Raw genomic sequence first — 133691 nt, forward strand, 5'->3', positions numbered from 1 at the left:
ATTATTAAAGGCAATAATATAATTTATACTGCCTACTACTTATCTTTTTTTATTCTTATTATCGTTATAAAATAGTATTATTAAGTGTGAAATAATAGCTTTTATAGTATTACTTTTCAGCTTTCGCCTATACTATATAAGGTGTAAAAGTTGGTATCTAATAATTGGCGCGACTTAGAGGAGTTATAATATATTAATAGGTATAATTATATTCTTTAAATATTACCCTAAGTCGAATAGTGGGATATTATATTCTTCTATCGCTTAGATTTTTTCTAATTTTAATTGTCGATATAGTTATAATAATTCCTTGCGTAGTAGTTCTTATATAACTATATCCTCATTTTATATCTAATATAGAATAATCGGTAGAAGATAAATTAGTATAGCTAGAGTTTATAATAGAACTTATAGATTTAAAAAGGGCATATTAGAGGTTCCCAAAATATATTCTAAATATAGTCGCAGTAATAGCAGTATTTTTTAAAATTATTCTATTGTAATTTCTAGTAGTATCTATGCCTAAGCTGGAGCTTATCTATAATTAATTAGGACGATTAGTAAAAGATAAATTAGAATAGATTATCCTATAGTCTGTATCTATATTTCTAGTTTATCTTTTAGGTTTAAAAGTTCTTTAATGCGGTATTGGTTAATACTATCGAAATTTATTGCCGCTTTTAGTATATTTTTATATATTACTTTATTCGGGCCCCTTATTATTACCGGGTGATTTTCTTTTCCTCTTAATACCGCTATAGTTTTCTTATTATTTTCATCATTAATCTTAATATAATAAGGAGAATGATATAAAATAGTTCTAATAGTATATGCTATAAGAGCTGGACGTTTTTTAAAGCCCCTTAGCAGAATATCTGCCGCATCTCTAACTGTTTGCACCAAATTAGCAATTAAAGGGGTCTATTAGTTCTTTATTAAATCTAGTTCCTTTCGTCTATTATGTTTTATTTATTCGCTAGTTTTTATCTACTATTATCGATATCTATTAAATTCAGTTAGATTAATACAATTCTTTAAGGAATATTAGTAGCCTATATGGCCCCATTCTCCGCAATTAAAATACTAATGATAATCTGCATTTAGTTAAAATTCAGTATTCTTAGTATAAGCACTTATACTAAGTCCCGAACTTAATTCACTAGTCGATAGTATATTATCGTATTTAGATTTTCCGTATTAATTATATAGTTTTATGCCTTTAGCTAATCGCATTATATTAAAGGCCTTTAGTCGTTAGATAAAGTTAAATATCCTTTTTTCTATTTTTATATTCTATTCTATTTAATATATTATTTTCTTATCTCTTTTAGCCTATTAGTCTAGTATCATTCGAAGGGGGTCTAAACTTAAGGCTGGTTTATTATTATCTTCTAAAGGAAGTAATTTCTTACCAGATAATACTTAGCATCTATAAATAATACTTTTTAAGTCTGATATCATTAAATCAGTTATTACTATAGTGCCTTTCTAAAGTCCTCTACTATAAAGGCAATTAGCGACTCTTTTATATAAGCATTAGTCAACCTCTCTATTAGATATACTAAGAACTATATTAGTAAGTAGTAGTTACTTATTAATAGACTTAACCTTTGCAGAAAGCTTATCTGCACGGGTTATATACACTTTTAATATTTTACCTTTCTTTCGATAGAAATCGAAAACTTCCCTTCGAATTATTACCTTAATATAAGGATCTAGATCTTTAAATTTCTTAATAAAATTTATTACTAAGTCAGACCATTTTCGTTTATTATAGTCTAAGTTTTTATACTAAATAAAGGCCTTTCCTCTTAAGCTAGTAATAAAAATATTCTTTATAATAATATCGTAGTAAGCGGTTATATAGCCGCCTACTATAGCAGATATTGCTAAATAATTATCGATATAATCCTATAGTAGTCTATCTTTAAGATATCCGGCGAACGAAATCACGCCTATTCCTATAGCTATAGGGAAAGGGGAAGGTATTATATTCTATATAATTGCCGGTTGTTTTATTAATTTGGATTCATTTATTAAGTCGGATTCTTTTATTAATTCGGCTTATACTAATTCAGATTCTTTTGCTAATTCTCTATTAAGTTCCATTTTTAGAGGAACTAAATAAAGATATTAATAAGCAGGAAAAAATAAACTAAAAGAAAATAGATCTAATAGTGAATGAGTTTAGTATTCCTAATTATCTCTCAATTTAATAAATAATAGTCTTAAGAACTATAAGAGAGGGGTTAAAATAATGCCCTAATCTATATCTTAATCGTAAAATATAGATATTTAGATAACAGGAGGGAGGGCGGGATAAAAATCTAAATAAAAATCTAGATAGTCGATTATTAACTAACGAAAGTTTGGTATTACTGTATTTGAAAGGTTTAAAAGTTTCCACTATTAAAGACGGTTTTATAGGTTTTTAAACTTAATTAGTAAGGGAAGAAAAAAGGAGAGAAAAGGAAGAAAAAAAGAAAAAAAAAAAAAAAAAAAAGGGTTAGACTTTAAAGGGTTTAAATTATAAGTTAATTTCTTTAAAGACTAATAATTCTTTAATTATTCTACTAATTGATTATAAAAATTATTAATAAGTTCTACAGACTATTCTACTAGATCACACTAGACTAATTCTACTAGACTCCCTAAAAGAAGAGAAAAGAAAGAAAAGTCCTCCTCTAAAAAAAAAAAAAATTCTTCCTTACATTTTACCTAAATCGTAAGTATAACCTTCTTCCTTCCTTCCCACTTTTCAAGCAATATAGCCTCACATTATACTAAGGTAAATAGCATATTTTTATCTATAATTTCGCTACTTACCCTAACAAAATCGCCTCATCCTCAATCCAGCTTAGTTCAAATATACCTTAGTTTGTGACTTAAACTATAGGTTTCTATTGTAATCAGTAATTCTAGTAGCTCCCAACTTTAAGCCAATTTAGGTTTATATCTACCTTTATCGCTAGTAGTTCTATTATTTATCTTAAATTGTAATCTCGTAAGGATAAAGTCGTATTAAATCGCATTTTCTTAATTTAACCATAGCCGAATTCTTCTAACCGTAGCCAGGCATTATAGGATCTTAATTTAACTGCAGCCGAATTCTTCTGACTGCAGCTAGGTATTGCAAGAGTGACCGCAGCCACTAAATTCGATATAGACCCTTATACGCAGTTATTAGTCTAATCATTCGATTTAACTACAGCTGAATTTTCTTCTTCTGACCGCAGCCAAGGACTCTATAGGCCTTCACGCGCAGCTATAGACCTGACCTAACTGCAGTTAGGATTTTTCTGACCGCAGCTAGGAACTCTATAGGCCTTCACACGCAGCTATAGACCTGACCTAACCGCAGCTAGGATTTTTTTTGCATTATAATTATAATTATTCGGTCGTTTGTAGTATTTAGTTTCAAAAAAAAAAAGGGTTTATGACGTTCCGTACTAGTATGGATGTCCTAACGGAAAGTAAAAATTCGCAGATCGGATGCTTAAACCGGGTATACGAGACTTAAAAAAAAAAAAAAACCTTAAGAAGAAGAAGAAGAAGAAGATTAAGAGGATAAAAAAGTAAATATAATAACGTCGCAGAGAATATGAAGTCCCAGTCTCATCACCATGAATTCTTTCCACTGACCATGGGGCCAAAATGTGTTATGTAGGAGGGTTGCTTTTCGAGCTAATCTAATCTAAAACCCCCCACTATTTATCCCTTCAACAGCACCCGCAACCGCAGCGCTGACGCATACATACAACGAACGGGCTTTTGACGACCGTCGGCCCAGGGGCTGAGGCCGCCTTCCGTCTGGCCTTGTGGCTTGCTTGCTCGACGCGGGCGTGGCGTTGCGATGCGTTGCGATGCCAAAGAAACGAACGATGATGCTTTCGATCCATCGCACCGTCCACAGACTACGTGAAACCATCCATTCTCCAATTCTGGCTCGCATGGGCCATGTCCGAGCTGCACAAAGGCATGATGATGGAAAGGAAAATTGGTGGGGGGGGGACAATGAGGCTACTTTGGCTCTCTCTCTCTCTCTCTGTCTCTGTCTTTTTATTTTTCTTTTCCGTGTCCAGACTCGGTACTCCGTGATGGGTCCGCACCAGACAACCTTTTTGAAATGACTCACAAGAGCAGCTGGGGTTCCATTCGGGACTCCCCTGGTCCAGCCTGGTTGCTGCATGTCTCTGCTTTGCTGTCTCGTCCGCTCACTAATTTGGCTGGCTGCTTGTTCCTGCATTATGTACCACATATGCAGCAGCACCACCAGCAGCACCACCAGCAGCACCACCAGCAGCACCATCAGCATCAGCACTCCGTCAGTCTGCAATACGTACGCAGGAGCAAGTAGTAGTAGCAGCAGCAGCCACATGGTCCGGACTCCGGATTGACAGGGGAGAGTGGGGATGCCGCAATCACGGCAAAACGCATAACGCCCACTCCCAAACCCAAACCTCTCGGTCCCGTCATCCGATGGCTCAGAACTTCAGAATGCCTGATATGCTCCTCCGTTGGGGGCTACCGAAAAGAGGACCGGGCGAAACGTTTCGGCAGAGCAGAAACAAAGGAACAAAAAAAATATCCAGCGCCACAAGTGACGAGAATGACTGCCGGGTGTCCATTCAGCTTCGCGGCAGGAGAGAACATTGAACCAAACAACTTTGCGTGAGGATGGACGCATCCGGTGTGTTTGGTTCGACTCTGAAACATGGCCGGCTCCTGGTCCAGTTGGCATCATGGGCGTGTCTGGCTGGCGTGTCTGGCGTGTCTGGCCTTTTGCCAATGACGTGTGCTGCCATGATGATGATGGGCGCTGGTACAGAAAAATTGCGTGTCGTGTCCCTTGCCGTTGATTCCTCCCCACTCTTGGACGGCGCGGCGCATCCAACTTGGACGCGAAGGTCGTAGTTTGCACCTGGTGCCTGGTTTGTCAGGCGCTCATGGTGGTGACGTGGTTGAATCCCGACTGGCTGGATGCCATTGCGGGTTGCGGCGGCTGCGCAGCCAAGAAACACGAGAACATTAGTAACATGACCGACTTGACGGACGCCAGGGCAAGAAATGATGAAATGAAACGCACCCATCCACGGATGGTCAGGAGTGGGGGAGTGCAGACAGACTTGTCGTGGCCAGCCGTGGGTAAGCTGGGAAAGTACTGTACATGTGTACCTAATTTATCGATAGCCACACGTGGGCTACAAAGGCCTGGCCCGCGGCGGCCGATGGACTGTATCTGGTCATGTCTATATCTGGTGGCTTGCACAACGGCGCTGTCATGATAATGTCCCCAGCCGATTCTAGCGCCATAACTTGCCCGGCTAGGGGCTGGGTTAACGGTCTGGTGCAGCCCAGCACATTACGGCTGGGAGCAGCCTGGCCAGCGTTGAACTTTGAAGGCATTGATCAATGAATGATTCGATGGATCCCCGCTTGTTTCATGGGGCTGGGCTGGCCCCATTCATTCAATCATCAATGCCACTCCCGGAAGTTGGGACCTGAAATCATGGCGATGCAGGGCAAACATTTCAAAACATCAAGCTGATAGGCAGCCCTACCTTTTCCACTAGAGCGGCAGTGCCGTCATTTCCTTTCCTTTCCTCTCCTTTCCTTTCCTTCCTCTTCTTTCCTTTCCTTCCTCTTCTTTCCTCCTCTCTTCTCTTTTCTTTTCCTTTCTCTTTTCAGCGTTTCTACAAGCTGCCGCCGGTAACGCGATGCTTGGTCCATGGCGTCGACAAGGCTTGAAGCAGCAGCAGCGGCAGCAGCAGCAGCAGTGATTTGCCACACCCAGCGGGCGGAAGAGACTACATATCAACCGACCTGTGCCCCCCCCTTGTCATTCGACCCCCCCATAATAACTTAACTGACCTGACCAATGCTCTTTCCTAATATAGAGATACGCTAATAAAGAGTAGTGGATCCGTTAATCTACAGTAGCCACTAGACTATAAGTATCTTTATATATATTTTTCTATAGAAAGTGACTTCTATTATATTTCTATTTAGTATCCCTACCTAAGAACCTAGTATTAGAAGAAAATCAAGTACCTTTATATAGACTTTTCTATAGAAAGCGACTTCCTTTCTTTTTATTAGGTACGTACCTCTTGGGTACTTAGGTACTATAGTAGAAAGAAGTACCTTTATATATATTTTTCTATATAAAGTGACTTTTAGAACCTCTATTAAGTACCTTAGGTACCAGGTAGGTAGGTAGGTACCTAGGTTCTAGAAATAGAAAGAGAGGTACCCTTATATATATATTTCTATATAAAGTGACTTCTTTAACTTCTCTCACTAGGTACCCCTACCTAAGAACTTAGTAAAAAAAGTAGAGAAAGTACTTTCCTGTATTATTTTCTTTATAAAGTGACTTCATTAATATCTTTTATTAGGTACCCTTACGTAAGAACCTAATAAAACAGCAGAGAAAGTACTTCTCCCTATACTTTTCTATGGAAAGCGACTTCTTTAATTTCTTTTACTAGGTACCCCTACCTAAGAACCTAGTAAAATATCCGAGAAAGTACTTCTCTATATAGTTTTCTATATAAAGTGACCTGACCCACTATTCCCTAATAAACTAATTATATTAAGAGTATAGTGTTGCACCAAAAGTGTGACGCCACACAATGTGTGACTTTATTGGGTATTATGTACTGCGATACACCCCCCAGTTTTGCTAGCTAGGTCAATAGGTAGTAAGCTGATACACTTCACTACATTAAGGGAATATTTCTTAAGTGCATAACCCCATTATAGCACTTTTTAGAGCTTAGCTACTGGGTTTGGGTGTGGTTGGTTACTAATGATCTGACCAGGATTCGAACCTACAGCCTTGACCCACGTGCAATTTGCACAGATATTAGGAAGTTACAGGTTTTGGTAAGACCTTCCCTCCCGGGCTCATAACTGTTGCACCAAAAGTGTGACGCCACTCAATGTGTGACTTTATTGGGTATTATGTACTGCGATATATAGCCCACAGCAATGGTCAGGTCAGTTAAGTTATTATGGGGGGGTCGGATGACAAGGGGGGGACACAGGTCGGTTGACCTGTACCCTCCGGGCGGAACCGAACTTGACTCATAGCGCAAGACCGGTGCATCCTTTCCCGCTGCCAAGGCCAAGGAGCGAAGTTGGACGCATTAAATCGAGCCTATTTGCTCCATGATGACGACTCAAGGGATGGTCGCAGTACTCGGTGCCTTTTTCTTCTTCTTCTTCTTCTTCCTCTTCTTCTTCTAGGGGAATGAGCCTGGCCTGGCTGGCTGGCTGGCTGGCTGGCTTGAAAGGGCCAGAGCCCAGGGCGGACAAGGCGGCCCAATCAGATTGACATGGTCATGGCTTGTTGTTCGCCCGCCCCCCCTTCCCACCCCCTTGTCTTCCCGTCTGGTTGTTCCTCGCCGTGACAGCCCCTCGGCACAACCCAGCGGACTTGACGGCCCGACAGTGACACCTCGACCGCCTCGTCCCTCCGAGTCGACAAGCTTTCCATCCATGTCAAGATTCGTGCCTGGCTTTGCTGGCTGCCATGCCACCTTGAACCTTGTGCCGCATCAGCAACTCGGGGACAAGACTTCTTTGGCTCGCAGACCTTGGCTCGCAGACCTTGTCGCCCAGCCATGGCACGTCGGCAGCATCTCAGCTTGACCATGCTCTTGGCCGTCGTCGTCTTTTTCAGCATAACCTATCTCTTCGGCACCTCAGGGGCTCGCCATGCTGTCTTGTCCTCGAACAAGTCCAGTCGCGACACCCAGCCCGCCGACGCCGCCGCCGCCGCCGCCGACCCAAAATCAACGGCGCCGCCACCAGCAGAACCCAAATCCGACTTGAAGATCGACTTGGATTCGATACCCGACCTGTCCGACGGCGACTCCATCGCCCCAAAGCTGGAAAACGCGACCCTCAAGTGCGTCTTGTTCCCGTTGCTTCCACTCCTGCTTCCACTCCTGCTTTCCCCTTCCGCTTCCACTCCTGCTCCTCCGCCCGTCATGTCGCCTCTCGGCCTGCCTGTCACACGTCCCCCTCTCCCCAAATCCTGCTTGCTCCTCCTGCGCTGCTGACTACTTCATGACAGAGCCGAACTTGGCCGGGCCACGTGGAAGTTTCTGCACACCATGGTTGCCAAATTCCCCGACAAACCCACCGACAACGATCGCAAAACCCTCGAGTCCTTCTTCCACCTCTTCGGGCGACTATATCCTTGTGGCGATTGCGCGCGCCACTTTCGAGAGATGCTGAGCAAGCACCCTCCCCAAACGAGCAGTCGCAACGCTGCAGCCGGGTGGCTCTGTGCCGTGCACAACATTGTCAATCAACGATTGGACAAGGCCCTGTTTGACTGCACCAAAATCGGGGACTTTTACGACTGCGGATGTGCTGACGACGACAACAAAGCCAAGGCGGGTGCCAAGGACAAGAGGGAGGCGACTGAGGCTGATGGAAATGCGGCATTGAGCAAGCCGTTGAGCAGCAAGCTGGCAGATGCGAACATATCATAGCCTATTTCGTCTACTCTTTTTTTTTTTTTTTTTTCGTTAACTTTTATTCTTTTTTTCCCCTAACGCATAGACTGTAAATACATGTTTATATTTTGTTGCAAAATATCATGGCTGTCGTTCAAAGCCCGAGTGCATTACATGCCCAGCTTGGCTTGGTATTCTCTAGATTGGACCGCCTTCAACAACCGAAACGAAAAATAAATCAAGAAATGGATATGAAAAAAAGAAGAGAAATTACAAGACTTATCATTGTAATCCGTTTCATACACATGTTGATCGCATTGCCGACTTTTCTTCAAAAGGAAGAACGAAACGACTTTCGCCTGCATCACGTGCCGCATCATGTGACAGCCCCGTGAGGCTGCGTGGTCGGGGAGCTGCCTATGTGAGCTTGCAGACATGCATGCTTGCTTAGCTACCCACTGCGTTCTTAAGCAAGCAACAAGCCATTGAACAACGTCGTCAACCGATACTCTCCCCCCTTCCCCCCCCCAATCACTTGCCAGACAACACGCGAAGCATTCCCCTGATCTATTCAACCAGGTCCTCGAACTCGGAATAATGGAATTCGGCCACAAAGGCGTATTGAACGAAGGTGAGCCTCTGAGGACGGCGCTGCCACCGCTGCCAACGCTCTCCAGATACTGAGGCGACTTGACTAGATGGCATCCACGTGGACATGGAGCGCCTCAAGAAGGGCGAGGTAAAGTAAGCATATGAAATCTGAGCACTAGCGCACAGCACGAGAGACGCGTGCTAACCATGTTGTAGTTTGGGAACCTCCATGTAAGACGCAGCCGCTCGACTCGGACGGAGGGCCCCTCGCATTCTGACCAGGAAACATAGCATGGCGGTCACCTTCAAAGACGGCGTCATTCTTGGTATGCTGCGACACGGCAACGCGTGTCACGCGCGGAAGGGCTGACCGCCGTTGGCAGGTGCTGATTCACGAACAACCACTGGGGCTTACATTGCGAACCGAGTGACGGATAAGCTGACGAGGGTGCACGACACCATCTGGTGCTGCCGGTCCGGCTCAGCGGCAGACACCCAAGCTGTCGCCGACATTGTTCAGTATCAACTGGGGTTGTTCGCCATGCAAAGCGGCAAGCCGCCCACGACGCAGACAGCCGCGTCCATCTTTCAAGAGATGTGCTATGCCAACAAGGACAGACTATCGTAGGTCAACACCGCCTCCCCGCTTCCCACGGCTGGGGGTCGACCCTTGTGCGCCTAAGAGGAACACGCATCTCATTGACGACGCTCGTGCAGTGCCGGACTCATCATCGCTGGCTGGGACGAGCGTTTCGGCGGCCAGGTGTATTCGATCCCTCTGGGCGGCTCTTTGCACAAGCAAGCCTACGCCATCGGTGGCTCTGGTTCCACATACATCTACGGCTACTGCGATGCCCACTGGAAGGAAGGGATGGACGAGAAAGAGGCCGTCGAGTTCGTCAAGGGCGCATTAAGGGAGGCCATCAAGTGGGATGGCAGCTCAGGTGGTGTCATCCGGATGGTGGTGCTAACAAAAGAGGGCGCTGACCGGCACCTGTATCTACCGGACTCTGAGTATAAGATTCGGCACGAGTAAAACCGAGGCAGAAACTGCGCGCAAGATGAAGGTTGGCATTGTAGAATCAGTGCCCTAGGATTGGAGAGAGGCAGGGTCGAACTGGGTGCCAGGGTTGTGACCAGCAATCTGAGCCTACGATGGACCGAGATGACATGACGCTTCTGTATAATACGTGGGTAGATTTGCGACCAACGGAACGAATGCCAGGTCTTTTTCTTCTTCTTTTTTCTTCTTTTTTCTTGGCTTTACGTATATATATATATATATATATATATATCTCATCCACTCTCCGCTCTCCCGTTCTCCCTCCGTCTTTGTTTTCTTTCTTGGGCTTTCTTTTGGATTTTGAATCCCTTATTTAAGCGTCTTGACAGGATGAAAAAGACGTAATCTACGCGACGCAAGAATCTTGCGCTTACCTTGGAGGGCCAGGGCGCGTTGCAAAGTCGAGACGAGGCAAAGGCAGGATCACGCAAAGGGGGGTCAAGAGAAGACGGAAAAGAGTTCAGCTGCGACAAGGTTGACAAGACCGCCCTGAAGCGGTGTGGCAAGGCGCGAGACAAGATGATGTAGACCAAGATGCACGAACGTGGTGTCTCGATGGGGTCGAAAACCAAGGGACCAAGAGCATCCATCCAGTCTGGCGGTGTATAAAAAAAACGACTACAAAAGGGAAAAAAAGTGAGACACGGAGAGAGAGAGAGCGAAAGCCCGGGTTTCGCCATGTAACAAGACTCGGGTGGGCTGGAGGAGGGGGGCACAGGCAGCGGCTGCTCGCGTTTTGCGGATGCTTGATGAGCGCAAAAACGCCCGAGTCGAAGCACGGATGCCCTTTGAGCTGAGCTGAGCTGAGCCGAGCTGCAAATCTGCACGACGGGCGGGAGTCGTCGGAAAATGCACGCCGGGTGCGGATGCCACCGATGCATGAGCGATCAAGGGGCGTGCAATGTCATGCAGAAGGGCGGAATGACGACGGGCATCCTCCATTGCGACTCGACTCGGTAATCGGGGAGACTGGTAGGGAAACTGACGGCCGTGGCGGCGACTCGCGACGGTTTGGACGATGGTTGGAGAAGACGAAAAGGCAAGCTTGCACTGGTGACTGCACGATGGGATCGGTAGGATGGGCGGGCCAGGTGGATCGAGGCAGCAAGCGGGCACGTCGAAGCGGCGGATCAAGTCTGCCTGCACCGGGTGACCGAGGAGTCTGGTGGTGGCGTGAGCGTTATATCTTTGATTTTTGATTTTTTTTTTTTGCCCCCCACCCCCCGTCGTGCTTTTTTTTTTTTCTTTTTCTTTTTCTCTTTCTTTTTGCTGCTTGTGCTGCTTGCTACGCTACGGCCGAGGGCAGCGACGAGGATTTTAACTTTTTTTTTATTTTGCTGCATGATTCGAGAGAACAGCCCAGTGGCTTGGGCTGGAACGTCGCGTTCTCCGAGGCCTACGACTCGCGATAAGGCCGTCTCGTGTGGACCTGACAGCTTGCTCTGGCCCAGACGACCCCACGTGCGGCATGCGTTGGCCGTGATTTGCGTGACTCGCAGAATGCGTACCTGGCCAAGTCGCGCTGCGGCTCGCGTCGCGCGGGCTGGGTACTTGGCCGCTAGGTACCTACCTACCTACATACCAGCCAGACCTTCCCCCTTATGCCTTATGCCCTCCCCCCGGACCCCCAATCTTGACTCGCCGTTTGGATGCCAACGTCGCCCGTGCCTGAGCCCAGCTACGCCGGGAGGGCAAAAAAAAAAAAAAAACCCTGGTCCAAGCCCGCCCAAGCCCTCCCTAGTCCCAAGGGGGAAGCGTTCCCGGGTTCCGTCCTGATGGCAGCGAGAAGCCAACAAATCTAAAACCTTATCGGATGCCACCTCCCGCGTGAAGCTGGCGTTGAGCCAGTTGACGTGACGCCGCCTCTCACCCTCTCCCCCTCTCTCCCGGGGAGTTTCTTGCTGCTTTTTTTTTTTTTTTTTTTTTTCTTCTCTTCTGTCGGTGAGCCGCGACGAAAAAAAAAAAAGGGGTCAACCTTGCACAGTTGCAGCTGATTCGGTGCTTTCCGCCACGGGCCCAGCCCAGCCCAGCCCAGCCCAGCACAGCAACAGCAACAGCACAGCACAGCCCAGCACAAGCCCAGCTTGTGGTTGGCGGTTGCCCTCCAGCTTGCTCCTTCCAGCTTGCTCCTTCCGCTCCTTCCCCTGTGGCGTCACTTGCATCCAAGTCTACTACCGTGTCAAGATCCTGCTCCTGCTTTCCTCACCACCATACCATACCATACCATACCATACCATACCATACCTCTCTCTTTGCTTGCTCTCGCGCAAGCAACCTGCGGAACTCCCAGCATCGTCTAGTCGTCTTCAGCTCGTCTCCTCCCTCTTCCTCAGGTACGCACGCGCCAGACGGCTTTGCGACGCATCATCTCTGCTCCCGAGTCCCGACCAGCAGTGCTTATTCAGTGCGCTCGCCTGCACCTACCGGACCAGACGTCTGGTGTTTTATATGTTTTATCCCATCAAAGCTAGATCGTCGTCTTGTACAATATCCCAGACACAGCTGCAGCATCTACAAAATCACGTAAGTTGGTCCATGTCTCCTTCGTGTTCATCCGGGCCCTTGACACACAAGTTTCCCTCTCGTGTGCTGTGTGTGCACTCGTTCCCATGTCCGCGCATGCTGTTTTGGCCTACAAATTGCCTGCCGCTCCTGTCCCTGCCGAGACGTTGCTTATCTAGCCGCGTGCGTCCCTTGGCCCATCAGCCCTCCTGGGCTTACCGCGGAAAACACCAATGCGAAAGCTGCTGCCTTTTGCGCCGGCGCAAGTGTAACACTGCCATGGGGGGGCGGAGGAAAGAAAATCAGGGGACGCATTGAAGAGCCGGGCGAAATTCCCTCATCCAGGTCGGTGGTGACCCGTGGAAGGATGGCTGGCTCGACGGCAGATAACAGTGGACGTCGCTGCGATGCTTCGCCGGCCATATACCGGCCCCGGACTAGGCTTCTCTCGTCGTCCGCCCTGGCTTGGTCTGCACACCTTGGAACGTCCTTTGGAATCCGGAGTCGCTGTCGGTGGAACATGACGGTCCTTTGGTTATCCTATCCTTGACCTCGGTCAACGGCTGGCTCGCCATACTTATCCGTCCCGCTTTCGACATGGCCCTTCTCGTCTGCCATCCGCTACCATCCCCCTACCATCCGATCTTCCCCGTGTCATCCGTTTATTAGGCGGCCCCCCACCCATCGAGGTCCTGCCTAGGTAGCTAGCTACCTCCTACCTATCAACATCAACCTACCTACCTAACCTACTTCCTATACTAGCGTCTTTCGACCAAGTTTCCTTTTGTGCCTGGCCTTTCTTTTCCCCTCTGCCCCAGTCGTAGGTTCGGTGTCTTCTGTCCAGAAACACTGAATCGGTCGATTCCTCAAGTGAACAGCGTTCTGTGCCAGTTACTTTTTTTTCTTCCCCTTGCTTCTTCCATCATTGCCTGTGCCTCCTGTCTTGGGTCATTTTCATCTTGCATTTCCAAACTTAGTACATCCGTCCCACGTCTTGTATTAACGTCGTCTTGCGTCTACTGCTAGCCACCGTTTGTCTAGACCGCCAGAGTCGTGATAACTGCCGTCTTGCGCTTCCGCTCTCGTCACATCGCCTCGCCTGCTGATACGATGCGATGGCCGCTATAATCGGCGACTTGGTACCCGATCTATCTCGATTCCATGACATGATTGTCAATCCTTCCTCACGGCAGAATCAACGACAACAACACCAGTCGTCGCCCCCACAACGCCCGCGCTCCCACTCCCGATCACAAGCACGAGATTCTCCGCCCCGCCCGTCCTTGAGCAGACCAGAACGCGCCGCTCCCTCGACACTGCGATCTCAACGACGCGACATCACCGAGGGCTCGCCGAGCAGCAGGAGGCGTAGTAGCTCGACTCGAGCCGCGACTCGAGCCCCTCCCAGTACCGGCGGCGCCGTCTCGACGGAGAACACGCGCCTCTTCAGAATCCCCTCTCCGCCACCTTCTTCCTCAACCCGAGCCGCTAGTGATAGTGCTTCGCCCCCCGACGATGCCACGGTTGCATCCATGGCACCACAGATTGGAGACATTGTCTCTGCGGCACAGCAATCCTTGCGCAACGATGCAAATCCAACAAGCGATGCAGCATATCAACAACAGCAACCTTCCCCCCCATCCAGCCAAAGCTTCCATGTCCCCGACACCTCGCTGGCATCATCGTCCTTCAGCCATGTCGAGTCAATCTCGACAGAGGAGACCTCGCAAGAGCCACAACAGACCGTCATTCATGTTCGAGACTTGGCACACATGCAGAGTCTGACGGATGCAAAAATGCTTGGACAAGGCAGTTCCGCGTCTTTGGACTCGACAGCTCAGATCAAGTACGAGATTAGCGGGATGCCCATTGCCGACATTATCGAAATGGTGGCTGCGTTGCTCACCAAGATTACCACTACCAACGATTTTCAGCACGACGCCATGCAGCGGAACGTGGCTCACCAGCAGCAAGCAAGTCAGTCCAACGACTCTGGCTCGCATATGAGCCCCCTGAGCCACTCAGTGCTGGCGTTTCACGGCAAAAACGTTCCCGGAATCACCATTATGAGCTACCTATCCCGCATCCACAAGTACTGCCCGACAACGTACGAGGTGTTTCTCAGCCTACTAGTCTACTTTGACCGCATGACGGAACGAGTGAACGAGCTGGTGGTGAGGAGCGAGCGGGCCCGCATTCGAGCGCCGCCTCGTTCGCAACCGGCCTCTTCCGGGACTTGGCAGAGAGACACTACCATGAGGGACGACACTCATGACTTTGATGAAAGTGACTCCGACCTGGCCGACGACGACGACAATGACGACGACAATGACGACGACAATGACGACGACAATGACGACGAAATGACTGACTCGCCCACAGCAGCGAGTGGGCCAACCAGTCGATCAGCAGATGACCAGGGCGCAATCGTGAGCCCGGCCACTTATTTCGTGGTGGACAGCTTCAACATTCACAGATTAATAATTGCCGGCGTGACGTGTGCGAGCAAGTTCTTCTCCGATGTGTTTTATACAAACTCTCGATATGCCAAGGTAAATTTTCTGAGTTGTTCCGCGATCTGGAAGGGGGGGGGGGGGGGGGGGTACTTTGCTGGTGAGAGGGAGGAAGGAATGGAGGCAGCAACCAAGCTAACGAAGAAACAACTTGTAGGTCGGTGGTCTCCCGCTTGCCGAGCTGAATCATCTAGAAATTCAGTTTTTGGTGTTGAACGATTTTCGTCTCGCCGTTCCAGTGGAAGACCTGGAGGCATATGCAACCATGCTGGTGGAATTTTACGCCCGCGAGGTCATGCTGAAGCAGTCAGCCCCAGGTGCTTAAAGACGAGGCGAGGGCCCACGGTGAAGACGGCTACTTTCATACGCAGAGTCTCGCAACACGGCGGGCTCGTCTGGCGACCGGTGTGGGGTGGGAAAAGTAAAACGGCTGGAACCGCTTGTTTTTGATATTGGCTGAGCTACGGTTGACTCGACTCGCCACTTTCGTCGTGGCGGATGGGTGGAGTCGAGAGTTTTCCAAGACAGGATGAGCAAGAGCCCAGAGGGCCAGCAAAGTGGAAAGGCGACATGTCGTGGACGGGCTTGGGATTCTACGGAATCGATGAGGGAGGACGAGAAGAACGACGGGAAAGCGGCGGTGCAGAGACGGACGAGTAGATGATGACTGACTTTTTTTTTTTTTTTTTTGGGTTTCTTTTTATTTCTTCCTCTTCTCCTTTCCCTCTTTTTCTTCTTTTAACTTTTTCCTCTTCTTCCTCTTCTTCCTCTTCTTCCTCTTCTTCCTCTTCTTTGTCCTCCTTGTCCTCCTTGTCCTCCTTGTCCTCCTTGTCCTCTTTCTCCTCTTTCTCCTCTTTGTCCTTTTATTTTCATCTTCATGTTTTATCTTTGTCTCTTGTCTTGGTTAGATACAGGCGGTACAGCTCACGGCACCTTTGCGGCGGGTCATCAAAGGCAGAGAGAGTTTGGGGGACAAGCATGGGCGGATGGATGCATTTTTTCCCCATGCATCGTATAGGCGTTTGACGGCGTCTTGCTTGATTTTGCCGCGGCATTGTCACGGGGGGTTCCTCTCCGGCGGGTCTTTCTGGCCCGGGCGGTTCCCGACGCGGCGAGCAGTCTGTGTGTGTGTGTGTGTGCGTGTGCGTGTGCGTGTCTTTTGGCTGGTTTAGAATTTTGGAAGAATCAAGTTGGAGGCACGCGAGCCGGGTGGTTTGGTGCTTGGTGTCTGCGCAGGGCCAGTTGCGATGCGATGCGATGCGATGCGATGCGATGAGATGCGTTGATGTGATGTCATGGCTGGCCATGCTGCAGGTGGAATGGATGCCTCATGTCGTCCGTCAATGCTTCCATTCCAGACGCCTTGCGCAACGCTGCAATCCGACAATCATACCATACCGACATGGCGGACGACCAAACGGCTCAGCTTCAATCTTTTTTTGTACTGGACATATTGCATAGTCTACTCTATTACTAAAGAAGAAAAAAAAAACACTTCGTATTTTGCGCCCCCCTCGCGTCTTTTCCACCAAAGTTAAAAAAGACCGGTAGAGTAGATTGGGAACAGAAAAAAAGAAGACAAAGAAAAGACAAAAGGAAGACAAAAGGAAGGGAAAAAAGAGAAAAAAAAAAAAAACTAAAAACAAAAACAAGGGACGTTGGAAAACCCATGGCTTAGCTCGAATGAAAAAGCTCCAACCTAGTTACAGGGGCCCCCCATTCTGGCAGTTCCGTCTCTCCTCCGGGTATGCGGACATTGGACGTCGTCACGTGGATGCGCAGACCGTCGACATGGGCCGGATTCGCTTCGGAGCCGTTGCTGCGCTGCACCGCAAATCGCAACTTGCTGGCCAGGTACGGCCCGACAGATTGGGGCGACAAGTCTGCAACCTCGCCAGCAGACACCACGCCCATGATGGCCGAGGTCAACGGGACGGAGCCGGAAATCTGGGATCGGGATCCGGTGCTGCGGTCCATGGCGAAAATGGCCACCGATCCAACCAGGTTCCGAGCGAGCGTCCAGCCGGCCCGCGTCGTCGTCGTCGTCGCCATCGGCGGCGGCGGCGGCGGCGGCGGCGGCGGCTCTCCGAGGAAAAAGTGGACGACATACGATCCGTCCAGGGCTTCGACGTTCACTCGAACATTGGCTATCCATTCGACGTAGTGGCTTGGCCCCGAGCTCGTAGGCCGTGTCCACGGTTCGGACCCTTTTCCAAGCCGCCCTGCTGCCCCGGACATGAGCCCCCGGGGACTGGCGGAGCCGTACCAATTGTTGATCTTGCGAATCAGGTCTTGGCGAACGTCTTCATCATACCCAGGGGGCGCAATCGTGTCGGCATAGCCGTATCCGAACGCGTCCGTGCTTCTCGCCATGTCCGACGTCCAAAAGGTTCCGTCCTCACCGGCGTAAAAGGGGGTCAAGGGCGACGCGGATGACTGCACGGTCCCCTTTACCGCCGTGAAGCTGGTTTCCCCGGCCGGCATGGGGGTGATCCAGGCGGACGGGTTGAGGACTTGCCACATGGCTATCAGGCGATCGGTCATGGTGTGGTGCAGCAGGAAGAGAGGGTCGAACGAGGAAAGCGGCACATATGTGAGGTGCCCTTTGGATCCTCCGTATATGTGAATGACGTCGTGAACGGATTCGATGGAATCCAGCTGGGAAAGGCCCTGTGATGCCGCCCAGGCTTTGTTGCTGAAGGAGTTGTAGTCCCGGTAGCTGGAAAACAAGACGTACAGGCGCTGCTGGATCTCGGGCAGCTTCGACAGCAAGGCCGTGTTTGCCTCGTCATTGTTCGATGGGGGGGCCGTCATGCTAACCGCCGTCTCGGGAGCGCGTTTTGTCTCGTTCCACTGCTTCAACTGCTCGGCAGGTTAGCGCTGGCCAGCAATGCTCCGTCACCCGAACAAACAAGAAAACGTACTGGGTTCCATATCAGGGCCTCCTTGTCCAGCGGGTGGAACTGATATGAGTAGAGGGGGTTTCTGATGTTCTGCACGCCGTTCGGCCCGGATTGCAGTATGAATGGGCTCCAGAAGACGTCGGGGAGAAACGTCTCGCTCGCCGGAGCCTTGAGCGACCAGTCCCAGTATGGGAGCCTGAAATCTGCCGCCGCTTTTTCGTACAGCCCTCGTTCGGTGGCGTTGGCGAACATGCGGGCGATGGAATTCGCCATGGCATACAGCTGTTGCTGCAGCTAAATGTCAGCCCTGCGCGTCTGCTGCTGAGCGGGCGTCGCATTCACCTCGAACAGGGCCAGGTACGGCCGATGCCACATGGGAAACAGAACGGAGCTGTGTGTGCAGTAGCCGGATTGATTCGCCCCAGGTAGTGGCTCCACGCCGTTCCACGTCGTGAACGGCACGCCATGTATGCCTGTTATGCTTGATCAGGAAAAAATGGATCACGGTAGAGCCAAGAACGCCCCCTTACCGGCAATCTGGTACCAAGAGAGGGGATTTTCTTGGTCGGCGTATTGGAACATGCTGAGCGCCAAAATGAAAAGATCCCATCTGTACCTGTCGTCTCTCATCTGCCGAACTTCCAGCCTCAACGGAAGGGACCCGTTGGACGGGACGGGAAGGCGGCCGACGACGATGGGAGCTCCGGCATCGTCACGGCGACCAAGGTTTGATGCATCGATCCCGAAGTCGTATGACTGGGACGAAACGAGCGAGAGGAAAGTGAAAGTGCCTAGAAGACAGAAGGGAAAGCGTATCCAGAATTGTGCAGACATTGCGTGAAACTGCCAGTCTCCCTAGCAAAGGGGTTAGCGATAGCAACTCGAGCTCTGGGTCGATTCCAAGGAAAAGACGTCTTCTTTTCTTCTCTTGTTCTTGTTCTTGTTCTTCTTCTTCTTCTTCTTCTTCTTCTTCTTCTTCTTCTTCTTCTTCTTCTTCTTCTTCTTCTTCTTCTTCTTCTTCTTCTTCTTCTTCTTCTTCTTCTTCTTCTTCTTCTTCTTCTTCTTCTTCTTCTTCTTCTTCTTCTTCTTCTTCTTCTTCTTCTTCTTCTTCTTCTTCTTCTTTATTCCTTCAGGACCCGTTCTCCAGGTAGTGTCCAAGAGGTTTATTTTGCAAGAGCGATGGCCAAGCCTGGAGGACTGGCGTCGTCAGCTGCGGCGTTTGATGGAGAAGAAAAAAAGCAGTTGACAACATGAATCGGGATCAACCCGCAAGCCCGGCGTGGCACAGCTTTTCTAGAGCTAGCCACAGAGTCCGATGGCATCGGCATTCTGTGTACGGAGCATAAAGCAGCATGAAATCACTAGCGCAACATTGAACCGAATCAGCCGAATTCCTAGGTTGGATAGATACCTAACCTAAGGGAGGGAGGAAGTCTTGGACGGCGCCTTGGCAGTCATACAGATGACAGGAGCAACAGCTTCCGTCGGGTGCCGGTCGTGTGCCGGTCGTGTGCCGGGTTCGCTTGAAGAAGCGTAACTGCCTTGCTCGGCCAGGCCTGGACGTTTCCCATTGTCGCACCGAGGCGACAAAGTCGTGCAGTCTGCCCTCGTTTCGCTTTTCACACAAAGGCCTGCTAGATTCAGTCGTCGGCCACGGAGGGCAAGTACAAGCTCGGGATGGCCCGTTTCGTGTGCCTTGGTGTCTTGACAGCAGCATCTACTTGGGAAAAACACAGATGCATGTGGTGCGCGCCGGGCCTGTGACTCGCACGGCTAGCTACGGACTCCGGAGCTCCTCGACTTCTTTTTAATATGTACTTTGGACTATACTTCCACGCATCAAGCATCAGGCATCAGGCCTTGCCGTAGATACCCTTGACGGCTGCTGGCGCTGGCGGCTCGATATGTTCAGACGCCGCAAACACCTGCTTGAACACTCGCTCCAACCGTTGCAGGACATCGTGGCCATTTTGGGCCACTTGGTAATGTGTGACTAGCCGTGGTCCAAACACGGCGAGGCCGGCATTCCTGCTCAGTTGGATAAATCGATCGTGGCTGCAGCGAGCCGAGTCGAGATCAATCCAGCACATGTTTGTGTGCGCTGGATGAAGCAGCTGACCACCCATGCCAGTCCACAAGGCCTCTACCTTCTTGGCCATGTCGTGCGACGCTTTCAGCCAACCGTCACTCCCGTCCGCCTTTTTGCCGAATGTTTCGTCCACAGCCACTCTGCCACACGCGGCGATGAATCCCGGCTGTCTCATGCCGCCACCAATGGACTTGCGAACCCGTCGACTGTGCGTCAGCGTCTTCTCATCGCCGACCAAGATGCTTCCCACGGGTGCTCCGAGACCCTTGGAAAGGCACAGGCTGACCGTATCAAAGTGGGCACAGAAGTCGGGCAGCGTCCCAGCACCAGCGGCGACCGCTTCCCACAGTCGCGCCCCGTCGCAATGCATCCTGATGCCATGTTCTCTGGCGAATTGGGATATGCGCTTGACCTCGGCTAGCGGCATGATGATGCCATCGAGCGTGTTTTCAAGACTAATGACTCGAGTGGGGCATGAGTGGACGTCGTCACTGAGAACAACGTTTTGCTTGATATCCTCGAGGGTTAGATGGGTGCCATTCTCTGCAACGACGGGTCTAACAGTAGCGCCGGTGAGAGACGAGACCCTGCCAGAGCAGATTTGCGGGTTAGCGAGTCTCTGGCCAGGTGAGCTGCCACACAAAAGACTGAGGTGATGACGAACCCGCCAGCCTCGTACTGAATGATGTGCGAACGATGGTCGCACAGCACTGAATGTGGCGGTTGCGTCAGCAGACTTCGCAAGGCAACCTGATTGCCCATGGTGCCGGAGAGAACGAAGAGACCGGCTTCTTTTCCAGAAAGTGCCGCAACATGTGCCTCGAGGTCCATTGTTGTCTTATCCTCGCGAAACACGTCATCGAGTAGAGTGCAAGACTGAATAGCGGCGAGCATCGACGGTGTCGGTGTTGTCATGACATCGCCTAACAAGTCATCAATCAGTCTGTCTGATGGTGCCCCTGCCAGACGATTCCACGGCGCCAGCGCCAGAAAAAGGGAGAGGACGCAAAAAGGCCAGGCAAAAGGAAGGTAAACTGCTGTCGGTTCTCACTCCTCAAATCTAATGCGGATGGGCCCTTTGCGCCAACCCAAGCATTGCGTGCCTTGTCGTTCCCCGACGTACACCCAGTCACACTAGCCATCCTCACTTGTGCCGCCAGCGACATGGACTTGCCACACGACAATAAGCGACTGTGTTGGGAGGAGACGCAAGATAACCTGCCTTCAAGGGTGCTTTTTGTCCTTGTCCAACGACGAATTAGGCGACAGCGTTGAGGACAGAGCAAAGGGTTCATTACTGCACCACGCGGTGCAGAGTGAGGAAGCATGCAGCTGTTGGCGTGTTGACCTTGTCGTGTTGACCTGGTTGGACGATCTGTCGGATTTGTACTCCGTAAGAGAAGGCTGAGACTGGGAGCGACCTGGCATAATCCGGGGCAGAGGCCAGCCAAGATGGCGGATATTTGTTGGGGGCAGGGTCGAGCGAGAGGGGAGGGGGCCAACTGTGGGTCGCCACACTCGCCGCCTGTGGTGTGGTGGCCGGTGGGGGGTGGGGGGTGGGGGGTGGAGTGGATGAGTGGATGGGATTGACCATTCATGGATGGTGGGGATGAGGCGGGGAGCCTGGAGGGAAGGAGGGGCTCAAACCATACTCAGCCGTTAGCGCCGTTAGCGCCGTTAGCGCCGTTAGCTAGTGCCTGGTGTCAATGTCTGGTCTGCAATCATGGATATACAACGCTGTTGGGTATATTTAATGCGGCAGCCATCTGGCCGCGGGTGATGGCTATCTAAAATTTCTAGTTCCTCCTACGGAGTACATCGTTCCATGATGGACGTGCATGTGAGGCGAATTTGGTTGGGAAAAGGAAAAAAAAGGATAATGAATTGATAGGAGATGAGTGCAGCATAGCGGAGACAAGCAGCCATGGATGAAAACATTGATGAATGCTACATGTACCCTCTTTGCTCCGTACAGAAGTCATGTTTCTCTGAGAAGCCACATGCAGTTGTGCCTTCGGTAGGTGGGAGCGAGCGAGCACTTGCTTGCCTTGGCCGCACTTGCACTTACTTGCCTTTACCGCCCACCAGACGACCCCCCCATGTAAAAAGTAGCCTCTCCACCAGATAGAAGCTTACCAGACTGCCCATCCGCAACTTTCAAAGTCACGATATGCATTGGCTTGTTTCTTTTCCCTTCTGACGAGCCACAATTTCTCAGACGCATTGTAGGGCATTTCAGGGCATTGCAGGGCAGGGCTGGAAAGGACAGGCACGACAGGCATGACAGGAATGAGGAGGGGAGCCAGACCCGGCGCGTGGAAAGCAAAAGAAACGGCTGGTGAGTAAGACGCAATCCGGCTGCTGTCGCTATCAATGTTGGATGACAAGGGCAAAGGCAAGAAAAAAAAAAGAAAAAAAGCAGACGAAGAAAAAAAAAAGGCCAACAAGCTATCCTGACAGGCCGCCATATGTGCGTGGCTGCAATGATGAGTTGGCCAACGCATCAGGGTGGCCCGTGTGCAGCGACAACGCAGCACCCACGCAGCCAGTAACAGCTTGTCAGGGAGGTAGGCGCTGGTGCTGATACTGGTTGCTTTTGCTTTTGCTGGTGCTGGTGCTGGTGCAGGCAGTCGGCCTTGTCCCTCTCCCTCGGGTACGCGAAATTGAATGGATATATTACCGGCCGACATCTCACAATGTTCCCAGACACTTCTCACTTCCTTGGTCCTTGCAAAGTGCGTCTGGTCGCGAATCTCGCTCCTCTCGGCATGAGAATCCGCTGCCTACCTGCTCTCAAAGCCGTGGCAGCCATGTCGAGCAGAAAGCGAATCGACATGTTAAATAATGGAATTCAAGACGCAACAGCTCGTCATGAGCCATGAGAGGAAACGCCATTCTCACATTCTCCTTCATCGGAAGCTCGCTCGTGTGCCTTTATTCGCCATTGTCTCCCACTTCGGCCATTGTGCATAAGCCTCACATGCGATTCAGACAGAGAGTTACCCTGCTATTTACAGAGTCCCACGCAGCCTACAGCCCAGGCACAAGCAGACAGGACAGATGGGCCATAGGGAAAGCCGACAAAAAAAAGCCCAAACCCCCCCCCCCCCCCCCCCCAAAAAAAAAAAAAAAAAGAAAGGAAAGAGAGAGAGGGGGAAAAAAAAAAAAAAAGACAGAAAAGGAAAAAGAATGGGAGAAAAAGAAGCAGACGGGACCCGAGCATATTGGCAGGATTTCCCATTTACCGCGTGGCCCCCGGCCTCGGATCATAATCTAGTTGCTTGATACCTAGTCGCTACGCTTTCCGAACACCCTGGATAAGCCCGGAAAACAACCCTCAACGTGACCCAACGCACAGAATCATTCATTACGTGCTACCAAGCGGCTTCTATTCGATGACTTGGGAGAAAAGAGGTGAGAAAAAAAGTAATCATTCCTGCGCTGGTTCGTTACATACTGGAATAAAAGAGTAACAGGTTGGTCTCCCCATATGCCAAAAAATACCTACCCATGGCTACCCAAAGCTCCCCCATTCTACCGGCGGAGTATAGCAAGTCGCATTATGTGAGGAGCAGAGGACGAAGGCATCATCTTGTGCTGCAAGCTGTCACGGTCGTTACTGGTCATCATTGTCGTCAGAAAGTCATGTCAAACGGCGCAAAGTGAGCGGGAATGAATTCCCCCATCATCGGCTGGCCCACTTGACAAGGAATTGCACCACGGCATCGAGGTTGGTTTCCTCCTTGGCACTGATGCCGTAGCAACAGACCTCGCGACCTTGAATGGACTTCAAGTCCAACTCGTCAATCAGCTCATCCACGGAAAGTTTCTGAGTCAAATCGGACTTGTTCCCTAGTACGAGAAGAGGAATTCCGGCCAGGGTCGGATAACTCATCAAGGAATGAAGCTCCTCCTTGGCTTGGGCAATGAGAGCCATGTCGGCAATGTCTACGATGAAGACAATGGCGTTGACGCCACGACAATACCTCTCCCACATGGTACGAAACCTAGGCTGGCCACCAATATCCCAGCATTTCAGAGTCACATGGCCTTGCTGCACACGCTTCATGTTGAAGCCGACGGTCGGTATCGAGCTGAATACGAGAGCTTGGTTAGCGATGCCTCCGGATTCGGGACCAAGGGGGATCGCGCGCTGCCATGTTGCATCCGACACTGTCGGCGAGCCAAGGAAGGTGGGTTTGCTTACTCGAGAGTAAATTCACCACCCTGCAAAATGCGGTTAATGCACTGTGATCGGACGTATACAAGGCAACAGCACTTACAGCCAAAACCCTCAGGAGCGACGTCTTGCCGGCATTCTGCAGGCCTACGAGCGTGACCTCCATCTCCATGGCCCTGCGCTTGAGCCATCAGCAAGCGAGTCACACGACATAACCCTGGTGCCTAGACGGAATGACCAGCCCACAAGAGGCACTTACCAAAACGTCCGCAATAACCAGTCGTACACTTTTCTAAATATGCCCGCCATATCTATCGCCAGGGATCCTTTGGCTTCTATTTGCGGTGCGGATGGAGTGGTGGTGATGAGATGCCAAGGCACGTCTCTTCTTTCTTCTTGCTCCGGGCAAGGGTTTGCCGCTGGAACCGATCGATCGTTTAAGAAGGGGGCGGATGGTCGATCTGGAACCCAGTTTGACACGACAAAAGTAAAATCAAATAGAGGTTCTTGCGCCCGCAGAAAATAGACGGCCAGGGATACCAAAACGCAGAGACAGCCCTGTGGGTGCGGGAATCAAAATAGGAACAGCTATCGGTCGGTGGGAGGTGGGGCTCTGGGGAGTCTCGAGTCTGGACCGAGCCAAGGAGATGATGCGCTGGTCCTTCTGGCGTTGGCCGTTTTTTATGTCGACTATGTGTTGATGAATGCAGGATAAGAGTCTGTCCGCGACTTGAGGTGTCAACCCCGATGCAGGACGATGTGATTCGAGTTCAAAGCGAGGCTGAGGTTCGCGCATCGATCGAAGGACAGACGAGCATGGCATGCGGCAAAAAAAAAAAACAAAAAAAAAAAAATAGGCGGGACTGTGGAATCTGGATGATGATGGGCCTTTGGGGGGGGGGGGGGGTGGGTTGAAGGAGAGCCAGGGCCCACCCAAGACCCCAAGACGGGAGATGGCGGGCACCAAGAAGCCAGGGTGCCGGGATAGCCAGAAAGCAGCGGACTTGGGGGGCGGGGACGACCCGTCTGGTGGTGCCCTGGTCCTTGATGGCGTCGGCACTCCAGTCTGGTCAACCAACTCTAGAAACAGCACACGAGCCAGGAGCCAGGAGCCAGGAGCCAGGAGCCTGAGGCCTGAGACCTAACCTACAGTGAGTGGGTGTAGGACCTCGGGCAAAAGCCGTCGATCTGGCTGGCAACATAACCGTGCGGCAACCAGCAACCGGCAACCGGCAGCTACTTTACAGAGGGCGGCAGACAGGCACGAAAGGCGAGGGAGGACCAGACCAGCATTACCGAGTAGTGTTGCCCAGTTCTGGTCAATGCCTTTTAAGATTGGACCCGGGGTAAACTTGCGGCAGAAAGTATGCCAGCGCTTCTGTGCCCGCAAAGGCAAGGTACGCAATGAGGGGCATTGAGAACCCTCGACACCCGTCAAGTATAGTATACTGTTCAGCGTTGTTGACCTTTGAGAATCCAGGCGAGGCGGCGGGGCGCATCTGCCCGAGTAACCCGGTTGCTTGTTGCTTGTGTGCAAGGGAGAGGGGGTCAGGGTGCCCGTCTTGGAGTCACCAGACCCTTTTATGTGTTACAGCTTACTCCGTACTCCGTACAGCGCAAGAGACTGGCAGGGACCCACTTTTACGCCGAAAGTCGAAGCCAGCCTCGGTTGAGCAGCTACGGACTAGTTGTTCACGAGTCAAGAGTCAAGCCTTTACAATGTTCATGTTCACCAGCGGTCTGTCGAGACACATTTGATCCGTGTTGAACAGCCATCTTTGACGGTGTGGATGCCAAAAATCCAGCTCCATCGGGTTCGGCAAGTTTGATGAAGCCAAGCATCGTATTGTTCATGTTCAGTTCATATGCCATCCAGGGCCAGCATCAGCAGGGACGACAGCCCGGGCCTCGGCAGTTCCGCCGCGGTCTTCGCGTCCGGCGGCCAGGTTCAGGTTTCATTGTTTCCCCATCGAAGCAGAGGTTGGTAAACCAGATGACGTCGTCTCGACAGCCCGCAGGCTCGCCTTGGCCCGTTCATGACCGACAACGACTCGCATGAACCTCTGGCCGGCATGTGGCTGCAAGACGAACCCGGCAGCTGGCGTCGGTCCGAGAGGGTCAATGCCGACTGGGCGGCCGAGAGCTGCGTTTCTCGGGGTACACGCTGCCCATTTTCGAACGCCGAAAGTCGATGAACGACAACGTCGACGAGATGAGAGGCATGGCTGGTGGAAAAATCAAGTCCTGGAATGCAGTTTTTTTTCTTTTTTTTGCCCCAACACCACGCAGTCGCTCATGCAAGTATTTTTTCGAACCGCAAGTCCCGACTAACAGCAGGAAAATTATGCCCCATAGTCGAACAAGCAGGTCGTAGTAGAACATCGGCCGTCTTATATACATGTATGCTATACCACACGGCGCAAAAGAGGAAAAAAAAAATCAAAAAAAAAAAAAAAGGAAATGGCTAAACTAGAAACTAAACAGTCCGCTTCGTCGCTTCCCCAGCGGGTAAATTACCATGGCGCTCATGAACAAGCCCACGGCAATGCCAATGGCAATCTGTATCATGGACGCGGCGACGTTGAAGATGACGGTGTTGAGCGGCTCGGCCTGGTTGAAATGCACGGTGCTGGTGCCGTTGATCACCGTCGAAGAGTTGGTAAGCCTGTTGGCCGTGCTGAGCCCGCTCAACAGACCACCGGTCGACGCCAAACCTCCCGGCACCTGGACGAAGATGGCGGGGATGAGCGTCGCGGCCGCCACCCCGTGCCGTAGCCGGGAGTACAAGTTGGCCAGGATGCCGACCGACAGCGCGCCGAGCGTGTTGGAGATTTGCGGGCTGCCGACAAACCTGAGGCTGCTGAAGAAGTTGACAATGTAGCCGACGAAGGCGATGAGGATCATGACGGGCATCTGCTGCCACTTGGCCTGATAGAGGATGCTGATGCACAAGATGAAGAATGGCACAAAGATGAAGCCGTAGGAGCTCGACATGGGGTCGTGACACGTGGTGGCGGACGTGGCGTCGTTGTCGAAGAGCCCGTAGAGAGAGGCGCCAATGGTGATTCCGAAGCCGAGGAGGAGCGAGTAGATGATGGCGTACACGATCCGGATGGACCCGGGGACGACGGCGCGGGACTGGAGCTCGAGAGCTGAACACACTACATTGTGTTATTCTTGTGTTGGGAGACGCACACACGAGCTTAGTTTCAGGACGAGACACAGGTCCGGCTGAACAAGGCAAAGCAAAGGCACACAGCATCTCAAGCAAAAGCAAAGCCCCGGGGGGGGTGTAAGTAATCAAAGGTGGCGAAAAAGCGGCATGATGTGAGGTTTAAAAAAAAAAAAAAAAAAAAAAAAAAAAAAAAAAAAAAAAACAGAGAAAGACAACAGAGAGAGAGAGAAGAAGCACCAGGACGGGCCGGGGGCGGAGCCAGGACTCAGGACTCACAAACAGAGTATCCGGGCAGGAGCATGACAATGCCGCCTTGCGCCAGGGCTGAAAAGCAAAACAGCTTGCCGTCGGCGATGCTGCCAAAAGCGCGGGCCAGCAAGCTGACAATGATTGTGGCCGTCACCTCAAACACGTTGCTGTACAGTTTCGACATGGGCGCCACAATCAACTGCAGAAACCCGACCAGACAACCGAGGCAAAACACGACGGGCAGGTCGATTAGGCGTGCCGAGAAGGAGAAGGGAGCGCAGGTGGCGCTGGTCAACCCAAAGACGACAACCCTCGTCCAAGCGCCAAACTTGTCGCGGGAGCTCATGAGCTCATCGAGTCGACGAATCCCCTCGTCCACGCCTATGACGTCGTGCATCACCTCCTTGTAGATGTGGTGGACGTCCTTGAGCTTGCCCAAGTCGATGCCCTGGGCGACGCGGACGATGCGCACCTCGGTCGTGTGGGTTGACCTGTCGTCAAAGGAAATCAGCATGCAGCCGGGCAGGTACAGAAACTGGCCGTCAATCTCCAGCACCCTGGCCGTCATGGTGAGATACTCTTCCAGCCTGTGCGTAGGCGCGCCGTACAGCATCAGCGCCCGGCAGAGCTTGATGATGTAGTCTTGTCGCGACAGAGTTTCGGCAATGTGCACCGTGATGCGGGCCTCTTCTTTATGCCAGTACGCGCTGAGGCGTCCGTTGCTTGTTCGCCTTTTGTTGCCGGGGCGCTTTGGTTTGCCGGGGCTTTTCGGCTCGGGAACCTGCATGTTCGGGTTCGCCAGCCGCGTGGAAGCCTCCACGAGGTTGGCTAGTGTGTCCTGAGAGCGGTTGTTTTCGTACCACTTCCTGCGACAGGTGTTGGGCGTGGCAGTGCCGGATTCCAATCCTGGCGGCGTCCATGATCCTGCGGCAGTCGACGAGCTCCAGTTGCGGCTGTGATGCGCGCCTTGGGGTCCCGAATCCGTGGGCTTATACAACTTCAACAGCTGAGAAAGAACGTTTCCGCGATACTGCTTCGGAGCCGGCACGGTGTACACTCCGTCATACAGCCCTCCGTTCAGGTCGCTCGGCGTGACCCGAGACGGGCCAGCAACGGCCTCGTCGTCCGCAGGGGAGCTGGGGGAGTTGGACGACGCAAATCGTCGAGTGTGGGACTTGACAAGATCGTACGCCTCTTCCTCGGTCGCCTCCCGTTCGTCTTCGTCGTTTTCCGGTGTCGGAGGTTGTCGGTCGGTTGCCACGGCTGATTCTGCCAGCCTTCGAAGGGGGATGTCGCTGGGAAGTAAAGCCCCATCGCGCTCCCCAACCGTCGTGCTCGACGACTCTATGGAGGCTCGAGATCCTGGAGGAGAGTCGCGAAGAACCCTCGCCGCGACTTGCTGAGCTCGTTCCTGGGCGGCAACGGCAGAGATTGCCTTTTCAGAGTCTACGCCTGAGCCCATTCGGAGATCCTTGGTTGTGATGACGGCCCCACAAGAGTTTGCCCTCAGGATGGACGGCCGTAGCTTTGGGGAGGGCGTATCCTGTCGCTCCGGTGTCTTGGAAGGCGGCCTCAAGTTGACAAGTGGGACCTGCGACGCTCCAGCGTTGCTATTGAATCTGACACGGCCCTTTTCTCTCCTTGCCGCAGCGGCGGCGGCTGCTGCGTCAACGCGGGATGAAGGCGCAGCAGTTTCCGCAGCCGGAGGCGGGTTGGCTGAGGCAGCAAAAAAGTCTTGCACCACCACCCTGTTGCCATCGCTCCCGACTTCCGCCAGAGTGCTTCGTACGTTGGGGCGAAACCCGCCGTGGAGGTCAGGCTCCGGGTCGTCCTGCGCCGACTTGGATGAAGAGGACATTGGATCTCGGGGACAAATCCCAGCTCACTACCTCGAGAGATTAAACAAAACAGAGGAGAGGCTGAGACGAGCCAGCACGGAAAGGAAAGAGAGGAAATGGTGGGGTGATGGGGCATGCCGACGGAACAGGACAAAGCGATCTCGGCCTCCAAAACAGTACTACATTGTACTTCCAAACGGCTATTTTGGTACATGGGTCATAAACGATCGTACGCCATGTGGAAGCAGGAGACTTGCCTTGGGAGCGGAATCGCAAGTGTGGGCGAGTGCGGATTACTAAAAACGGTCTAGCTGCCAGATACAATTAGCCAGACTTTCGCTTCTTTTTCCGGCCTTGGTCCATCGTCACTCATTACGGTGCAAGGAGGTGAGATCTAGGACCGGCTTGATGGCCGCGGCGCCGGATCCATGATGAGTTGCTTCTCTTTCTTTCCTTTTCCAGGAACAGTAATGGAGAGGACGAGATAGTCAGTGGGGGAGAGTGAGGGTCTGGATGAGGAAAACCCGTGTCGAACCGGAAGGGATTCAGAATGGACAAATAGGCGTGGACATTGGTAAACTGAGCTGGCCCCATCGGGCTTCCTTTTAGCCTCTTTGTTTTACTTGGCATGGTTGCCAAGCTACATTAGCTAAACGTTACGTGTGGGCTGCTCTCTGGCCCTTGCCGGCAGTGGACTCGTCCCCCGGACGGGGAAAACATTGACCGAGACTCTGAGAGGCAATCATACGATGCGTCTCTCATAAAAGTAGGCATCTGGGTGGTCAGCAAGCAAATGAGCGTTCAGTTCAGTTCAACTTGCTAGGAACTGACGGCCTAGAACATAATCACGGTGGCCAACTCGATTCTCAGGAAGCAGCATCATCACGTCGAGTTCTTTTGCGGCCCTCGTGTTCTGTGGAGAACCAGTCAGCCATTTTCCTCCTCGAGTGCGAAGCGCAAAACGGCCATGCCTTACCTGGCACCGAAAGAGACCCGCTTGGTTGTGCTCGCTGGAGGAGAAAATTCTGCAACAAATACGGGGTCCCGCTGTCCCATCAATCTAATAAGAGTAAGATCACCATTGTGACGATGCCTGCGGACTTTGAGGGGTATTTTGAGCAGGAGCGGGAATCGATTGAGTCGACCGACCTGCCTGGTGGAAGCAGCCATATTTTATCACTCGTCGTGACACTTTGGACGTCGTCTGGCAGATTGGTTCCTGGTGGCTTGAAAGATGCATGTTCCTCGCTGATCACTGATCGGAACGGCTGACCTAAAAAAGCGGACATCGATGTTGCACAGCATGACCAGGGCCCGGGGCATCGCGTGGCAGGGTTTCACTTTCGAGCTTTGCTCTAGTCCGTACTTGCAGACACAACTGACAAACTCTGATTCTAGAATCAATCTCGGCAGCCGGCTAAACTCTCATTATCGACAACTGATAAGGCACGTGACGTGATCTTATCGGAAACTTTTTTTTTTTTTTTTTCCCTCTCCCCCCCTCCTCGTGCATCGCGTCGCCGACTGCGTTGCAGCTGGGCTGTAGCGCATCAACATTACCTCAGCTTGTCTGGTGCTTTGCCTCGAGCTTTCTTGCTACTGAGGAGGCCCCCCCCCCTGTATTCCGACCCCATGCCCGGCATTTGCATTCGGTCTTGGCTGCTGCGCATCAGGAAGTAGACCGGTCATCTTCCAACTTGTCCGTGTTGAGTTCCAGCCTTGTTCTCTTCTTCAAGCAGAGTGACGTGGATTCTGCAGCTCACAGATCCTCGGCTGCTGAGCCCTTAGGCCGCCGTTATGGCTCCCTCGGCCACCGATACAATCTGGGATCATGAGTTTCATACCTTGCGCCGACAGGCCCTTTTCCAGAATCCCCCAAAAGATCATTCCGCCTACCCAGCTCTTCAACTGGCAGTGAACCCGCACATTGAATCCTTCAATCGCATTCTTGGCGACAATGGGGAAAAGGGCCTTGCCGCGCATGCATTGGCTGATATCGGCGTCAAGACTTTCCTAGACGGCGACGAGAGGACTGGGCCAGAGGGGAAGAATCGCCTCGATATTCGCATCAAAGATGTACACTTGCAAAAACCGCAAGTTCCCCCTTCAAACAAGACGGCGCGGAACCGGGAAATCCTTCCAGCAGAATGCAGGGAGCGACATGCTACCTACAGGGGGAAGCTCTCCGCCACGTTTGAGTACAGCGTCAACGGCGGCGACCCAGTTGAGTTTGTTCGGGAGCTGGGCCAGGTCCCTGTCATGGTCAAGGTACAGTTCTAGAATACAGTGCTTCTGGTGAATGGGGTGCCATGGCGCCGTTTTGCAGACGTGGAAGCTGGCTAACCTCTGGAAACAGTCGAATCGATGCTACCTGGAAAACAACTCTCCAGAGCAATTGGTGCGGCGGAAAGAGGAGTCGGAAGAGCTGGGAGGTTACTTCATTGTCAACGGCATCGAGAAGATCATCAGGTTGCTGCAAGTGAACAAGCGAAACTTTCCCATGGCCATCAATCGTCCCAGCTTCCAAAACCGTGGCGTCGGCTACACGCCGTATGGTATAATTGTTCGATCGGTTCGACCTGACGAGACTTCCCAGACGAACGCGCTGCATTACCTCAATGACGGGAACATTACCTTTCGATTTTCATGGCGCAAGAACGAGTACTTGGTCCCGGTCATGATGGTTCTCAAGGCATTGGTGGAGACCAACGATCGGGAGATTTTCGAAGCATTGATTGGGCCCATGGGATCAAAGGCGACGGAAAACACCTTCTGGACGGATCGGATCGAGCTGCTTCTGCGGACGTACAAGAGTTATCGGCTCTACACAAAGTCGCAGACTCGGGCGTTTCTGGGGGGGAAGTTCAGGGTCGTCCTCGGTGTTCCCGACACCATGTCAGACTACCACGTCGGCACAGAATTTCTGAGGAGGATTGTCCTCGTTCACCTGGGCAATGCTGATGTGACTGAAGAGCACGACCATGACAAGTTCCGGATGCTCTTGTTCATGATCCGCAAACTGTACGCTCTGGCCGCCGGCGAGTGTGCCGTCGACAATCCCGATGCTTTGCAAAACCAAGAAATCCTGCTGGGCGGCTTCTTATACGGCCAAATCCTCAAGGAACGGCTCGACGAATTCCTGGGCGTCAGCGTGCGGGCGTCCCTGCGAGACTTCCTTCGACGGCATCCCACCACGCCTTTCACGTCCGAGGACTTCAGAAAGGAGTTCCCCGTCGCCATTTTCAGAAAAGCAAACGAGAACCTCGGCAACGCGCTCGAGTACTTCCTCTCGACGGGAAACTTGCAAAGCCCGTCAGGCCTGGACCTGCAGCAAACAGCCGGCTTCACAGTCGTGGCGGAAAAGCTCAACTTTCTCCGCTTCATCAGCCACTTCCGCATGGTGCATCGCGGCGCCTTCTTCGCCCAGCTCAAGACCACCGCCGTGCGAAAGCTTCTGCCCGAGTCTTGGGGATTCATGTGTCCCGTTCACACTCCCGACGGTTCCCCTTGCGGTCTGCTGAATCACCTGGCCCACAAGTGCAAGATCATGACCGAGCCTGTCGACGCTTCCGGCGTTGCGGCCCTCGTCAGGGAGCTGGGCATCGTCGACACCTCCACTGCCCTTACCGCCGAGAACGTCGTGGTGATGCTGGACGGCAAGGTCCTGGGTTGGTGCACCCCCAAGGAGTCGCGGCGGATAGGGGACTGCCTTCGGTACTGGAAAGTCGAGGGCACCCACGGCGTACCTCTGCAGCTCGAAATCGGATACGTGCCCCCGTCAGAGGGGGGCTCGTACCCCGGCGTCTACATCGCATCGACACCGGCGAGAATGGTTCGGCCCGTCAAGTACTTGCCTCTGCAGAAGGAAGACTTCATCGGACCGTACGAACAGCCGTACATGTCCATCGCCGTCGTCCCGCACGAGATCGAGTCCGGTGTCTCCACCCACGTGGAGTTTGAGCCCACCAACATGCTGTCCATTCTGGCCAACATGACGCCCTTCTCCGACTTCAATCAGTCGCCCCGAAACATGTACCAGTGCCAGATGGGCAAGCAGACAATGGGCACTCCGGGAGCAGCTACCCGCTACCGAACGGATAACAAATCATACAGGCTGCAGACTGGCCAAACGCCCATTGTCCGAGCGCCGCTTCACAACACATACGGCTTCGACAACTTCCCCAACGGCATGAACGCCGTCGTTGCCGTCATCTCCTACACGGGCTACGACATGGACGACGCCATGATCTTGAACAAGGCCGCTCACGAACGGGGCTTTGGGCACGGAACCATCTACAAGACCAAGAAGATCTCACTCAAGGACGACTCCAGGGTGCGTGCTACCAAGAGCGTCACCAAGGCATTTGGCTTCGCCCCTCACAGCTTTGTCAGCGCCCAATACCAGGGCATGCTGGACGACGACGGCCTTCCGCACGTCGGACGTCTCATCCAAGAAGGAGACGTCATTTGCGCGTGGCACACCGTCACCCCGGACTACAACGGCAACCTCGTCAATCTCGACGGCATCACCCACTACGAGAAGTACAAGGACGCAGAGACCGGCTTCGTCGAAGAGGTTCGCCTCATCGGGGCCGAAAGCGGCAACGAGCCCCTGCAGACCATATCTGTCAAATTCCGCGTGCCGCGGTCCCCCGTCATTGGAGACAAGTTCTCGTCGCGGCACGGACAAAAGGGCGTCGCTTCCCAAAAATGGCCAGCGGTCGATATGCCCTTCTCCGAGAGCGGCATCCAGCCGGATGTAATCATCAACCCCCACGCCTTCCCGTCTCGGATGACCATTGGCATGTTTGTCGAGTCTCTGGCCGGCAAAGCGGGAGCCCTCCACGGGCTGGCCCAAGACTCGACGCCCTTCAAGTTTGACGAGGACAAGACGGCGGCAGACTACTTTGGCCACCAGCTGATGAAGGCCGGCTACAACTATCACGGCAACGAGCCAATGTACTCGGGCATCACCGGCCAGGAGCTCGGCGCCGACATTTACATCGGAGTCGTATACTATCAGCGGCTTCGACACATGGTCAACGACAAGTACCAAGTCCGAACCACCGGTCCCGTGGTCCCTACGACGGGTCAGCCCATCAAGGGCCGCAAGCGCGGTGGCGGCATCCGAGTCGGGGAAATGGAGCGCGACGCCCTCATCGCCCACGGTACCGCGTTCCTCCTGCAGGACCGGCTGCTCAACTGCTCCGACCATTCCAAGTCATGGATCTGTCGTCGCTGCGGATCCTTCCTGTCTGTCCAGCCGACCGTGTCCCAATTCGCCCCGGGGAAGAGAAAGGCCCCGAGCATGGTCCGCTGCCGCAACTGCGCCATCAAGCTCGACGAGACCGAGGGCGTGGACCTGACGGAAGTCCAAGGCGAGATCTGGGAGGACGGCCAGGGCAACTGCTGGGTCGGCGGCGACCAGACGACACAGGTGGTTGTCCCCGGGGCCCTCAGGTATCTCGACGTTGAGCTCGCCGCCATGGGGGTCAAGCTGAGGTACAGAATAAGCAAGGCGGACGAGCCGAGGAAGGGACCCATGCGGCCGACGGGCCCTCCAAAGGCAATCCAGGCAATCAAGGCTTAGATGGCTCACCCAGCTCGGCCCTATTTGAAGCAGCACAGCAAAACGGGCGTGCGGGGGGGAGAAATTGACGAGTTTTGATGCAACGTGTAACGAGTAAAGGGGTTTTTTTTTTTCTTTTTTTAATCTCATTCTTTTTTTTTTTCTGTTGCTCTTGCCCTTTGTCTGGTTGTTCCCTACCTAGTTGGCATACCCTGATCCATACATGTCTTTACAAGAGGAGTCATTACACCGTGTTTCCCTTCCAGCGTCGAAGTGCTGTTATCGCGTGTCGTTACACCAGACTCCTACGCAATGGCAACGAAATCAAGACCCCCCGTTTGATAACGCCCCCCTCGAGACCAAGAATAACAGCAGAGAAATCAGAAGGGCTGGAGAAGGAGGACGAAGGAACAAGGGACGCGGATCAACAGGGCGCCTGATATGATGATGGGGTGCTGCCTCAGAGCCCGCAGAAGGATTACAAACCCTCCATGGAAAAATAACGCCTGCGTCTCATCATCATCCGGGCGGACAGTCACCACAATAACTACCTACCACACCTCGTCTCCGACAATGCAGAAAGACTCGCCAGCCGGCTACGCCAGCTGAGGAGGCGCCTTGACCCCGTCATCCACCTTCTCCACCACGCAGGCCGTGCCATACGCAGCCGTCTGCGCAAAGCCCCCCATGTCCCCGGCATCGAAGCGCAGACATATGACGGCGTTCCCCCCGCGGCGCTTGCACTCGTCGACCACGCGGCTGATGGAGTCGTTGCGGCAGCTGTACAGCATCGACGTGAACCAGCGGAGCTCGCCGCCCGCGAGGCTCTTGAGTATCATGCCCAGGCTGGCGGCCAAGTTGCGGCTGCGGACCGTGATGCCGTACACGGTCCCTAGCACCTGGACGACGCGGTACCCGGGAAGATCCATCATGGCTGTTCTCGGAGGGGCAGGGGCGAGCGTTTGTCAGCTTCTGGTCTGTTGTTGTTGTTGTTGTTATTGCGAGCAGGCCAAAAGAGGCGGCGTTTGTTTCGGGGGGGGGGGCTCCCTCTCACTGGTGGTGATGACGCCCTCGGTTTCGGTGAAGCAGTGCAGGTCGGAGAGCTGGGGAGGGACGTGGGCCACGTCCTCGGCGTGCTTGTTCTGGTGTCCGGGCATTTTGGCGGAAAGACGCCCGTGGCGATTGTCCCGGGGGCACGGAGTAGGATGGTTGGTTGGTGGTTGACTGGTGGTTCTCAGCTCGTGCGCATCCCTCGTCGGGGCCTGTTGCAGCCATCGTGGGCGGGTTGGCACTGGCCTTGGCCTGTCACGTGATTTACCCACGCCGTCACTTTTCCTTTTTCAAAGTCAATGACTTTTATTCCTCGCATTCAGGATCGAAGGAAGTCTGGTGTGTCTTGTCTATATCGTGTCTCCGCAAAAGTGACTTGGACATTATGTGCGTCTACAGCACGGAGTGCCGTGTTGTAAATTACTCCCGAGGGCAGAAGATGTGCCACGCTGTGTGTTTCACCATGTAGCGAGCGACTTTGTAGGTCTCGCAGCGTTTCGCATCCTGCATAACCTCTGCCTGTAAAAGGCGTGTGTACCTTGGCTACGAGTTAATGTTGATGAAGAAAAAGCGGTAGGATTGTCTGTCCCGTCCGAGAATAAGCATGACGACACGAAGAGCGCCATGGCCATGTGGGGCAGCGTCAAGGAACGAACGAACGAACTGGACTGGACAGCTCGACGACTTACGGCTCGCTGAGCTGACAAGAGCGCCAACAGACCCGAGCGTTGGTTTCGCAAAATCCCGCCACGGACTGTAGATCCTACTCTTCACAGCCCATCGTGGAACGCCCTGGAGTTTTTTTTTTCTTGGCATCAATATATATCCATCCATTCCATTCCATCCATTCCCAGTTGGCGCCCCTTCCCACCGCTGTGCGAGACGCCATTTCGCGGGCCGTAAAGTAATCCCTGAGCAGTGACTGACCCTGCTTCCTTGCCCCTTCACTTCTCCAGTAGTGAGTGTCTTGCTATGTGCCCGCTTCCCCATCCCTCGCCAGATACCGTCGTTACAATTGCATTTTCCTCCAGGGCATGCAGTTGAATCATGCCAAGCCCATTTAAAGTTTGATGATTTCCGTTTATCGGTCAAAGCCTCGCGCGCCATCACTTGAACCAATGTCAGCATCCCAACCTAGTCCCGCTTTGAAACCCCTCCCCCCCCCCTCTTTTTTTTTTTTTTTCGTTCTTTTTTTTTTCAATTATTTTCGTTTCGCAATCAGGTCGTCATGCTAGGCAGCCTCTTGCTGCATCGTCTCCCGAATCGTCTTGGCAGTGCCAGCCAGGTCGGTTATCTTGGCCTTTGGATTCTTGCCGTGGTAGTCGGCGATGGCTGCCTTGATGGCGTCTTCGGCGAGCATGGAGCAGTGTACTGCAGCCTGTTAGCCGAAACTGTCCCCAAAGTGAAAACCTGTGGGCGAGACGTACGCTTGACGGGGGGCAGGCAAAGTTCTTTGGAGATGTCGACATTGCGAATCTTTGAAGCATCCTCCACTATTCTTTGGGTTAGTTGCAAGTGGTTTCTGAGAGTAGTCGGGCACCTCCGGGTCGCAATCGTTCATCCATCATGACTCGTGGCGGAAACGGAAGATGCGTGAACGACTACTGTGGGAGACAAGAAACGGGGCATCAAGGTAAATCAAACTTACGCCGCATGCCCTTGACGAGTTCGGTCAAGTAACTCGAGCTTGCAATTGCGGACCCACATCCAAAAGTCTTGAACTTGGCGTCGGTGATTGTTCCCGTCTCCTCGTCCACCCTGATTTGCAGCTTCATAACGTCGCCACAGGCGGGAGCGCCAACGAGCCCTGTGCCGACAGCGGGATCCTTTTTATCCATGGAGCCTGGGTTTCGGGGCCGGCTATAGTGGTCGAGCAGTGCAAGGAATATATGTTAGCTTGAGGCTCCAAAACGCTCCAAAACGTTCCAAAACAGCAGATGAAGACCCTGTCGCATCCAGCATGTCCCGCTGATGCGCTTTAGGCGGGTACACTCATCTTTGTCATGATAAAATCTGCGGCCGGCCGTTTGAGGAACGATGGCGGCGCTGACCATGGGCAAAGGCGTTGCCCGGATTGCGCGAAGCGGCGCTCTTAGCGAAAACATGTTGTCGGTTGGTGGTTGTTTGTGTTGAGTAGATGAAACGGTTCGCGGTGAAGCTCGAGGCCGGATGGCAATTTCTCGAGGCCGGATGGCAGTTTCTCGAGGCCGGATGGCAGTTTATTTGATGGATCTAGGATGACGGAGGAAAGTTGCGATGTGGCTGGAGAGAAAGTCCAAGGGTTGTGTTGTATAACGTGCGATTGGGGAAAAAGGGGGGGGGGGAGGAGAAAATGATGCGGGTGGCAACGGGCGGCGTGGTAAGATGGATGGATGAATGACTGTGGTTGGGTAGGCGGTAGGTAAGCAAGGGCTCGGCATAACCCAGTGCGACGGAATACCGAGATTGATAAGGAGGAAACACCGGGAGCCCGGCTCATTGCACAGTACACGCACGGTGAAAAACGGCCAATCAGAAGGACCCGTTCATGAAACACTGTGTGATGCCGCGATGACGCATGGGCTTTGGACAGTGCGGCCTGATTCTTTCGGGCTTGGCGGATCGTCTCATCTTACTCCAGCCTCGATGTCCGAAGGCAAGTCCGAGACAGAGACAGCATCGGCTTTTCGATTTGTTGAGTTGAATGTGCGGACAGATAATAGCCGACCATCAAGAGCATCGGGAAAAGACGTCCTCTGAACTTGCTCTCCGAGAAGCATCGTTGCACGCCCTCTTTCCTTTTTTTTTTTTTTTTTTTTTTTTTTTCCCTCTTTTTTCCTCTTTTTTTTTTTGGAGACTTCGTTTTTCAACACAACACACTGTGCTCCAAAGACACGGTCCCGCATGGCAGGTACCTAGCAGGTACCTAGCAGGAAGTAAATAGTAAGTGCTTTGACACCTGCTTAGTCGCCGCCACCCCTGATTCTTCAGGCAGTGCCTAGTGTGCGGAATCCCCAGGCGCCCAGCCGACAACTTGCGGCGCGACGCCGTCCCGTCCATCTTATTGTGCGACGTTGAATAAGCCACAACCAACTCCATCTCGTGTCAACAGCCTTGGCCGTGAGGAGCACAAGAACCTCGACTCCCCCGTGCCTTGTGGAATTGTCCAGGCATAGCTCGTCGCTCACCGCCGCTCATCACTCATCAAGGAGGAGGTTTCGGCTGCAACTCGAGGGACTCTGGTCCCTCGTCATGGTCTCGTCTCCATCGCCAGTGCAGCTCGTCGTGTCGCCCCCCTCGTCCCTCAACCTCGCCGTCCTTCTGCCCCTCGACCCGTCGCTCCATCACTTGTCTCCGTTGCCGCCAAGCGGCAGCTAGCCATCGTGGCCATGGCCCCTTTTACCCATCACCCGGACGGCCCGGCAAGCCCTGAGCCCGGCCGACCTTCGCACGACTCCCTCTCCTCCGTATCTACCACGAGCCTCGTCTTCGACCGACTTCAGGAAGAGGTGGAAAAGCATCCATCCGCCCGCAGGACCAGCGCGCGCAGCCGCTTGCCCCCGCGAGTAAAGGATGAAGGCGAGTACGACGATTCGGAGACGGGGCCTTTCCTCGGCGAACCAGAGACTGCTCCTGGGCGCGAACCCAAACCCATGGACAGGAGCCTGCGCCGCATTCTCGTCGCTGCCAGCGCCGTGTTTGTGACGGCCTGGCTCGCTGCGCTGGGCGTGTTCCTCGCCACGGCATCTTACAAGCACGCAAGAGGATCCGAGCACAATCGCAGCGCTTACGCTGAACGTCAGGGCAAAGCCGTCACCCTGGACCAGATACTGACGGGGTATTGGTATGCCGCGTCACACGACATCAGCTGGATCGCCGATCCCGACGGCGACGACGGTCTCTTGCTGCAGAGAAACGCGGCAGACGGATACCTGGTAGCTGAAGACGTACGCGCCCACGGCGACCGTGCCGGTGCTGGTGCTGGTACTCATGAGAGCTCGGGGACCACGCTTGCCAAATCTCGGACGCTCATGAAAACTCCCCACTTCACCTACAACGGCGACGTCAAGATCCCGGAATGGAGCGAGCCGAGCCCCGACCTGAAAAAGGTGCTCCTGGCCGTCAACTGGAAAAAGAACTGGCGGCATTCCTTCACCGCAACCTACTTTGTCCTGGACGTCGAGTCCGGCAAGGCAGAGCCGCTGGTCCCCCGTGACCCAAACGCCACGGTGCAGCTTGCCGACTGGAGCCCCAGGAGCGACGCCGTCTCGTTCACCATGGACAACAACCTGTACCTCCGCCGGCTCACCGGGTCCCGCGACGTGGTGCAAATCACGCAGGACGGAGGACCCGAGTACTTTTACGGCATACCCGACTGGGTATATGAGGAGGAGGTGTTTTCCGGCCGCTCTGCCACCTGGTGGTCCAAAGACGGCAACTACCTCGCCTTTCTGCGGACCAACGAGACCGCCGTTCCCGAGTACGCCGTCGAATACTACCTCCAGAGGCCCTCCGGGGAGAGGCCCGCCCCGGGCGAGGAAGCCTACCCGGACGTTCGCAAGATCAAGTACCCCAAACCCGGAGCCCACAACCCCGTCGTCGACATCTTGTACCACGACGTGTCCAAGGGCGGCGTCTTCTCCGTGACCGCGCCAGGCGCCTTCGGCGACGACAACCGCATCGTCTCCAACGTCCTCTGGGCAGGGCGGGAAGTCCTGGTCAAGCAGCTCAACCGCGTCGGCGACCACCTGCAGGTCATCCTCGTCGACCCATCCAGGCGCCAAGCCAAGATTGTCAACGACGTCAACATTGGCGACGTGGACGGGGGCTGGTTCGAGATTTCCCACGCAATGACGTACGTCCCGGCCGATGCCGGCAACGGCCGCCGGCATGACGGATACGTCGACACGGTGGTTCACGACGGATACGAGCACATTGGCTACTTCACGCCCATGGACAACCCCAAGCCAGTCATGCTCACCTCGGGGCCCTGGGAGGTGGAGGACGGCCCCTCGGCGGTGGACGTGGTAAACAACCTCGTCTACTTTGTCGCCGCGAGGGAATCCGCCATCCAGCGCCACGTGTACTCGGTCAAGCTGGACGGCTCCGCGCTGACCCCCCTGACGGACACGTCGCAAGAGGGCTACTTCAGGGCCTCCTTCTCCTCCGGCGCCGGCTTCGCGCTTCTGTCCTACCAGGGCCCCGGGATCCCCTACCAGCGGGTCGTCTCGACCCCCTCCGGGCCCGCCCGCTACAACCGCACCGTCGAGGACAACAAGTCCCTCGCGGACAAGGCCGCGGGGCACCAGCTCCCCCTCCTCGAGCACGGCTCGCTGCAGCTCGACACGGGCGTCTCGGTCAACTACCTCGAGCGCCGCCCGCCCGGCTTCACCCCGCGCAACAGGTACCCCGTCCTCTTCCACCAGTACTCCGGGCCGGGGTCCCAGTCCGTCACCAAGCGCTTCGCCGTCGACTTCCAGAGCTACGTCGCCTCGGCCCTGGGCTACCTCGTCGTCACCGTCGACCCCCGCGGCACCGGCTTCCGCGGCCGGCAGCACCGCGTCGCCGTGCGCTCCAAGCTCGGCGTCCTCGAGGCCGAGGACCACATCGCCGCCGCCCGCCACTACGCCTCCCTCGCGTACGTCGACCCGTCGCGCATCGCGCTCTGGGGCTGGTCCTACGGCGGCTTCCAGACCCTCAAGACGCTCGAGCGCGACGCCGGCAACACCTTCTCCTACGGCATGGCCGTGGCCCCCGTCACCGACTGGCGCTTCTACGACAGCATCTACACGGAGCGCTACATGCGGCTGCCCCGCGACAACGCCGCCGGCTACGACGCATCCGCCATCGCCAACGCCACCGCCCTCGGCTGCAGCAAGCGCTTCCTCATCATGCACGGCTCCGCCGACGACAACGTCCATTTCCAGAACTCCCTCAAGCTGCTCGATTCCCTCGATCTCCAAGCCGTGGAGAACTACGACGTCCACGTCTTCCCCGACAGCGACCACTCCATCTCCTTCCACAGGGCCAATCGCATGGTGTACCAGAGTGAGTCTCTTTCCCACTTCCGGCGCGAATACCCGGATTCCCCTCCCCCCCCCCCCCCCCCCCTTTTTTTTTACCAACGTCAAAATGCCCCTTTTTGGCATGGATGCTGCTGCAGAGGCCAAACGCAGACGAGACCGCGCAAAGGCACCTACCTTGGCTCCCGAGAACGTCCCCTTTTGACAAGGTTCGTCCAGCTAGCTGACCATGAGCAGGGTTGAATAACTGGCTGATCAATGCCTTCAACGGGGAGTGGCTCAAGACCGCTCACCCCAAGCCCGTTGATACCAAGAGAAGACGCGGTCAATGAGTTTCCACTACGCCTCCGCCCTCGGGTGCCCTCACATCTACCTTTCGAATACTGTCACAGCTATACCCGTTGAGGGTGTGCCCTCGGAAGTCGTAGCGACGATACCGCGAAAAAGCGCCCTTGCCATTAATGAGAAACCCCCTCAACTAACCCCACAAACCCCGGCAAGGTGCCCTGATGTGCAGCCCGCTGCATGTGGCCTGTTGCCTACTACAAGAGGCGGCTTTGCAAAGGTGATGATTAGGACGCGCACCAGTCATTACCAATCCAAATTGTACAAATGTCCCGCCTGAGTTGGGGACAAGCACCATGCTTTTTTTTTCTCGGCTCGTGTTGCATATCGGGTAGGCGTACAAGGGACGACAAGAAGCAGCGAAGCAGCTCTTGGGTTAAAGTGTCAGGTGTCAGGTCAGGATCGCTCGGAATTGTCATCTTTGACGTTTGTCAAGCGGAAGATATGCGCTTGGCGCAGCACATAGAAGCAGAATTGCCAAACAGATTAATGACTATCATACAACATGCGGTAGCTTCCAAGTTCCCTGATTCCTCCCCCCCCCCCCCCCCCCCCCAAATCGTCCCTTTCATCTTGACCGATATACGTTTTGCCTCCAGTCTGACTGCAGCAAAGTAATAAAACAAACATTGTCACTGAACTTACCGAGCTTGAGGCCGCCATCCTGCCGAGTAATTCTTTTCGTGGCAGCAACGCCAGCGTATCGACTCGATGTCGCCGGCACCGTCACTTTTTCTTTCTTTCGCATCTAAACCTTTGCGTGCCAGTGGAAAACAGGACCAAAACCATAAATAGAAAAATAAAAAGTCGAACCAGCGATCGGCAACGGCTTCATGAGGCTCGGTGATATTCCCGCAGTCCTTGGCCCCCCCCTCTGCTGCCATTTATCCAGCTGTGGAGTTGGTAGCTGCCCCTTGTAGGTCATTGTGTGCGCCCGTCTTGGCCACTGAGAAGCGATTCGTAATCCAGGCTGGAATAAAGGCCCATACCGGCACTTGCATCTAGAAACCGTAGCCGGTGGGTTGCGCTGCAAAGCCGTTTGCTTGTTGGAATGGCGCTGTTGAGTTACCACTGCCCATGCTGCCACCTGGTCCAGCAGTAATCATGAGGCGCCCAGCACCAAGAATGGGCGTGTTATCTTCAGTCTTCTCCTGCTCCTTCTCTCTGGCCTTGCGAGCCTCGTTATCCGACTTCAGTAACGCAATCTCTTTGGTTTGCTGCGCCACCAAGTTGATCATGTATGGCATGGTGAAGTCATTGAGGCCATGACGCCACGACAGCTCCAACACGAGGTCAGGTCGGATGAGGTCGTAGCATGCGTAGAGCATTCCGGTGTAGCACTCGCGATGGCCAATGTCAACGAACTAGGGCATGGTCAGCAACGCCGTTTCATTTTTCTTTCTTCTGCTCCTTGCTTTTTTCTTCTTCTTCTTTGCCTGGCCTCAAAGGGGGTGTGCGCGTGGGGACTGGTCACTTACATATCGCAGCAAATCATTGACAATATCGCTCTTAGCAGACATTGCCGCAGTCTCGATAGCATCCTTGTAGAGCTTATCCTGCTTGGAGAGGGCAATCGACTTCTCCCAGCGCTTGTTCTTACGGTATATGTTGGCAGCAACTTGGCGGAAAAATATCAAATCATGCTTCTCCAGGCGGCCAGCCAGCTCAACGGCATCATAGTTGTCATAGTTTTGGACCGAGTCTCGCAGTGTCTTATAGTCTTCCTCTTCAATAAGCAAATCGTTTACGGCCTCGTTGACCGTGCGCTTGTTTTGGGACTGAACACTCAGCAGGAATAGCTTGATCAATGGTAGGCTGTCGTTTTTCTGGAACATCTTCACCACCCGATTGACATCGATGCGAGGGGTCAAGGCAGCCAAGAGGTCGGTCAGCAGGGATGGATGTTGCTCAACGTAGAACTTGATGGCACGGTAGTATATCTCGAGATTGGCCACCTTGACGGCAATTTCCTTGAATTGCTGGTGATCCCACGAGTTTTCGGGTCGTTCGATTACTGCCAAGGCGGCATTGTCAAACTCGTCGTAGTGATAGTAGCAGAAGACAAGCTCGGGCCAGAGGTTCGCTTCTTCGCAGGCACGAATCATTTTGGGCATGTTCATTCTTGACCAAAAGATCTTGATGTGCTCCATGAGACGCTCAGGGTGGTACTTGGAAAGGGCGATCCCGAGTTCGGTGAACATGCCCATGTGGGCGCGCTCGAGGCCAAGGCCTTGCTCAAGGAGGCTGATGAGCTCGTCAAAGTACCCGTTGCGCTCGTACTCCTTGACAAGTGTTTGCAATTGCTCGGCATCAACAATGAGGTTGAGACCGCAGATCTGGGCGAGGCGGAACTCCTTCTTCTGGACGCAGGCTTCGTGAACCTGCTTCCAAACTTTGATGTTGTTTGCTTTGCGGGCGCAATCCACCGCGGCCTGGTATTCGCCAAGGTGGACAAGAGTGGTGGCAAGCTTAGCCCAGTTGGAAACACTGCTGTAGAAGATTTTGGAGGCCTCGTACAATCCTTCCTCGTAGGCCTTGTCGCCAGATTGCTCAATGTTGGCCACGTTGGTACCTCGCAGGAAGTCTTCGAGCTCAGAAAGCTGATCGAGGCGAGCATATGAGAAAGCTAACGCGGTATCGATGACGGGTTCCCTCAGAGTCTTGCGCGCCATGCGGAGATACTTGACCAATTCCTCATTCTTGCCAGCATGAGTGGCTGTTTCAATCACTTCCGTGTGGTTCCTGGCATCCTCGGCCTTGATATAGGAATCAATGGCATCGGGGACGCGAAGGCCATCAAGCTGAGCCTTGGCAACTTTGCTCCATACTTCAGGAATGTCTACCTCCTCGGCATAAGCTTGAGACCTATCGATACTGACAACGTGGTTCACAAGAACGTCGACAGCCGCGGCTTTGTTATCGGCCTTTTTGTAGATCTCAAAGGCTTCTTCAAACAAACCAACATCGATGCAAGAGGTGGCAATGTCGTCAGCGCTGTAGCCATCGAGTTTGTGAACGTAGTCCATGACACGGCCCTTGTCGGCCTTGGCAGCTGTGAACATGAGAAGGTTCTGCAGGTTCTGATTATCGCTAAAAGGTGACGGCTCGAGGACAATCTTTTCGAGGAGCTCAATGAGTTCAAGGGGAAGATCATTTTCGAGGAAGGACGCGACCGCGACGGAGACCTTGGCAGGATCCGTCGACTCGGGAACGGCGGTCGAGGTGACCTGATCAACCACTGACCGACGGTGGATATTGTTTTCGCTGAGGACAAAGTTCCAGAGTTCATTGTCGGAACGCTCCAAGAGGTAACGGGCCTGAGCCCGGTACATTGAGTTCTCGTTGGTGATGCTTACTAGTTCGAGGTCATTCTGGCCCTTGGAATACGCTATATACGCGAGGTTGGGATCGCGCTTTTCGCAGTATTTGCCGACTGTCAAGGTATCATACTGATCATTTTCCTTGAGAAACTTTTCCGGGTTGTTGTTGGAGTCAATGTAAATCTTGGCAAGGGCGTTATACACAGCTTGCTGCTGGTTGCCAGCCTGCAGAGTAGCTTCCAGGAAGGGCAACAGCAGCTTCAAGCGATTCCGAGACTCGACTTCAGACACGAGCTCGTCAACATTGATCTGGTGGGCATCGACGGTGCTGAGGAGCTGTTTGATGATGCTCTCTTCACAATCCACGTCGAGCAGGCCACCAATGACGGCAGGTGTCCTGCCCGGGTTGACCCTCTGGACGTAAGCCTCAATCGCCTGGAATTGTTGGTTCTGATACAGGTACAAGATCAAGTCGTGGACAAAGTTGAATCGGTCACAGACGATAATAAGAGGCAATTGTTCGGGAAGTTTAGCCTCTTTCAGGAAGTTCTTGACCTTTTCTGGGTTGTAGTAATTGCTGTCACGGCAGATACGCTCGACTTCGTTAAACTGACTGGACTTGGTAGCGGCCTCGATGTACTTGAAGTGAACATCAGCATCCTCGGAGAGATTGACAATGCTGCCGAGGTAGTAAAACAGGCCTTCCGAGGTCTTGTACTTTTCGAAAAGATCGATCAAGCGGACCGGGCCGAGAAGTTCAGAATACTTGGTGGCAATGTTGACGACGGATTGCAAGTTCTGGCGAATATTGTGCTTCATCATAGCATCAAGGCAGTCGAGCGATTGCTCCACGGACAGCTTGCCGAAGTAGTTGCTCAGCCATTCCGGGTTGAAGTTGGGGCTGCCCGGAATGTTGACAATGACCCGCTTGATTGCTTCCGAGTCTTCGTACAGCTCGAGTGCCTTTTGAGGGAGCCCAGCCTGCTCGCAGAGTTGAGCGATCCGCCCCTTGTCAAAATGGGTGAACATGTCATTACCGAGGATGGCCTCGGCAACCTGGGGCGCGTGCATCAAGTTCATCTCCAGCAGTCTAGTTTGCAGGCGAGCATGCTCCGGCCTGTTCTCTTTGAGGGCGTCCAAGAGAAAAGCCGTGGCCTGCTGAATCTTGGACTGGGACTGAAAAATGTCGCAGACTCGTTCGAGATCGACCAATGGGCCTTGCTCGCCATTGGCCAAAGCAGTCGCAAATTCGGCGCCCTTGTCAGGGTCGATGCGGATGATGTGTTGCAACAGTTGGATATAGTCGGGTTGGTAGCCAGTTTGGGCAGTATACGGTAGGATCTTGTCAAATTGCCCGGTTTCGGCAAAACCAGCGACAACCTTGTGAGGCACGTTCGCCTTGAGGTAAATGCTCAATGCCATGTTGATATCACGGGGACGGACCATGTCACCAAGCTTTTCCGAGCAATCGAGCTTACCCGCCTTCAGCCACTTCTCGAGGAGATGCATGCGGTTCTGCTCAAGTATCGGCCCCGCGAGCTCGAGGGTCTCATGGCTGTTCAGGCCACCCTTGTCAAGGAGCATGCCGAAGTATTGCAGTATGAAAGCCAGCTGACTCGTTTGGGTGGGCAGATTCTTGAATCTGCTGATGGTCTCGGGGGTTCGAAGAAAGCCACGAGGGGAGTTGGCGGCAATTTTGGCAGCCTCCACGTAGTTGGCAGAGTTGAACAGATGATCGAACTGCTTCGCATAAAGGCTATCCGCCCCAGGCAGTCCTGCTCGTGAAGCCAACTTGATGGCAACCTGTGTATTCGCCGGATTCTCGAGAAGATAAGGAATGATTGTGGTCTCATCCACCGTGACGAACAGGACCTGTCCCTTGCGGTTGATAGCCACCAGGCCGGAGGAATTGCTGTCGGCACAGCTGGTGAAGATTGTTTCGCTCGAGATTCGATTCATGAAGAGCAAGGTGCCTGTCTCTATATCGTACAAGTGAATGAAGCCGTACTTCGTGACCATGAAAATAATACCATACTTCTGGGATATCTGTAGAGCAACCGGGAAGTCATTGACGGCCTCGGGCGGGAAGAAAATTTCGACAGCCTTCTTCGGGAAGACGGGGTTGGAGTCGACATGGTCGACCTCAACAACGTGCACTTTAGCTCCAGTAGCACTTCTGACAGCGAAGCTGAAGAGCTTGGTGTCTTGAGGAGCACCTTCGAGTCGAATAGATGCAAAGGAAGCAGCGTGACCTTCGATAGACTGGCTGATGCCGCGGTCCTTGGAGTACAATTGCATGGCTCCTCCCACGCGGCCTTGCTGAGAGGAGATGCCCACCACAACCATCCACTTACCGTCCTCGTTAGTACGGTAGTTGATGATTTGACAACCCTGGCAGGCGACTGAATGTTAGCCACAGCATGACACCGCATGCGGAGAGACGGAACAAAAGGCTGCAAGAGGGAGAAGGGGAATCGCGCACATTCAGATTGGGGTTTCGGTCGAATATTTTAGAAGGAGCTTCTTGGCTGGCATCGTACACGTCCCAGTGATAAACACTGCTGGTCGTGACAAGGCCGAGAGTAGATTCACTGATCCACTTCCAAAACTGGACATCCTCGTTCATTGTGCATGATTTGAGCTTCTTCTTTTGTTCGAGATCGAAAATCTGAAGCGTCCTTGACTGGGCCTTCAAGGCAATGATTTGTTTGTTCCAGTGCATAATGGCACTGTCGGCCTTGATGGGCCGTCGAGTGACGCTGTTTTCATTCTTGAGCTCCACAATGACAACTTCGGGCTGGGCAGCATCGTTCTTCTTCTCGCGAAGGCAAACGAACGAATCGGATTCCAGTGTCTGCGTGGTGGTGCAAAGTTAGTGTGGATCAATGAATCAAAAGACGTCCGTCAGTGGCATGAAACGGTGTGCCGGCAATGGGAAGATGGGCCTACACAGGAGTTGAAGCCAATAGACTGTGTGTCCACCCCAACATTAGAGAGTTGAACCAGCTCCTGAAACTTGATGGGTATAGGCGCCATTGCGCCTGAATGAACCTGCAGTATCAGAGATGATCAACCAAAGTGCTGAGTTTGCGGTCGCCGGCTGAGGCTTCGAGGGATTGGCCCACCAGAGTCGCTGGTTGGTTGCAGCCGGTCTGGTCCAACAATGATCGGTGTCGAGCGGGTTTTCAGTGACGACGTATGGAGAAGCTGGCGGAAGCTTCCATGGGCCGCGCTGCAACGGGTGGGAAAGCGCGGCGATGAGGGGAACAGCTAGAATAGCAAAGGATTGAGAGAATCGAAGAGAACAACGAGAGAATCGTGTGCTCAGGACGGAGTACACCGCTGATAACAAGCAGGCGGAGTTGTCCAGGAGGGGGGGGGGGTGGTTTTGGAATGGAGTTGACGGTGGCTAGGTACGCTGTTTAGGGAAAGTAAAGGAGAAGAAAGGTCTACGGAGTAACTAAAGCCTGTTTGTTTGGGCTACCTGTTCCTTCACGACGACCAGAGCTGACAAGAGCCAGTACAGAGTACCACACAGCAGGTGCGTGGAGAGAGAGCTGCAGTTCGACCAATAGCGCGATGGGGAATTAAGGAATTTCCGCTCCGTTCCCAGTGGCTTAGCTTCGGGAACTGTGCGCCCCAGTGAGCACTTGGATCGACCATTGATAAGAGACGAAAGAGGTTTGTTGCTTTCTCTGTCGATGGCCGCGAAATGTGGTCGAGCCTGCAATGACGTGTAATTGTATCAAGACAGAGCGCAAATCGCAGAGAGCAAAGTCGCAAAAGTTACAATTGCTCTTGCAGACCATCTTCAGGGCAGGTACACGTACCTCAAGAGTGCCTACCAGGTACACGTAACCAACCAGACCCTCGTGCCAATTTAGCCCTAAAGCCACAATGGCAAAGGCACTGTGGCTGGTGCGGGGGGGGTCATAAAGGCTCAGTGCCGTGTCGCTGGCTGCACGTGCTGTGACTGACATCAATGCATTCCGGATCTGCCTCTGTTGCAGTATCCTTCACCGTTTACTGTAACCGAGAAAAGGGTCAAATCAAGGACTACTTTTACTCCCGCCAAAGTTATAGTACTTTCTCCCTTTTTGAATTATCGGAGCTCAATCTTCCCTAACCGAGTCTGACTAGACTATCGACTTTCGTGGCGAGGACAAGTTCGATGCAGAGTCCCGAGGAAATGCATTTCGGCTTGTTTTGGGCCAAAATGATGGCGAGAAGGAATCGTCTGCTGAAGCTCCATTACATTTCCACTTTGTCCGCGAGCAGCCAATACATCGAACTTGGAGTGTTGCGCTGATTAGAACCGATCACTCACGATACACACATTTCTCCTAGTCAACGTTCGACTCTAGCACTGACCCAAGTCAAGTATTCCTTCAATTCGGAGGTGCGGGTTGACGTTGCCCTTACAAGGCTGCTGCTGTACATGAGACGATCAAGTCGGCTGGAGAGGAAGCTCCAGGAACTACGGAGAAAAAAGAGGTGCTTTGGAAAAGCAGAATTCAAGCATACTTCTTGATCATGCTCAGCAGTGCTTCGTCGACCTCCTTTGGATTAGTGGCATTCAAGTAATGACCTCCCCCATCCACAAAAGTCAATGTTGCCTCGGGAGAGTTTGTGAAAAGCTTGATATGCTCCGTGGGCACGACTGCGCCAAACACTGGATCTGCGGAACCCTGCATGGTAAACGTTAGTGACAGTGTCGGGGCACCAAGCGAGAAGATGAACCTTGCGAACCTGGAGCCAGTACACTGGGCACCTGACATCTCGCAGCCGGAAGAGAAGGCCGTCTCTCTCCATCAGACATGCCAGAGCCATTCGCAGCTTCCGGCGACCTTGATCCCCAGAGTAGACGGTCTTGACAGTCTCGTCCCAGAACGCAAGGGTCGCCTGAGGAACAGCTGCCGTAAAGCCCAGCTTGCCGACCATGCCACGCCAGACTTCGTCGACTACAAAATCGGGAGTTTCCGTGTTGCTGCACCAACTGTCATAGAAAGGCGCCAGCTGAGTCTGGGGATCCCAGCAGCCTTTCTCCCGAGATGCACTCGTCTCCGCGTCCATGGAAGTACCGAGAGGCAGGAGCCCCAAGATCTGGACCAAGTCAACGTCAGTGCACTTGTTGCTCCTCTGCGGTGGCGAAAAGGATTGAGCGGAGCAGCACATACCCTGTCGGGAGCCAGCAGGGCCATGCGAACCACCATCCATCCTCCTTGGCTAGTCCCGAGAGCGAATGCCTTCTTGACTTGGAGGGCGTCCATGACCTGTAGCGCCATGATGGCTGTGTCCCAGTATGTAAATTGCTCGGAAACAGAGCTGGTTGCTCCATGTCCAAGTGGCTCGATGGCAAGGAGGTTGGCGGCATCGGTCAAGGTCTGGTTCTCGAACTGGCCATTGTAGAGTGATGAGGTTGTGCACATGGAATTGATGAGCACTACTGTCGGTTTTGAGGGGTCGAGCTTTCCACCATTGGAAAGTCTGTATCCAGCGTTGATGCCGCCCAAGTGAGGGACTTTGATGGTTGTGGTAGCCGCCATGTTGTACAATGATGGCACTCTGGCTGAAGGGGGCATGCAGGCTGCCAGGGAGAACCTCTAGTCTTTCCGACGCTCACGGGAGGGGGTAAAGAAAAAGTCAAACACAGTTGCAGGAGGGAAGGGTGGCTGCTTTATCCTGTTCCTTGCATTCACCACGTACACAACTTGATTGATCAATTCGAGTCGAGGGCCCGTTCTACCGATAGAAAGCAAGCAAGCAAGCAAGCAAGCAAGCAAGCAGGCAGGCAGGCAACGTTGGGGTTATTGTCCTTGACTCGACCGACGTGAAAAACCCTCGGCATTCAGTTCCCAAACCAGCATGAGCACGCGCTTCCCCAGTCTTCCAAGTCTTGTTGTCCCCGACTACGAAAGTTCCGAGGCCGCCCAGCACGTCTCAAACGTTTGCGCCGCGCGACAGAGCAGGGATTTCGAGCAGGGATCCCGAGCAAGCATCTTCATGAGAGCTAGCAGCCTAGCTCGGTGCTAGTGTAGCTCGGTGCTAGCTGGTGCATGTCGTGCATGTCATGGGGGCGTCAATGTGGGCATCACCCACTCCGTACTCCGTCCGCACTTGTGTCGCATCGCAGTCAAGGAATAAATGACGCCGATTTACAGTCGTTCACGAGATACCTTGGAATCGGAAAATCAGAAAATTGGAAAATCTAACTCTCTGACTCCCCCTCTCTTGGCTATACGATTTACCTATTGCGATTAGCCACATGTAATTTGGAAAGAAAAAAAAGCAAAAAAAAACACCCCACAAAGCTGCGATAGATGCTGGCTGCGGTAGATGACTATTTCGTACGAGAGAAGCCTGCCTGCTGCAGTAGATATCTACTGCCATAGATGTCTATTATAACAGAAAAATAAATGCAGGCATCTCTTAAACGAAGTAGTCATTTACTGCGGCTAGCATTTAGCATCTTTCGGGGCATACTTTTTTAATTAGCCTATCAGATTTGGTAAACCTTAGAGTGGTCTTATAGTTTTCTGATTTTGCGAATGGGTTGCCTCATATGGCTGTTTCTGCGTGTCTCCATCGACAGCTCCAACTTCCCGTTGCGCCTCCCAAACGGTAAGATGTATCTGCCGACGAACCGGCCAAAACATTGCACTCTGCAGAAACAGATGCGGCCGACCGGTGCGTGATGAGTCCTGTCGGGCTGACTGTTGGACTGACTGACCCGTATATGTCATGACTGTTAAGCTTGGCACACTGATGGAGTCCGTAAATTTTCCCCCCTCCCCTGCTTGCCTGCCTCCTTTGCCTGCCCTGAGGGGTTCAGGTAAGTCAAGGGAATGTGGTTTGTGGGTGTGGCTCAACTTCGATTCTAAGTCGCCATGATTATCCTGATGGCTTGGCAATAGTCGAACCGACTACGGAGTAGTGTGACGGATAAATCCCCGTCAACTCCACAAGTGGACGGGGGGGGGGGGGGGGCACGTATGGGGCTGCACAGACTCTGACGGTATCGACGGAACGTACCGCAAAACTAGGTGGCGTCTTGACTTTCTTGCCCATTCACGGCCCAAGGCCTGGACCCTTGTCTTGCGGAGCGGAATAAGCTATATCGACAGCACTTATTCCTGATGACATGCTGGGATACGGGAGGTGTGAGCAGCATGAGGCAGAGAGAGACAAACGGGTTCCTAGAGCATTGTACGCTGTCACGGGGCAAACCTGAGTAGTTGTTGACCGGGGTGAGATTGATGAGTTCGGTTCAACCTTGGCTGCAAACTTCTGTCCCATTGCGCTGGAGGCCGTCAAATACGCGGGGAAAGGATCAATAAAATCGACCTGATTTGACCCCTTGCATAACTAGCGAAGGATCTGGTTCGGGTCAGAGTCCAGACTCGTAGACACAGGAGTAGACCAGTGGTCGGCTCTCGCTCGAGACACGAGCGGGCGGTGGGTGACTTGCCAAAAATCTTCTGTCTTCTTGGCGTGCAGCCCGAGGCCCCGCCTTCTGTTGCTTGTTCAGGGCTTCGGCCATGTCTCGATGGAGCTATGCTAGTTCGATGCGAGTTGAAGCCTGAAGGTGTTACGAGTGGCGACTAATCAGTCGCATTCGAAACGACCGGACGCTAGTAAAGGGACGCCTCAGACAGTAGAACCGCTGCTCCGCACCTCGCTTGCGCAAAAATTATATCTTTGCTTTCTTTTCTTCCCGCCAGGCAGAGACAGGTGGAGCGGCGGCGGGTAAAGGGCTGGACGATGTCTTCTTTCTTTCTTTCTTTTTTTTTTCCCGGGACAAGACTGGGTTCTGGCCCAGGTCTTAAAAGGGGTTTCTCCCCCAAACCCCCCTCCTCCATCACCATGTTTGGGAGACGGGCGCTGTGATTTCCGCAGTATTGCGCATTCAACTATTGCTTCACAGATTGATGCGACCCAATGTCATCCGATGACAAATCCCAGCTACCCGGCCTGCCGGGCTACGACAAGGACAACTTGCAGCCATGGCTCGTTGCCGTGACTGTCTCGATGACGGTGTTGGCGCTGGCTGCCGTAGGACTCCGTCTGTTGAGTCGGCGCATGAAACGTCAGAGCCTGTGGCTGGATGACAAAATGATCATCTTCTCCATGGTAAGCCTTTCTTCTCTTGATAGAGCTTCCTGGTTAATGACGGGAAATTCCTAATGCTAATAGTCTTTGATCCTCGGACTAGGTCTGGAACCTGGCTGTTATTGGCTTCATCTTTGCAATGTACTCCTCCGGCATGGGCATCCACGCAGACAAGGTTGAAACCAGCAGCATCATCATGATGGCGAAATGGCTCGTCGTTGCCGAGATTCTCTACGCGTGGAACCTGGGATGGACAAAGATCAGTCTTTTGCTCATGTACTACCGCATCTTCCGCCACGCTTACTTCAAGAAGATGGCTTGGGTGGTGGGTATCTTTGTCTGGGCGTGGGTGATTTGCATCACGTTCCTCTTCATCTTCATCTGCGTCCCAGTTCAGAAGTTGTGGTATCCGCAGATTCCCGGCAGATGCATCAACCAAGTCGGCACCTGGATCTCCAACGCGTTGTCGACCATTCTAACGGACCTCATCATTTTGCTTCTGCCCCTTCCACAGATCTGGAAGCTCCAGCTGAGAAAAACGGAAAAGATGGGCCTTACCCTGGCGTTTAGCCTGGGCTTCTTGTGAGTCTGCAAGTGGGGACCTGCGCCCAACGAGAGCGACCTTGCCTTTTGCTCTTCCTTTGTCGTTCCATTTTTCCATATTTTCTATCTTTTTTTTTCCCCCTCTAACAGGCAACTCCAGTGTCGTGTTTGCGTCGGCATACCGAACCAGCGTGCTGTTCACGTACACCAACACTGACCCAACATATACACTGGCCCCAACCGTGGGCTGGACCGTCATTGAAATGTCGGCAGGCATCATATCGGCCTGCTTGCCCACCTTCCTCCCCATCGTCCTTTGCTGCGCACGAGCATGCGGACTGGGACGGGCGCCAAGCATGCCCATTCAAGACTCAAATGCACCGCCCACTTTTGGCGGCTCCGGAAATAAAGGCAACAAAAACGGCGTCATATCGTTCAACAGCTTTGCCTCTCGGACGGAAGACCACGACTCGGAAAAGGCCACCGACGGCCCGTTTTACCGTCTGCAGGACATTCGTGAAACGGAGAGCGTGGCATCGCGACCTGTGGGATCGGAAGCGGAAACACACACGGGACCCCTGGAGCAGCCCCCCTTGCGGCCAGACGTGGAAGGGTATGTCCGGAGCGTGCATACATACACGGTCAAGGGAAATGAGAGCAGCGAAGACGATATACCGTTGCAGGGCATCAGAGTCCAGAAGGATTTCCAAACGGGAACCTTGAGACAAGGGTAATGAGGTATTGCGTACGAAAAGTAGGGCGAAAAGCAGTCATGACGGTATAACACGGGCGTTTGAGTATCGAGAGCTAAGAACTGTGGGCCGGGGCTCAGGAACGAACTTGTAAATGTACTGTATTGAAATACACGAACGTGCGAAGCGTGAGCCAGCAACAAGTCTGGCGAGTGATGATGGACTTGTAAGTCGTCTCTGTGTTGAACTTTGACTGGTCACCTGAGCTTTGCCTGACAGGGTTTTAGCCCCGCAGCCCTCGGCCCCACACCGCCAAGTCCCACAAAGATTGATCATTGGCAGGACTTGCCCCACCAACTTGCCCTCACGAGTCACCATCCCTCCATTCCCTTCTGCCAGCAAAACTCTCGCATCGAGTCCTTGTCTAGTCATACCTGCCAAAAAGAAAAAAGAGGCAAAAGAAAGGGAGGGGGGGAAGATCCGGCCGAATCTTCTCATGCTCAACAGCAGTGCCAGGGGGCAGCGCGCGCTCCGCACCTGGCAGTCAGCTATGAACCGGCCCCGGAATCGTCAGCCGCGACCTCCCCGTCAAAACCACAGTCCCGGCGGCCACCAGGCGGATTCCACTCGGCGTTGGACTCCAAGCCCCGCGACGACACCGCAGCAGGCTGCCGGCGCTGTTCCGTCCGTGCAGCAGGTAGTTCCGGGGGCATCCGTGTTCGTCGTGTTGAAAAAGGACCAGCCCACGGGCAAGGAAACAGCAGGGGTGGTGGCCGACCTGCTCACCCGCGGCGACCATCCCCGCGGCATCAAGGTTCGCCTGCAAAACGGCCAAGTCGGCAGAGTGCAACGCATGGGGCTCGGCTCGGCTGCCGCGTCGGGAGCCGTCAGTCCTGCTGGCGGCACCGGCGTGGCGAGCGGCTCGTCGAGGTTCGGCCGTCGATGCACCGACGTGCGCGGGGACCTGGACTACCCGTCTGAGCCGCCCGCGAGAAGCCTGGCTGATTTCCTCCCCCCGACTCAAGAAAGCGTTGACGAGATGTCCCCCGGGCCAGAGAGCGCTGCTTCCTATGTATCCGTAAGGTGTCCTGTCTGTGATGTCTTTGAGGGAGACGAGGCTGCAGTCTCTTATCACGTTGAACGGCAGCACCTAAACTGAGGCGGAGGCGGGACCTCGGGAACTTTGAGGGATCGTGCAACCTGGGCGGCCGGAACAGCCGACCTTGGTTACGGCGCTCCGTCGTTCTTTCCGCTGTAGCACAGAGGCCAGCAAGAGGAGAAGCCCGTCACGTCCGCGTTTCTTGGGCGAGACTGCCTACCTCCAGAGCTCAAGTAGCGGTTGGCCCCCCCCCCCCCCCCCCCCCCCCCCCCGGGCGGTATTGAGAGAGTCCAACGCTCCTACGGAATGAATCCTACTATGTGACTGAGCGCAAGACACTCAAAGGCCACGCGCACGTCGACTACTTATCAGGCCCGAGTCCAAACTTGCGTCACCAAAAATGAAATCAAATGGGGGGTTTGGAAGTGTGCTCCCTGTCTGGGGAATTGGTGGATTGAAGGCGGTCAGCGTATCCCGGGCTACTGTCTTGAGTGTGAGACGCGATGCGCAGCAAGACTAAAATCACACCCAAGTTGCCGCCTACCCCAGACACTTGCCGATGCAGCTGCGCAACACCGGCGCAATTGGAAACAGAAGCTGTTTACAGAATGGTTCTCGTCAAAGTCAAGATGACAGGGCTGGCAGTTGAACGGCCAGCCAGCCAATTTGATCAAATAGTAGAGGTGCATACAAGGAGCTTCTTTGACATACATCGCACGACTGACTGTCGCCCAAGCTGGAAAGCAAGCATCTTGCCAGCCAATGCCTGCGTATAGGACGGCATGGCCGGTCCCAGATATGAAACATATCCTCTCACCCCATTCTTGCTTTCTCATCTGCCTCGTAAGCCACGCCGTGCGGAGGAGACGAACCGTCCAACAAGTCGCGTTTCTGCGCACGCACCTCTTCCCGACGGGTGACGAAAGTGATGAGGAGGCAGGGCATCAGGCAGGGCCTGCGCGTGCAGGGCAGTGGCCTTGCCAGAGGCTGAATAATATCAAATAACGCACCCGCTGTCAACAATCCGAGATATGGATCGTCGCCTACTCCGATGTGGTGTAGTGGCTATCATACTGCGCTTTCAAGGGATCCCCTGGAAGCTCCGCAGGGATCGGGGTTCGATTCCCCGCATCGGAGACTTGAATTTTTGCCCGGCCTTTCGAGGCAGTCGATTTATGTCTTTCGTCTTTTTACATGCATGGTTAATTACCTGTTTGGCCATGGCAGTAGAGACGCGGAGGGAACCAAGTCAGGGATGGGCGTGTTAAATAGCAAATACCTTGGACTAGGCTAGGGACCTAAAGGACATGTACCTAATTCAGTCAGAGTACATACAGTGCACACTACTGTACAAGGGCATACATTAGGTACATACATGCAAGGCTACATACATACAACCCGAGATGCGTCGATACAACCCCAATACACTCAAACCTCTGGGCGCCACAAGAAATCACCCGTGTCCCAATCTGTTCGCATCCTATCCGTCCCAAAATACATGACGCACTCTTTCGCGAATCCATCTCTATGCTGCTCAAAGACCTCCGCCGCGAGCGCCATAGCCGCGTCGTTACTGTGCGTCATTGCACTCAATGTCCCAGCAATGACGGCCGCCCCCGGAATGTCGCTGGACCCCGTCCAGCAGGAGAGGTTGCCGGCGCGCTTCAGCCCCTCGCCCAGCCCGGACCAGACTTTCAGAAGCGTCGCCATCACGTGGAAAAAGTTCACCCCGGACAAGGTGTCTGCGTCCTGGATGAGCGCGTAGTCCATCATGCCAAGCAGCGTGATCTCGGGGATGTGCTCCGCGGGGTCGAAGTGCGGGATGTTGATGCTCTCCCCCGTCTTGGGCATCTGCGTGAAGTGCTTGCGGCTGTCAAAGGCGCTGTATTCGCCCAGGTTTTTGACAAGCGGCCTGAGGGCGCTCCCCGGCTGCAAGGTGGCGTGGCGCGATGGCGTGACGGCGTTCGTCTGCCAGTCCGCCTCGTGCAGGACGAGCAGGTCCGATCTCGTCTGCATGACGCTGCTCGCCATGTGGAAGTTTTTGAAGAAGGCTGTGTGAGCCTGGAATGGCTCCAGCTGGTGCGACGCGCCATGCCCCAGCCTGATCCGTAGGCGAAGCAGCCTCGCCACGTCGAGGCGGCAAATGTCGTTCCCGAACCAGTCAAACATCTTTTCCAGCACGGGTATAGGCTCGAGCCGGGCGCAATGGACCGTCAGTTCGTGGTGCAGGTCTATCATGAGGAGCAGCTCCGGCGTCAGACCCCAGATGAACATGCTGAATCGGTAGACAAGCTCAATGGCTTGCATCAAGCCGGAGCCGCAGAGGAACGGCGACAACGACCAGAGAGCGAGCTCGTCTGCTTCCCATTTGGCTGAGTTCCGCCGCCCCCGGCCACTGGCGGCGCCTCGGTCGAGCTCCATCATGGTCTTGTAGTGGCTGCAGAAGCTGTCACAAAACTCCCGCAAAGCGTCACCGACGGGGGCCAAACCTTCGTCGGTTGGTCTATCCAATATGCTGTCCGCGAGCGCGGCCGCGGCCCCAACCACTCCCGGGCGCGCATGGCATGCTTCGCGTCCCCCGAACAGGTGTAGCCAGGACACGGCGTCGAAATCCTCGGGCGGGACGTCCCACAGGATGCTGCCGGCGGCCCTGATGCTCCAACCTCGAGTAATGGTAAATGAATCGACAATGCACTGCAGTTGAAAGACTAAAAGCGGTGTGATGCTGCGCTCAGACCCAGCCTCGGCCGATTCTTGCGTCAGAGACACCACGGCCTCGGCAAAGTCACCCAGGCCAAAAAAGGAGAATTTTTCCTCCCAAACCTTGTTGGGGGATGGTTTGCCTCGGCGCCTGTCCCGGGTGGACTTTTCCTGGATTATTCTCTTCTGCGACAGGAAGGACGCAACCAAATCGTAAAGCCATTTGATCGTGTACACGCGCCGCCACTCGAGCATCTGGTCCAGCGAAGCTTCCTTCAGAGTCAAGTCCGGGTCCCATTTACGAAACGTCGCCTGCATAGCCTTGGTGGGACTACCCGACGAGGTTTTCTTATAGTCTTGTACGAATTCGACGAGAGAGATGTATGAGTATTCCATGAGAAGCTCCTTCATATGGTGGGGCGGCACAGCCTTCTCCTTCATGACCTTGCAACAGTTCTCGTCACTGCTGTTGCAGCAAAAGCGAATGACGGTGTCGTTTTGGAGGCGGCTTGTTCCCCCGTTGGTGTAAGCGTTGAGAAGGTCCAGATACGAGTCGCCATCAGGGAAGTCGGCAAAAGTGATGGCCTGGGAGCGACGGACCACGGCCATGGCCTGAAACGCGATGGCTGTCGTCACGACGAGATTCTTGCCGTGGTAGGCTGAGTTTGCCCATACGCGTTGGCAGTAGAGCCGTAGCTCAATGCACTGTTCCAAGATGGCGGAAGCGGCCAGGAAGTACTCGGCAGCCTTGTGTTCGTCATCATGGGCGAGGCCATACTGCTCGAGGGGGATGTGGCTGGCGGGTTCCTGTCGCCGACGACGAGAACCAGACTTTTTTGCGTGTTTCTTGTTCTTGCGACGGACTCTTCTGGGTCTTGGCGTTTCCGGGAGATTTGAAGATGCTTCGTCGTCGTCACGGCTCTCTTCATCCGTATCTGACGTGGTGTCGAGGCTCAGACGCGAGAAGACGTTGGACCAGTTGGCCTGGAAGCCATCAGAATCCGTCGCGTCGGTCGCGGCAGGCTTGGCACGACTTGATTTCTCCTGCTCGAGCCACTTGTCCCCGCCGAGGATGCCGAACGTTTGGCGGAGAATGTCAACAAAGTGCTGGTGGGACCTGTTGCTCTCCTCCATTTCAGTGTTGCTGCCGTGGGTTGCGGCACGTCGCCGAAACTCGTTGCAGCAAGCGGTGCGAAGCTTGATGACGGAGTCCAAGACGCGGAAAATCTCGGACGGGACGTTTTTGACGTGCTTGGCGATGAGTTGGGCCGCGGGAATAAACTCGGAGGGCGACAGCTTGCAAGACTTGTTGACGTATTGCTGGAGACGCTTTGCGGTGAGGAGGGCGTTGGAGGCGGTGACTAGGAGGTACACGAGCCTGCTTGTCTCGCGCTTGTAAAGGCGATAGGAGCTCTGGAGCTGCATTCTACTTTTGATGGAAGGGCCGGGCCAGGGCCGAGGATTGTGTATCTTGTTTGTGTGTGTTTGTTTGTATCTTGGTTCAAGGAGGCAAACGCAAAGTGAGGCCCATCAGAATCAAACAGACGGATGGGAAGACTTTGACAAGGACTTTTGGCAGCAAGGCAACCGGGGATTGCGAAGTGTTGCAAAGTGCAAACGAGTCTGTGCGATTCAGTGATTCAGTGATTCAGTGATTCAGTGATTCAGTGATTCAGCGAGAAACACGGTACCTCTGAGCCGCGACGACGATGATAAACAAACAGACGGGACAGCCAGACACGATGAAGCAACGGTTGCTTGCCAGCCACAGACACCCGCACCGGGCCGGCAATGACAAGACCAGTGAATCGGAACTTGAGCAGGCTCACGCAGCCAACAGGAACTCTTGTCTCGCACAAGCCCAGGTTCGGTCCCCGCCCGTATTGTCTCTGACGGCGCAGCATCAGAGGAAGCAGTGTGCTGCGAAACCGCATGACGAGCAACTGCAAGAGACTTGCGGCTCACGGCCCATGTCCGCGAAGAGCGGCGCAACCCTGCCTGAATCACGCCTGATCCGCTTGTACTCTTTGGCGGCCATTTCCGGGCGGCGTGGGCGGCAGGCAGGCACGAGATGCTGAGAGTTCCGGGCAGCAATCGTGACGAAGCCCGCGATGCGTAGGTCGTCTGCGGACGACCATGGCAGACGTCCATGTGCCAGGGTCGGTGCTTTGCTTCCTGATGGGGCATGTAAAAGGAATGCGACACGGCCCGGCATTCAGGTTGGTAGCCATGGCAGGACTCGACTCGGGGACAGAGACGTAGACGTGGCGCTGGTTATAAGCTCTACCGTCTTGTTCGCTGCGTCGTGGACTGGCGATAACATCTGGTGGGATTTGCTCGACTCTTGACGGCTGGGATCTGAGAGCAGCACGCCCTGGCAGCTGGCGCCTTGACAGACCCGCGCAGCTGGCGCCATGCACGGACGGCCCCACTAGTAGGCGGGCACCTGAGTACCGAGCAACTCGAGCCAGTAGCTCAATGCAGCGAGGCAATGAATTTCTCTCTTTCTCTTTCTCTTTCTCTTTCTCCATCTCTCATTTTTGTCCCTTTCTTTTATTTTTTGATTTTTTTTTCTTCTTATTTCATTTTTTTTGTCTTTATAATTTTTGGCACTTTCAACCCCCCCCCCCCCCTGCTGGAAGGTTGTGCATCGTCGGGCTGCAGCACATGCAATGCCCAATGGCTCAAGCCACCAGACACCAGCACCCATTGACGCTGACAGCTATTGATTCAATGGCTGCCTCAGGGAACCAGGGGCCCCAGCCAGCTGCCAGCTGCCAGCTGCCAGCACGCACGTCCAGCGAGTTTTCGGCTGGCGGGCTCTCTTGGCAGTTGGCTGGGCTGAGAACCCCCAGGCCCGCTAGCCTCGCCAACTATTGATTGATCCCACTAGCAACCGCCGACCACCGACCACCGACCACCTAGACAGCAACTGAACCTCAGCTCCTGCCTGCCTGTGGCCCGGCTCGTCGTGCTTCATCCGCCCACCGCCGGCCGTCGGAAATTACACGTACCCAGGGCACGCTAACCGTGCATCTAGCGCTCGTCTTGGCCGTCAAGAAGAAGACATAAAAAAAAAGAAGGAATTTTCAAGAAATGGCTATATAACATGCAATGGCTCTCGCAATGTCTGCGGGTTTACACCCCCCCATCTCTCCCCCTGTTACAACTCGCCTGCCACCAGACAAGACAGCATGCGCCTCTCCAGATCAGTCGTCGTCGTCGTCCCCGCTTTCGCGGCGGGCGTCTGCGCCGGGCCCTGCAGGCCCGCCGACCCCGTCTACTCGATCCTGCGGACGCCGCTGCAGTCCCTGGCCACGCCGTTTTGCTCCGGGTTCCTGGGGTACCCCGTCACGGCGACCGGCACCGCCGTCGGGGACGCCGCGACGGTGACGCAGACGGCCTACCAGGAGCCGGATACGGTGACGGCGCAGGCTACCGAGTCAGCAGCTCCCCCCTACCTCCCCGTCCCCGGCAACTTGTAACTCGAGGTGTCTGGTTCAATGTTGCATGTGCTTTGCAAAGCCGCCCCCAAGCTCACACGCTGCGCCGCCAGGACCGTCGTCGCCACCTCGACCGAGTTGCTCGTCGTCACCACGACTCCCGACCCAGTGACCCGGTGCGTCGGGCTCAACCGCCCCCTCATCCCCTGCTGGCTGCTGCTCCTCAATGCATTTGGTCGCTTGACGTCTCCCTCTAACCCATCATCAATGCCCCCCGTGCAGAACAAACACCGTCGTCAACACGGTCACCATATGGGCCAGACAGGAAGCCCTGCCGCCGCTGCTGGCCTCGTACCCGGCCAGCAAGATCAGCTCGGCCTGCTCTCGCATCGTCACGCCCTCCACCACGACCGTCACGGCAACGCTGCCCAACACCAACACCGCCACGGTTACCGCCACCGCCCCGGCCACCTACTCCGTCACCGTGACCCAGGTCGTCACCGTCTCCGACACCGTCGCCGTCACTGCCACGGCAAGTTCTCTTTTCTCTTCTGCCCCCCCCCCCCCTGCTGGTGCTTCCGTGCCTGCTTTGCACCAACCTTCTTGCTGACTGCATCTTGGCACGGCCTTCTCCTTCAAACACAGTCGGAACTTACGGCTGAACCCGCCACCGCCACCGTCACCGTCACCGCCACAGACACCGCCACAAGGCCCAAGGTGTGCGGTGCCAATGGTCTCCCAGGCCCCAATGCCTTCAATTACGGCGCCAACTTCAACACCAACCAGGCCAACTGCATTGCAACGTGCAAAACGGACCCAAGATGCTTAAGCACGGGTTTCTATCAGGTCACCAGCCCTGGAGGCACCATAACAGGTACCTGCCGTTACTACGACAAGTCCGTCAGCAATTCCGCCTCTCTCGGCGTTGGATATTACAAATTCAACGACAAGGCCTGCTGAAGGTGAAGGATGCGTCGCTTTGCCACTGCCCCATCTCTTGGGGGGGTGCTGTCTGGTCCCACCAAACTGGTACTCTCTTCGGCCTGGCGGGCTTTTGGTTTAATTCTTGTAAATACGTTGAGAGTTGAGGAAACCACTTTTTCATGGTAGGGTGCTGCATTATAGGTGGGTAGCTGCCGTCTACAGGACCGGCTTTACTCCCATGACCGGAAATCCCTCGCAGAGCCCCGGTATATATATATATATAGAGAGAGAGAGGGGGGGGGGGAGAGAGAGAGAGAGAGAGAGAGAGAAAACACACGGTAGAATCAACGCCGCTTTCGAGTCTAATCCACCAACTTGCACGAGCCTACAACCCCCCCTTTGCTCTCAGTTGCTCGTGCATCTTCTTCTGCTTGTCCCACATCTTCTTCAACGACTTCAGCTGGCTCTTTGGGACGTCGCTCCCGTCCTTCATTTTCGTAGGCATACCCGCCTCGTCCCAAGCGCTGTACCGCTCATCCCCCCTGAACAAGTCCTCCGGGGCCACCTTGGCTTTCTCTTCGGCCTCCCGCTCCGCCTTTTCGCGCGCCAACCTTGCCTCTTCCCTCTTGGCCGCCCTTTCCGCCTCTCGGGCGGCCTTTTCTTCCCGAGCGCGAATCAGCTCCGCCGCGGGGATAAACTTGATCAGGGACGGCTGGTTATCCGGCCGGTCGTCGAGGTAGACGCCGAGGTTGGTGAGATCCGCGTCGCGGATTCTGTCGGTCATCTCCAGGATCGCCTTTTTCGTTTCTGCCGTCTGGGATGCGACGATGCGACGCAGTTCGTCACGGATCTGGGAGACTACCCGCAGGTACGGGAGCGCCAGCCTTTCAATGTCGCGGGAGCCGCTTGCGGCGATCGTCTGAAAGTCCTTTGCGGCATCCTGGGAGAGCAGGCTGCGGAGACGGTCGCTGGAAAGGGACAGCTGTTGGACATCTGCCCTGATGGTATCCAGCACCTGGCTGTAGGGTCGCGCCGCTAGTCGGACATCCACATCAGCAGCAACTGAGGATGCCCAACCAAGCCCATCGTACGGGGGGTTGGCATTTGAATCCAGGCCAAAAATGCCAACCATCTTGGTGATCCATCGAGCAACCGCCTCAACTTGGCCGAGGTCAAAGTCCTTGTTCTCCTTGACGTAGACATTGGCAGTGTTGACCAGCTTGAGGAGAACGAGCATGGCTCGTGGCGTATCGAATGAGTTGGTCAATGCAGCCTCCATGTCTCTCTTGGACTGCTCCAAGTCGGCTAAAAGGCCAGTGGCAGGCCCATCCTGGCTGCTACGCGGAGGCTTGACGCAATTGGCGGCAACGCCAGTCTCAGCAAGCCAAGACTTGGTGTTTGTGAAAAAGTTCTAGGGCCGTCCACATGTTAGCATTTCATGCACACATAGGCAGACAGGAACAACAGGACACACACACACACACACACAAAAAAAAAAAAAAAAAAAGAGGGTGGGAGGAGAGGGGGAGGGCTTGCAACCAACACTAATCGTGGATTCCCAGTTATCCGCCTGAGCTCGCATATCCGGCGAGATTTCAACTCCGTCATTCCACCTGCCCATCAAAAAGACGATCCGCATGCTTCGTGCCGTGTACGTTGTTGCAAGCGCATCCGCAATTGTTTGAAAGTTCTTGAGAGACTTGGACATTTTGGACCCTGAAATGGACAGGTGGCCCATGTGGAAGAAGTAGTTGACCCATGTATGCTCACCCTTGTCATGCTGGCAAAAGTATGCCTCGCTCTGCGCCAACTCGTTGTCGTGATGAGGGAAAGCCAAGTCGATGCCTCCGGAATGAACGTCCATCCTAGAGCCGAGGATGTCGGAAGCCATCACGGAGCACTCAATGTGCCACCCTGGTCGACCCTCGCCCCATTTGCTCGGCCAAGATGGCTCACCCGCCTTGGATCTCTTCCACAGAGCAAAGTCTCCTGGCCCTCGCTTCCCACCCAGGCTCTTGGAAAGGGAACCTTCTCCTTCTTCCTGCAAGGCCTTGTCGTTCCTGCTCTCTGGTCGAAGACGAGCATATGTGTTGCCAGCCCTTTCGAAAGCTGCAATGTCAAAGTAGACTGACCCTTCGGCTTCGTATGCGAAGCCCTTGTCCACAATCTGCTCCACAAACTTGGCGATTTGGGGCATGTATTCCGTGACACGGGTGATGACGTCTGGGCGCAGCACGTTCAAGTTATCCATGTCCTCCAGAAACAGAGCCTCCATACTCTTTGTGAGATCAGTAAACATGCCCTGGTCGCGGGTGTCGATGGTTTCCTTGTACAAGGCATCCAGGTAAGGCAGGAGAACCTCGTCAGCCCCAGGGAACATGACGGATGTCTTGAGGGCTTCAGCGGCAGAATCCATGTTGCCAGCGTGCATTTTGACCTTTGCCTCTGCATCTCCAGGCTTGCCCTCGCCAGAGAGTGTGCCTCCAGACAAAACTCGACCGTAGGCGGCGTCTCGCTTTGGGACATAGTTGGTCTCGGTCAAGGTGGAAGCGGAAGCGTCGTCGGCAAGAAGCGGCAGGTTGCTTGCCGCGTACGCTCGGAAGGCAGCCAGGACGAGTTCACCAAGATCGCTTTCCGAGTAGGGTTTCTTCTTCTCAAGGTCCAGCAGCCGTTGTCTTCTGGCTTTCAGGATAATCTAGCCCCGGTCAGTATGACGATGCGCAGAGCCCGTTGGACACGGCGAGCCAGACCTTATCATCAACATCAGTCATATTCATGACATATTTAACCCTGAAACCGAAATAATCCATCATGATGCGTCGGATAATATCGCTGGCGACATAGTTGCGGGCATGTCCCAGGTGGCTCTTGTCATAGACGGTCGGACCACACACGTACCAAGAAACCTTGCCAGGTTCCATGGGCACAAACGGCACAGGCGGCCCTGGTTTAAGCGAATTGTGAACCTTTAACGATTCCATGGTTGCTGCACTGCACTCTCGGCGGTAGGCAAATGCGAAAAGCCGGAGGGTGGAAGCAGGAGTTGCGAATCCGGCCCGCAGACGATTCATTCAAGGGCGGGTGCAAGCGCCGAGGGGAAATGTCAAGCAACGAGACAGGCTTGACGCGGCCGAACCATCACTCACAGTTGCTTGGGGAGTGGGGAGGAGTCGTTGAGCGGCCGAGTTGACAGGGAGTCAATGTGTGTGTGAGCGCAATATCGCCGTTGGAGGCTGGTGGTTTGTCGAAGGCCCCTCCAATTCAAATGTCAAAGAGACCAGATTCGAGTGTGAGAGGATAAAACTACGGAGTAAACAGAAGCCCCTTCCTTCCCCTCTGTGGGGCGGCCGATGACAAGGATGTCATGTTGGTTGCAGGTGAACGTACGTTGGTTGTGGGGAGAAGCCCTCTCTTTTTCCGTTTCTTTTTCCTTTTCTTTTTTTTTTTTTGCTGTTTCAACCCCCCCCCCCCTCCCTCTCTCTGATGGTGTTTGTGTTTGTCAGCTCTCTTTGCCCTGTTAGTTCCCGCTTGGGCTTTCCAAGTCAAACAGGCCAGGCCGCATTTGAGTCAGCCATAGTCAAACCGCGCGCGGCCTTTTGACTGGGCTGCCCGCCCAAACCGCGATTGCATCATGGACTCTGCGCCCGTCGCGCAGCAGCCATCCCCCTCGCCGTTTCTTCAGCCCGGTCTGAAAACGCAGCAAAACAGCCTGGCAATCATCAGCCTCTCCAAGGATCGCTTTCAACCCATCACGCTCCAGCAATCGGCCGGCGCAGTCGACGGGTACGCCGAGGGCGTGACGCTCAACACTCGCTTCGGCTCGTTCCCACATTCCACCTTGCTGGGCATTCCCTGGGGCTCACAGGTCCGAGCCTCGGTCGTCGACACCGGCTCCCGAGGGCGCAAACGCCGGCGCGGTGAAGTCGACGACGAGGAACCAACAAGCTCCAACGCAGATGACGGCAACGACACGCCGACCTCGTCGGCCCCGGCCAAGAAGGCCATTGCTGCCTCGAGCGGCTTCATTTACGTGCTGAGACCGACGCCGGAGCTGTGGACGAGCTGCCTGCCCCACAGGACGCAGGTTGTCTACACGCCCGACTACAGCTACGTGCTGCAGAGGATCAGGGCGCGGCCGGGGTCGAGGATAATCGAGGCCGGGGCTGGCAGCGGTAGCTTCACGCATGCCGCTGCGCGCGCGGTATACAACGGCTATCCCGGGTCCGACGCGGACGTCCGGGGCAAGGTCTTCAGCTTCGAGTTTCACGAGCCTCGGTTTCGGAAAATGCAGGCCGAGGTCCAACACCACCTGCTCGAGGGACTCGTCCACGTCGCGCACCGAGACGTCTACGAGGAAGGATTCCTGATCGACGGCAAGTCGCCCAGGGCCACGGCAGTCTTTCTCGACCTGCCGGCTCCGTGGGAAGCCCTGCACCATTTATGCAGACGCAAAACCCTCAAGGGGGTTCGGCTAGACGAGCGCCCGGGCGACTGGGAGTCCCCTCTTGACCCTGACCAGAGCGCCTACATATGCACCTTTTCCCCCTGCATCGAGCAGGTGACGCGGACCGTCGCAGAGATGCAGACGCTCGGTTGGGCAGACATTGACATGGTTGAGATTGCGCACAAGCGATTCAACGTCATGAGGGACCGCGTGGGCGCCAGCACCACTCCCAACGACGTGGCTGAAGCCGTCAAGAAGCTAAAGGGCGATCTCAAGCGCACCCAGGACTTTCACCGCACGCAAGCCTCCCAGCCAGTCTCGGACGCCTCGGAAAGCAAAATGGAGGTAGACGGCCCTACCCCCGACTTGACGGGCAAGGGCGCGGCCAAAGACGAGGAGGAAACGCCTCCCTGGCTGCAGGGCAACGTGGTCCACCGCACGGAAAACGAAATCAAAACGCACACTTCGTACCTCGTCTTTGCCATCCTGCCTCGCGAATGGGACCAAGAAGCGGAGGAGGCGGCCATGGCCAAATGGCCCTGCGGCAACGAAAGCAAGACCATAGGCAACTTGGACAAGCAGACCCGGAAGCAGGAAAAGAGGGAGCTCTTGGCGGGCAAGAGGCAAAAGACGCAAAAAATCGTAAATGATGCCCCGACAGCTTTGTAGTCCAACTTGGGAGTCCAGACGCGCACAACAACAACAACAACAACAACAACAACAAGGTTGTCCGCCATCGTCTGCCACTTGTCGCCTGAAAAGTTTTACCTTGCGTTTCTGATTTTCCCCTCGTGATCTATGGATTCTCCCGCTCGAGTTATTTGATGCTCGTCATGCTGAATCGTCATGCTGAAGAGAGGCCACCTCGGCAGCCGGGAAGATTCCAACGTCCGCCGCCACCGATTCTTCCCATCTTCAAGCTATAACCTCCGCAATCCCATGCTCACGCTCCTGCTCCAGCGCACGAAACCGTGCCGCACATCCAGCCATGGGTTACCATTAGCCAATCGGATGCAGTCCACCGAACAAGTTGGCCGCAGTACAAACTTGCCGAGCGGGCGTTTCCCCTGGCGCGAAGCGAATCCCGGGACGTTGTGCCGTTGATAAACGTTCGACTTCAATTGCAGGCCTTCTGCCACCTTCCGCCACGGCCCCAGCCACTCCCGCAGCTCGCGCCACAAAGCCACCCCCCCCCTCCCCCCACCACCGACCAAACCCTCGGTCCCGGGTAAACGCACCGTCCGCGCTTGCCCAAATTTCGAGGCACAACCCAACCCACCAGACGCAACGACTCACCACCAACTTTGGAGATCCCCCAGCCGGCAACGACATACTCGCACCCGCAGCCATGACGTCCACCATCGGCATCCCAATCAAGCTCCTCAACGAAGCACAGGTCCCGCCTCGCCCAGCCGCTCCCGCCGCTCCCGCCCACCCATCGCAAGGCTAACCCTTTCCGCAGGGCCACATTGTCACCCTCGAAATCACCTCGGGCCAAACCTACCGCGGGAAGCTCCTCGACGGTACTGCTCCACGAGCGCGCCCCCCCCCCCCCGCTCTTCCTCCCCCGCAGCCAAAGGACAAAAGGCTGACCTTTCCCCCCCTTTAGCCGAGGATAACATGAACGTGCAGCTGAAGGACATTACCGTGACCGCTCGCGACGGCCGCGTCTCCCACCTCGAACAGGTCTACATTCGCGGCTCGCACGTGCGCTTCTTCATCGTCCCTGATATGCTGCGAAATGCGCCCATGTTCCGGAGCAGGAATCTGCGCGGAAGGGGTGTTGGCTTGGCGAGGGGGAGAGCGACTGTTAGCAGGGCGCGGGCTGGTGGACGTCGATAACAGATGCCCGGGCACGTGGGGTTGGGGCCTTTTGTGACGGAGAAGAGAAGAGAAGAATAAATGAGATGAAAAAGGGCACGATGGCTAGGTTGAGATCGGGGCCTCGATCGAGGATTGGGACATGGCGTTAGGGACATACTTTGCCGCTATTGATGCAAGAGAATCTTTCAAAAGATGCAAGTGCTTCGAGTCAAGTGCGTCACGCGCAAACTACTAGTGATTTTTCGTCTTCTGGTGGCAAGGCAGTCTGCGAGCTGGTCCTCAAAAATGGGAGGGCGTGGCTTGCGGAGTCTAGGCGGTTTTTGCTCTGCTCTTACATCTTCTACGTCTCTCCCTGGACTTGTGCTATCGTACAATTGTTGCTACTTCATCTTGGCCAATGCATCCTGGGCCTTGGCAACCAGCTGCTTGGCTTCTTCCGCACCCTCGAGACCCTGCGCCGCCTTTTTTGATGCGTGATTTTTCAGCGCGGTGGCTAGGCTCTCCTCTGCTGCTCTGACGGCCTTGCGTCCCTCCTCGCGGACCTCGCCCTCCCAGAATGCCCGCGCGGCATTCCACTTCCTCTGCAACCGGCCTAGCCCGTAGACAATGCCCAGGGCTGCGACCGCAGCGGCGTCGTACACAGTGGACGAGAGGGATGAAATGTACAGGAGCGCAGCGAGGGAGGTGGTCGTGGCGGATGTTCCCAGGGCCTGGAGGACCAGTTTCTGGGCTAGAGATTGTAGGGCCGGGACGGTCTCGTTCTGCAGGTAGCGGCGCGCGAACGCCACGTGGCCCGGCCACTTGGGCAAGGCAGAAAACGACGCGTGGGAAGCTGCCGGCGCGCGCTCTCCCGAAGCGAGCGGTCGATCCGTGCGTGTCGCCCGGGCAGCCGAGGCGGGCTGGGGATACTCTGGCAGGGAGCGGCTCGTCTGGGCGACGCGTCCCGCGAGGTACACCAGCTCCTGCTCTGCCGTGGGCAGGAAGCGTCGGCAGAGCATTTCGTTGGCGAGCATGGCGACATCGTCGACGCGCCAGAAGAGCTTCCACCACCCCAGCTTCCGCCATCGGCGGCCACTGAAGGCCAGGTCCAGCTCCTCTTGCAGCTCCGTGTGAGCCCGTTGCGCCCAGTCGGCCGGGCCGCTACCCAGCACACCGGGGTAGCGGTCGCCGCTTACCAGCGTGCCTGCCAGCGTGCCTGCCGAGTCTCGGGCCGAGCTCTGCGCTACGAGCAGCTGAGCTCGGTCCAAGGTGTTTTGCAGCAAGGATCCAACGAGGTTTCTCACGGCGGGTTTCGTCGCGCCGGCGGCAGACGTGGCGCCGTCCTTGAGCCACCTCGTCAGGGCCGGGACGTTGCTGGAGGACCACAAGCGCTCATATTCCATGGCATGCTGCGGTCCTTGCCGAAATAAGCCCACGCCACGCTCGGCCAGCGACACGTCCACGATGGGGAACGGCACTTTGAGCTGCTGCCCGGTTACCCCTTCCATCTGCACGGCTGCGTTGACCATGTCGGCCGGCAGAGAGACGGGGAGAAGCGACACGCTGACGGCGCCCCTGAACCCGTCGGCGACAGCAAGAGCTTGGTGTACCGGGACCGGCAGGGGCGCCGGCGCCGGCGCCGATCTGCCGGCGGCGGTGCGAATATCGGCAGCCGGAACGAGCAAGCCTTCCAGTCCAGCATCGCCGGGCGCTTGGTTGCCCTCGATGAGAATAAACTCGAGGTTGTAGTCGTCAAATTGCGGCGACGAGACGTGCATCTCATCCCAGTCCTTCTCCCTCTCGATGACCAGCGAGACGGCGTGCAGCTTCCGGGGCGGTCCGACGCGCACGACCAGTGGTCTTCGCCCGTCGCAGCTCTCCAGCTCCTTCTCCCACGGCTGCTCGTCTTGCAGGGGGTCAGCGAGGATGGCGCGCACAAGTCTTCTTGCTGTCGGCCCAGCGTGGGAGCCGGTCCCCAGTCCCAGGATCGCCACTCGAACCAGCTCCTCTCCTGCCGCTGCTCGCAGTCCCTGCAGCGCCAGCTGGAGTCTCGAGGTGTCGGTCAGGTGCGGGGCTTTTTTCTGAAGCTGCAGCAGCGCTTTCTCGAGCTCTACTCGGGGGCTGATGGCGTTGGAGTGGTGTCGTCGAGAGCCGGCATCGCGCCTCCGTCGGAGGGCGGCGCTGGCACACGTTGGACAAGCATGTGCAATCGAAGCCAGTCTGCTGCTGGGGACGCATAGGAGACGATACTGTCCGGGGCGGGCCAGCGGACGGGATGATGGGGCCATTGACGGTCAAGGCGAGGCCGTGATGTATGTAGGTAGTAATTGATATATTGATGTACGGAGTAGTGGGATTGATAATTGATGCTGGAAGTACCTAATGTCTGGTTACATAGCTCTGGAGGTGGTGCAGCTGCTGTCTGAGTAGCGCTTCGGGTTGGTGGGGCGTGTTCTTGGGGTCTGACAAGGGGTCGGTCCGCAGTGGCTCACTTCATGTTGCAACGCGTCGGTGTCCGGCATGAGCAGATAGATGATGGTAATGGCTTGATTCCCCAGCAATCATCTCAGGACTCCCATCCTTGTGGAGAAGACAGTATTGTTTCCCGACTTTTCCTCGCCTTCCCTCTTCTGCAGAGATCACCTCCGCCCGCCGCTCCCTATCGATCGAATTGGTTGATGGCGTCAATTGATGCTTCTTTGCCCAAATCGACAAATCGACGGGGCTGCAGCAGGCTGTTTGTTAGTGCTGGCTGGGGGGTTCACTGTGCTACCAGCTGTGCGTGCTGCATGACGCCTGGCTGCCCCCCCCCCGTTAGCTGCCGTTACACTGTTACCGCCTGGTACATGTCGGGTACTACCAGACATACTAGTCCGTACATGTACACATACACACCTTGACGGCATCAACAGGCACCCAAAACGCCCCCGTGAGCCGTGCCCGTAACTCAATCCCAGCCTTGTCCCCAAATTGCTTCACCTGGCCTCAACCCAGCCCTCCCTCCAATGCCTCCCATCCCACCCCACGTCAACCCTCTCCCCCGCCTCATCACATACTACCAAACCCACCATGACTCCTCCGGCAACCACATCTCCATCCTCCCCCTCGTCACCCAACCCTCCGTATCCATAACTCACCTCATCCTCGCCGCCATCCACGTCAACTCGGACCCCGACAACCTCACCCTCAACGACCACCCCCCCGACCACCCGCGCTTCCAGCCCCTCTGGGCCGAGCTGCGCGTCCTGCAGGCGTCCGGCATCAAGGTCCTGGGAATGCTCGGCGGCGCCGCAAGGGGCACGTACCTGCGCCTGGACGGCCCCGACGACCAGTTCGAGACCTACTACGCTCCGTTGCGGCGCCTTGTCCGCGGCGCAGCTCTGGACGGGCTGGACCTGGACGTGGAGGAGGAGGTGAGCCTCGGCGGCATCGTCCGGCTGATCGATCGGCTCCGGGCAGACTTTGGCCCCGGCTTCGTCATCACCATGGCGCCCGTTGCCATGGCCATGCTGGATCCGGCCAAGAACCTGAGCGGCTTCGACTACGAGGCGCTCGAGGTCATGCGGGGGAGGGAGATAGCCTGGTACAACACGCAGTTCTACTGCGGCTGGGGGAATCTCGGCAGCACGCTCATGTACGACCTGATGCTGCGCAAAGGCTGGAGCCCCGAGAAGCTGGTCGTCGGCGTTGTGACGAACCCTGCCAACGGAACTGGCTTCGTGCCTTGGGAGATGCTTGCCGCTGTTGTGGGCATTTTGCATAGACGCCACCAGCAGTTTGGAGGCGTCATGGGATGGGAATACTTCAACAGCTTGCCCGGCGACGCCGCAAGACCCTGGGAGTGGGCCAGCAATCTCTCTTCTCTGCTCAGGCCTCATTCTTTGGAGCCTGTGCCCGACTCGGCGACTACTCGAGGCACACGGTGCGACCAAGAATGTCAGGTTGATCCAGACCCCGTAACAAGCTTGAGCCTTCCGCTGGAACTGCCCACAGAGTTTGACTATCACTCCGACGGTCACGCCCAAGACTGACCAGCGAGCAGTGAAGTCACCTCAAGATGAGCACATTTACATCATGTTACCACAGCCATAGAGTCAACATGTTTGCAAACAGCGCCGCCTTGTCGCACAAAGTCAAAACATCAGGCGTATAGAAGCAAATGTTATTTCATCAAAAAAAAAAAAAAAAAAAGGGCAAGACATGACTAATGTAGAGCCGACAGTATAACAACGGACCCCCCATCGTCCGAATCATCTAGCGATACAGCAGCCACCAAACAAGAAGCAAAGTTCCACAAACGTGCCGTCAACACTACCACCGCTTCGCCACGTCTCAAGGCCATCATCATTCGCAGGCCATCCAAGGATCACACTGTGCCTGGACGGTAAAGTTGTTGAACCTGGGGTAGCTGCCCTGTACAGCGCCAATGACTTGGTCGAAAAAGCTCTTGTTAAAACGTCCAGTCTCGCAGGTAGAGCACGGAGTGCTGAGGAAAACGTCGTAGTGCGTCTTGTATGACAGACGACCGACCACATGGTTGGTGGCGACGTCAATGGCCTGCAAGCTGAATGCTTCGGGCATCACCACCCAGTTGGGCAATGTTTGGTTGCTGCTGCTTCCTCCTGGAATGACTGGATTTTGATTGAACCACAGGCTGTTCAAGCCCACGTCACGGAGGGCCTTGATCAGAAGGAGGGTCATGTGAGTGTCCTCGTCGATTTGTATTCCAGCGCAGTCAATGGTGATATTGTATCCAGAGCCACGAACTGAACCGCTGATGCAACGCCCGGTGCTTTTGTCCCAGACGAATAGGTTAATGAAAGCCTGCCAAGTGTCTTGCCAGTTGATGAAGCGTGGGTTCACAGAAGCAAACACGTCCAACTTGCCCTGATTCGGGTTGTGTGTCGGTGCCGGTTGCCCGGAGGAAGTTGGAGTGACGGTGACAGTGGTTGGTGGTGGCTTCGTATAGAACGTAGTTCTGGGGGGTGTAGCTGGGGAACTTGTGGCAGAGGAGTGCGGGTTCATGTCTTTGGGACGAGCGGGGGGGTTGATTTCATGATTGCAAACAAAAGCAGTCCGGCAGATGGCATCGTGGCTAACAGTTTTGTTGATTGCCGCGCTGATTGGCCGGCCGCGATAGGCCCAGCAGTTGAGCACTGCTTTGCTGTCCTTGCTGGAGACAGCACTCCCGGCTTTGAAGCCATCAGGAGTCCCATCTTCAATATAGGCGGTCCAAACTTCACCATTGGGCATGGCAGCAGTGACGCCTTGTGGCAACCAAGGATAGATGCCATCCTTGTAGGGAACCTGCACAGCCATGTCTGGTGCTTTTGGGTAGGTCGATGCAGAATCAGGCCACTTGATCTGGTTGTACCAGTTCATCTGACGAGACGTAGACCAGTCGGGGTGCTCCTTGTCATCTCCGATACCACAGTCGCAGAGGACCAGATTTCCTTGAGAAGGATTCTGACTGCTGACGACAGATGCCAGGACCAAACCGGCGGCGAGGTTAGTTGCCAATCTGGAAAGAGCCATCTTGTATCTTGTCGTGAATGGTGTTTCTTATCGTAGATGAGACGGGACAAATCAACGTGCAATTGGGATTTCGAGAGAGTAATACGAATGGATGGAATATGAAACGAAAAGGAGAAGAAAATGAGAGAATGGGCGAGAGAGTTTTTAAGCTGGACTGGTTGCTGGCTGTCGCCTTCCTCAAGCATACCTCACAACTTATACGGAAGGAACGGTTAACTACTAGGCAAGTAGCAACAGCTGCAACTGACAGCTGCTATTGACAGCTGCCACGAGGTGACCACATCCTTCACGCAGACGGCCTGCAATCTCTTGGCCAAAGATTCCATTGGATGTAGGAGGTATTTTGTTGTCTCCAAGGGCAAAAGAGACTGGTCTGGTAACGCCGTTTGGCAAGGAGGTCTGGTTGAATGCTCGGTCAGTTCTCCAAAGTTGTCTCGGCTCTCTTAGAGGAGGTAGGAGACCTTTGTGTGTCTGGATGCAGTTGACGAAACCAGACTGCGAAGGATTGTCTACCTATGCATTCGTGATAAGTAAGCTATTGAGTACGGAGGTCCGACCTACAGTAGAGAGTAGAAAAGCCGTACGCTTTGCTCCCTGCGACAAGCCAAGTCCCTTGCACTCATGATGCCTGAACGACCCACACGGCGATTCCTATTCCGCATCTGTTCCCCGTGATCGGCACTGATTGGATCCCCCCTTATGGTGCTACGGTGCTCCGTTGAATTCAATGTTGTGACCAGCATCTCAGCTCCAATTCCCGCACCGCGTAATATTGCGAGATTTCAATAAAAGGGCCTTGATCGCCACGTACCATCCCACTCTCAGATGTGTATGCGCAACAATGCTTCGCCGACTCAATCCTTCTAAATGGGGTTTCCGACTGCCCATTGGCCGTGTTGCTCCGCGTTGGACACACAACATCCGCCATCAGACGACCCAAGCTTCGCGTCTTGATCGCATCACAGCCAGGCTCCCTCGTCGACTGCAGAAATACTCCCGTGGCCTTCGGAATGCGCCAGTGTCCCACATCATGTCATTTCTCATTCTTCACGAACTCACTGCCATTGTGCCCTTGATCGCACTATTCGCGCTGTTTCACTACACGACATTTGTTCCTATAACATACATGACCGCGCATTTCGGAGACTATGTGCAGTCCGGCATCTCACGATTCGAAAAATATTTTCGATCCAAGGGTTACTTTGGCTTCAGGCCGAAAGATTTCGACGAGTACGATATTGAAGGGACCTATGCTGTGGAGAAATGGAATACTGGCGAGGAGAAATACAAGATTCTAGTCGAGGTTGCACTCGCCTATGCTGTCACCAAGGTGCTTTTGCCGCTTCGTATCATAGCAAGTGTGTGGGCTACGCCATGGTTTGCGAGCGTGTTACTGCGAATGAAACGAGCCTTGATGTCGGTCGCAAGTGCTCGTTCTCACAGACGAAAATGAACAAGATGAAACGGAGAAGTTGTGTATCGAGAAACATTGTTATTGCTCAAGTAGAGCCGTTACGGCATTGACTATAAGATGGGTTCTCTGGATTTACTTTTGAGGCGCTTCTGAGAGGTATTTACTCCTTCTCGTAGATCCAGCTGAACTGCGACTGCTTGTAGCTGACAACATCACCCTCCTTGAACCACAAAGCAATCTCCTTCTTGGCATTCTCGACGGAGTCGGAGCCGTGGCAGACGTTGCGGCCGACGTCGATGGCGTAGTCACCACGAATGGTGCCAGGGGCGGACGCAAGAGGGTTGGTGGCACCGAGAATGGCTGCCAGTATTCAGTATCTGTCTAGAAGGCTGGAATGATATCTGAAAGCCACTTACTACGACCAGTCTTGACGGCATCACGGCCTTCCCAGACCATGGCGCAGATGGGGCCAGAGGCCATGTCTGCAGATTGTTAATTCCCGTTGGCTTTGATCAGCAGGGTTGTAGTTCCATACACTCAACAAGACCTTTGAAGAAAGGCTTGTCCTTGAGATCAGCGTCTAGGGCAGGTTAGCGATTGTTCCAACAGGTCCAAAGGAATGGAAGGCGCATACAGTGAGCCTCAAGGTGCGCCTTGCCGGGGCTGACGAGCTTTATGGCGGCGAGCTTGAAGCTAGTGATATTCAGCATCTTGCTTCTTGCCAGGCCGAAGAGGCCTAAATATCCTTCTGAACTCACCCGCGGCTCTCGAAACGAGAGATGATGGGACCAATGAGGCCGCGCTATGCTGGGCGTCAATGCATTGAGCGTGATAAGGATTAGTGCTTGAGAAAATGGATACCTGGACGCCATCGGGCTTGATAGCAATGAAGCTGTGTATACTACGTTAGACCAGAGGTTGGGGATGGGGGGGAGGGGGAAAAGTCTTCTTGGAGGGGTAGAATGGCGGGGTAGAAGGAGACATGAAAATGCGAGGTACTCACGTCTGCTCGGAAGAAGACATTGTGGTTTTCGGGCCCGAATCTAACGAGGGTTTTGAAATGGAGGTAATCGTTGAGGCAATAGAGCAAACCGGGGTGACTGTAGAACAAGAATTGCAATTGAGACTCTGGCGAGGGGAGAAGAAGAAGTAAATACCAACGGCGGCCAGTGCAAGGAGGAGAGCGAAAATTGGTGGGGTCAGGGTTGTTTCTGCAGCGCGTCTCATTGGGTTGCTACGCCGGCTGCTCGACGCACCAGTGCTGGTGCTTGAGCCTGTGCTTGCTGCGATGGCGCCGTGATCTGGGTTGTCGGTGTCCATCTGTGCCTGAAGCGGGGTCCTTGGCTCCTTGTGCTCCTTGTGCTCCTGGATGTGGGGGTTGACCAATGATGACTAGACAGCAGCGCCGGGCTTGTGCAGAAGAAGTATTGACGCACGGCTACTTACTCTGTACAGTGCGAAGATACTTATTTGAGTCCCATGAAGGGCGTTTCCAGATGCTGGAGCCAGCTAATCGTAGTCGTCAAAGGGGGAGTTGAAAATATTTCATCAACCAGATCTTCTCGCTTACAATGTTTTTTTGGGGATACTTCGCCTCGACAGTGATGGGCCATACAGACGGTCTGGAAATGAACCAATGTCGCCCCTGTCCCAACCCGCACGGTATGGAAAGGGCCACATCTCGAGACAGTCGTTGCGCGTCTAACCATAGTTTTGAAGCTAACGAGGTCGCGCCCCCCACTAACCTTTGGAGAACTTGCCGCCTATCCCTTGTCCGGCATGCCGCTGGCAGCTTCCATTGGCCAGTGATAGGTCCTTCAAGTCTTCCAAGGGGCCAGCGACAGCTTGCGTCTGGTTAAAATCACTTAACGTACTTGGATTGTACAGAGTAGACGTGCGATAGATATATGGCACCATTTGTTTTCTACGTCTCGCCTCTCAGACAGACACAGACATATCGGGCTTGGGCGTAGTCGAAGTGCCACCTCCCTCTCATGTCGTCCTGTTTGCCTTGCGTCGTAATTCGGACCCCCTATTCCGTTGTCTTCCGTACGGTCCGTGACCGTGATTCTCGACCATGAGGTCAAGAGTTGGCCAGCCCGACGTTTGGGCAGCTCTACTCTGCCTCTCGGCCTTCCTGGTCTGCTTGATTTCGCCTGTCGGTAAGTCAATGTGCGAAAGCACTCCCACCGCCGTCTTCAACGCTGACAATCCCAAGCCTCTGTGAAGGAGCACGACTTCAAGAAGTGCGATCAATCGGGATTCTGTAAACGAAACCGTGCCTACGCCGACAACGCTTCCGTCCATGCCTCCACCTGGAGCTCTCCCTACGATGTTGCTCCCGAATCAGCCAAGTTCAAAGACGGCCAGTGGCACGCAGTAATTGTCAAGACAATCAACAACGGCGAAAAGGCTCGATTTCCAATCACCATCTCCTTGCTCAAGAGTGGCGTAGCTCGCGTCTCGGTTGATGAAGAGAAAAGACAAAAGAAGAACATAGAGCTGCGACACAACAGCAAAGCCCGTAAAGAACGCTACAACGAGGCCGAAAAATGGGTCATCGTTGGCGGCCTCGACTTGGATAAGAAGGCGCAAATCGTCTTCCAGGACAATTCCCAGGCCAACATCGAATATGGTGGCGATCGAAAATTTGAAGTCGTCATCAAGTTTTCTCCATTGCAGGTCGAGTTTAAACGGGATGACGAAACTCACATCAAGTTCAATGGCCGGGGTCTGCTCAACATGGAGCACTGGCGGCCCAAGATAGAAAACGACAAGACCGAAGAAGGGGAAAACAAAGCTGAACAAGACGTCAAGAAGGACGAAGGCGATGATGAAAGCACGTGGTGGGACGAGTCATTTGGTGGCAACACAGACTCCAAACCTCGTGGACCAGAGAGCATCGCCATGGACATCTCGTTTGTAGGATACCAACAAGTTTTCGGTATTCCTGAGCACACGGGATCGATTTCTCTCAAGCAGACTCGGGGTGGTGACGGCAACCACAACGAACCTTATCGTCTGTATAATACCGACGTGTTTGAATATGTGCTCGACAGTCCCATGACTTTATACGGCGCCATTCCGTTCATGCAGGCTCACCGCAAGGATTCCTCGGTGGGCGTGTTCTGGTTAAACGCTGCCGAGACGTGGGTTGACATTGTGAAAGAAAGGGATGCCAAAAATCCCCTTAGCCTCGGGAAAGCCTCCCAGAGCACTCATACTCACTGGATGTCTGAATCTGGCATTCTCGACGCCTTTGTGTTTCTGGGTCCTACCCCGCGCGACCTTACCCAGAAGTACGGCGAGCTTACAGGTTATACGGCAATGCCTCAAGAGTTCTCCATTGGCTATCACCAATGTCGGTGGAACTACATATCCGACGATGATGTCAAGGAAGTTGACCGACGAATGGACAAACACAAGATTCCATACGATGTCATCTGGCTTGATATCGAGTATACAGAAGAGAAGAAGTATTTCACCTGGGACCCCCACTCATTTCCTGACCCTGTCAGCATGGGGAAACAGTTGGATGCTCACGGCCGCAAGCTTGTCGTCATTATTGATCCCCACATCAAGAAGGTGGATGATTACTCCGTCAGCTCGGACATGCTATCTAGGGACCTGGCAGTTCACAACAAGGACGACGAGACATTCGAGGGTTGGTGCTGGCCCGGTTCCTCCAACTGGATTGATTGCTTCAACCCCGAAGCCACCGAGTTGTGGAAAAGCTTATTCAAGTACGATTCCTTCAAGGGTACGCTGGAGAATACGTTCCTCTGGAACGACATGAATGAGCCTTCCGTCTTCAATGGCCCTGAAACCACCATGCCCAAGGACAATTTGCACTTTGGCAACTGGGAACACCGCGACGTCCACAACTTGTACGGCTTGACCTTCCAGAACGCATCTTGGGAGGCCATGGTCAGTCGTAAGAAAGGGGAGCGTCGCCGCCCCTTCATTTTGACGCGTTCTTTCTACTCTGGCTCGCAACGACTGGGTGCAATGTGGACTGGAGATAATCAGGCTGATTGGTCACACCTCGCTGCCTCTATTCCCATGATACTCAACCAAGGCATCTCTGGATATCCTTTTGCCGGCGCCGATGTTGGGGGCTTCTTTGGCAACCCTGAAAAGGATTTGATGGCGCGGTGGTACCAAGCTGGCATCTTTTACCCGTTCATGCGTGCCCATGCCCACATCGACTCTCGTCGCCGCGAACCTTATATGCTCGGCGAGCCGTACACCGAGATCTTGACCAAGGCTCTTCGCCTCCGGTACTCCTTGCTGCCTTCTTGGTACACGGCCTTCTTCCACGCCAACAGAGACGGCAGCCCCATCGTTCGACCGATGCTCTGGACACACCCATCAGAGGAGAGCGGCTTTGCCATTGACGATCAGCTGTTCTTGGGAACAACCGGTCTACTTGCGAAGCCAATTGTCGAAAAGGACAAGTTTTCCGTCGATATCTGGATTCCCGATGACGAGGTCTACTTTGATTACGTCACGTACGAAGTGATGAAGACGCAAAAGGGCAAAACCGTGACGGTTGAAGCAGCGATTGATGCTGTGCCCCTGCTGATGCGTGGCGGCCATATTTTTCCTCGCCGCGATATCCCTCGCCGATCCAGCGCAGCCATGCGATACGACGACTACACATTGGTCGTTACTGTTTCCAAAGATGGCTCTGCCGAAGGCGAGCTGTACGCCGATGACGGCGATAGCTTTGACCATGAAAACGGCCAATACATCTACCGCAAATTCCACCTAGCCAACAACATTCTCAAATCTACCGATGCCGAAGGTCGAGATGCCAAGTGGGTCAAGGCGGGCACTTGGCTGAAGGCGATGCGCCAAGTGCATGTTGATCGCATCATTGTTGTTGGCGCGCCGTCCAGCCTAAACCAGGAGGAGGTGCAAATCAAGAGCGAGGGCCGCAAATGGGCCGTCAAAGTCGACTACCACGCTGCCAAGGAGGGACGAGCAGCCTTTGCTGTTCTGGGCCGCGTTGGAGCCAGGATCGGCGAGGACTGGAGCATTACGCTGGCTTGATTGGAGCATGAACCGAATGAATGATTTTCTGTAGCTAGACTAATTCTAGACGTGTATGGTGAGATGCAAACCTTCTCTTGGCTTCCTTCACCACACGACACAGGCTGGGTGAATCAAAAGGTGGGTTTCTGCGTCAAGCGTGCTCTCGGCATACGGGCTGTCAGCTTGCAAACAAGACACGATAAGCTTGGGTTCTAAGGAACGAAGGGTGGGGGATGGCGTGAGGCGCGTCATTGAATCGTTCCGGCGGCTTGGCCAGGGAGTGCCGGGAATCTCCAGCCCCGCTTGATATTGATGGCTTAGCAAGTTGAAATCTGCTCAAGAGGTCAACTGGTATCTACCAGGTATCTGTCCCTTCAGGGCCATTGACTCCTCCGCACAGAATGGCCACCACGGCGCCCCTGGCCGGCAGCGTCTGCAGATAATGACGAGCTTATTGGAGCTTTAACTCGTCACACGCTAGCTGGGCAGAACGGGTTCTTAGGAGGTACTAACTGGAAATCTAGGTGGGTAGCAATTCTGCGCGACCAATATGCTACGTGATAATTTGTACGGATAGAGGCTTTGATTATCCAAAGGTTTCGTGAATATACGGAGGGAGTTCCCAGTGCCAGGTGTTGTGACAGACTAATAATTGAGGCTGGTGGCGAGACCGCATTTCCTCAAACGGATTCGGCCGAGATAGTACCTTTTAACCTTTTAACCCAGTTGCTTGGCTGCAAAAAGAGCCTGCCTAGGTACCTAAGGCACCTAGGTAGGTATGTACCTACCTCTACATCCTTTGCATGGTTCGTTGTTAGGTTCCTGTTACTCCGTATTACCCCAGTCCTTCCCTTCCCACCTACCGGTAGGTGGGTACCTTGGGATTCAGGAACCTACCGTCGCACGTCGCAGGGATGGACCGGAAATTTTCATGACGAAACGGGGACGAAAAGGGTGGTGGGGCGGAACCGGGAGGGAAGGTGCGGCATAAAGGCAAAAGCAACCACCAATGTCAAAGAGCACATGGCTATTACACCAACTTCGAGTTGCTCCTTACACAACGGAGTACACGAGTCCAATGTCCTTGTCTGTTCCAAGCCACCACAAATCACCCGCGGGAGTCACAGTCGTCGGGCAGCAAGGTGCAAGGGCCAGTTGCTTCCAGTTGTGTGGCGTGACCCTGACGCATGACATCTTTCACCATGCAGGGACAAAGGACGGTGCAGGTGGCGTGAGTTATTTTGGAGCGTCGTAGTAAAAGCTCGAGGGCCCTGGGTGAGTAAATTTCACAGGCGTTTGTCCGACCTATGCTGGTGTGGCACATCTAAAGCAAGGGGAAAGGTAGTTGTCCAGCACCGGCTTCAACTATACGCTTGTCATGGTAAGTTACTACTTCGCAGATGATCCAGGCAAGATTCATCGACGAGGACCTCAGGTGTCAAGCTAGACCATTCCATAGCATGACCCGGACTTTCTCTCCACCAATTCATCTGACATGTTATCTTGCAGGTAACAAGTATGGTCGCCCCTGGCTTTGGCTTTGGCTTGCCCGGTTTCCTAGATCCAGACGTCCTTTAGCTTCACTCTCTTTTTCTGCTGCTTTCCAAAAGTCAGGCTAATCGAACCTACACCAGTGTTAAATACCCACTTAGATGCTGGGGCTTTTCGTCATTCAATCCAGCAACATGCTTCCGCGCCATCACTGTTGCATGTACCAGGCTGATATACGAACCAAATGATTTCATCGGTATCCGACTTGGATCGGGCAAGAACTGCCAAGTAGTGCCTCGAGGCCACCCTCTCTTTCATCGAGCTTGCTTACCGCTCTGTTGTACGGATACAAATGAGCAGACATGCCCAGCTTCCGCAAATCAATTGCTGGCGACCACAAAAAAAAAAAAAGTACACCAACATCGTACTTTTCTATTACTTCACCAAAGTACAGCTGTTTGAGACTTGCGCTATCGGCTACATGAACAACTAGCCCTAGATGGCCAGCTCTACGAACCCAGACCTGGACCATCAGCATGACCTGAACCAGCCACAGGGGGGTTCGCCACAGGGTCATCATGGAGACGCGGAGGCATTCCAAGACCATGAAAGTTATGCTCCCCGTCGGATTCATAAAGATGGCGAATGGCAAGAAAAGGCATCATCCACGTTGGGTGCGTTCCAACGACGGGCTTCGGCTGCAACCGAAAGGAGGACCACGTCGCGGTCCAGCAATCGCGCCCTTGAGAGTCGCTTCGCCGATGATCTAGAGCTTCTACGAGCTGAGCGTTCCGTCTCCAACCAAGAGCATGACGTAGCGGAAGGGCATTCTAAAACTCGAGTTCTTGACGAAGACCAAGAGGATGCCTTCAACCCAATCGTGCACAAGGAGGAGAAGACCAGCAAACGAAACAAGAATACGAAAATCTGCAAACTCTGGGCGTCCGTGAAAAAGTTTCCCCGATTCGTTCGATATATAGTTTACCTGGTTCCGGGTGCCCTTGCGATACTCATCCCAACCCTGATTGGCAAATACAGTAAAGACAATATCTTTGTCGGTGATAAACGCGGCGTCGACCTGATGTGGCTCGGCATTTGGATCGAAATCATGTGGTGTTCTGCGTGGATATCGCGGATGATTACCTGCTTGATGCCTCAGGTTTTCCACGGCATTGCCAGCCTACTTGGGGCGGTGAGCGCAAAGAGATGGAGAGACATGGGTGTCCGACTGGAAGTACACACCGCCGTCTTTCTCTGGTTTCTCGCCATTCTCATTTCGTTTGAATCGATCAACAATCACCGGGAAGAAAAACTGGACGGGGAGGATCCTGAAAATTATTGGGTCGAGATTGTTAACAAAGTAGTCATCGCCTTGTTTGTCCTTTCCACCCTTAATTTCGTGGAAAAGCTTCTTATGCAATGGATTTCCACCTCCTTCCATGAACGCACCTACTCTACCAGAATTGAAAACAGCAAAGCGGACGTCGCGCACCTGGTCCGCCTATACGAGTATGCAAAGGACAAGCTTGGGGAGACAGGTCAGCATGAGCTCGGTAAAAGCAACCGGACGGGGACTGGTGGACAAAGTTCCATGGCCAATTTTCAAGAAGGTGCACGCAATGTTTTGAGCAAATTGGCCCACATTGTCCACAAGATTGCAAATGATTTGATTGGCAGAAAAGTAAATACCGACTTTGCTCACAAAGTCGTTTCCGAGTTGCTTCGAGACACTCCTTCAGCGCTTAGCTTGGCTCGCCTCATTTACCGCAGTTTGGTGCGAGAGGACCGCGAAAATGTCGACGCCGAGGACATGAGTGCGGTGTTTGCCACCAAAAAAGAAGCCGATGCTGCGTTCGCCGTCTTTGACAGGAATTTCAACGGTGACGTCTCCATGGAGGAGTTTGAAGCCGTCTGTAATGATATTCACCTCGAAAAGAAAGCTATTGCTGCATCTCTCAAAGATTTAGACTCTGTCGTTGAAAAACTCGACAAGGTGTTCATCTTCATCATCATCATCATATCCGCCATCGTTTTCGTCGCCATCTATTCCAAGGCCACGGCAGCTGGCCTAGCATCAGTCAGCACGGCTGTTCTCGGCTTCGCCTGGGTCCTGCAGGCCACGGCGCAGGAGTTTTTGCAGTCCATCATTTTCGTTTTCGTCAAGCACCCTTTCGATGTTGGAGACCGCGTGACCATCTACGGTTCCACCGGTGCCACCATGAGAGGCGACGACTACTATGTGACGGAAATTTCTCTCTTGTATACGGAGTTCAAGAAACTCCAAGGCCACATAGTTCAGGCTCCCAACTCGATTCTCAATACCCTCTTCATTCTTAACCAGCGCCGGTCCAACGGCATTTCGGATGCCATTCCCCTGGAATTCAAGTTTGGCACTCCAACTTGGATGATTGATGAACTCAAGGCACGCATGCTCGAATTTTGCCTGGCCAACAAGCGCGACTACCAACCGACTGTTATTGCTGAAATGACTGGTGTAGAGGACGTCCGCGCATGCAAAATGAAAATCGTATTCATGCACAAGAGCAACTTCCAGAATGAACTTCTGCGCCTCAATCGCCGCAACAGGTTTGTTACAGAGCTTTTATCGCAGATGGAGCAGATTGGCATTGAAACACCCCTGCGTGTTGACCCCGGTGGCAGCAAGGAGCATCCCCTGTACTATGCTGGAAGTAGCCCGCCAGCGGATGTCAACAGCAAGCAGCAGTCCGACGACGACCCGGCAATGACGGCACAAGCGCCAGCTCCCACGCGAAGCAGCATGCAGCGCCTCCACAGTCACAGTACCCGAGGGAGTCGAAGCTCCATCTCAACTGAGGAGGCAATCGTTCGTTTCCAAGATGTGTTTGAAACCCGACGAGAAAATGCGCAAGATCGACGCTTGAAGTCTATTTGGGAGAAAGAAGAAGGCTCCCGGTCGAGGGACGTCGATGAGGAACGTCAAGTTTCAACGACGGGCGCTGCTCTCTCGCCAACCCAATCCATCGAGTCTACTTCGCGCGCACGATTTTTCGACCGTTACCGACGCCGAGCCAAGACTTTGCAAACTCACCCGAGGCCAGACATGGTTTGACGTAGGCAAGAACTTAACTTCTAGCGAATCATTTTCTTTCAACTTGTATCTCAAGTTGGGAAGTTTTTGTCCTGCTGTACACCGGGATGGTTGCGCTGGTTTGCACATGGACAAATGCTGGACTGCACAGAAGGTTTGCATCCGGCGTAACATGCTGTTGCGTTGTCACACTCAGACATGCACACACGAAGCAAACAAAACTGGACATGTGGATTCGGAGAGAGGAATGAAAAAGTTTTGATCAAGGCATGCCCCGTGGCGTAATACCAGCCAGGCGTCTTTTGCGGCGCTTTGCTCCCAAAACCCGCTGTCACGTGCTGCTATATATGTACTCCACTTCTACATTCATTAGCTTAGTTGAATCTCAGTCCTTATGTTCGAAACTGGGCTTCCGGAAATAGTACCCATAAGTTTGGGGGATACAGGACGCTTCATCATTCCATATCTAATATTAGGGAACGTTTCCCATCAGTCCTTCACTATGGTTATGTCATCATGTTTCCGCCCGACAGCTTCTCAGCCGCAAAAAGTGGCGCTGCCCCGTGTGTCCGTTCAAGAGGACGACAGCAAAGCAGCTTAGATTCTGACCTGACAATATGGTGGTCCTTCGATGCAACGGGTGCGTGAGTGCTTGCCGAACAGCTGAAACTAGTTTTCTATCCGATGGCTCACAATTGGGAATAGCGAGCTCCAGCTCCAGAGCCCTAAACGCTTCGCAAAAGTCGGCAAAGTTTATGTCCTAGGTACCTCGGCGACATCTCGACCCAACGTCGACCCAAGCTGCCGCAGCCGAGCCGCGCTGGTTTCTACGGAGAAAGAAGGTACGCGATAGGGGAAGGGAATACAAAGGGCCCAGGCTTGCCTTGCTATGTCTGGTCTGCCTCATGGTTGGGAGTGGGATTACGACGGCCAGCGATGGTTCTACAAATACAAGCCCACGGGTCACGTACAATATCGCTTTCCCTCTGAAGGTGATGAATTCCCCGATTTTGTTCAGGCCGCAGCCCCTGCGCCCGATCTCACCCCGGAGGAATGTCTCGAGTCACAGCGGCAACTTGCGAGACAGAGTAACTTGAATGGCACTGCTGGGGCGGCGGCTGGGGACGCGGCCAGACGTGGAGCTGACGGGGGCGGCACCACGAGCAAGTTTGGCGTATCGTCGGCCATGGCGGAGCCCATCAATACTGTCTGGGAAAGCGACGAGAGAGAAGCGGAAGATGCGGTGTTTCAGCCGGAGAACTTCATGTTCCTTGGCCCGGGGGCTTTTACTGATGTCAGTCCTCTGAACGAAGAGGAGGAAGAGGCGGCGAAGAGGACTGTCGTGGGAGGTATCGGCGAGAGAGTCGAAGGTGCTCCTAGGGGAGCGTCCGGATCCGCAGCGGCTGCTTTGGCGAAGGGTGTCAGTCCCGTGGGTAGTGGGGAGTCGACTCCCGTGATGAGGAAGAGCAAGCCCTCTTTGTCGCCAAAACCCAACGTCGTTGGCGACCCCGTCGAGAATACAGCCGCCATTGAAAGCCCTCCGGATTACGAGACGGCCCCCGTGACCGAGAGGACCCCGGTTGTGGAAAGCGAAGTGGCTGCTGCTCTGCCGCCCGTTGCGGAAGCTGATCCGTCTCCCAGGGCCGCAGAAGCCCCGGATACTGCTGCAGCTCACATGATTGATAGTCGCGAGATGCCCGTCGAAATGCTGGGAGACACGATGCACAGACCCGATCCTGTCGGGTTGGTAGCTGAGATGCCCACCGAGCACACGCCCGCCTCGCACATCGAGTTGCATCCTGACCCTGTCGAGATTGCCGACAATTCAATCCTCGCGCCTATCGAGACGGCCAAGGCGGCGCTTGCGGGCACGGCTGGCTTTCCGGGGAGCAACAGCCACATCGATTGGGGAGGCGTGCGTATCGTCCAGACATCAGAGAGGAAGCCGCCTTCCGAGGTGGAACAGATCCTCCTGACTGGCAAGACAACCGGCCGAGAGACTCGAGGAACGGGTCATGAAGAAGCCGGCCAAGCTGTCGTCAGGCCTGCAGACAGCCACCAGGAGGAGCGGGCCTTTCAACCCGGTCGGCGGGATCCGCAAACAAAGCCAATTACTCCAAGTCCTGCGCTGGATGATCCTCAAACAGAGCCTACTGTCCGCTCGCCCCCCAAACTGGAGAATCTCAGGATTGCGAGAGAACATCGTGGTGTGTCAAGCGCGCCGAGTACACCTGTCCGGACTCAGCCTCTGTACCGGCCCTATGTGCCAGGCCAAACGGTTGCTCCGCACAGGCAGGCGCAACTCCCGACATCCGAGAAGAGGCAATCCGTCTCCCTGCAGCGCGAGGCATCCCTCGCGATGAACATGAAGAGGGGCTCGGTACCTATAGATCCCTCCACCGTTCCCCGAGTTCTTTTCCCGTCATCCAGCTCGCCGAGTCAATCTGCGAGTGTGGCGGGACAAGCGCCAGACGGCAAGGTGAGGACCTGGCAGTCGAGTTTGAGTTTGGCGGATGTGCCGTCGGTGTTGCGGCCTGCCAGAAATCCTGGGATCTCTCTACAGGGTGTTCCTTGGCAGCAGCAGCAGCCGGGCTTGCAGGGAGCCCCATCATCCGCACCATCTCGAGGCGCGAGATCTGACGGCGTGTCCCAGGTACCTTCAGTCTTGAGACCAGCTCGGGGGAGATCACCGAGTCTGCCGGGGCGAGACGTACAAGCAATCGATGCTCAGCCAGGGGCGCGGCTCAGCTCAGGACCAAGATTTCAACCTTGGCAGCCTCAGACTACTTCCTCCAGGCCAACTGGTGCAATGCCACTTATGGGTCATGCCCCGTACGGTGTTGGACATGCTGTTCTGGGCTCTGACTTGCCTCCGGTTCTAGCTCCAGCCCCTGTTGCTTCGATGCAGCTGCCACAGCAGAGCCGACCGCCTGCGGTTGAGCAACAGGTTCCAAGCTCAGTTTGGCAGTTTCGGGTTCCTCCAGCTCAGCATATTCAAGACGCTGTCGCTGGTCAGCCTGCAAGATTGCAGGCCGTTGATGGTAGTATGCAACGTGCTTCTGGGGGTGTTGGTTCTTTGCAAGCTCGACCTCGGAGTCAATCTATATGTGCTGTGCCTCAACAGCAGCTGCAGCAGCAGCAACTTCAAAGCTGCCCGATTCAAGTAAATCCGAATCAAAGCCAGAATCTGCAATCTCCGCAGTCGCTGTTCCCCTTAGGCTATCGGGAATAAATGGGCGCAGAAGCCAGCTGCAACTGTTCTGGGGGTGGAACTGAGGAGATGGAAGATAGCTGGGAGGGTGGATAATATTCGTTGTCTTTTTTTTTTTTTTTTTCAGTTGGCAATTTTCACGCTGAATCTGATGTTATGACGTCCACTGCTTAGTGTCCTCCTCCCAAGAATCATCAGTGAATCACTTAGAATGCTCGTAGGACCGCCCGCTAGAGCCTTAGGTGGTTGGAAGCTGGGGCAGTTCGATGAGGCAGACAGGGTTTGGCGGCATCAGATTGACTGACACAAGCCTTGTTGATTCTTCGGCGCCAATGGTTCGGTGGCTCCTTTCCCAGTGGAGGAGCATCGTGGGAGTTACTCGGCATCACGTGATAGCGCGTCCGTTAACGCGGTCAAGGAAGACGAGTTTCTCGCCGTGTCCACTGTGCGCTCTGGCAAACCTCAACATCGGGCGGTTTCAGCCGGAAACTTGGTGAGAAACGTCTCGACTTTCCATGATGCTAGCTTTCAGTTGAAATGCCGCCGCAAAGAACGTCATGACGCGCCTTGATTCGATCGTGCTGGTGACAGACAAGGCTGCGTGGGAGGGAACCAAGGAATCTCAGGACACCCAAGCCATTCTCGACGCCCACAAGGCCGAACTTGGGGTCGGTACGGTACGTTCTCGCCCGTGCCATATCCCAAGATTGATAATGCCGACAATGGCCTGGTCGCCTTGGAATGCGTTGCGCTCACACCCAACAAGCTGAGGAGTTCGCCGCTGCCGCCGCCGCAAGCCCTCATCGAGGCAAGCCCATATCCATAGGAAATCGCCCATGCTTTTTTCCCACTAACTGGTTGAAAAAAAGCAATGCGTTGTTTCCGATGATGCTGCAGCAAGGGTCCGGACCCGTCTGCTGGCAGCTCAGGTACGCCGATTTCTCACCCAGCAGCCATGACAAGGATCGGGCTGCATGTATCCACCCCTGGGCCCCCTTTCTCCTCCCCCGAAATATGCAAGCAACAAGCCAGGCTGACCACTGGGACGTGCCGAAAACCACCTTCGCAGCACTTGCAGATTGACAATCTTGAAGCCCCGGACGATATACCGGACACAGCACCGCTCGATGAACATGAGGCCTATATCGTGCGGCCTGATGACGCGACCGCAGAACTTGGCTACTCTTCCCGATCGCCGCTGAGGGCTGATGAGACATCGTCGGCAGTGCCTGGTCGCAAGAAAATGGACGTGTCACAGCAGACGCCCACGCAGATCAATGATGAGCGTGACTACGCGGCGTTTTGCGAGCCTTTGGGATCGAGCACCGTCGATGATGACACCCAGAATACGACCCACGATGAGCCACACACCCTGAATCCAGATGATACCGGTGCTGTGAACTTCGGAATCTCGAGCGAGCTGCCGCGACCGTCCTCACAAGTGTCCGAGGATGGCGGCTTTGAAAACACCCGAGGCGAGTGGAGGCGGCCAGACGACATCCCTCGGGCGGCTTTGAATTCCGCATTCACACCCCACAAGCCCCAGGATCTGCTTCCAGAAACTCCTGCGCTGCCAAAGAACCCATTTGGGAACAAGAGCGATGGCGCTGTCCCTTTTGGCGGGACTCAGCTCTTCGGCCAGACACAATTGCTGTCATCGGCGGCCAAGATGGCCAGCCCGACCTCGTCCCGCCCGTCGCCAAACGTATTCCTAAATTCCATCTCACCAAGAGTCATGGGAACATCTCCATTAAAGAACCGGGCCAATGTTTCATCACCGACAGATATTCGAACGTCTAGCCCAGCAAGACTGCACGAGATACCCGCAACGCTACTAAAGGATAAGGACCTTGGGACTGTTGCGCAAGAAACTCCCATGCCCGCCCGATCGCAAAAGGACGAGCTCATTCCAGAGTCACCCACCTATCAATCACCCCTTTCACTAGCCGGGCGCAAGCCTATGGCCCATTACGAGCCCATGAAGCAGTCGCAAGAGCGGAAAATGGTCAACAGAAAGGCTCTACTCCAGAGGCTGGCTTCTGAGAGCGATTCAGATGACGATACCTTGCAGCAGCTGGAGAGAAAGAAACGCGTGGAGAGAAAACGAGCATTGGCTGCTAAGGAGATGAATAAAGTCAGGCTCACGCGCACACCGCGGAGGCCTTCTGACGAAGAGCCCAACAAGAAGCGGCGCAAAGTGGACGAAGCTTCTGAAAAGAGAAGAAACTCTGGATTGCAGGCGGTGGATGTCCAGGCTGCCCCGACGTTGCTGGGGGACTCTCAAAAAGCTGCTTCACAATCGACCCAGCTACCCTCTCTGCGATCAACAAAAGCCACCCCAGGTACTTTGGAAGAAGTTGAGAGCGACAAGATGCGCGCGACGTCTGCAAACGCGCAGAACGCCGCTGAGCCAGAGCCAGACCCCATTGACGATGAAATGATACCAGCCACCAGTCCTATTTGCTCTTCGCCAAACATGCCGCAACGAGACGTACCGTCGAATTCGGAGCCAGAATTACCCCTACTGAGGCGGGACGGGACAGAGCAGCCGGGTGATGGCGTTGATTGTTCTTCCTTGCCATTGGTACGACGAAGATCGCTACGCACATACGGAAAACGTGGGCGCGAACAAAGAAGTCGCTTATGCGTCATATCGTCTCCAGAAACTGCAGCAACCGAGAATGCTGTGGGCTGCAAAGCCGACGAACAAGTGTCAGCTGAGCCCCGGATTGATGCCGATCATCGCGCGCAAGGTTCACAGGATGCAGTCAAGCAAGCTGACATGCTACCAAGGGACTCCCGTTCCGAGCTTCCAGCGCCTATGGGGGCTCGGTCGAGACGAGGTGAGGCCAAGATTCAGACCCCTCGACCATACCGCGCGAGTCGGCCGGCGCCAGCCACTACTTCCAGCATGACCAACTTTTCATCTACTCCTGCAGCATCTTCCAAGACCACCCCGGGCACGCAGCTGGGCACGCAGGACTCACATGCCTCGGAGCGTTCCGAGTCGGTCAGTCTTTTGTCGCCCGCAAAAGGCGCAAAACCTCCTGGCAGGCGTGGCGGAAACACAGCCGAATCCGAGTCCCCAAAACCTGTGACCAAGGCTATGAGGCTGTCGCGAAGGCTGCTGAGGATGCACTCTGATTCCACAGATGACCGGCATCGCTCCTCACCTTGCGCCACCGCTCCCAACCGAAGCACGACGCAGTCAAAGTCAGTGCGAGGCTTCCGAGCGAGCTCCGGCCCCGTGAGTCGGGCTCGCCGCCTGTTTGATTGCATGATTTTCGCGCTGTCGTTTTCCGAGAACCGAGGCCAGCGGACAAAGCTCGAGGCCAAGATCACGCAGGCAGGAGGGGCCATCTTGCACGAGGGCTTTCACGAGATGTTTGAGCCACTGGCTATAATTCACTCGGCCAACACAACCCTGGAGTCGGACGAAAGCCCGCTCAAACTGGCCAAAATGTATGCCGACTGCGGATTCGCAGCCGTCATTGCGGACGGCCATTCTCGGAAAACCAAGTACATGCAAGCGCTGGCGCTCGGTCTGCCGTGCCTCGCGCCGCAATGGGCAACAACGTGCCTGGAAAGGGGTGAGATTGTCGACTGGGTGCCATACCTATTGTGCGCTGGAGCTTCCCAAGTTCTCGGCAACGCCATACGGTCGCGCACGCTGGCACCCTACTGCGCCACAGCGGCCAAGCTACCTGACGTGCTTCGGATCCGGGGCAGGCTCCTGGAAGGGGAACGGCTGCTCATCGTGGTGGACTGCCGAAAGCTACGCAAGGAGACGAAGCAGCAGTATCTGTTTCTGGCGGCGGCACTCGGGCCTTGTTCCGTATCGAGGGTGTCGACGGTCCAGCAGGCCGGCGAGTCGATGCGGCAAGCCGAGCAAGGTAGCGCACCATTCGGATGGATCTACATGGATCCGTCGATAGGCACAGTGGAGGATGTGTTGGCGGCGGCGGCGGCGGCGGCGGCGGCGCAGCAGACGACGGGGAGGAGGAAACGAAAGTTGGCTGCCGCGGAGCCGGCGGGGCAGAATGTAAGCGTTCTGACGGACGAGCTCATGATACAGAGTCTTATACTGGGGCGCATGGTAGAGGCCGGCGAGATGGGCTGATGGCGTTTCAAGCGGCTTGGTTTCCAAAGAGGCGGACCAAAGACGGGCGCCGCTCTCGCAGTGGCCGGCCGTGCGTAGGAAAGAGGACTCCAAGAATCAAGTTTCAACGCGAACACGCTAGAATTGTTTGGGGGCAAAAACAAAATTAAAGAACGAAGCAAAAGCAGGAATACCATGGCGACAGTTCAAACCATCACGCTCCATCGTGCGCTGGGCCCAAAAAGATCGAAGCCACGAACGAGTGACGAACGGTTCAGGCACTGCCTATTACGACTACGCGCCTAGGGGCTGGGATCCCGCTAGCGTGTCCGTGAGGTTTTTGCGACCGCCTGGGTCACGGGCAAATCAAGCCTGGGTCACGGGCAAATCAAGCCTGGGTCACGGTATCAAGCGGTCTTGTACGTTGGTCGTGCGCTGAGGAAACGGACGCTGGCGGACGCGGGCAAGCCATTGACGGTTGCAAGGGAGGCCATCGTCCCTTACCGCAATACGCCTAAGGGGGCGCAGTCCAGATAATGCCAGGCGGCATTGCCAAAACGTCGACTCGCTTTACAGACAAGCACGAAGGAGCCCTCGAGGGTGGCTTCGTGGTGGCTTCGTTTCTACGTTTGCAGGGGTAGAATGGCCCGGGTCAAAACGTGCATGCAACGTCTGAGTGTAGTCCGGCGCGTGAACCGTGCTTGTCCAACACTGGCATAATGTGTACAAAGTCTATGTCTCGAGTGTGTGCTTATAGAAAGGGGCCTCTGGTTCCTGATCAACCGTCCAAGATGCTGCAGGCGGGCTTCCATCCTTCACGGGGCGCGCGTCGCCATCCTTCTGCCTCCTTGCAGCAAAAGCGCGTCCATGATGCAAATCGCAGCCATGGCCTCCACGATGGGAACGGCGCCTGCGCACGGTTAGCGCGACAGAGTTTTGTTGTCGTCGGTTTGAAAGGGTGAGCTTACGCGGAACAACGCAGGGGTCATGGCGCCCCTTGGCCTCCAGGAGCCCGTCACTTGCTCCGGCAAACGTGACCGTTTCTTGGGGCAGCCCAATCGTCGCAGGCGACTTGAAGGCGACGCGGAAAAAGATGGGCGCGCCGTTTGTGATCCCCCCCTGGATACCTCCGCTGTTGTTGGTCGAGGTGGTGAGCTTTGGTTTCGCGAATCCGTTGCGCGCATCCGAATCAGCCGCGGGGTTGCGGATGAACATGTCGTTGTGGGCGGATCCGGGGATTTCCGTCCCTTCAAACCCGGAGCCGATTTCGAATCCCTTGGTGGCCGGGATGCTGAGCATGCCCTGGGCGAGCGTCGCCTCCAGCTTGCAAAACACGGGCTCGCCGAGTCCGGTGGGGACGTTGCGAACGACGCACGTCACCGTGCCTCCGATGCTGTCCTGGCGATCTCGGAAGTCGGCAATGGACTGCTCCATCCTGGCAGCCACCTCCGGGTCCGGGCACCGGACGGGCGACTTGTCGACGGCTTCCCGCGTGACCGACTGAAGCAGTTGGACAAACTTGGGGTTGTGGGAGGTGCAAGGGTGCTCGGCTGTCGGCGGCATGTGGTGGATGTTCCCGACCGAGGAAACCCAAGCGACAATCTCGACGCCGTGGGCGAGCTTGAGGTAGTGCTCGCAGAGGGCGCCGGCGGCCACACGGCCGATAGTTTCTCGGGCGCTCGAGCGGCCACCGCCCGACGACGCACGAACTCCGTACTTCTCGAGGTAGGTAAAGTCGGCGTGGCTGGGGCGAGGATACTGCTTCATGGTGTCTCCTTTGTAGTCGGCGGGGCGGAAATCCTGGTTCTTGACCACCATGGCTATCGGGGTCCCGAGGGTGACTCCTCCCTCCACCCCTGACTGGATTGACACGAGATCGGCCTCATTGCGAGGCGTCGTGATCGAGCTTTGACCGGGGCGACGGCGGGAGATCTGGCGGATTTTCATTTTCGTTTTCATTTTTGTTTTTTTTTTGCGTTACAACCTCTGCAGCTGTTGGCCCCCCCCCCCGTGTCATGTGTATTCATTCCCCGTATGCTCACTCACCTGAGGCTGAAGTACGTCCTCCGAGACCGGAACCCCGGGGGGGAAATTGTCGACAATGCATCCGACGCTGGGACAATGGCTGCGGAAATCAGCGGCGCGGCCCGGCACTGCCGTGTGGCTCGAAACGGGGACATTTACCTCTCGCCGTATGTCGTTACGCGCAGGAACTGCCCAAAGGTGGACATGGCGGGCTATGGCTGCTGGATGTTGTGTGTCGGAAGTAGGAAGCCGTCTTGTTGCCAGATCTGCTTGCTGGCTCGCTCGCTCGCGCTGATTCTTGCTGACTTTTTTTTTTTGCGGGGTCGACGAGGGCCAACAAGGGACGAGGCGTACGAGTACGAGCACCAGCGCCAGCACCAGCACCAACACGCGGAGCGGAGCCCTCGCACACGTGATGCGCGATGACGTGCGTGCACAGCCCGGCGCAGGTGGCCTTGGAACAAAACACCATGGGCAGCATCATGGGCATTGGGCAAGATGAAATCATCTTGAAATATTACACACATGTTTACCTCGTCAGCCTGCATGATGCAAACTGCAACAGAGGAGCTTCCCAAAGTGAAAGTGCACCGTTACAACACCTTGCCTTGCCGTCTTGGACCGTCTGGAATGGAAACATTCCGAATCAACGTCCAAGACACAGTGTGGCGGGCCGCAGCCACCACCACGGAGATTTTCTATTCATACCATCTGCATGTAGGCGGAGCAATTGTAAGGGCGGTAGGTACGAAACCCGCCTTTCTTTTTTATTTCTTTCTTTGGGAAAACAAAGGAAAAGGGACATGAGAAAAATAAAATAAATAAAATAAAAAGAGGAGAAAATGAGAAAAAAGAGAAAAAGCCACGCGACAGCTGAACCTGAGACGGCATGAGTGCCGAATTGCCGCATCACCGGACGGAGACGCGTCATGACAAAGTCCCGACCAGCTGGGAAGGCGGGAAGGCGGGTTACCGTGAGCCTGTGGCTCTTGCCTGTTCGTTCGACAGGCAGGGCCTGGGCCAACAATCCACGACAAGGTCTTGGTCACGTCTTGGCAGCACGTCTTGGCAGTTGGCAGTAACGCGACTCCACAGAGTCGTGATGAAGCTTGCACCCGGCCTTCCTACTTCACGCCTCCATCCCATCCTCTGCACGGACATTAATCGGGCGACGGCGCGGAAGCGCTCAGAAGCATGATGCCATGCCTGCCGTGCCTGCCGTGCCTGCCGTGCCTGCCGTGCCTGCCGTGCCTGCCGTGCCTGCCGTGCCTGCCGTGCCTGCCGTGCATCGACGTGTGCCGCAGCAGGTCGGTCTAGTTCGAAATGCCAAAAAGCCATGGCCCTTCTTAGAGCTCCCTTGACTTTGCCGCATTCCTGCCTTGGCTTGTGTTGAAACAAACACAAAACACTCGGCCAGGCCTGTTATTGCATGCATCGTTTGCCTCAGTCTACCCCTGGATCAAGCTGCTGGATCAAGCTGCTGGATCAAGCTTGCATCAAACCAGCATCGACATAGCAGCGCAGGTCGATGGTTGCGGGCTGCATCTCCAAGTGCCTTCCGTCAAGTGCCGTCTCCCAACTCCTGGAAACTCTTCATTCGTCATGGCCGTTGGCGCCCTTCTTGAGCCCTTGACAGTGGTCTCTTTGTTGTTCGGCGGCGCATGGCTCAACAGAGACAAGGAATACTGCTTCAAGGAAAGCCAAGCAACCTGGGCAGCCGTCGATGGAGTTTTCAAGAAGAATGACGAGTTTGGCAAACGGAACCCATCACCAGGAAGCGTTGCATCTTGGAGCTTTGACTGGAGCCTGTCCGCGTCTCCTACCCTGCTGGGCAAGCCGCCGAAATATCGCTCCCGAAAACTACGGCTCTTCGGCCACGAGACGACTGTAACCTCACCCAACACGCTCATCTTTAAAGATCGTCTTCTGAGCCGAGTGTTGCGAAAGTTTCCTTTTCTTGTCGAAGTTTGGTACTGGGCTCTCATTTATTGGGTAAGGCGCTTGAATATCAAAGTCACACGAGAGCCGTCGATTCTGATTCCGCCGACACGGTCGCAGGTCTATCAGCTCGGCCGCGCCTTCACAGCGCTGACCATGATGGAGGATACAGTCAAGACGGCTCGACGTCATGCGCTCCAGGTCATCCGCTTGGAACGACGACTCAACATCTTCCGGGAACCGCCTATTCAACAGTTTTTTCTGCGACGCCCTGCTCTGATGCACTGGATTAACCGCATCTACTCCTTCATTCACATCCCGGGCACCATACTCTTCTTGGTGGTGCTTTACTACCTTGCGACGGTTCCGAGGCATCGCGCCGCGGCCACCGACCGCGTCGCTTTTACAAGCCCGGCCCTTTACGAGGCTCGGCGAAGAGCCATGGCAGTATGCAATTTGCTAGCGTTCGCCATCTTCACCTTGTGGCCTTGCATGCCGCCCAGACTGCTCAGCGATCCTCTGTACGACGGCGACAACGCCAGCGAAGCAAAAAGCTATGGATTTGTCGACACGGTACACGGCCCGGCTGGAGAGAGTAGCGTTTGGACAAGCAACAAGTTTTGTAACCAACATGGTCAGCCCACAGCCCCCCCCAGTCATGTAAATTCCCGCGGCTTCCCTGTCACGTTGACGGGGTAATTGCTAACCCCTCTCGCAGCTGCTATGCCGTCGCTGCATTTTGGCTACTCGCTACTCGTCGGGCTCACCATTGCAACGCTTCCAACCACCGGGGCTCGTCCCGCGCGGTGGAATCGGATGGGCGTCGTCGCCCTCGGCGTGTCTTACCCGGCGCTCATTCTGACGGCCGTTGTAGCAACAGCCAACCACTTTATCCTCGACGCAATGGCTGGTGGCCTTGTCTGCGGCATTGCGTGGCATTCAAACGATGTAATGCTGAATCTGTGCGTGCTGGAGGATTATTTCTTGTGCATGGTTCGAATCCACAAGCCAGTCAACTCGACGGACACTGAAACCGCCATGGACACGGAATTCCAGAGTGGTCTGACAAGTCCTGCATGAGGGCTCAAATCTGGGCGCTGGGTACTACATAAAGATGCAGTCGGGACGGGGAACCCTGACAACCTGAATCACGCACGATTGACGACGGACGTGCGAAAGGTTCTGACGATGAAAGAATACATGCCAATATTTGTACAGGAGAGAATAGCATTCATAGCCTGGCGTTGGGGTGGTGATTTGACCTGGTAGTCTGTTAAGTTGTAGTATTCAGCATGCATGTTATACTCGGTACATGCACTGATATGATGTGTATGACATGACATGCCTTTGTTTGCGGTGCGCCAGAGCTGGACCGAGTGCTCTGCTCGCACATGGCATGGGCATGATGCAAAAGGGGGGGGGGGGGGAGGGGGGGGGAATAGCCGTCCTAGTTTTCTTCCTCATCTTTCCTTTGGCCCCCGGAGCATTGTTTGCAGACTTGCGTGTGCTTGTTACGTGGACATGCTGAGGGTAGCTGACTCTAAGCCCCGAGCCGAGCCATGACGACGCCTTCCTTGCAAGGGGTGGGTCAACCTGGTTTTTCACGGATCAGGTGGGTACCGCTACCGTCGTCCGCCGCACGTCGGCCGGCACGAGCTCGGTACTTGCTACAGGCGGGCTTACGCACTCCTCCGTGGGCGGGACCGCGTGGGCGGCGGGGCACAGGTACGGAGTACATGGGAGGTAATAAGGTAAGGTAAGGTACCTAGGTTAGGTAAGGTAAGGTATGTATCTGAGATGGACTATGATTGTCGTCATGCAATCGCCCAGTCGTCGTCCAGTTTATCAGTCACCAGTCACCACCACTTCTGCTGTGCCCATGTTTCGCTGCCAGGCCTAGAAAACCACGTCGTCGTCTACAGAGGGGACCAGAGGACACCATTACCAGGCTCGACCAAGTACACAGAGAGAGAGAGCGAGCGAGCGAGCGGGCGGGCGTCGACGTATTATCATTACTGTACTTGCCGGCCGCCGACTCCCCGCATCACTGGGTTTTGCCACCCCAGCCATGACCTTGGCGCGGCGACTAGAACAGACATACCAAGGTTCCGAGCGCTCAGCATCGCCGTCGTCAAGCTTCTACGCCATGAGCGACGACGAGGAAGGCGGCTACAACACCATCACCCACGCGGAGACGGGCAGGGGAGTGAAGCTGCTGTTTTCCAAGAGCAAGGTACGCATCCGCCGCATCCCAGCCCCCGACATCTGCCTCATCAAAGCCTAGGCTGTCAAAGCATCGGGAACATTGAAAATGAAGAAGAAATCAAAAAAAAAAAAAAAAAAAAAAAAAAAAAAAAAAAAAAAAAAAAAAAAAAAAAAAAGAGATACTCACCCCGTATTCGCAGGTTTACGTCCACCCGACACCGTCGGCAAAGGACAATATCCCCGGCTACATCGCGCTCCTGCACCAAAAGCCGTCGCCGTCGGATCGTCCGACATCCTCCTCCTCTCGTGATTCCGCGTCTCCGGCGTCGTCTGATCTCCTGCTGGCATGGATTCCGGAATCCGCGCTGGGAGACTCTGCCAGCATCTACGTCAAAGTTGACTTGTGCGACGGCGACTCGCCACCGAGACAGTCCTATCTTGTTCCACCTCCGCCCACCGTCACGACGCACAGCGGCTCGGTGGGCGGGTACTCGTTTGCCATACCGGTAAGCGCCGTCTACTCGCTTCTCGTGCGGCCGCCGAGCCTCGGGTGGTGGTACGGCTCCATCATCATCAACTCTCGTGCGGGGGACAGCTTCCCCGCGCTCTTCTTCCACGACAACGAGTGCCAGAGCACAATCCTGCAGAAGAAGAAGCTGGCCAGGGACAACTTTGACCCGTTTGGCGAGGGCGGGCAAATGTTCTGGGGCGCGGACGAAGTGCTGAGATGGGTCAAGAGATATGTCCACGTCGAGAGGTCAGGCGCCGAACCCAACATATATCTGATTGAACCGAGCCACGACGACCTGCAGGGGTTCGGGGGCAAGTTTGCGACGACGCCGAAACGAGGCGGCGGCGCCAACACCAAGAAGGACGGGCGTCAAGGCGGCGGCGGCGGCGGCAGTAGCAGCAGGGATGCGGAAATGGATCCTTTTACCAGGTTTGTCAAGGAGACTGGCTGGAACATCATGAACCAGTTCAGCAAGGTCACCACATTCACCAGGCGGACGGCCCAAGACTTTGCGGACAACAGCAACCTGCCTCCGCAGGTGAAGCGGCTGCTGAGGAACCCCGAGGTGCAAACGCTGCAGAATGAGTTTGACAGCGCCCGGATCTACCTTGCTCGGTGGGCCATGGGCATCGCCGAGCAGAGCGAGCGGGACCGGCGCGGCCGCATATGGACGGTCAAGGATGTCGTGGACCTGGAAGCCACGGACGTCGGCGAGTTTGAGTTGCTGGAAGGGGCCAGCGCCCTGTCCGTGGAGGAGCGACGCCGGGCAGTCACAATGGCCGAGTGGGAGACGTTTTTCGACCCCGAGACCGGACGGCTGTCCGTGACGGTGGACGAAGTCAAGGAGCGCATTTTCCACGGCGGCCTGGACCCGGACGACGGCGTCCGCAAGGAAGCCTGGCTGTTCCTGCTGGGCGTTTACGAATGGTACGGGACTGCCGACGAGAGAAAGGCCCAGATTGCCTCGCTGCGCGACCATTACTACCGCCTGAAGCATTCTTGGTGGGAGAGACTGGAGGGAGACGGCGGCGAGGGCGAGGCAGGGGAATGGTGGCGAGAGCAACGAGGTCGAATCGGCAAGTTTTGGCCCTTTTTTTTTTCCCTTTTTTTTTTTTTTTTTTTTTTTTTTTTTTTTTTTTTTTTTTCTTTTCATGTCCCGTCTCGCTGCGACGCCGAAGAAGAAGAAGAGCTGACAGACTCAACGCAGAAAAGGACGTGCACCGGACGGATCGCCAAGTCCCCATCTTCCACGGCGAAGACACCCCCCACCCCGACCCCAGCTCGCCCTTTGCCGACGTCGGCACAAACGTGCACCTCGAGCAGATGAAGGAGATGCTGCTCACGTACAACGAGTACAACAAGGACCTCGGCTACGTGCAGGGCATGTCGGACCTGCTCGCGCCCATCTACGCCGTCGTCCAGGACGACGCCATCGCCTTTTGGGGCTTCCAGAAGTTCATGGAGCGCATGGAGCGCAACTTCCTGCGCGACCAGTCGGGCATGCGGCGCCAGCTGCTGACGCTGGACCACCTCGTCAACTTCATGGACCCCCAGCTGTGGAACCACTTGCGGGCGGCGGACAGCACAAACTTCTTCTTCCTGTTCCGCATGGTCCTGGTGTGGTACAAGCGCGAGTTTGAGTGGCCCGACGTGCTGAGGTTGTGGGAGGGCCTGTGGACGGATCTGCTGAGCGCCGAGTTTCACCTGTTTGTGGCGCTGGCGATCATGGAGAAGCACAGAGACGTCATAATGGAGCATCTCAAGGCGTTTGACGAGGTTCTCAAGTACAGTAAGGCGGCTGCTTCCGTGACTGATATCTCTGTCTTTCCCGACATTTTTTCTTTCTCTTCTCTTTTCTTCTTTTCCAAGACTGCTAACATGCCCTCCGCAGCAAACGAGCTATCCAACACCATGGATCTGGAATCAACACTCATCCGAGCAGAGGCCCTCTACCGCAAGTTCCAGCGTCTGGTGGAAGCCATTGACAAGAAGCAGAACTTCCCCGCGCCGCGACAAGGGCCCTCCTTGCCGGAAGGGCAACCGCCGGGAACCAAGGTCGACGAGGATGCCCGCAACAGGCCCCTGAAGCCGGGCGGAGCCGGCAAAGGAAAGGACAAGGACCAGGACAAGGACCAGGACGAGCAGGAAAAGGTAATCTCGCCCGAGTTGAGGAGGCTGCTCAGCAGAAAGGTGGAGGTTCTGCCTCGGAAGACGGTGGCTCAGAGGGGGGACGGGATGCCAGGGAAGTAGTAGAGCTGACCAGGCGGCGGCGGCGGCGGCGGGTGGATATCCTCTATTTGCTTTGTTTCCTTTTGCTTTCTTGCTGCGTTCTGCTTTCTGCTTTCTGCGTTTCGCCTTGTTCCGTTGCACTCTGTACTGCCTTTGCACTTCCACTCGAGCCTGTTTGCAGCCAGTCTATACATGTAGCCCAAAATCAAGCATTGGATGCAAAAAACGCCCTGCCCCTGCCAACAACCCCCCCCTGCGGTGCTGTCTCGACGTCCCCCCACGCCCGGCGTCGGCGCCTCGACTTTGCTCCCGCCCCTGTTTCCCCGTTTCCTCACCCCCGCGAACCCCCCGGCGAAGGCGACTGCCTGCCGGACCCCCAGAGCCGCTGCTTCAGGCGATCCTGGGCCGAGGCCCCCCCCGCCCCGGCACTCTGGTAGCTCCCCGCGCGCTGGCTCGGCAGCGGCCGCGGCAGGACGTCTTCGCGCGGCCGCCGCCCGGCCCGCAGGCTCTGCGGCTGCGCGGGGGGCGCGCTGTCCCACAGGCTGCTCAGCCCGGGGGAGGGCTGGCCGACGCCGACGCCGACGCCGGCGCTTGCGCCCTGCGGCTGGGCGTAGAGGGGCTGCGGCACGGCGGCCGTCTTGGGGTCGGGGGGCAGCCAGGCCGGCAGGGGGCGCCCCTTGTCGGCGTAGTAGTTGCGCAGGACGCGGCACACGTGGGTGTCGTCGTCGGTGTCGCCGTCGTTGTCGGACGAGAGGAGCGTCGAGCGCAGCGACGAGATCTGCGAGGTGGTCCTGGTGAGAATGCTGGAGTACCACGACGTCATGGTGATTGGGGGGGATGGAAAGGTGGGAAGATGGGAGATGGGAGATGGAAGATGGAAGGAAGATGGGCACCGGGACGCGGAGTTGTAGCCGAAGCTGGGTGGGCCGTCGGGTGGGGACGGTTGGCGGCGGCGCCAGCCTGCCTCGCAGTCCGGCGCAGGCAGCGGACCGACGACCAGTGCGCGATTGTTACACAAGGCACATAGCAAGCACAAGGTACCTACTTAGGTACCTACCTCTAGGTACGGAGTAGGTACCTAGGTAGGTGCTTAGGTACCTAAGGTACCTACATAGAATGCACAAGGTACATAAATACATTATGCACATGACTGACCGGTACCTGGAGGGAAAGGCCCGGTGGAAACGGCAGCAGACTTGCTTCGAGACGTGCATGCTCGTCGACTCAAGCCTACCACGACAAGTCGTTTGTCAGGGCCAGCTTGTCCATCTCCGGCTTGCGCTTCTTGCTGCTCATCTTGACGGCCTTGCCGCGCTTGCGCTTGCCGCCGGTCGCCTCCCTCGCCGCCTCGCTGTCCTCGCTGTCCTCGTCGTCTTCCTCCTCCTCCTCCTCCTCCTCGCTGTCCAGCAAGTCGTCAAAGTCATCAATCTCCACCTCGCTCTCGTCCACGTCAGACACGTACTGCACCTCCTTGTCGCCCTCGCTGTCCCCCTCCGCCTCCGCCTCCGCCTCCTCGTCCGTCACGACGCCCTCGTCCATGTCCTCGTCTCGCTCGCCCTCGCCGTCCCGCTCCATGGCGTTGAGCACCTTTTTCCACACCTCCTCGCTGACGTTGAGCGGCTGGTCGCCGTAGGCCCCCTGCCGCAGGCGCTCCAGCAGCTCCCGCTCAATCGTGCGCTCCAGCTTGGCCGCCGCCTCGGCCTTGCGCTCCCTCGCCTCCTCGCGACGCCGCACCTTGGGCGCCAGCTTGGGCACCAGCCTCTCGCCGAGGCGCTCCTCCTCGGCGGCGATTCGGCGCATGCGCATCTGCACCTGCGTCAGCCGCGTCAGGCGCTGCTTGCACTTGTGCACCAGGAACTTGGGCCAGTAGGCCAGCCGCTCGTCCAGCTGCTCCAGGGCCTTGGAGTAGTTGCTGGACAGCTTGATCTTCTCCCACATCCGGGACGGCAGGTGCGCCCGCTCGACCGTCTTCATGTACAGGTACAGCGTCTGCTTGGTAGGGTGCTGCCGCACCGTGGCGTACCGCGAGTTGGCGAGCGGACATGACTGCCGGTTGCAGAGGCCGGTGACGTTGTACTCGTTGCGGCAGAACGTCTGGTTCTTGTCCGTTCTGTTGACGGGTTAGCATGTCAACGACGGAGCGTGACCAGCGAACAGTGACGGTGGACGGTGGACGGGCTGAACAGCGGACAGTGATTTTTTCGCCCCTTTGCCCCTTTGCCCCTTTGCCCCGATACTTTCTTTTGCATACTTACTTTAGTTTGAAGGAGCAGAATTGCTGGTTTATAATTTGCCAGATAATCTCATCCGACGCCATTTTCGCGGAGAAGTGATGGAGGTTTTTTTTTTTTTTTTTTTGGGAGGTTGGCAAAAAAGACAACGGCTTGTTTCTCTCTCTCTTTTTTTTTTCTTCTCCTGTCCTTGCTTGATGGGCAACTGCCGTGCTCACCGCCCTCCGCCACCCGCCCGTGGCTTCTCGGCTGCGGAACAACCCTCCCCCCGCGCTAGTCGACCCACCCCAGTTCCACGCCGCAGCTCGTCCGACTCGGCATCGTCAACAAGCTCCACCACCATCTGCATCAGCATCAGCATCACCACCACAGCTTCATCTCCCAAGCTTCGCCTCCCATTCCCTCTGCGCACACGCCGCTCCGCCAGCCCAGCTCCCGTCCACCCCCTCCCCGTACTCCGTGTCCAAACGAAATCCCCCCCGCCCTTCCCGCCGCGTGGGGCACCCGCCATTCGCCATGCCGGCCGCCGGCCTCAAAACCATCATCGCGCTGTCCTTCGTCCTCGCCGTCGGCTTTCTCCTCGTCATCCTGTCCTGCGCCCTGTTCCACTCGTACTTCCCGCTTCTCGTGGTGGGCACCTACGTCATTGCGCCTATTCCCAACTGGATTTGCGGACGGTGCGCCAACCCCGATGACTTTGTCGAGAGCTCCGGCGCGGCCGTCCTGGACGCCGGCCGCTTCTTCACCGGCTTCCTGGTCGTCATGGGCATGGGTGAGTCCCTTGCTTCTAACCGCTTCTGATTTTCTTTTTTCTTTTTCTCTCTCTCTTTTTCTTTTTTTTTTTTTTTTTGTTTTGTTTTTTGAGCCCTTGTCGCCTAGCGCAAGGCCGCGCCAGCTGGGGCTTTCTTCCCGTTGCCAGTTTGGCGCCTCATGCTAATTTGTAGCCCTGCCCGTCGTTCTCGCCCACTCGGACCTTATTCGCGTCGAGGCAATGATCATGTCGATAGTGGGCGGCCTGTTGATCTACGGCACCATAATCAGCTTCAGCTTGTTCTTCCAGGAGGAGCAAGAGTTCTAGTTGGGCCGGTAGAGATGCGCAAACCATGAAGCGAGAACTAATGATTGTGTTGACGACTTCATGGGAAGGAAGGGGGTAGGGAGCAGTGGGTGAGAAGGCGACGGATGATTCCAGTTCTGTTATTTATCTATTATTTCTTTACCGGCGTCCGGATATATAAATTCTCATGCAGCAAGGGTTCTTTCCGTATGTTGAAGAGCGTTTTATCAAGTTTTTTTTTTTTAGTTTTTTTTCTTCCTTTTTAAAATACAGCCCTTCGTTACCATGTTTATTCGCCTACCCGGCTGATAATCAACTGAAATAGATTCTCCGCCAAAGCGAAAATCCCCCCCCCCCCACAATGACTCTAGCCTTTTATAAAATGTCCACCCCTCTTGGATGCAGTTGTTCAACCATCTATGGTACGCGCCAATATGAGATGCTAAACTACCCTTTGCCATGAAAATGCCCCCAGGCCGAGCGTCTATTCTATGAAGCGCCTCTATCCTCATGCAACGTCGGAAAACACTCCAAGCGGCCCACAGAGTTTGGTCATCATCTCCTCCCTCTCGCCCTCTGGCGTGCTCAACGTCGTCACCGCACCGCCAGCGCCGATTCGCCAAACCTCGCGCGGCTCTGTTTCTCCATCCTGGGCCGGCGCTGTCTCGTCATCCCACCGGAACATTGTCCGAATGGTCACGCTCCAGTCACCGCTTCCCTGCACGTCGAGGTAGCCAATCACGCCAGAGTAGACGCTGCGTTCGGCCGGCTCGATGGTCTGAAGAATCTCGCAACTGCGTTTCTTGGGTGCCCCGGTCATGCTGCCCGGGGGCAAGCACGATGCCAGAACGTCCATGCCTGTAAAGGGGAGGTCTCCCCGTGACGGATCCGTGCCTGCTGCCAGCTTATCGGCAGGCAGCTGGCCGTGGACGGCGGTGACCATCTGGAAAACAGTGGCGTACTCTTCGACTCGCAACAGGTCGGGCACGGTTACGCTTTGGGCGCCGCACACTCCGTAGAGATCGTGCCGCACAAGATCCACAATCATGAGGTTCTCTGCCTCTTCCTTGGGCACGTGCAGGATGTCTTTAGCCTGTGCCAAGGTCGAGACGGCTGCGGATTTGCGGACCGTCCCCTTCATTGGACGCATGGAGCACAAGCCTTTGCAGTCGTGCTTCAGGAACCGCTCCGGAGAGCTGCTGATGATGGTGGCGCCACCTAGACGGATCAAGGAGCCAAAGGGTGCAGGCTGTCTAGCTCGCAGTGTTCGGAAAATCTGCCAAGGCGTTCCGTGCCGGCCTTGTCCATCGGGGTGGGAGACTTTTCCGAGCTTGGCGACGCGTTCCTCTCGCGTCCCGTCGGTAGACGGCTCTGTTCCAGGGCGGTGCGGCCGGTCGTTGCCGGGCGGGCGAGTCATGATGGTTTGGGCCGTGAGGCACAGCTCGTATGATTCGCCCTCTCTGATGTAGTCCTGACATTTCTTCACGTCCGCCTCGTAGCCCCTGCAGTCGGGCACAGAGACGTGCAGACGATCTTTGCGCTGGCCAATGTCATCTAGGAGAGCTTCGTTGGAGCGACGGGGCTTGGCGTCGGCGCTGCTTCGACTACAGCCTGGGTGTTTCCAAGCATGGGAGCTCTGCACGGTGTCGACAACTTGACTAATCCACGAATCGTCGGCATCCTCGGTTGTGAGGCATTGCACATGGGCAACGCCCGCTCGGTGGTCGAGCACAATGCTTTTGGATACCCATGCCATGCACAAGTCTGGCCGTTGATGCCCTCTCTCGGCGGGGACGGAGCCGGGACTCAGGGTACTGAGCCCCATCTCATACGTGACAAAGCCCAAGAATCCGCCCTTGAAGACGGGCACTTGGCTGTCTTGCGGCACCCTTCTCCACCTCCAATACTCGGACATGACGTGCCAGGGACTCCAAGGGTCGGCGTCATGACCAAGCCGAATCCTCTGGCACTCTTCTTGTCTGCCGCCGGAGGCTGGCAAGCGCAGCACCAGATGGTCATCTCCCACGTGATATTCCAGACGCAGTGCTTCCTCGACACCTAGCGCAAGGACCGAGCTCCTTGCAAGCGGATCGCCATTCCCGGTGCTGGACGAGTCGAGTATGATGGTGTCGCTGCCGGAGTCGAGGCCGAGAACTTGGGCGATGTCGGCAGCATCAACGCCACCGGGCAACTTGATTTGTCGACAAGAGTACCCGGGCTTGATGCCTCGCCGTGCCAGTCCGGTTTGCAAGTCCTCCCACCAGGGGCAAGAGGACAGTTGGCGGGCAGAATCGGCGCCGGGTAAGCTGCGGTTGGAAGGGTTCAAGCTATCGACATGGTTTATGCTGGGGACTGGGCGAACCTGTCGCCGGGCCGCGTCATTCCACTTGAGAGCCTGGCGGAACCAGTTCCTGATGACCTGCTGGGCGGCTGGTTCCGTGCACACGGACTCTGGGTGATACTGGACCCCCCAGAAAGGCCTGTTTGCGTGGCGAACCGCCATCAGGATCCGCTCCGGACCGGCCTTGGGGACTTTTTCTCCTCCTCCTCCTCGTCCTCCTCCTTTTTCTTCTTCTTCTTCTTCTTGGCTGGGCTCGGAAATCCAGGCAAGAGGCAAGAGTTCCGGAGCCTGCTTTGGCGGCAGCCACCTTGCGTCGGGCCACTCGCGGTCCGAAACGTCGTCCTGGCCGATGTCGGCGCACAAGCTATGGTAGAGCGTGGCTCGGAAGCGCGGGACGCCGTCGAAAATGTCGGCCGGCGGCACCTGGACGTGGTCAATGTCCCTCACCATGCCGTGCAGACCCCTCCTCAGCCGTCGAATGGTGCCGCCAAAGTGCTCGACCAGGCTTTGGAAGCCGAGGCAGATGCCGAGGACGGGAACCGACTGCTCCCGAGGCAGGCGCCAGAGGAGCTTGAAGGCGCCCACGTCGGCGTCGTTGAGCGGCGAGCCGGGCCCCGGGCCGCAGACGACGGCGTCAAAGTCTGCCAGGCGGTGCAGAAACTGCTGCCTCGTCCAGTCGGGCGTGGGGTCGGCGTCGACGGTCCGGAGGTCCATGTGCAAAACGTGCACCTGGACGCTGCTGCCCAGCGCGTCCTTGAGCAGGGACACGATGTTGTTGGTAAAGGAGTCGTAGGCGTCCAGGAACAAGATGCGCCGGCCGACGCGGCCTGCCTCCGGGCCATGGTCCGGCCTCGCAGCTCGCGGTGCGTCGCCATCGCCGTCGCCGTCGCCGACGACGTCGACTGCCGCCGACCCAGCCGAGACGAGGCCCATGGCTGGCTGACTTTTTCCCAGGTCGCAGGTGCAGCAGGAGTTGGCAGGTGTCAACAGCACGTGTGGCAGGTGTGTAGCAGCAGCTGGTGTGGCAGGTTGCCTACAGCTGTCTCGCTCCTGCCGTGTGCCGTGTGCCGTGCTGCTGCAGCTGCCGCTCGCTTCTCGCTTGTTCAGGGCCGGCACGTCTCCACTTTTTATATCGGCCAAGGGAGGGGGCCATTTCTACAGTAGTTTAAAAAAAAACATTTGACCACCTAATATAGAAAATAGGCGGTGAGGTATTAAGATTCTGCTGTGCTATCTAGGCAGGAGCGCGGCTACAAGGCGTAGAACCCCGCCGCCCGGCACTTTCGGAGGGAAATAATAAAAAGTGCGTTGTAATAAATAAATTTATTTTTTCTAGCAGCTATATACCTTATTCCTGCAACAGCTGTCTAGGTACATACATGTGTTGCACCAGAGCACCAAAAGTGTGACGCCACACCAAGTGCGGCTTAATTAGGCTCGATATACTCCGTACTGCGACAGAATGCAGAATGTCAACTACCTGCCATGTTCAGTACCCAGGCTTCCTCTGCCATGGCAGCTAGTTTTAGCAGAGTACAGCAGCCACCGCGGGCTACTATTTACCCGTCTGGCTACCTAGGTACCTGTAGGTACCTTGGTTGACCTCTGCTTTCCCCGTGCTGCCCAGGACGTCGACGGAAGCGACATCAGAGTTGGTACCAGACTTGTCAAGGGGAGCAGAGCAGTCCGGCCAGATGCCCCAGGGCGGGGGCATCATATCGCGCTGAGCGGGGTTCCCTAGCGAAGAATGCGCAAAAGTCCTCGATTACTATCCCAATAAAGGGCGCATTTTGCCCCTCCGTATACACGTGCTCCATCTTACATGGCCGATGCAGAAGATGGAGCAAATGCTCAGAAATGAAGCAAGTCTAGCTAGGCTAACAAGGAAGGTGTGCGAATAGGTCCGATGCGGCCTGTGCAAAAGAGCAAAGAAACCACGACCTTGGCCGGGCGCGGCGCGGCGCGGCGCGGCCAGTGATACTAGCACAGTGCGACACATCAGTCGGGCGGGGGGGGGGGCCCCCGTAAGATGGACTCTGGAATCCGGAGCATCGCGGTACTGTTGTATAAAGCCTGATAGAGCCGCCCCCTATGAGGTGGCGTCACATTTCAGTGCAACGGTGCAGCCCAGAGGGATCCGACGGAGTTGACTAGGCTAGGCTAGGCTAGGCACCTGTGGGTACCTAAGGTACGTTCTTGCATCTCATTTTGCAGGTCCTAACAAAAGTCTGGCATCAACCAGAGCTGTGGCTTGGAATTCTCGCACCCACACATGATGCTTCACCACGGCAAGACCATCTCTACGCTGGTCCCCTGTGTCATGGTGCCCCATGCATGTCCCAGCATCAACGGCGTGGACCTAGGCAATTTATCAGAGCGCGCAAGTTGCCGTTTCCAGCACCGCTTCGAAGGTGTCAGTGAGGTAGGTGCCCAAGGTAGCCCTGATAAACATGTACCTGCAGGGGCCGAGGAGGTACCTAGGCACGTCCGTACCTGGCATTCCCTTTTGTCAATCCCAGATCCTCCTCCTCCTCCTTCGCCCTCAACAATCCAGCCATGGCTCATGCATGCAGCGGTGCGTGGATTTCGCCTGGGTGTCCACCACCACTACTCCGTACCAATTTCCAGATGATTCCGCCACACACGGGTCAACGTAGCGCAATCGCCCAACCGGGCTTAATATACAGAAAACGGCCATCCGTGCCCTCGCGCCGACTCCCAACACCCCCCGTGTCAACTTCTGTCCCGAACCGTCAGAATAAGAGGCTGCCGAGTGTGCCACATTCGTCGGTCCCTGACCCCCAAGGCCGCATCCACCAGCTGCTGAAGGTCCGAGCCGTCGTCAGGACGGCCTGCGTCCTGCTCCCCGCCGCCGCCGGCGGGCTTGTCCTCGGCAACCTCCACCTCCTCCGCCTCCACCTCCTCCGCCGAAGCAGCAAGCTCAAACTCGCCCCTGCAGAGCGCCATGATGCCGAGCACCACCTCGGCGCTCTCGTGGCCCCCCAGCCGGGGAAGGAGCTGCTGGAGAGCCCCGTTCCAGGCCAGCTTCCTCGTGTAGTCGAGCGCCACGTTGAGCGGCCGGTGGCGGAGAGCCGGCATCACCCTCACCAGCAGCAGAACCGGCTTAGCCGCCCGGTTGGTGATCTTCACCTTCAGGTGCAGCAGCTCGTCGACGTAGGCGACCCTGTCGGGGGCTTCCTCGACCGACACGCGCACGTCCACCTCGTCGACTTTGATGGCCTCAATCATTCGCGGGGTCAGGCGGATGTTGCGCAGCTCCACCGCTCCGCTGCGCCTGGGGCTCGACGTTGTTCGCCAGGTGGCCCGGAGGCTCTGGAGCAGTTTCTCGCGGAACCAAAAGGCTTCGCGGTTGGCGCGCTCCCTGTCTGGTGATATCTTGCTGGTGCTCACGACGAACTGTCTGTTTCGGGACGGGTTGAGGCTTGGTATCGCGGCGTGCGCATCTTCCACTCCCACCCTCTTCACCGGAATGACCAGCCTGCTTGTCTTTCCGGGCAGGATGTCTTCCTCGGCCACCATGCCGTCTTCTCCCTCGAGCCGAACAGACATCTGGCTGGGCCATGCGTTTCGAACATCAAGGGCGAGCAAGGAGTACTCTTGGCAGGGATCCGACGGGTGCTTGGCGCCCAGGCGTCGCCGCAGAGGTTCCGGGATCGCTCCGTATAGTGGAACTGCGTCGATGCGGGTCAGCTCAACGCTGGCATTGACTGTGACGGTCAGGTTCAACAGCACCTGCCGGGTGTGGAATTGCTCCGGCATTTCGTCCCGCGACACCCCCAGATATGTGTAGTCGGCCTGAATGGTAGCGCTCGTCAGGCCGGGTTTTCCCAAGATTTCAAATTCAAACGTAGCTTCTCCGCCAGGCTCGATATACCGGCTCTGGTCGTTTCGCGGAAGCCTGAGAGCCTGCTTCTTCATGAGAATCAGCTCGTACTCGTACAGCTCGGCCGGGGTGGCGTCCCGGTTGCGTAGCGCCGCCTGCAGGGGTTCTTGGGTAGAGTCCTTGAACGAAAAGAGCAAAAAGTCCACGGGCGTGGCGGATGTATTCTGCATGGTTACGGAAAACACCTGCCGTTCGCCTTCGAGGATCATGACCGACGACTGGGCCAAGCTTGTCGACTTCACCACCACCAGCGGCTGAGGCTGGACGACATTCAGGGCCAGCACCTTTGTATCCGGCGTGGTGGGCGACGATGGCGCCGCCCCGTCCGGGTCCCTGTCCTCGACGGCGGAGATCCCCCTGGCCTTGACCTTTTCGGGCCGCGACGGGATCCAGTGCTTGGCAAAGATGGGGAAGCGGCGCTCCCGACAGCCGCGAATCTTGACCATGGCGCCCGTGATTTCGATGGGGCCGGATGATTTGGGGCGGCCGTGGAGCCGGACGAGCTGGGTGCGGTAGGGCCCAAGCAGGGCAGCCTCGGGAACAGCCTCAAACTCGACGCCCTCGGCGACCAGGCGCATGCTCTCAATGTCAATCTCGACGTCGTAGGTGTTTTGCAACGTCACCCTAAAGGTGGACAGCTCGCCGGCCACCAGGTTCTCCGCCGGGACCTCGTCCGGCTCCCTGAGAAACGGGTTGTATATGAACGGGTTGACGTCCTGAGACGCTCTCGAGGCGACGGCCCCCGGGAGAACACTCTTGGCGTGCGGGATCGGGGTCCGGGTTTTCGGCAGCGGCTCCAGTGCGATTCCGCGGACGAGAAACTCGTCCCAATATTCGGCTGTCAAGTCGCCGAGACCAATCCTTGCGGCGAGGCTGGCAGTGCGAGCAATATTCGTCACCAGACGAACCTGCTCCTCCGCGTGGATACGGGGTGCCGCATCTTCGCGTTTCGGGCCCGGAGCCACGCCCGATCCAGCGGTGCGCATCAGGTCGCTCGAGAATCGAAGCACGCCGTTGAAGTCCGGGAGCGCTTCAGAGAAGTTTATGCAAGCCCGCAGGATGTTGAGCTTGATTTCCGTGAACCCAATGAACCGAGCACCTGTCTGCGCGAGCACGCGCGCTTTCGCGGTTGCGTCAGAGTCGTCGCGGGTTTGGCCAGCCTCCTCCTTTTGCCCGCCCGCCAAGGTGTCGAATCCGACGACGCCGTACGACTTGCACAGCAGATCAAGAAACGCCTCGATGCCGTGCTCAATGTCGCCTTGTCCCAGATCCAGCGCCATTCCCGCGACGTTGGTCTTGTCCGGTCTCGGTATGAGGGGAACCAGCCCGGCCGCAGGGTGAACACCGGCTTCGGCGGCACCGCGTGTGCGGGCCTCTACTAGGCCTGCGATGAGGACCGACACCAGTTCGCGAATCACCATGGCTTTTTTCCGATTATATCCAAGGGATCCGAGAACGCCGGCAATCCCGCTTAATATCGACGTCCTGTCCGCGACAGAGAGGAGTTCGGGGCTGGATGAAGGAAACGCCTTGAACAGGATACCCACAATCTGCTGTCTCGAAGGCGAAATGGACAGTCGAGACGTTGTCAGTTTGTACAGAGGCGACTGACCCGTGACGATGATCCCAAAGGCTTGCTGACTTAGCTTGCCGTCGTTCAAATGCAGGGCCGACAGAATCTTGCAGAAGCGGATCGTGGTCTCGGCGAGGGGAAGTGGAGGTAGATTCTCGCCGGATATCCGGGAATACAGGCCCAAGATTTTTTCGAGGAGTTCGGGGAGCAAGAGCTCGAGGTGACGAACATGCCTCGGTTGACCAGCATCGGCGAGCTCGTCGGCCTTTGCGTGGCTCGATCCGGTGAGAGCTCGTTCTTGATGGGGCAGACAGACGGTCGGTATCTGGAACTCGAGTTTGGACCAGCCGAGGAGCAGGAGATTTATCAGAATAAGCTCCAGTGCTTTGCCATGCCAGACGTGGTCGTTCAAGGACCGCGCGGCTGTGGCGCCTTCCGAGAGCTCCTTGAGCGAGTCGCTCCAACGTCCTGCTTGCAAATACATGGAACCGATGACAACGGATGCGCGTCCTTTGCCACGAAGGCGCCAGCGGTCGTTGGCGCCGCCGGAACCGAAGCCGTGGACTGACACTCGATCTCGGCCAGCGTCACGGGTCCGGTCAAGGTCCGACGCCACCCTCTGCGGCTTCTGCTCCGGAGTTGACGGCGCGGTGCTGGAGCCGCCCTGTCCGCCCTCGGGGCTCATCGGCCTGGTGGACGGTTCACTCTGAGGAGGCGTCGACGGCCGGCCCGTGGTGGCGGCATTGCTGGAAGAGCGAGATACCGTGGGCGGCGTAGACGTGCGGCTTTGAACCTTGTCAACAGCATCCGGCACCGAGCTGGACCGCGAGAGCCGCTGCTGGGGCATGGAGAGCTGGGAGCTTCGCCTCGACGAGGTGACCGGGTTCCCGTTTCCGCCACCGCCACCGCCACCGCCGTCGCCCCAGCCCGTGCTGTGAAGGTAGTTGGACGAGGGATACAAGCCGGGGGACTCGATCGTGGTCATGGCTTCGAAGGATTTGGCGAGCGTCGCCATCTCGGCCAGCAGCAACGATGAGATGCCGCACATGATGGTCTTGATTGTCGTTCGCTTACACAAGCCTAGAGGCGGCACGCCGACGATTCCGCTTTCCGGCATGGCGAATCCACCCCCCTCGGGAGCGATGTAGTCGAAAATAAGCAGGTGATGGACCAGCGCCTTGGGGTAATTGTCGCGCAGGTCCTCCAGCTCCTGATGCAGCGCCCGTATGTTCCGCTCGACCGTCGACGCTGCCGTCGCTCCGCTGCCGGAACGTCGGCTGCTGAACAGAGCATCCCGGAGCTCGGTCCCGTCTGCCAGCGCGATGAGCACAAGCGGCTGCCGGTAGAGGTCAAACGGCGTCAAGGCGAGATGGGATGGCGGCGGCACGTGGGTGATGAGGTCGTAGAGCATTGCGCCGTCCGGATACGCCAATGGCGAGAACATGTCTGCAGCAGAACACCCACCCACCGGGTTAGTACCAGAGGGTCAGCAGTTTTTCTTTTTTCTTTTTTCTTTCTTTTTCCCCCCCATCCAACGTCTCCTTCCGGGTGTACTTGCTTCTGTTGGGACGCCCATCGGCGCTGATGTCTCTGAGATGGACAACCTGCTCAAGCTGAAGTCTTTCGGCAAAGGCCGCAAATCGTTCGGCCCTGATCTTGCCCAGGGGCAGCAAAAGCGCCTTCACCCTCGCAGGAGCGATGGGAAGCAGCGGATCCGAGCTCATTCTCTATACCTGTCGACGCTGCAGCATGATCCAGAACATGGCTCGCAGTTGTCGGACGGCGGTGAGACGACGGGTTGGAGAATGGGTGCACGCCGGACGCGGTTGCAAGCTCTCGTGATGACCAGTGGCGCTGAAGCCCAGAGTCGGCCGGGAAGTGTAGTATCGTGGAGGATTCGGCCTGGCACATGAGCATGGATGGTCGAGTCGGTGGTTCAGACTTTTGACACTTTTTTTTCGCGGTCGGCCGATACACAGCGTTCCTTCACAACCAGACTTTGAACACTGTGAGCACGGGGCCCAAGTATTTGATGCTACATATATGTTAAGCAGGAGCCAACATTGATACCAGCTGTAGAGGATGTTGGTCAGTGGGGTTGGTGGGGCGCCTTTAGGGGGTGGATTGGTCCTGTGGTTCGGCCTGGTCAGATTGTAGTTGAAGCTCTGGGGTCAGTGAGGACGAGGACACAGCCAACACTGGGGGGACTTTAGACGGTGTAGACGGTGAACTTGCGCTTTAACATTGCCGACTTGTTTCCGTACGATTCTCGCGGGTGGAAATTTCAGATTGGGATTGAACAAGGTTGCAAGCAGGACCTATGCGAGCAATTCTCTTGTCCCTCTTTGAACCGAGTGTCATATGTCCTCTAGTCTCTGTTTCCTAGCGGAAAGGGGTATCTATTACTGCATCGCTTCATCATGCACAACAAGTCGCTTTCAAAACCATCGACGGAAAGACTCGCGTCTACAAAATCTTCCATCTCTTCCGTCACCGTCTTGAGCTTCTCCCTGACTGCCAAAGCAGCATCGGCACCCACGACGTGCCACGCCGGGGGGGGGTTCGTGGCCCACCAATGGCTGTGAGCGCGCGGATGGTCTCGCCGAGGAGCGCATCCGCAGCGTGGTCCGACAGCTTGTTGTGGCGAGAAAAGATGTTCCCGCGGCCTGGCTCCGGCTCCAACGACGTGCTGTCCGGTGTGCAAGGCGTGGTTCCTGGCTCTGGCTCTGCTACTTTCGGGCACGGCCGTCTCAGGATCCGAATCCAAGACGTTGATGAGAATGTCGCGAACATTGGGCGCTGATGGATAGGCATCTACGTACGCCGCCGTTTGCGGCGCAAAGGTGAGGCGGCTGGTGAGCGAGACTGAATCTGCAGATTGGACCGACACTTCGTATACCAACGAATCGCAATAATCTTCCAGATCCCCAGTAACCGCCGACAAGATTGCCAAGCCTGGCGTTCCCAGGTGACCGCAGGTGCTTGTGAGAGCAATGAGGTGGCCTGTATGTTGCTTCCTCGGGACGGGAAATGTTGCCTTGATGAAGTTTCCCTGTGAGAAAAGAAACTGGTAGGGGGCCCCGGATCCTCGCGGTATACCTTCTAGACTGCAACACAAGAGAATGTCGATGCGGCCAAACACTTGCTCGGCTTGGACAACGGCAGATGGGCATGAGCTCATGTTTCCGTCACACTGAATGCCGCTGATACGGTCTTTCCAGCCTTGGCGGTCTCTGCGATCGCTCTTGCACTCGCCAATGAGGTCGCGGGACTCGGCGCTGCGCTGCTCATGGTCGGTCTCATGGGGTGGCAGACAGGCGAAGACATACATAGTCGCCGTGTGAGAGCAGTTTACGGATGAGGCGAACGGCCAAGGGTGACAGCGCGGCAGTGAGGAGCCATGTCCGGGGGTGAGTTGTGCGTCGCTGAGAATTGCGGTTCCCAGACAGCCATTGATGGGGTTTAAAAAGGGCAACGAGCACGGCGAAGCAAGTGCGGTCATGAGCCCTGAGTCTAGGGGGTCCGAGACGCGGCAGCAGCGATAGATGGCGGCTTGGCTCCGTGCTGCTTGGCTGCATGCAGTCAATGTCAGTGCGGTGCGCAGTGTGCAAGTTGTAAGTTGTGCACCCTGAATCCATCAAAATGATCAAAATAATTGATACCTGCTGTGCCGTCTGGCGGCTCTGGTTGGTCCTTCCGAGGCAGATGCCGCCATTTCCAGCAGCCGCGCACCGCGCCGCACCCTATTCGGGAAGGAGCGGCCGGAGTGTTTGTTTGGCTGGAGCGGGGTGAGGAAACGAGTGGAATCAATTCGATAGCTCAAGCTCAGCCAAGAACCCAAGGCGGCATCCATCCCGGTCACACAGCAATGCCGCTATAGCCGCGCTTAAACAGCAATTCTTGCGATGCCCGACTCTGGTCGCACTTGGACTCACTCGAATCACTCCGTCCCACACCCCCCTAGCCCTGTAATGGGTGCATGCATCTCTCCAGCAGCCTCTCTGCGACAAGACAACTCCAGAGTCCAGAGTCCGTAGTTGCGTGCTACTACGGAGTGCCCGGTACCCCAGTACACGCACAAGGCTCAATGCATAGCAGAGTCGGAAGTGTTTGGCTCCCTAGCCACCCGACATGCGTCGCAACTGAAATACTGGAATCCCGGAATACCCACGGGTAGGGAATTGCTATCCCGCCACTTTGCTGCTGGCCCCCGTCAACTGGTTGAGCCGACCACGCCCGGGACGCATGCAGTGACCGCACTGCCCCGGGATTATCCCGCCGACTGCATGTTCCGTCATGCTGTTTATTAGCTTCATGCACTTGTTCACCACGCCGATGACTTGCTGCTGCAGGCACCAGGAGACGTTGGCGCCCTTGCGGGCAGAATCAAGCCACGTCGATCGACAACTGGGCTGCTGGAAACTCTGCCGGAAAGCAGCACGAACATGCGTGATGCCACTCCGGACCATGCATTCGTCCGTGCGGTCTGTAGGTCTGTTCTCTGCAGTGACAGTAACACCGAACACTGACATGCCCCATCCCCTTCACCAGGCAGGACGGATTCCGACTGAAGCGTCGTCGAGACTCGGCACTGGGCTGTCACGCAAAGTCACGTACCATGCGGGCTCTGGAGTCCCGGACAAGCAAGCGTCATCCCCGACAACGTGAAACGCCCATAGTTTCCAGGCTCAGAAACGCCGAGTTAGCGAACGCTAGGCCCCCGCTCCTCCCGTGCGCGTCCTGCCTCTGGCTCTTCATCAAGCTGCTTCACCCTGTCCGTCATGCCAAAGAGCTCGTCCATCTTCTCCAAGCTGACGCCCTTGGTTTCTGGCACAAACAGATACACGAAAACTCCCATGAAAAAGTCGAAGCTGCCAAACAGGAAGAACATGCCCTGGGCCGAAACGTTAGCCATGGGGCCTGAAATCACTGCGACCAAACCAACCAGACGGACGGTACTTACATAACCCTTGTAGCCCATGGTGTTTTGCATGGTGAGCACAGCTACCCAGAGAAATGGTCAACTATTTTTCCTCCTTTTTTTTTTCTTCGCGTGCTACATCTCTTTTCCATCCTATTCCAGGGCAATCGAAAAACTCACTTCGCGCCATGATGAAATTAAAGAGCCACTGAGTGGCCGCCCCGAGAGAAAGATTGACCGCTCGAAGTCGCGCCGTAGGGATCTCGCTGACCAGGATCCAGCAAGCCGGACCCCATCCGAATTGGAAGAAACTGCATCTCCGAATCAGTCGTGCCGTTTCATTTTGCTTGCCGCATGACGATGATGGGTGGGACTTACGCTGCCCAAAGGTAGATGCAGGTAATGGCAACGTATCCAAAGGCAGATACCTAAAACCAAGCTGTCAGCACACAAACCCTTGCTTGATCGAGACCATCTCTCAATCGTCAGCGCGGCAACAAGAACCACGTACTGGCTCTCCTTCAACGGGAGGTTGGGCGCGTCCGTAGATACCGATAATGAACAAGACAGTCATCAACATCGGGCTGGTCCAGAGCAGACTTCTTCGCCTACCCAACGAGTCGGCAACGAAGACGAGGAACAGGATGCAGGATACAGTCTTGACGACACCGTAAACTCCCGTGGCGAAGAGCGACGAGTCGGTTCCCGTCATGCCGAGGTTGCTGAAGATTTGAGGAGCATAGTAGTTCTCCCAAGGGGGTTAGGCGCAGACCTCCACGGCAAAAGAGGACTCAAAGAGTGCTGTCAACTCACGATAGCATTGACTCCCGTAAGCTGTTGGCAGATCATGAGAACGACGGTGATGACGGCACGCTTTCGGTTGGCAGAAACAAGCCACATTTCCCTCATTAGCGTCTTGAAAGTGGCATCGCCGACGAGACGGCGCTCGTGCTCGAGCTGGTCTGCCATTTCTTGAACTTCTTGCGAGATGTAGGCAGACTCGGCCGGGAGTCTGCTTCAAAGTAAGCCGGCAATGTTCCTTTTGTCTTTTTTGTGTTTTCTACCCCGGATTTACGAAAACAGGACCGACCTTCTCAGCTTGACGAGAATTCTAGTTGTTCCATCCCAGTCATCCTTGCGGGCGCACCATCGAGGACTTGTTGCTTTCGTCAGAATTACATCAAAAGGGGAGGGAGACCGTAGCAGTGCGGCGAGGCAACCGAGGCAAACGAACACACCTTTCCGGAGAAACAAGCATACCAGCAATCAAAAGACTTTTGTCACCGTCAGCCTAGGCAAAGACATTGCAGAGCAGGTACTACATACAGGGCGGGCAACGCTTGCAAGGCCAGCGGGACAATGTAGACTGCCGGCGCACCAACATGCAACACGCAGCCGTAGTTGACCCAGAAAGCGATCATGATGCCAAAGACATTGAAGAGCTGATAGAACGCTAGCAAAGCTTAGAGACGTGACGACCGGGGAGACGAAATCTACACTCGAAGCGTTTTTTCCAAAGGAAGCCGTGGGGGGGGGGGGGGGGGGGGGTACCAGTTAATCCTCCACGAATGGCTCGCGGAACACACTCAGACACATACAGCGGCGTCAGGGCCGAGGCAGCGCCAACACCAAGGCCGGCAACGAAGCGCCCAACGTACATGACTGCCAGGGTGCCGTTTGCCGCCGATGCAGCCTGCAGGACGACACCCGCACAGGTAACGAGCCCCGAGGCAACGAGACTCGGGCGTCGGCCAAACGCGTCGGCAAACCAGCACGTCACCAGGCAAGCGACAAAACAGCCGGCCTGCAGCGTCGAGACTATGTTCTGGTCCAGGTTGGCCTTGTCCGCCCGGGACCTATCCGCGTACCCGAACCTGCGCCGCGTCTCGTCCATGGCCAGGACGCCGCCGATGGCGCCAGTGTCCCAGCCGAAGAGCATGCCGCCGAAACAGGCGCAGCACACGAGCGCGACGGTTCTGCCGTTGTAGACGGCCTCGGAGTCACTGCGCATGGCGTCGTTGCGCACGACGGCCCGTAGGAAGGCAGCGAAACCCATGGCGACTCAGGCTTTTGCTGTTGGGCGCCAGAAGGGATTGGCAGACGGAAACAAACGGACGGGATGACCAGATCGGCTCGAGGTTCGCGGGTGAGTGGGAAGGAAGAAGGGCAGTGTTCCTTGCGTCCCTGTTCCCGCGTGAAGACGGTTGGACAGGCAGCATTCAGTCGTCGATACGGAGACGCGACGTCTTTTATGTCGATGGAGGCTTGGGGGTCGTGAGGAGGTGTCCCAGGTTTCCGACCTCCATGCCAGTTCAGGCTTAAAGCATGGTTCGCCGGAAAGTGGATGCCGGACATGCAGTCACCTACGGAGTACAGCGGCGTTCAAGGTCGGTCATGTCCAATGGTAGCTCAAGCGTTTGGTGGGACAGGGCAGGACACTTGCTGGGTCCTCGATCAGCGTCAGCCACATCTGACTCTTGGGCGACGTTTGGCAGCCGAAGACAAGGGTAGCCAGCATCCTGCTCCTTGGCAGATGCGGCCCGGTTCGTGGTGGATGCCAGATGTTTCTCCACGATTTGAATGGCGGGAATGCGGGACTTTAGTGGTTCGCCCATTCAGTCGTCACAACAAAACGCCCCCCACGATAACAGTCTCAGACTCCGCAAAAGCACCAGGCCCAAATAAGAAAGAGCCCACCAAGCCACAGCAGCTGGCCAATCGGACGAGGGCAGGCCGTATCGCTAGAAAGAGCTGGGCTGATACGGATGCATGGGGCATCATGGCAGCATGGCATCATCTCCCAGGCTCTTGGTTCGGTTCTGCAGAAGTCCAAGCTCGCCGAGTCGCTGCCTACAAGCCAACCGCCGTTCCTCGAGAGCCCACCGACGCCCATGCATATGCCCGGCGAAACAACTACAGACTGCCGATGCTTGATTACACGCGACGGGCCATGGCCACCACCTACAGACCGACGACGGCTTCTTTCGCCATCTCATCTGCCAGCCACGAAGGAACGGCAGGTGGCTTTTCCCACCCGTCCAAATAGGTCGACCTTGGCACCCCATCTCCAGGCTTCGCATAGATTGCCGACACGTACCACGCTGTCTGACCCTTGTCAACAGTGTGCTGCAGGGTAGGGATGGTGGTTCGACTGTCCATCAAGTTGGAGTTTGGGTCCGCATTCACCAGCATGGCGCGCCTCTCGCCCACCAGCCCCGATTCCAGCGCCTTGATGCCCACCGCACCTTTGGACACGGCAAAAGCGCCGGCTTTGCCCGTGGCCCATCCCTCGGCCGTGTCGGTATCGTAGTTGCCCATGAGCCTGGGCATCGTGCCCTCGCACCGAGCCTCGTCGTACAGGTCAAGGAGTCTGCCATTGACGCTGTCGGCGCTGCGTATGGCAAAGGATCCGTCTGCCGTCACGACCTCCCTGCCCGCTCGTATGCGATGGACGCGCAAATGCCAGTTTGGCGTGCTCTCCTCTGGCGGCACCAGCGTCGTCGTAACGTGCACATCGGAGAAGGGCTTCCACCGAGACACCAGAACCGGCAGGGCACCCTCGCGGTGCTCGAGGGCTGCGTACTCACAGAGCCTCCTCGTCTTCCAGGACTCGCCGCCGTCGTCCGAGAGGCCCATCTGTGACGCAAGTGCGTGTTGCTCGAGGGAGAAAAGGCCCGGTGGAACAGAGTATCCATATGCGCTGCTGTAGGCAAACGCGCCGTATTTGGCGTGTGTGGCTTTCATTGGGTAGCCGCACGCTTGGCCGGACGACAAGAGCATGCAGTGACCGCCGAGTCGGCTGCATTGCAAGACTGTGAGGAAAAGAAGAAAGACCGGGCAGGGTTCTGGACAGCTCACCTCATTATATGTCCGGGGTGAGGGAGCTCCTTGACACGGGGGAACGCGTGACTGAGTGCTTCTTCTTTTGATGTCCAGAACGGGTGACTTTCGGGAACGGCGAGGCAGATGAATGCCAAGCAAGCCCAGTACTGTCTTTTGGTCAGACTCGCTCGTTTTTGCAGCTGGGTGCAGTTGTTTGGCACACACAAACACACACACAAACTTACAGGGCTTGCAGGGCTGTTGTAGTTTTCCGTCATCTGACATCGTCAGCTATTTGGTTCCAGAGGCAAAGTTCCTAATAAAGAGAATAGAATCCATCATCTAGCAATAACAAAAAAAAAATTCGCACTTACATACATGTTGGGATACGAATACCCCAACGACAACGTGCCGCTCGATGTCCACATGTCTGGCTGCGTCTGCCACCATCGTAGATTTCGCATCACAATGCCCTTTACCATGCCCCAGCTCAGAGGGGCGGGCAATTCGACGTTGGCATACGCGAGCGCTCCCCAGAACGACACCATGGCGAATCTGTACCCGACGCTGCGCCCAAAGGGGATGGCTCGTCCCTGCTCGTCGTAGTAATGAACTAGGTCGAGAGCAGCCGTCTGGGCTCTTTTCCTAAACTCCGCTGCTCGGTGGCGGGCTTCCTCGCCGGCTAGTTCTGCGTAGAGCAGCTGGAGGAACTGGATGGCGAAGCTGGAGGAGTAGTAATCCATTTCTGACGCAAACATCAGCACGGCTCTCTGAGGCAGACTGTGCTCGGCGCGTTGTTGATTGACGTACGGTGAACGCCCGCCGGTCCGTCGTTGGACCACCCGTCCCCGCGGTAAAACGTGTCGAGGTGCTCAATGTCGCTGTCGATCCGGTCTTGAGAGTACTTGGCGCCGCATTTCTTGAGGCCGAGATTGGCAAAGACGCGGAACCACAGCCAGTTGGTGTTGGGCATGCTTTTCAACCGAGTCAGCACGGACGCGACTGCACAGGTTCGGCATGTTTGCGCACTTTTTCTCGTTGATGGAGTTTCCAAGCCACGCCTCAATGTTGCTGCGCTCGCGGGAGGAAAACTTGTCCCATATGTTGGGGATGACTGCCAGAGCGAACCCTTGCGCGAAAAACAGCAACAACAGCAGAAGCAGCAGCAGCAGCAGCAGCAGCAGCAACAATCAGTGGAACTGTTTCACGCGTTTGTCTAGCCGCACACCACGTTGGTCGGGGTGGACACACCCAACGGACACATCTCCACCATCCTCTGGTCGTTGTCGCGAGGAAACCCCCAAAACTCAGGACTGTCCGGATCGGTGCCCGACCTGATGCCCTGGATCCACCACTCTGTGCCTCTGTACTCGCCATTTCCGGCCAGCAACGCTGCCAGACCCCACAGCGGCCTACATATGCCTTCCACCTCGGAGGCGGTTTGGTCAAAGCGAACGGCTGTGCCGCCCGGACACCTGACGCGGGCTTTGGCAGGGGAGAAGAACGGCTCGAGGGGGTCGAGGACGGTCCTGAGCAGCTGCTGGACGGAGGCTCGGTCGTGGAGGGCGACGTTGGTGAAGGGGTGCGTGTCGTCGTATCCTAGCGAGACCATGATGGCGGTGCGTTTAAAGGTCTGGGGTTTGTTTGTCTTGCAGAGGGGACGGGGTTGATTGCAGCAATGCCAAGGGAGGTGCGAGGCTGCATGCTGGAAGAGAAGGCGAGGGGCAAGAACTATCAAGTCATACTAAAGCTAGCTTTCAGCGAGGCCAGAGTTCGGTCCATGTCGGGGGAGAAAGTTGAATTGACCCGAATGGCCGAGGGTCGAGACCAAAACAGGTTAAGCCCGAGGTATGCGGGGCATGGGTTTTATGCGGGCGGTTGCCGTGCCATTACCCCGCGTATTTCGTGGTAGCTGGGCTGGCTGCTGCAGGCACCTCTGGCATTTTCATCCGTCGGGTACTTTTGGTTAGCCGATATCAGGAAGTAGGTGTCACGGACTCGGGCTATGCCCGTGTGTCAGGAAGCAGGGAGAGAAAGCGGTATATTGTAAAGGGTTGACCTGACTTAGCTCAACAATACTCAGGTCACCAGCTATTTATAGTAGGCATAGGGGTAACTCTAAGGGGCTACTATTCCCTCGGTTATCAGGGAAAGCGGAGCTTTGCCTGAGATTTGCGAAGAAATCGGAAGGCAAGGCAGAAAGGGCGTAGCTTTTTCCCGCTTTCCCTCTTTGAAATACAATAAGGCCATCCTATAGAGATATCTCCACTACCTACTTAATGATTCGTTAAAAAACTTTTTAGAATTCTCAATTCGAGCGGATATTAGTCAATCAAGTCGGCAAAGTACTATAATATACTGCTTCCCTTTAAAATAAGTATAAAAGAATATAAAAGTACGGAAATTAGGCGGTGAGGTTCTACTATATAAAAGGCGGTAAGGTTCTGCTATATAAAAGGCGGTAAAAAGCATAATTCTGCCATACTTTCTAAGCAGAGGCCCGCTATAGGCAAAAAAGCCCGCCGTAGGCAGCCCCCGGCAGGGCCCCCGGCAGGGCCCCCAAAGGGAAATAATAAAAAATGCATCCTATAATAATATTAAAGTATTTCAAATGTTATACTATGCTATATTTTATCGCTTTGTATTGTATTATGTTACTGTAGGGCAAAATCCTAGCAAAAGGATCGCAAGTTATGATTTATAGTAATGCGGGTTGCTCTTTCCTATAATGTAAGATACTATGCATTATCCTAATCCTCCTCTTAGGGCTATTTTCCTACCCTTTTAACCCTTTATAATATCTTTCTCTTTCTATCTATTAAGTATAATTCCTCTTTTTATTTAAAACCTTTTATTAATTATCTAAGAAAATAACTTTTATTTAGCCTCTTCTTTTACCTCCTAAACCTCCTAATAGTAATATTGCTAACGCTTTAGATATTCTAGGGGATACCACTAAAACGCATTAATATATACTTTATAAGCAAGAGAAGCCTATTAATTAATTTATTAACCTTAAGAACCTAAGCAAACTTATATAGAAGTGCCTTAACTATTACGATAAGCAGAACGCTCTAGTATATTATATATATATACTAATATATATAAATGCTAATCCTTTTATATCTAGAAACGAGTATAGAACTGTTTTATAAGAGGCATTTCTTTAGTAGCTACTTAGAGTAATAAATATCCTATTAGTAGTATATAAGCTATAGAATAATAGCCTCTTTAACGACTTCCTATATTAATCTCTCGGGAATATAATTAAAAACATTAGGCTTATAAATAATATATAATAGGAATACTACGACCTCGGCTATTAACTAATTATTTCTCTAATTTGATTAGATATACTACTAATTCGATAAGGTTTTTTTATTAAAGGTAGTCTTCTTAAAATACTCTAAAATAAATAAAAGCTTAGGCTTAATAAGTATACTTTATTTCTATATAATATAAAGACCAAGCTAATTAGATTAGGCTATAATTTAATATAAATATCGAGCTATATAGTATACTAGCAAGGTTCTAGACTTAATACTATTAATTGCCGAGCTAATATAAGCCAATTTGCTTAAAAATTATACTTCTTAAAGGCCTTAGGTGTAAGATCTTTTTAATAGTTAACTTAATATTATCCCTAAAGGGAGTATTTTAAATAGCTCTAGGGATAATCACTTTTTTGACTGCAATATCTATAGTATTACTCGCCCTATTACTACTTATTATAACGGAATAGATACTTATATTTACTGTGCTGCTAGGCCAGATGCATAATTACCAGCCGAGGAGAAGGTTTATAACCTTTGCTAGTATATATATCCATAATAAGAGTTTATTAGTATTAATAGTATCGAACATATTTACTATAGAAGATATTATTATAAGTAGGCAAATATCCCTTTTTTAATTAGGGAATCAGATATTAATTTATCTATATTTCTAATATCTACTATTTTAAGTATTATATTAAGACTTTAGTCTCTTCTTCCGATAGCTATTATAGTACCTAAAGTAGAGCCTATTCTCTTTAACCCTATTTTCACTAGCGATATTAATAAATATTGCTTAACCGGACGCGATTATAGTTTAATTCAGTAGTAAGTTAATAGTCTAAATTCCAATATTATAAAGTTTTGCCTATATTATAAGGTGCGATAGTTCGACCTTAAACTAAGGAATAGAATCTGTCAGAATGAAATTATTTATTATTATTTTATTTTATTATTTTTGGATATCTATCGCCGATAATTCCTACACATCGCCGCATCATCAGATTGAAAAAGGTATTAAGTATTCAGTACTTATATTTATATGACGGCTGCTAGTAAAGTTGAGTACCCAATACTTACACACATTCCCTTACGCGCAAATGTATGATGCATCACAAATTGATCACACCACTTTATCGTCGCAAATCTCGATGCATTACAAATGCACATTTCGCCATATATCTATGATATCACAGTATGGTCACGATATTTACGTCAGATTGATTTCACTAGGGATATTCTATATTGGAATATTATGTATTTAAATCCCTAGATATTCCTACCCAAATAGTGGGAAGGAAGTATGGATGTATGCACGCAAGCAAGTATGCAGAATTAATGCACATCAGATTGTCCCTACGCCTTAGTCTCGTATCTTATCTGTGCCGTTACTTTACCTTACTGCGATTTTACCATTCCACTGCCTTTATCCTTCGCATACTGCATTATCTTAGCAGGCGAAGCCCGTTTAACAGTTATGAGCCCGGTTTGCACCCGGTAAATCGTTTTATTCTATCTATTTTATCCTATCAATTTCTCTCCGACTATTATTCGCGTGCATTTATTGCCAGCTGCACGCCGACAAATTACCAGCTGGTCCGACGGATTACCAGCTGCTTCCCCCTTTTTATTGTGCAAGCAAACAGCTGCACACTGACTTTAGCCAGCTGCACGCAGCTATGCCTTAGTTGCAAGAGTGCAATTACGCATTCTATGCAATATCAATCTTTTCTTGCTGCTATATTTCTTATACCTTTGTGCTAATATTATTACTAGGACCGTATATCATGCGTTTATATATTGCAATTCTGTCACCTTAATCCGACCTTCGCCGCGCGCCGCGCAATAGGCATACCGACTGCTTACCTGCGCACCTTCTATTATATCGTCGCTATCTTGCCAGACGATTTTCTACGATTAAATATTCTTTCCGACGAAGAAATCAGCCTCGGGCAAAAAGTTCTGCTAGGGCACCCGTGCTGCCATATAAATTGCTAGTGCAAGGCACAGCCTAAAAGAACGCAGCAGTGCCGACACATTTGCCTGCGCGAAATATTTCTTCTGACTTAGGAAGCCGGCAAGCGACTTTTGACTACTAAGGCCGGAAGACCATAAGTGTGGTATATTGTGACTGGATTGACCACCTGGATTGATCCCTTTTGCCTAGGACTATTTACTGGGACTATTTTGCCCTTTGGATTTACTTGGACCTTTATCCGTTGGATTTTCTTTGACTAAGGCTAGGTTGTTATTCTTTCCTATTGTTATTCTTTCCTACCTATCCTATATATCCTACCTTACCTATCTTACCTATCCTGCCTTTCCTACCTATTCCACTATGGCTACCAATACCGACCTGGGGAACCCGGCAAACTTCCAACTGCTAGGCAGTAAAGACTGGTTTAAATGGATCTTAATTATTAAGAAGTTCGCTATCAACGAAAATATCTGGGCCTATATCAACCCTTTTGTGCAAGATAGGCCTACCTTATAACAGCCCGTTGAGCCTACTGCTTCTACTATTAAGCCTTATGCTTCCTCTATCTTTGACCTTGATGATTCTGATTTTACTAGGTTGCAGTATATGACGAATGTCTATAGGACTGCCCTATAGGATTATAAGGATAAGAAAAAGGCTCTCGTTAATATCCAACGTTGGATTATCGCAACTATAGGCAACTACTACGATACCATAAGCCAGGAGAATGATGTTGCCGCACAGCTATACCTGTTAAAATAACGCTTGCAGCCCACCACTTGGGACCATGAAAAAGATATCCGCCAGCGCTATATAGCTGTACTGCGAAGTCCTAATAGGACTAAGATATCTAGCTGGATTACTTCCTACAAGAAAGTCCTTGCAGAAGCTATTAATATCAACATACCAGATACACAAGAACTCCGACCAACCCAGGATTTTATCGACGCCGTGGAATCTATTGCACTAGCCTTTTCTAATTATTAGAAGAATAGAATCAAGGAAAAGCAACGTAATAACAAAGAAGGATGGGAGAAGAAGATACCCGACGGTCATTATATTAGTGATTTATTCGAGCAAGAGTTTGCCTCATAACAATAAAGAGCATAAGGTGCCTTTGCCTCTTTCTAGGATATGGATACCAATAAAAATCAACAAAAAACAACTGACATTACCAAGCCAAAACAACTATGCATTTGTGGCCTTTTATATTGCTGGGAAGATTGTTATGTTTTAAACCAGCAAAAGGCGCCTAAGGATTGGAAGCCTAATACCACTATACTTAACAAAATCCAATCTAAGTTTTCATCTGACTAGCGCTTTAAGGATATAGTTATTAAAGCATTGCAAGCGAAAGGAATCACGATTAATCCTATTGTGTTACAACCACCCTCTCCTTCTATATTACTTGGAATTGCGTTTGCTAGTAAGGATAGTAATACGTTATATAACGTTGTGCAACCCGAACCGACTATATCGTTAACGACTATTATTAGCCCATAGGCAAGCCTATAGGCATCCCTATCTATTACAAGCCTACAGGCATCCCTATCTATTACCAGCCCATAAGCATCTCTCTCAACCATACCCTATCCACTTAAAGATTCCTGGATACTGGATAGTGGTTCCAACACCTATATCACCAACAATAAGGACCGGTTGCTAGATTACGTACTAAATATCGAGCCGGAAATAGTATTTGCAGGCGAATCTAATCCTTTTATATTAGGATATAGAAGAGTGCGATTAAATACTAATAAAGGCATCTTCGAGCTACTATACGTAGCATACATACCGACATTTCACACTAATATGGCCAGCTTGGAGCGATTTATGCGTGCAAATTACCACTGGAACTCACAGACTGGCTGGATTACACACAATAAGGACCGTTTATTTTATACCAACCGGATGTTTAGCCAGCAGGTTATTGAGTATAGCGAAGTCGCTGTTGCTACTGCCACCACTACTACTACTAAGGATACTACGGTATCTTACCCAACTGAGGATACTACGGTATCTTACCCCTCTAATGAAACTACGGTATCTTGCCCTTCCACATCTAGTACCTCTAAGGATACTACGCCGCCTTCATCTATTATTAGTAGGGAAGACCCTACTATACCAGATAAAAATATGTCTCCGTCAATCAACAATTCTGCGGCTATACAATCCACACCATTTCATCCCACTCAACCTACTATAGCGCCTGCTATAGCAGTGGCTATCTCGAAGGATACCTATAATGCGTCTGCCTCGGAAGCTACGGCTACGATATAGCATAAGAGACTAGGCCACCCTAATAAGGAAGCCTTAGAAAGGATAGTCTAATCGACTACCGGCGCTAAAATTAAGGGATTACTTACTATTAATTATAAGTAGTGCTCACTATCTAAGGCCACTAGGATTATCAGCCGGCAGCCCCATTTACCTAGCCCAAGACCTTTCTGGCGGGTATATATTGATATATTTATACTGGACCAAGCTTACAATGGTGCTGTTGCAGTACTATTACTACAGGATGACGATACTAAATTTATCTTCTATTATCCTTTATATTCTAGGACCTAGTCGGAAATCCTAGGAAAGCTAGCAGACCTTAATAACTATTTATAGCGCCAGTGAAACCTTGCTATTTCTATTGTTTATCGCGATAACGATCCTGCTTTCCAGCAATAATACCATAATTGGAAGACATCCTTAGGTATAGAGGATGAAGTTATAGTGCCTTATACTTTAGCCCAAAACGGCCTAGCTAAACGCTCGGGGGGTATTATAGGGACTAAAGCTAGGACCTTACGACTAGCTGCTAACCTACCTAAAGACCTATGGCCGGAGCTATAGAAAGCCGCAACCTTCTTATATAATCGCACACCACAATAAGGCCTTTAGTGGATTACACTATATCAACGACTTCATTCCTGGCTAGCTAATAATGCTAGGGATACCTAATATACTGATCCTAGGCCTTCTATATCATTCCTCAAGGCTTACGGTTGCAAGGCCTATCTATTGATAACAATAGCGTTAAAAGGCACTGATCGACGAGAATTAAAGCTAGCACTATATGCTGAGATAGGATATTTAGTAGGTTACGATTCTACTAATATCTACTGTGTGTGGATTCCCGACCCTTATGAAGTACGATAAATTCGTGATGTTACTTTCGATAAAAATAGCTTCTATAGTAGTAAAGTCACCGCCACTATACCACAACGACTTGAAATACAACTACCACAATATATCGATAACGCATATGAGTATGAGGATATAGACGAGCTCTATATATCTTACCCTTCTACTACTGTTATACCTGTTCCTTCTACCCTTAGCACTACCTAGCCTTATATTCCTAGTCTTACTATGCCTTCTACTAGCATAATATTACCTTCGATTTCTATACCTACTGGTGAATAAGCTATTCCTAGTAAACAACAATATCTTACAGTCTAGCTACCTACCCTAGCTTCTATATATCCTTCTGATATATATCCTTCTGAAGCAAGTACTGAGACTAGTAGCAGTCCTACACTACGAAGGTCAGCTAGGCTGGCTAGTAAGAATGCTTCTAGTACGGCTTTTATTAGCAGTTTTTTTCTAGGCACTAAGGAACGCCTACACCGATCATCCCTACTACCTGAACCAAGGTTTTGGAAAGACCTAAAAGGTTACTGTTTCGAACCAGAATTTAAAGAGGCCGCAAAGAGCGAATTCTACGATAACTAGAATAAAGGAACCTTTAAGCCTACCTAACTATTAGACCTTCTAAATAATTATAAGCCTATACCACTTACGTGGGTATTTAAATACAAGTGTGATAAATACGGCTTTCTTACTAAATTTAAAGCCCGAATTTGTGTGTATGGTGATCTTCAACCTTATAGTGATAAAGAGACTTATGCTGCTACGCTAGCTGCTAAGTCCTTCCGAATCTTAATAGCTATTATGACGAAGTTCGACCTTGATACTATATAAATGGATGCTATATTAGCATTTACTAATAGCCTATAGGACGAAGTTGTCTATATCGAATATCCAGATGGATTTAAAAGACCTGGATGGGCATTATTATTATAGCGCGCCTTATATGGTCTTCGCAGGTCCCCTTACCTATGGCAATAAGAGCTTTTATCAACCTTTAAATCCCTCGACCTTACTCTTATTATAGAAGACCCTTGCATTATGATTACTACTACTATAGTAGTCTTTTATTTTGTGGATAATATAGTAGTACTATTTCAACTAAAGAATCGTCCTAAAGCAGAATCCCTCGTCAATAAATTAAAAGCAGCCTATAAAATGAAGGACCTTAGTACTCTGAAATGGTTCTTAGGTATCCGAATTATACGGCATCGGCCTACTAAGACCTGGCTATTATAAGACTCTTATATGGAAAAGCTTGTATACGACTTCTTAAAAGGAAGAAATATTACATATAAAAACTATCTAATTCTAGAACAGCCTCTTGATAAATATACTGGTATTGCTATGGCATATAAGATATATCAGTACCAAAAGCTTATGGGCTCTATAAATTACCCAACCACTATGACCCGACCTGATACTGCTGTGGCAGTCTCCCGCCTTTCAGAACATCTACACAACCCTTCCCCTTACCATTACCTACTAGCCATAGGGGTCACAATGTACCTCTATATCACACGTTACTTAGCTATTCAATATACTGCCATACAACAACAACCAAGTGATGATATCCAGCAAGAACTATTAATATCTTCTGATGCTGCTTTTGCCGATGATAAAGAGACCCGGAAGTCTACTTAAGGCTCTTTCTTTAGCCTATTTGGCGGACCTATTAGTTAGGAAGCCACTAAACAACACACCATTACCACATCTTCTACCGAAGCAGAGCTACTAGCACTATCGTCAACTGCTAAGACCACTATATCTATAACCCGTCTTATGGAACAACTAGGACTTAAGCTTAATCATAAGGTCACTATTGAGTGCGATAACCTACAAGCTATACGCCTAATAACAACAACAATGCCCCGTATTAACACTGCATTAAAGCATATTAATATCCACAACAGCTGGCTGCGACAGGCTTATCAGCAGGGTTTATTCGACCTGACTTATATCCCTACTAATAATATAGTAGCGGATGGGCTCACAAAGGCTCTTATAGGTCAACGATTTACTACTTTCTGTAACTAACTAGGCCTAGTAGATATTGAGGACCTAGTACGAAAAACAGAAGATGACGAGAGTGATACCGACTAGCTAGATAGAGCTATATTCTAGCCTATCTAGGGGGGTATGTCAGAATGAAATTATTTATTGTTATTTTATTTTATTATTTTTGGATATCTATCGCCGATAATTCCTACATATCGCCGCATCATCAGATTGAAAAAGGTATTAAGTATTCAGTACTTATATTTATATGACGGCTGCTAGTAAAGTTGAGTACCCAGTACTTACACACATTCCCTTACGCGCAAATATATGATGCATCACAAATTGATCATACCACTTTATCGTCGCAAATCTCGATGCATTACAAATGCACATTTCGCCATATATCTATGATATCACAGTATGGTCACGATATTTACGTCAGATTGATTTCACTAGGGATGTTCTATGTTGGAATATTATGTATTTAAATCCCTAGATATTCCTACCCAAATAGTGGGAAGGAAGTATGGATGTATGCACGCAAGCAAGTATGCAGAATTAATGCACATCAGATTGTCCCTACGCCTTAGTCTCGTATCTTATCTGTGCCGTTACTTTACCTTACTGCGATTTTACCATTCCACTGCCTTTATCCTTCGCATACTGCATTATCTTAGCAGGCGAAGCCCGTTTAACAGAATCTGCAGCTTTTATAACTATTGCGATACTATTCTATCTAATCGAGGAATATAGATTTAGCGATATATTAGTTAACCTTTCTTTTAGTTTAGTAAAAATAAGCTTAATCCTAGTGAAGTTCCTAGCTATCTGCCTAAGTTAACCTAGGTAGAAGAGATATTTATCGCTAAGGTTTATATTTATATTATAGTTATAATATATCGCGGTTAATAATATAGATATAAAGGTTATATTATTAACTTTATAAAGAATATTAGGCAGGTCTATAATTAGCTACCCCTTTTGCTAAAAGATCTTAATATTATTATTCTATATCCTTCTAATTAAATAAGCCAGCCTTATATAATTAAATAGTTTTATAATTAA

General features: G+C 54.1%; 43 protein-coding genes across 43 annotated transcripts; 21 read left to right on the plus strand and 22 right to left on the minus strand.

Moving 5' to 3' along the window:
* Positions 1-7628: 7628 nt before the first annotated feature.
* Positions 7629-8507, plus strand: UV8b_06709 (uncharacterized protein; the record flags this gene model as incomplete). Its single annotated transcript, XM_043144206.1, has 2 exons — positions 7629-7915; positions 8084-8507. 2 exons carry the CDS (start codon positions 7629-7631, stop codon positions 8505-8507), a joined length of 711 nt encoding a protein of 236 aa, XP_043000141.1.
* Positions 8508-9068: 561 nt separating this feature from the next.
* Positions 9069-10098, plus strand: UV8b_06710 (uncharacterized protein; the record flags this gene model as incomplete). The annotated part of the gene is made up of 6 exons (XM_043144207.1): positions 9069-9102; positions 9170-9215; positions 9279-9293; positions 9354-9388; positions 9446-9686; positions 9780-10098. 6 exons carry the CDS (start codon positions 9069-9071, stop codon positions 10096-10098), a joined length of 690 nt encoding a protein of 229 aa, XP_043000142.1.
* A 3644-nt stretch (positions 10099-13742) lies between these two features.
* Positions 13743-15465, plus strand: UV8b_06711 (uncharacterized protein; the record flags this gene model as incomplete). The annotated part of the gene is made up of 2 exons (XM_043144208.1): positions 13743-15179; positions 15298-15465. The coding sequence occupies 2 exons, from the start codon at positions 13743-13745 to the stop codon at positions 15463-15465; spliced, it is 1605 nt and encodes a 534-aa protein (XP_043000143.1).
* A 1349-nt stretch (positions 15466-16814) lies between these two features.
* Positions 16815-18877, minus strand: UV8b_06712 (uncharacterized protein; the record flags this gene model as incomplete). The annotated part of the gene is made up of 4 exons (XM_043144209.1): positions 16815-18002; positions 18065-18331; positions 18386-18516; positions 18574-18877. 4 exons carry the CDS (start codon positions 18875-18877, stop codon positions 16815-16817), a joined length of 1890 nt encoding a protein of 629 aa, XP_043000144.1.
* Positions 18878-19896: 1019 nt separating this feature from the next.
* UV8b_06713 (uncharacterized protein) lies at positions 19897-21460 on the minus strand (the record flags this gene model as incomplete). The annotated part of the gene is made up of 3 exons (XM_043144210.1): positions 19897-20719; positions 20797-21055; positions 21184-21460. 3 exons carry the CDS (start codon positions 21458-21460, stop codon positions 19897-19899), a joined length of 1359 nt encoding a protein of 452 aa, XP_043000145.1.
* A 1550-nt stretch (positions 21461-23010) lies between these two features.
* On the plus strand, positions 23011-23798 carry UV8b_06714 (uncharacterized protein; the record flags this gene model as incomplete). Its single annotated transcript, XM_043144211.1, has 3 exons — positions 23011-23130; positions 23491-23546; positions 23609-23798. The coding sequence occupies 3 exons, from the start codon at positions 23011-23013 to the stop codon at positions 23796-23798; spliced, it is 366 nt and encodes a 121-aa protein (XP_043000146.1).
* A 19-nt stretch (positions 23799-23817) lies between these two features.
* Positions 23818-24621, minus strand: UV8b_06715 (uncharacterized protein; the record flags this gene model as incomplete). Its single annotated transcript, XM_043144212.1, has 4 exons — positions 23818-24226; positions 24340-24359; positions 24416-24488; positions 24572-24621. The coding sequence occupies 4 exons, from the start codon at positions 24619-24621 to the stop codon at positions 23818-23820; spliced, it is 552 nt and encodes a 183-aa protein (XP_043000147.1).
* A 1556-nt stretch (positions 24622-26177) lies between these two features.
* UV8b_06716 (uncharacterized protein) lies at positions 26178-26507 on the plus strand (the record flags this gene model as incomplete). The annotated part of the gene is made up of 2 exons (XM_043144213.1): positions 26178-26258; positions 26331-26507. The coding sequence occupies 2 exons, from the start codon at positions 26178-26180 to the stop codon at positions 26505-26507; spliced, it is 258 nt and encodes an 85-aa protein (XP_043000148.1).
* A 274-nt stretch (positions 26508-26781) lies between these two features.
* UV8b_06717 (uncharacterized protein) lies at positions 26782-29594 on the minus strand (the record flags this gene model as incomplete). Its single annotated transcript, XM_043144214.1, has 2 exons — positions 26782-27473; positions 27764-29594. 2 exons carry the CDS (start codon positions 29592-29594, stop codon positions 26782-26784), a joined length of 2523 nt encoding a protein of 840 aa, XP_043000149.1.
* Positions 29595-30456: 862 nt separating this feature from the next.
* Positions 30457-30863, minus strand: UV8b_06718 (uncharacterized protein; the record flags this gene model as incomplete). Its single annotated transcript, XM_043144215.1, has 3 exons — positions 30457-30487; positions 30551-30634; positions 30724-30863. 3 exons carry the CDS (start codon positions 30861-30863, stop codon positions 30457-30459), a joined length of 255 nt encoding a protein of 84 aa, XP_043000150.1.
* A 508-nt stretch (positions 30864-31371) lies between these two features.
* UV8b_06719 (uncharacterized protein) lies at positions 31372-35164 on the plus strand (the record flags this gene model as incomplete). Its single annotated transcript, XM_043144216.1, has 2 exons — positions 31372-31842; positions 31931-35164. The coding sequence occupies 2 exons, from the start codon at positions 31372-31374 to the stop codon at positions 35162-35164; spliced, it is 3705 nt and encodes a 1234-aa protein (XP_043000151.1).
* A 575-nt stretch (positions 35165-35739) lies between these two features.
* UV8b_06720 (uncharacterized protein) lies at positions 35740-36300 on the minus strand (the record flags this gene model as incomplete). Its single annotated transcript, XM_043144217.1, has 2 exons — positions 35740-36077; positions 36198-36300. The coding sequence occupies 2 exons, from the start codon at positions 36298-36300 to the stop codon at positions 35740-35742; spliced, it is 441 nt and encodes a 146-aa protein (XP_043000152.1).
* A 1124-nt stretch (positions 36301-37424) lies between these two features.
* On the minus strand, positions 37425-38031 carry UV8b_06721 (uncharacterized protein; the record flags this gene model as incomplete). The annotated part of the gene is made up of 3 exons (XM_043144218.1): positions 37425-37564; positions 37621-37686; positions 37842-38031. The coding sequence occupies 3 exons, from the start codon at positions 38029-38031 to the stop codon at positions 37425-37427; spliced, it is 396 nt and encodes a 131-aa protein (XP_043000153.1).
* Positions 38032-39561: 1530 nt separating this feature from the next.
* Positions 39562-42527, plus strand: UV8b_06722 (uncharacterized protein; the record flags this gene model as incomplete). The annotated part of the gene is made up of 2 exons (XM_043144219.1): positions 39562-42220; positions 42433-42527. The coding sequence occupies 2 exons, from the start codon at positions 39562-39564 to the stop codon at positions 42525-42527; spliced, it is 2754 nt and encodes a 917-aa protein (XP_043000154.1).
* A 1014-nt stretch (positions 42528-43541) lies between these two features.
* Positions 43542-48896, minus strand: UV8b_06723 (uncharacterized protein; the record flags this gene model as incomplete). Its single annotated transcript, XM_043144220.1, has 4 exons — positions 43542-43904; positions 44019-48251; positions 48343-48714; positions 48810-48896. The coding sequence occupies 4 exons, from the start codon at positions 48894-48896 to the stop codon at positions 43542-43544; spliced, it is 5055 nt and encodes a 1684-aa protein (XP_043000155.1).
* Positions 48897-50374: 1478 nt separating this feature from the next.
* Positions 50375-51406, minus strand: UV8b_06724 (uncharacterized protein; the record flags this gene model as incomplete). The annotated part of the gene is made up of 3 exons (XM_043144221.1): positions 50375-50548; positions 50610-50963; positions 51038-51406. The coding sequence occupies 3 exons, from the start codon at positions 51404-51406 to the stop codon at positions 50375-50377; spliced, it is 897 nt and encodes a 298-aa protein (XP_043000156.1).
* A 2392-nt stretch (positions 51407-53798) lies between these two features.
* UV8b_06725 (uncharacterized protein) lies at positions 53799-55246 on the plus strand (the record flags this gene model as incomplete). The annotated part of the gene is made up of 3 exons (XM_043144222.1): positions 53799-53990; positions 54073-54551; positions 54673-55246. The coding sequence occupies 3 exons, from the start codon at positions 53799-53801 to the stop codon at positions 55244-55246; spliced, it is 1245 nt and encodes a 414-aa protein (XP_043000157.1).
* Positions 55247-55700: 454 nt separating this feature from the next.
* UV8b_06726 (uncharacterized protein) lies at positions 55701-56363 on the plus strand (the record flags this gene model as incomplete). Its single annotated transcript, XM_043144223.1, has 1 exon — positions 55701-56363. One exon carries the CDS (start codon positions 55701-55703, stop codon positions 56361-56363), a length of 663 nt encoding a protein of 220 aa, XP_043000158.1.
* A 1368-nt stretch (positions 56364-57731) lies between these two features.
* Positions 57732-60937, minus strand: UV8b_06727 (uncharacterized protein; the record flags this gene model as incomplete). The annotated part of the gene is made up of 3 exons (XM_043144224.1): positions 57732-60429; positions 60574-60626; positions 60695-60937. 3 exons carry the CDS (start codon positions 60935-60937, stop codon positions 57732-57734), a joined length of 2994 nt encoding a protein of 997 aa, XP_043000159.1.
* A 1260-nt stretch (positions 60938-62197) lies between these two features.
* Positions 62198-63406, plus strand: UV8b_06728 (uncharacterized protein; the record flags this gene model as incomplete). Its single annotated transcript, XM_043144225.1, has 4 exons — positions 62198-62445; positions 62560-62622; positions 62729-62966; positions 63092-63406. The coding sequence occupies 4 exons, from the start codon at positions 62198-62200 to the stop codon at positions 63404-63406; spliced, it is 864 nt and encodes a 287-aa protein (XP_043000160.1).
* A 349-nt stretch (positions 63407-63755) lies between these two features.
* UV8b_06729 (uncharacterized protein) lies at positions 63756-66351 on the minus strand (the record flags this gene model as incomplete). Its single annotated transcript, XM_043144226.1, has 3 exons — positions 63756-64781; positions 64914-66065; positions 66121-66351. 3 exons carry the CDS (start codon positions 66349-66351, stop codon positions 63756-63758), a joined length of 2409 nt encoding a protein of 802 aa, XP_043000161.1.
* Positions 66352-67001: 650 nt separating this feature from the next.
* UV8b_06730 (uncharacterized protein) lies at positions 67002-68483 on the plus strand (the record flags this gene model as incomplete). The annotated part of the gene is made up of 1 exon (XM_043144227.1): positions 67002-68483. One exon carries the CDS (start codon positions 67002-67004, stop codon positions 68481-68483), a length of 1482 nt encoding a protein of 493 aa, XP_043000162.1.
* Positions 68484-69162: 679 nt separating this feature from the next.
* Positions 69163-69656, plus strand: UV8b_06731 (uncharacterized protein; the record flags this gene model as incomplete). The annotated part of the gene is made up of 3 exons (XM_043144228.1): positions 69163-69210; positions 69277-69337; positions 69424-69656. The coding sequence occupies 3 exons, from the start codon at positions 69163-69165 to the stop codon at positions 69654-69656; spliced, it is 342 nt and encodes a 113-aa protein (XP_043000163.1).
* Positions 69657-70018: 362 nt separating this feature from the next.
* UV8b_06732 (uncharacterized protein) lies at positions 70019-71905 on the minus strand (the record flags this gene model as incomplete). Its single annotated transcript, XM_043144229.1, has 1 exon — positions 70019-71905. The coding sequence occupies one exon, from the start codon at positions 71903-71905 to the stop codon at positions 70019-70021; it is 1887 nt and encodes a 628-aa protein (XP_043000164.1).
* Positions 71906-72622: 717 nt separating this feature from the next.
* On the plus strand, positions 72623-73648 carry UV8b_06733 (uncharacterized protein; the record flags this gene model as incomplete). Its single annotated transcript, XM_043144230.1, has 1 exon — positions 72623-73648. One exon carries the CDS (start codon positions 72623-72625, stop codon positions 73646-73648), a length of 1026 nt encoding a protein of 341 aa, XP_043000165.1.
* A 313-nt stretch (positions 73649-73961) lies between these two features.
* UV8b_06734 (uncharacterized protein) lies at positions 73962-75152 on the minus strand (the record flags this gene model as incomplete). The annotated part of the gene is made up of 1 exon (XM_043144231.1): positions 73962-75152. One exon carries the CDS (start codon positions 75150-75152, stop codon positions 73962-73964), a length of 1191 nt encoding a protein of 396 aa, XP_043000166.1.
* An 841-nt stretch (positions 75153-75993) lies between these two features.
* Positions 75994-76605, plus strand: UV8b_06735 (uncharacterized protein; the record flags this gene model as incomplete). Its single annotated transcript, XM_043144232.1, has 1 exon — positions 75994-76605. The coding sequence occupies one exon, from the start codon at positions 75994-75996 to the stop codon at positions 76603-76605; it is 612 nt and encodes a 203-aa protein (XP_043000167.1).
* Positions 76606-76726: 121 nt separating this feature from the next.
* Positions 76727-77589, minus strand: UV8b_06736 (uncharacterized protein; the record flags this gene model as incomplete). The annotated part of the gene is made up of 7 exons (XM_043144233.1): positions 76727-76926; positions 76983-77048; positions 77102-77146; positions 77201-77259; positions 77325-77368; positions 77428-77458; positions 77570-77589. The coding sequence occupies 7 exons, from the start codon at positions 77587-77589 to the stop codon at positions 76727-76729; spliced, it is 465 nt and encodes a 154-aa protein (XP_043000168.1).
* A 1054-nt stretch (positions 77590-78643) lies between these two features.
* On the plus strand, positions 78644-81621 carry UV8b_06737 (uncharacterized protein; the record flags this gene model as incomplete). Its single annotated transcript, XM_043144234.1, has 2 exons — positions 78644-78728; positions 78785-81621. The coding sequence occupies 2 exons, from the start codon at positions 78644-78646 to the stop codon at positions 81619-81621; spliced, it is 2922 nt and encodes a 973-aa protein (XP_043000169.1).
* A 1972-nt stretch (positions 81622-83593) lies between these two features.
* On the plus strand, positions 83594-86185 carry UV8b_06738 (uncharacterized protein; the record flags this gene model as incomplete). Its single annotated transcript, XM_043144235.1, has 1 exon — positions 83594-86185. One exon carries the CDS (start codon positions 83594-83596, stop codon positions 86183-86185), a length of 2592 nt encoding a protein of 863 aa, XP_043000170.1.
* A 596-nt stretch (positions 86186-86781) lies between these two features.
* UV8b_06739 (uncharacterized protein) lies at positions 86782-88804 on the plus strand (the record flags this gene model as incomplete). Its single annotated transcript, XM_043144236.1, has 4 exons — positions 86782-86804; positions 86870-87006; positions 87157-88544; positions 88595-88804. The coding sequence occupies 4 exons, from the start codon at positions 86782-86784 to the stop codon at positions 88802-88804; spliced, it is 1758 nt and encodes a 585-aa protein (XP_043000171.1).
* A 1128-nt stretch (positions 88805-89932) lies between these two features.
* UV8b_06740 (uncharacterized protein) lies at positions 89933-93495 on the plus strand (the record flags this gene model as incomplete). The annotated part of the gene is made up of 4 exons (XM_043144237.1): positions 89933-90052; positions 90142-90148; positions 90300-90304; positions 90445-93495. The coding sequence occupies 4 exons, from the start codon at positions 89933-89935 to the stop codon at positions 93493-93495; spliced, it is 3183 nt and encodes a 1060-aa protein (XP_043000172.1).
* A 794-nt stretch (positions 93496-94289) lies between these two features.
* On the minus strand, positions 94290-95705 carry UV8b_06741 (uncharacterized protein; the record flags this gene model as incomplete). The annotated part of the gene is made up of 4 exons (XM_043144238.1): positions 94290-94384; positions 94443-95406; positions 95521-95599; positions 95659-95705. The coding sequence occupies 4 exons, from the start codon at positions 95703-95705 to the stop codon at positions 94290-94292; spliced, it is 1185 nt and encodes a 394-aa protein (XP_043000173.1).
* Positions 95706-97101: 1396 nt separating this feature from the next.
* On the plus strand, positions 97102-98517 carry UV8b_06742 (uncharacterized protein; the record flags this gene model as incomplete). The annotated part of the gene is made up of 3 exons (XM_043144239.1): positions 97102-97491; positions 97558-98071; positions 98156-98517. 3 exons carry the CDS (start codon positions 97102-97104, stop codon positions 98515-98517), a joined length of 1266 nt encoding a protein of 421 aa, XP_043000174.1.
* Positions 98518-99505: 988 nt separating this feature from the next.
* UV8b_06743 (uncharacterized protein) lies at positions 99506-102403 on the plus strand (the record flags this gene model as incomplete). Its single annotated transcript, XM_043144240.1, has 4 exons — positions 99506-99670; positions 99843-101229; positions 101361-101942; positions 102045-102403. 4 exons carry the CDS (start codon positions 99506-99508, stop codon positions 102401-102403), a joined length of 2493 nt encoding a protein of 830 aa, XP_043000175.1.
* A 310-nt stretch (positions 102404-102713) lies between these two features.
* On the minus strand, positions 102714-103205 carry UV8b_06744 (uncharacterized protein; the record flags this gene model as incomplete). Its single annotated transcript, XM_043144241.1, has 1 exon — positions 102714-103205. The coding sequence occupies one exon, from the start codon at positions 103203-103205 to the stop codon at positions 102714-102716; it is 492 nt and encodes a 163-aa protein (XP_043000176.1).
* A 407-nt stretch (positions 103206-103612) lies between these two features.
* Positions 103613-104699, minus strand: UV8b_06745 (uncharacterized protein; the record flags this gene model as incomplete). The annotated part of the gene is made up of 2 exons (XM_043144242.1): positions 103613-104492; positions 104638-104699. The coding sequence occupies 2 exons, from the start codon at positions 104697-104699 to the stop codon at positions 103613-103615; spliced, it is 942 nt and encodes a 313-aa protein (XP_043000177.1).
* Positions 104700-105129: 430 nt separating this feature from the next.
* Positions 105130-105691, plus strand: UV8b_06746 (uncharacterized protein; the record flags this gene model as incomplete). Its single annotated transcript, XM_043144243.1, has 2 exons — positions 105130-105385; positions 105558-105691. 2 exons carry the CDS (start codon positions 105130-105132, stop codon positions 105689-105691), a joined length of 390 nt encoding a protein of 129 aa, XP_043000178.1.
* Positions 105692-106178: 487 nt separating this feature from the next.
* On the minus strand, positions 106179-108944 carry UV8b_06747 (uncharacterized protein; the record flags this gene model as incomplete). The annotated part of the gene is made up of 1 exon (XM_043144244.1): positions 106179-108944. The coding sequence occupies one exon, from the start codon at positions 108942-108944 to the stop codon at positions 106179-106181; it is 2766 nt and encodes a 921-aa protein (XP_043000179.1).
* A 1800-nt stretch (positions 108945-110744) lies between these two features.
* UV8b_06748 (uncharacterized protein) lies at positions 110745-115212 on the minus strand (the record flags this gene model as incomplete). Its single annotated transcript, XM_043144245.1, has 2 exons — positions 110745-114934; positions 115047-115212. 2 exons carry the CDS (start codon positions 115210-115212, stop codon positions 110745-110747), a joined length of 4356 nt encoding a protein of 1451 aa, XP_043000180.1.
* A 644-nt stretch (positions 115213-115856) lies between these two features.
* Positions 115857-116819, minus strand: UV8b_06749 (uncharacterized protein; the record flags this gene model as incomplete). The annotated part of the gene is made up of 1 exon (XM_043144246.1): positions 115857-116819. One exon carries the CDS (start codon positions 116817-116819, stop codon positions 115857-115859), a length of 963 nt encoding a protein of 320 aa, XP_043000181.1.
* A 1371-nt stretch (positions 116820-118190) lies between these two features.
* UV8b_06750 (uncharacterized protein) lies at positions 118191-120465 on the minus strand (the record flags this gene model as incomplete). The annotated part of the gene is made up of 10 exons (XM_043144247.1): positions 118191-118382; positions 118452-118492; positions 118590-118720; positions 118788-118837; positions 118921-119157; positions 119223-119421; positions 119500-119565; positions 119648-119683; positions 119736-119862; positions 119961-120465. The coding sequence occupies 10 exons, from the start codon at positions 120463-120465 to the stop codon at positions 118191-118193; spliced, it is 1584 nt and encodes a 527-aa protein (XP_043000182.1).
* A 905-nt stretch (positions 120466-121370) lies between these two features.
* On the minus strand, positions 121371-123843 carry UV8b_06751 (uncharacterized protein; the record flags this gene model as incomplete). The annotated part of the gene is made up of 7 exons (XM_043144248.1): positions 121371-122208; positions 122268-122398; positions 122477-122509; positions 122606-122976; positions 123042-123205; positions 123261-123360; positions 123483-123843. The coding sequence occupies 7 exons, from the start codon at positions 123841-123843 to the stop codon at positions 121371-121373; spliced, it is 1998 nt and encodes a 665-aa protein (XP_043000183.1).
* Between the last annotated feature and the right edge of the window lie 9848 nt (positions 123844-133691).

Source organism: Ustilaginoidea virens, chromosome 5, assembly GCF_000687475.1.
Source record: "Ustilaginoidea virens chromosome 5, complete sequence".
NCBI lineage: Eukaryota > Fungi > Ascomycota > Sordariomycetes > Hypocreales > Clavicipitaceae > Ustilaginoidea > Ustilaginoidea virens.